General features: G+C 45.5%; 2 protein-coding genes across 3 annotated transcripts; one reads left to right on the top strand and one right to left on the bottom strand.

Annotated features, from left to right (window-relative positions):
• Positions 1-25,349: 25,349 nt before the first annotated feature.
• On the bottom strand, positions 25,350-135,417 carry BACE2 (beta-secretase 2). Of its 2 annotated transcripts, XM_007968559.3 has the most exons (9): positions 134,682-135,411; positions 74,886-74,974; positions 63,761-63,977; positions 60,007-60,135; positions 58,432-58,566; positions 55,857-55,958; positions 51,040-51,189; positions 44,193-44,361; positions 25,350-26,588 (listed from the first exon to the last, which is right to left on the bottom strand). In XM_007968559.3, the coding sequence occupies exons 1-9, from the start codon at positions 134,991-134,993 to the stop codon at positions 26,335-26,337; spliced, it is 1,557 nt and encodes a 518-aa protein (XP_007966750.3). In that variant the 5' UTR covers positions 134,994-135,411; the 3' UTR covers positions 25,350-26,334. The 2 variants fall into 2 exon arrangements, with proteins under 2 accessions (XP_007966750.3, XP_007966758.3); XM_007968567.3 differs by lacking the exon at positions 51,040-51,189 and having other exon boundaries at positions 134,682-135,417.
• LOC140710194 (uncharacterized) lies at positions 122,880-123,840 on the top strand (the record flags this gene model as incomplete). The annotated part of the gene is made up of 2 exons (XM_073011429.1): positions 122,880-123,420; positions 123,473-123,840. Coding segments are annotated over 2 exons (909 nt in total), but the record flags the coding sequence as incomplete, so codon positions are not given.
• Positions 135,418-144,179: the final 8,762 nt, after the last annotated feature.

Below are 144,179 nucleotides of genomic sequence, written 5' to 3'. Positions count from 1 at the left end.
TCAGTGTAGACAAACAGTCTTATATTGGAAGAAGGTGCCTTCTGGGACTTTCATAGCTAGAGAAAAGTCCATGACTGGTTCGAAGCTTCAAAGACAGGCTAACTCTTTTGTTAGGGGCTAATGTAGCTGGTGACTTTAAGCTTACTTTAATGCTAACACCAATGCTTACTTTGCCAAAAAGCTTAGGGCTCCTAAGAAGTATGTCAAATGGGAAGGAGGAAGGGGGTGAGGGATGAAATACTACCTATTGCATACAATGTACACTATTCGGATGATGAACAGACTAAAATCCCAGACTTCCCCACTATGCAATATAACATCCAGGTAACACAATTGCACTTGTACCCCCTAAATCTATAAAAATTACAAAAGAAGTATGCTAAATCTATTGTCTGTGTTCCAGAAATGGAAAAACACAGCCTGGATGACAGCACATCTGTTTACAGCATGGTTTACTGAATATCTCAAGCCCACTGTTGAGATCTACTGCTTAGAAAAAAAATTTCTTTGAAAACATTAGTTCATTAATACAATGCACCTGGTCACCCAAGAGCTCTGATGGAGACATACCAGGAAATTAATGTCATTTCTGCATCCACTAACACAATATTCACTCTGCAGCCCTTGGATCAAAGAGTAATTTTGACTTTCAAGTCTTATATTTTAAGAAATACATTTGTAAGAATACAGCCACCATAAAGGGTGATTCCTCTGATGGATCTGGGCAAAGTCCATTGAAAACCTTCTGGAAGGGATTCTGCATTTAAGACACCATTAAGAACATTTGTGATTCATTGGAGGAGGTCAAAATAAAACACTAAGAGGAGTTTGGAAGAAATTGATTCCAACCCTCATGGGTAAGTTTGATGGCTTCAAGACTTCAGTATAACTTCAGTTAGAGCATATGTGATGGAAATAAGAGAACTAGCATTAGAAATGGAGCCTGAAGATGTGACTGAATTGCTGCAATCTCATGAAAAAATCTGAACAGATGAGGAGTTGCTTCTTATGATTGAGTGAAATGGGTGGTTTCTTGAGATGGAATCTACTCTTGTGAAGATACTCTCAATATTGTTGAAATGACAACAAAGGATTGAGAATACTACATAAACTTTGTTGATAGAGTAGTGGCAGAGTTTGGGAGGACTGACTTCAATTTTGAAAGAATTTACACTATGGGTCAAACATTATCAAACAACATTGCATGCTACAGAGAAACCTTTTGTCAATTGATGTGGCAAACTTCATTGTTGTCTTCTTTTAAGAAACTGCCACAGGTGCTCTAATCTTCAGCAACCACCACCCTGATCAGTCAGCAGCCATACACACTGAGGTAAGGCCCTCCACCAGCAAAAAGATTATGATTCTTTGAAGTCTCAGATGAATGTTGGCATTTTTAGCAATATTTTAAAATTAAGGTACACATACTGTTTTTTAGACATAATACTATTGCACACTTAATGGAGTAGACATTACTTTTATGCGCACTGGGAAACCAGAACGTTTGTATGGCACACTTTATTGTGATATTGGCTTTATTGCAATGGTCTAGAACCAAATCTGCAATATCTCCAAATATGCCTGTATTCCAAGGAAAAAAGTTTTTTCTTTTGTTTTTGTTGTTGTCATTGTTTTGCACAAATCCTTTGAGAAAGAAGGCAAAACAAAACAAAAACTCATAGCAGTATATGTATGTGACAGAATGTATTTCTGAAATCCATGTGATTCCTAAGTGGGACTGAGTGGCCACGTGTTGGTAGTTTGAACTGGCATGGGACTGCTCCTTACCCTTTACTGATTCCCATGTCCTCATTCCTCAAGCCAAGGGCATATTGCCTACACCTCTGCATGGAACCCGCAACAACCCCATTTCTTTTCTACCTCCCTGTAAAGTGCTTGAAAATGTCACTCCTCTCTCACTCAGCCTGCAGACCTCTACCCACCCAGAGTGTGGTTACAGGAGATGAAGAGGCTCAAGCCGGGAAACTCATAATTTTGCACACATTTCCTTTCTGCATTGTTGTAGCAATGAAAATACACACGGTCAAATAAAGGAGGAAAACATGTTGCGGAGGTCACGAAGTTCCGCATGTCATCCCTTCAGTTCCAATCTCTCCCTGGGCGCTTCCTTGTTTTGATCCCACTTTCCTCTTGAATCTCAAATTGTCCTCCTCCACTCCAGCAGCTTCTGCCCTTGCTGCCTGACCATAGCATCCACCTAGCTGGTCTCCCTACCCACAGTCACTTCTTTCCAGATGTCTTCCAGCGGCCTCCAGGGAACGTTCCCACTGGCCCCAGATGAAACCCTCCATGGCTCCCAAAGTTTCCAGGGACAAGCAGGAGAATCCCATCTCCAGGAGTCACCCTCCCCCTGACGTAGGTTCTGGAATACTCTGCTAGGAACGCCGTTCCTGGTCACCCGTGTGGGGTCGGGGGCTCCTCAGTGCCCAGCCCGCTGCCCACAGGCGGGGACAAGCCAGGAGGCCCTGAGCCAGGAGGCCCTGGGCCAGGGTCTGGGGTCCATGCCCAGGCAGCCCCATTTCCTGTCTGGGGATGGGTACAGATGGGCGCCACGCTCGGGTCTCCCAGGAGCTGATAATTAGAGGGGAGTTGGAGGGGTGTCTGGCACTGCCCGCGCAGCCCCAACGGGAGGTGTATGGGCACGTGGGAAACCGCCAGCACAGGCAACCTGGGGCCCTTCAAAGGCGACTCCCTCGGGCCGCTCAGGGTCCCAGCTGCGGGCGGCCGCGTCCGGGGGCCCGCCCAGCCGTCCCCTCCCCACGACAGCCCAGCGTCCTCTCACCCAGTCTCCGGCTCCTGCCTTTGCGCGCCGGGAGAAGATGGCGCCACGACGCCCCCGCCATGCCAGCTGAAACCACCTAGGCGCCTACGCAAGCGCGGTGCGTCATGGGAACAGCGCAGTCGCGCATCGAGTCTACGCGGAAGTTCCCGCCAGTAGACCCGAGGAAGCGGATTCTGTCTACACGGCCTGCCTCTCCTCCCTTCAGACCCCAGTGTGGCTGTTGGGTGCATCTTCCTTTTCCCACCGTGCCTTTCCCCTGTGGTGTGCCCCCCTCGCATCTAATTCCTCTTTTCCACCGCGCCCTTCCTTCCCCTGTGGTGTTCCCCCCGGTGTCCATCTTCACTTTCCAGCTGTGTGTTCCTGCCACCCCCCACCCCGTTCCCCCACACCCCCGCCCCGCCTGCCCCCGCCGGTCCCCCCGCCCCCGTCCCCTCCACCCCCCTCCGCCCGTCCCCCCGGTCAGTGCTCTCCCCGCCCCCGTCCACACCACTGCCTCCTGGGTCCACACGTCTCCCCGGCCTGCTTGCTCGCCACCCTCCCACCCCCACTGGTGACTTTTCCAGCTGTTCTGGTCCCTGGTGCAGCTCCCGGGTCTTCCCTGCTGGGATCCTGGGAGCATTACATAGGGTCTGAGGGTGTCTCCTGAAGTCCTGTGAAATGAATTTCCATGTTAAAATGTTTCTATGAAAACGCTTCTGGCGTTGCCTCCCATCCATGACCCCCACAGTACTTTCACGTACTCCTTGCAAAGTGGGCTTGAGGACTCCTTTGGGTGCCAGCTGCATCTGTTAGCCTGTAGGTTCCTGGAAATGAGGATCTGTGTTTATTTCTCTGCATCCACACTCGGGAATTAAATTCTGGCATACCTTTTTTAATTTCTCTTCCATTTATTGTGCTTTACAGATGTAGTTTTTACAAACTGAAGGTTTGTGACAACCCTGTGTGAACAAGTTCTCTGAAAAAAAAATGTGGAGAAAAGACACTATTCCACTGAAAAATTTGCAAACTGGGTGGACACGCCACCACCAGTGTAAAAATTAAGGTGCACTCCAGAGAACAGGGAGAAGGCCCACGTTTTATAGCAAAAGTACCTGCCCAAGTTCCCAATCAGGTCTGTTTATGCAAAAGAAGGCTTGAAACTTACTTAGTTCTGATTGGTTGACACAGCTGAACCCTGATTGGTCAATATAGCTGAGCTCTGATTGGTTAATACAACTCAGCCCTGATTGGCCAAGGAGGTGAGCTCTGATTGGTTGATTCAGGTGAGCTCTAACTGTCCAACAGATAAAAATGTGCTAGTATTCCAGGAACCCAGAGTACATGTGTGGCTCTTAGTCAGCAAATGGCTAGTTGGCTCTGTTCTAAATTTAGGCCCAGTTGGTCCCGTGGGAGCCATTTTGAAGGACTGGCTCTTTGCAGTTCACGTTTGTTCAAGCCTGCCTATAGCAAGTCTATGGCTGCCATTTTTCCAGCACCACGTGCTCACTCACTGTCTCCTGTGCCATCATTTTGGTAATTCACTCACCATTTCACACTTTTTCATTATGAGTCTATCTGTTATGGCGATCTGTGATCAATGATCTTTGACATTACTGTTTTGGGGTGCCATGAAACCACCACACCTATATAAGGTGGCAAACCTGATCAATAAATATTGCCTGTGTTCTGACTCCTCTACCATCTCTCTCTCCCTCTCCCTGTCTTTGGGCCTCCCTATTCCTTGAGACACAATACTATTGTAATCAGGCAAATCAATAACCCTGCAGTGCCCTCTAAGTGTTCAAGTGAAAGAAAGAGTTGCACATCTTTCACTTTAAATCGAAAGCTAAAAATGATTAAGCTTAGTGAAGAAGGGGTGTCAAGATAGGCCAAGAGCTAGGCCTCTTGTGCCAAATAGTTGGCCAGCTGTGAATGCAAAGGAAAAATTCTTGGAGGAAATTAAAAGTGCCACTCCAATAAACACAGGAATAAGAAAATGAAACAGCATTATTGTTGACATAGGGAAAGTTTGAGGGGTCTGGTTAGATCAAACCAGCCACAACATTCCCTTAAAAAACAAAGCCTAATCCAGAGAAAGGTCCTAACTCTTCAATTTTATTAAGATTTGAGAGAGGTGAGGAAGCTGCAGAAGAAAACTCAGAAGTTAGCAGAGGTTGGTTCATGAGGGTTAAGGAAAGAAGCCATTTCTATAACATAAAAGTGCAAGATAAAGCAGCAAGTGCTGATGGAGAGACTGCAGCAAGTTATCCAGAAGATCTAGCTAAGATCATTGATGAAGATGGCTACACTAAACAACAGATTTTCATCGTAAATGAAACAGCTTTATATTAGAAGAACATGCCATTCAGGACTTTCATAGCTAGAGAGGAGAAGTCTATGACTGTCTTTAAAGTTTCAAAGACAGGCTGACTTTCTTGTTAGGGGCTAATGCAGCTGGTGACCTTAAGGCCAATAATTATCCTTAAGAATTATGCCAAATCTATTCTGCCTGTGCTCTATAAATGGAACAATAAAGCCTGAGTGATAGCATATCTGTTTACAGCATATGGTTTGCTGAATATTTCAAGCCCGCTGTTGAGACCTACTGCTCTGAAAAAAAATTCCTTTCAAAGTATTACTACTCACTGACAATGCACTTGGTCACCCTAAAACTCTGAAGGAGATGTAGAAGGAGATTAATATTTTCATACCTGCTAACATAACATCCACTTTGCAGCCCATGGATGAAAGAGTGATTTTGACTTTCAAGTCTTATATTTTAAGAAATACATCTCATAAGGCCATACTTGCCACAGAGAGTGATTCCTCTGATGGATCTTGGGATAAGTCAATTGAAAATCTTCTGAAAAGGATTCACCATTCAAGATGCCATTAAGAACATCCATGATTCACGAAAGGTGGTTAAAATATCAACATTAAGAGGAATTTGGGAGAAGTTCATTCCAATCCTCCCGGATGAATTTGAGGGGATTAAGACCCCAGTGTAGGAAGTTACAGCAGATGTGGTGGAAACAGCAAGAGAACTAGAATTAGAAATGGAGGCTGAAGATGTGACTTAATTGCTACAACCTCATGAGAAAATTTGAACAGATGAGGAGTTTTTTCTTCTGGATGAGCAAAGGAATTAGTTTCTTGAGATGGAATTTACTCCTTGTGAAGATGCTGTGAACATCATTGAAATGACAACAAAGGATTAAGAAAACTATATACACTTAGTTGGTATGGCAGTGGCAGGGTTTGAGAGGATAGTCTCCAATTTTGAAAGATTTTGCCCTGGGGGCCAAATGCTGTCAAACAACATTGCATACTACAGAGAAATATTTTTCTGAAAGGAAGAGTCAAACATCATTGTTGTCTGTTTTTAGAAATTGTGAAACCCACCACAACCTTCAACAACCTGAATTAGTCAGCAGCCATCCATATTGAGGCAAGACCTTCCAGCAGCAAAATTATGATGACTGGCTGAAGACACATGATTGTTAGCATTTCCAGCAATATTTTCAAATTAAGGTGTGTACATTGCTTTTCCAGATATAATGCTATTGTACATTTAATGAACTACAGTAGAGTGTAAATATAACATAAACAACTTGTTTGTTTATCTTATTTGCTTTACTGCAGCAGTCTGAAATTTAAACTCCGTTTTAAAAAAATGGGCAGAAGACATGAACAGACACTTCTTTAAGGAAGACATATAAATGACCAACAAATATATGAAAAAATACTCCATATCAGGCATATCTCCTGGATATCTCAGGATATCAGGAATATCTCCCAGGCATGCCTGTATGTGTTCAATAAATGCCTGCTAAAATGCAGAGCTGGTAAAATGCCTTAGGTCAATTCCTTTGAGGCATTATTTTTCCTCCATTACAGTGATAATGGAAATCTAGAACAACATAACCTTCCCATGCTGGAAGGAGGCCCTATATGCTGTTTGCTCCTCAAGCCCTTGTTTCGCAGTGAGGAAACAGAATCTCAAGTGAAATGACTTGCTGCAATGGCTACTCAGAGTGGATGCTTCCATACCTATGTGTTGTATATAAATGTTCTCTTTTTGAAGGTCCATCTTCAAGGACCTCAAACTGTATTCGACTGGGAGTAATAATAAGCTAACTTTTTTTGAACATTTGTTACATACAACAATACTCTTGGCTCCTACCAATAATTGTAATTCAAGTTCAGATCACAACAATCCAAAAGAGTGGTTGAAGCCAAACCCCGAATCATCCTGGCCATCAACATTGACAGGTAAAGTATATGGGTATTTAATCAGCACAGGATTTGGCTGGAAAAAAGTAGTTTTCTGAGAGTAGTGAAAACACTAAACTCGTTCCCTCCTCATAGTTTGTTCTCCATCTTGTTTGCAGAACACAACACTGAATACCCAGTTAGTAATACAAATCCAAACTCCTTGCTTGCATCACCTTACAATTGTGCCAATGAACTTGGCTTATTTTGTTCTTTCAACGTAAATACCCCTTTTAGAAGGGAGCCAAAAGCTTCCTTTTTCTTTCTGAAGCCAAGCAAGGAGCAGTAGACTGTACACACATACACACACACACACACACATTTTAAAAAGAGGACAAGAAAAGTTGTAAAATCCACTCAATAAAAATGTCTGCCATCTTTCTAAACAGGAAACAAAAGAAGATTTCAAGTTTTTTTTCAACCTTTATAGGATCAGCCAGTACATGTGCAGTCTTGTTACATAGGTATATTGTGTGATGCTGAGGCTTGAGGTGTGAATGATTCCACCACCCAGGTACTGAGCACAGTAACCAACAATTAGTTTTTTAACCCTTTCCCCCTGCCTTCCTTCCCCACTCTAGTAGTCCCCAGTGTCTGTTGTTTCCATCTTTATGTCCATGAGTACCCAGTGTTTGGCTCCTACATTTAAGTGAGAATATGCAGTATTTGGTTTCTGTTCCTGCATTAATTTGCTTAGGATAAATGGCCGCCAGCTGCATCCATGTTGCTGCAAAGGACACTATTTCATTCTTTTTTATGGCTATGTGGTATTCCATAGTCTATATGTACAACATTTTCTTTATCCAGTCCAACAGTGATGGGCACATAGGTCAATTCTATGTCTTTGCTATTCTGAATAGGACTGCAATGAACATGCAAACACATATGTGTTTTTGGTAGAACGATTTGTTTTCTTTTGGATACGCACACAGTAATGGGATTGCTGGGTTGAATGGTAGTTCTGTTTTAAGTTTTAGAGAACTATCCAAACTGCTTTCCACAATGTCTAAGTTAGTTTACATTCCCACCAACAGTGTATAAGCATTCACTTTTCTCTGCAGCCATGAGAGCATCTATTGTTTGTTTTGTTTTGTTTTGTTTTTCACTTTTTTATAATAGCCATTCTGACTGGTGTGAGATGGTACCTCACTGTGGTTTTGATTTGCACTTTTTTGATTATTAGTAATATGGAGCATTTTTCGTATGTTTGTTGGCCACTTGTATGTCTTCTTTAGAGAAGTGTCTGTTCATGTCTTTTGCCCATTTTTTGATGGAGTTGTTTGTTTTTTGCTTGTTCAACTATTTAAGTTTTTATAGATTTTGGATATTAGACCTTTGACAAATGCATAGTTTGTGAGTTTTTTAATCCCATTCTGTAGGTTCTCTGTTTATTGTTGACAGTTTATTTTGCTGTGCAGCAGCTCTTTAGTTAAGGTATTACTGATGAATAAAAAGTGTATGTTTGTGGTATACAACACAATGTTTTGAAACATGCATACATTGTGAAAAGGCTAAATTGAGCTCATTATCTTATGTGTGACCTCACATACTTATTATTTTCATCCTCCTGTCTAACTGAAATTTTGTACCCATTGACCAACATCTCCCCAACTCTATGCCCAGCCTCTAGTAACCACTGTTCTGCTCTCTGCTTCCATGAGTTTAAGCTTTTTAGATTCCACATATCAGTGAGATCAGATGGAGTATGTCCTTCCGTACCTGGTTTATTTCACTTGCCATAATGACCTCTACGTTCAGGATTTCCTTTTGATAAGGCTGACTAGTATTCCATTGTGTATATATACTACATTTTCTTATCCATTCATCTGTCGATGAACACTTACGTTGATTCCAAATCTTGCCTACTGTGACTATGCTGCAGTGGACATGGGAGTGCAGCTATCTCTTTAGCATACTGGTTTCTTTTCTTCTGGATGTACATCCAGTAGTGAGATCGCCAGAAATCATATGGTAGTTCTACTTGTCAAGTTTTGAGACACTTCCACACTATTTTCTATAATCACTGTGGCCTCTTTTGCTTTGAATTTGTAAATTCCAGTTCTCATCTCAGCTTTGCCACTTTTCTGGCTCGTTCACCTATTTTTTCTGACTCTGATTTTTCTCACCTATATGACCAGATGATTCAGATGATGATTAACTGTCCACCTTCATAGTTTTAATAAAGATAAAATGAAAAAATGTCCTGTAGTCTCCATGCTGCCTGAAGTCAATAGTAATAAACTTAGGGTAGAGTGGGTCTCTTGGAAAGGAGGGCACATGAGGGCCTCGGCCCTGTCCTTTGCATCAGGGCCCAGTCAGAACCACCATGCACACTGGGAAAGGCCTCAGATTCCCCAGGTCCTGACTGAGCAGACCACTCAGCTGTTTGTCCTCAGGCTGCTCCACCCCCTGGCAGCTGCTGTTAACAGAATGCATGCTCTGCAGTTGTATGGGACACACAAAGTTCCCACACACCAACCCTGTTATGCAGCCCACAATTTCCTCCATTGGATTCAATGCTGGTTGAGGCCACTGTGTCTCAGCTGGGTTTGCACATTGGAATCATAGGGAACATCTAAAGGGTACAGAACCAAGGTGCCACCCCCAGAGATTCTAACATCATTGGCCAGGAGGGGCCCTAGGAATTTATATTTTTTAAAAGAACTCTAGGGACTCTAATGCATAGACAGAATTAGACCTGCTGAGTTAGCACGTAGAGTTTCTCAGCCTGAGACTATCGATATTTTGGGCTGGGTGATTCTTTGCTGTGGGGGGTCTGTCCTGTGCATAGTAGGAGGTTGAGCAGACCCCTGATCTCTGTCCACTAGATAGTCAGCGGCAATGACCCAGCTGTGACCACTGACAGTGTTTCCCTAGGAGGCAAAATTGGCCTGGTTGAGAACCACTGAGTTTAGTAATAAAGGATGAGAGGAGAGAGGCTACACTGACTCCTGATCCTCAAGGTATAGTCCCCAGATCAGCACCACTGGGGAGCTTGTTAGAACAGAAGAATGCCTCCCCACTTTGGAATCCTCATTTTATCAAGATCCCCTGTGATTTGGGTACAAAAGCTTGAGAAGGACTGCCAGGTCACAGGCGTTTTTTTCCTCCTGGAAATACTTATTTACAGGATTAGTTTATTAAAAGAGCAATTGCCCATCTGAATCTTAAAAAATATGAGATCAGAGTCATAGAATGTCAAGGCAAAAAGGACCCTGGAAAGGTCATTTCAACCTCCCGACAGGAAGACTGAGATGGTGGTTTGGCTCACAGAAGCAGAGCTTGCTCAGGCGAGTGACTGGCAGGGCAGGAAGGTGAGAAGATGAAGTCATGCCCGAGGTGTGCCTTGTTGGTAGAATGGGTGGAGGTAAGGAGGGCAGAATGAAAGGAAACCTTAATGATGCCCTAATCAGGAAGTAGCATGAGTGAGCTGGCTGCTGTTACAGAGAAAATGTACTTTTCAAGTACCTCGCCCTTCTAGACACCTCCCAAATGGCATTCCTGCCAGACCCTTGCTTCCTGGTATATGAACAAGGGTTGCCTCTTGGTGGGGTATGAGTTACCACAGAAGCGTGAATGAGAAGGGGCCTTGGAAGCAAGTCCCAGCATTCAGGGCACAACCTGGCACCACACCCACTGCAGAGCTGGTGGGGCAGAGGGCAGGCCTGCCTATTGGCATACCACTCTGGCCTCTGAAAGACCAGTTCCTGGAGTTTCCTCCAACATCCCCAAAATGTTTGTGCAGATGATGGCTGCTGGACTGTCACTACCAAGGTTAGTCCCCAAGATGGGAAAAGTCACAAAAGAGCAGGTTGTGAGGGATGCTGTGGAAAGGGAGCATAATAATGGGTGGGGTGGGATGGCATGTTGGGCATGGGGGTATATCTCTAAATTAGCACCTCCCCCTCCCAACACTCTCCTCTTTCTCTGCCTTTTTTCTCTCCTCCATAGAACCTATGGCACCTGGCATTATTTTAGACATTCACTTGCTAACGTGTTTATTACCTGGAGTGTGACCCTCCTTCTCTGCTAGACCCAAGTTCCATGAGGACAGGGCTTTTGGTTCCCAACTGAATCCCCAGGGCCAAGGACAGGGTCTGGAGTACATTGGCACTCCACAAATATTTGGGGACTAACAGAATAAATGAGTGAGCAAATAGGTAAAGAACCAGGTTTGTTTGTTTGTTTGTTTAATTATTTATTTATTTTTTGAGACGGAGTCTCGCTCTGTCGCCCAGGCTGGAGTGCAGTGGTGCAATCTTGATTCACTGCAAGCTCCGCCTCCCGGAGTAGCTGGGACTACAGGCACCCACCAACATGCCCTGCTAATTTTTTTGTATTTTTAGTAGAGACAGGGTTTCACTATGTTAGCCAGGATGGTCTCGATTTCCTGACCTTGTGATCCACTCGCCTCGGCCTCCCAAAGTGCTGGGATTACAGGCGTGAGCCACCGTGCCCGGCCATGAACCAGGTTTATTTTAATGACGATGGCAGGAACCACCTCTTCCTTCTTCTTCCCCCTGACAACTTGAGTCACTGCATTTTTACAAAGCTGCTTGTGGTTTCCCTAGTAAAGAACCATGAAGAATAGCTCAATTTTCCTACACCTGGGAGGCAGTTCTATTGATTGGATTCATTCTCTTCTCTTTCAAAGACATTAAAACTGCTTGTATTCATACCTCTGATTTCTTCTAAGAGTTAAGCTTACCAAATGCTTTCATTTCTTCCTTCATCCATATATTTAGTGAAATAATATTTATTGAGTACCTGATATCTGCCAGGCAATGTGCTACATGCTGGGACAGGAGGATAAACAAAACTATTATCTGAGCCATGCACACCTGGGCTATCTTGGTAAGGTAGGTGTTAGTATTCCCATCTTACAGGGAAGGAATTGTCAGAGTGGCCCCCTCCCGTGCCTGGTAGACCGCTGCTCCACAGAAGCCTTAGGAAGAGCAAGCCTGAGACTCAGCACTGGAACTGGTTTCAAAAAATGAGAGAAACAAATGCCTACTTATAACTGAAGGAAGGCTGCACATGTCAGGAATCAGGAGAGGAGTCACCTGAGGCCACCGGTGCACAGGGGGAGGGGACAAATGGAGACGTGCTCTTCCTCCTCCTGGAGCTCTTTCCTGTTAAGTGCAGGTGGCAGGGTGGAGAGTGGGAGTGCGGGGGAGGGGCTGGAAGGCGCAGGTGGATTGATGGGGAGAATCACAGCAGCTCTGCAAGAATGAAATCAGTGTGTCTTTGCTGAGTGCACAGCATAGAAATGGATCTTCACACACGTGCACGCATAAGCACACACACAAGCACATTTCACATTTTTACTGTCTGGGGACTGAAAATGTTTTAATGAGACTGTAGAATGTACAGAGCAAAACATACAAGCATTCATTCATTCATCGATTCAGAAAAGAGTCACTGAGTACCTTTCAGGAGCCAGGCACGGTGCAGGACCCTGGTGGAACGGTGTTTAATGGCAGGTTCAGAGATAGGCCAAACTAATCAATGTCATTAGGGTGGGGATTTTTATCCCACCTCAGGAGGACCAGGAGGGCTTCCAGGGGGAGGTGAGGCCTGGATGGGGCCTGAAGGATGAGTGGAAGTAACCAGGGAGAGAGGTTAGTGAAGGTAGGGCTAGGGAAGGAATTGTAACCTAGATCTTGGTAGGGGTACCTGCGGACCAGCAGTATTGCCCCAGAACTTATCAGGAAGGCCGACCCCAGACCTACAGAATCCAAATATGCATTTTAAGAAAATCCCCATGTGACTCACATACACTTTCAACTCTGAGAAGCCCTGACCTAGATAATTCTGTGCAAGGAAAATCTACAGAGACTTGAAGGCAAGAGAGAGTTCAGCGCTAATGGAGGAAAGTGCCCATGAGCAAGAACCAAGAGAGAAGTTATAGACCATTGTTCTAGCCCCTTCTCTCCTTCTGAAGCACGTCAACAAGACTGGGATTTAAGTTTCCTGACTTTCACTCATTTCAGTATTTTATCGTCTTTTTCCTCCATTTACTGATGCCCTAAGTTTCAAGTGAATGAAAATGAAATCCATAAACAAGGCATTGATTTAGAGACTCATAGGAGAGAATGTGGCTCTTGTTTCAGCAGGTAGTTTAGTGCTCAGGGCCAAGGATGCAAATTTCTATTTGAATGTTTCCTCCTTACCTACACACAGGTCAGCTGATGAAAGCGGTGATGACAATGTATGAAAGTTCACAGAAGGAAAATGGTAAATCCAACTTGAAACATCATATAAAACATGGGCCAAAGAAATGGAGCAACAGTGCACAAAGCAGGTGAATACAGAATAAAGAAATAATCTTACAACTGAAATAAGTAGATGCCTCTAAAATTACCAAGGATTTAACAAGTAATAAGATTCGTGCAAGTCAGGTGATCAATTTGGACATCCTGACTGGAAAGGCACCCAGCAAAGCACTGAGCGATAGAGCCTCTGTTTTCTAGAAAACACATGATACTGTCTGTTCTAGCTACTGAGTGAAGTTGCTGAAAGGATTAAAGGGAAAAGCCAAAGTGCAAAGACAAGTATGGAGATAACATAGGAGCATGCCCTGTCCTGACACTGCTCAATCAAAATATTAAGTGGTATTGCAATGGTTGCTGTGAGGTAGTGCATCCGGAATTGGTTCCTTCTGGTGGGTTCGTGGTCTTGCTGACTTCAAGAATGAAGCCGCAGACCCTCGTGGTGAGTGTTACAATTCTTAAAGAGGGTGTGTCTGGAGTTTGTTCCTTCAGATTTTCAGATGTGTCCAGAGTTTCTTCCTTCTGGTGGGTTTGCGGTTTTGCTGACTTCAGGAGTGAAGCTGCAGACCTTCCCAGTGAGTATTATAGCTCTTAAACGTGGTGTATCCAGTCTGGAGTTGTTGGTTCCTCCTGGTGGGTTCATGGTCTCACTGGCTTCAGGAGTGAAGCTGCAGACCTTCGCGGTGAGTGTTACAGCTCATAAAGGTAATGCAGACCCAAAGAGTGCGCAGCAGCAAGATTTATTACGAAGAGCAAAACAACAAAGCTTCCACAGGACCCCAGCGGGTTGCCACTGCTGGCTGGGCAGCCTGCTTTTATTCCTTTATTTGGCCCCACCCACATCCTGTTGATTGCTCCATTTTACAGAGTGCTGACTGGTCCGTTTTAGAGAGTACTGGTTGGTCCATTTTTACAGAGTGCTGACTGGTGCGTTTACAAACCTTTAGCTAGACACAGAGCACTGATTGGTGCACTTACAACCCTTTAGCTAGACAGAAAAGTTCTCCAAGTCCCCTACCGGACCCAGAAGTCCAGTTGGCTTCACCTCTCAGTAGGAGGTGAGACTTGACTCGGGAGGTAGGGCTTGGCCACCAAACCAAGATGGACTAGATTAAGGACTAGCTGAAACAGGAAAGAGGCAAAAGCCTCTCTCCATAAGACATGCCCATCAGTGCCATGTCAGTTTACCATTGCCAGGGTAACACCTGAATGGTGTTTCCTGGTTTACCATTGCCATGACAGCCCTTTCCATGGCCATGACCTAATGACCAGGAAGTTATCACACTATTTTTAGAAATGTTCGCATAATCCACATTTTAATTTGCATCTAATTAAAAGTGGGTAAACATGACCACAGAGCTGCCTCTGGGCTGCTACTCTAGTCACACTGCCTACAGGGTAGCCCTGCTCTGCAAACAGCAGTATCTCTGCTGCTGCTGTGAACTCAGCCACTTCAATAAAAGCTTCTGCCTAACACCATCAGCTCACCCTTGAGTTCTTTCCTGGGCAAAGCCAAGAACCCTCCTGGGCTAAGCCCCAATTTTAGGGCTCACCTGCTGTGCATCAGCCATGCAGGAATATGGGGTTTCTACTCTTTAACAACTCTAAGCTGGGACACCATCATTTTCCTGGCATGGCTTAACACTCATTCTGTCTGGAAAGGGACATCAGACTGAATCACCTCCCTCCATTCCTCATGTGTTTAAGCCATGTCTGTTGAGCATCTGTTAGGTTCTAGGCAGGGAAGATTTGGCTGCCCACGGCAGCTGGCATGGCCAGGATTTGTACTGGTTGTTTAGAGTCTGTTGTGTGGCCAGTGCTGACAGAATTTGATGGTCATTCTTGACTCTAGGTTCAGTGCTAGAATTCAGAGTCCCTAGAGACTGAAGTGCAGCAGATGTGCGGTGGGAGAGGTAGATTCGAGTCAGACTGGGTTTGGTCTTGAGTAGTTGAATTTGGATATTCTCCTGTAGGCTGCAGGGAGCCATGGGAAGTGTTTAGGCTGCTACTGGCACAACCCATGGAGAAGTGGTATCAAAGTGGGAGAGGATAAAGGCTGGTAGATAAATAAGAAAATAACTAACTCAAGATTCAGAAGACAGATCATTAGAACAATCCCAGCGAAGGTACAAAGATTGGAGCTGTTTAGGGGGCAGAACCAAAAGGATTCATGACCAGTCAGGTATGGCGAGTGAAGGGAAGAGAGGAGGCAAGAATGACTCAGGCTTCCAGCCCAGGCTGTGGAGGCCGGGGCACCATCCACCAAGATAGGGAGTAGAACAGGAACGAGATCAAATGTGAGGACAGGAAGATGACAATAGGCTGATTTATATTTTGTTTGGAAAAATAATATATTTTTAGAAAATAGAGACTTTTTCAAAGAATATTTTACATTACTTGTAATTTTTTTTAAGCTCACTTCTTTAACTTGTCAGTACATTTATTTCTGGTCTTTGGTCTTTTTTCTTTTCTCTCTGTGTGTGTATGTGTGTGTATGGGAAGTGTGCATTTAAAATTGTGCATCACACTGCAGAGACAGTTTATTCTTTCTTTTAATAAGAATATTATTTCCTGACCTTAAAATGGTTAAAATCTATTTTTAATGGCTACTGAATATTCCACCCTATGGGTGTAACAATTACTTGATTTCTTTACAGTTGGACACTTAGATCACCTCAATTTTTTTCCACCTTGAATAACACAGCTATGAGTGTGTCTGTAATAAATCATTATCCAAGTCTCAATAAAAAGTTAAAAACATTTAAATAACCAAAATAAAACATTCCTGTGGGAAAAAACCTGAAAATGATACAAAAAACATACAATAAATACTGAAGGGCAAAATATATTCAATAAAAACTTCCAGTGTAAACATCACGTATAAGTTAACAACTTCTCCCTTCTCTTGGAAATCCCAGAAGAACAACAACAAGAAAAATGAAACAAAACAAAACGAACCACAGATCCCCAAAGGCTGCATTTCCAGTGAAACTCAGGGGTAGAGGGAGGCACAGAGCGTGAAGGATGTGCAGGAGCTGCAACCCTGGCGCGGGGCGGAGGGCGTCGGGAGGAGAGGAGGAGACAGGGTGCCAGTGGTCAGAGGGTTCGGCAGTGTCCAGTCTCAGAAGGCACCAAAAACATTCCCTAGTGTGGAGCTCAGCACGAAGCATCAAAGCCGTATCCCTCCTTCTCACAGTGAGAATGGAAAAGCAGGCAAGCGGGGCTGCAGGGCAGCGGAGTTAGTGAACACTGAGTCAGAAGAGTTAGGCTCTACAACCGTACACGCACATGCTCCGGGTTCCCAGAAGACAGACTGTCTCCCTGGCCATAGAGACACGGGGACTATTGGAGTTGTGACGCCTGGAAGGTTGGGTGGAACCTGGAAGGCCACCTACACCCTCTGCCCCTGTGGAGCCTCCTGTGAATAGCCGGTCCATCATTCCATGGTGAGAGAGAGAATGAATAGGAAAAGAAATAAAGGGATGGGTACTTCCTAGGATGCCACTGCAAACAACCACAGAGCGAGGTCAGGGGACTTCATTCCAGTCAAGGAGGAATTCACACCAAAGACATTAAATGTTTCAAAGAGAAGCCCTTTGCCTTAAAGGAGAGATTCCTAAGTCCATAACATATAATACGTATGGACAAAGCAATACAGCAGCAATGTTTATAACACAAAGATTAGCTGAGTGCAACAGAAACACATAAAAACACATTGGCAGTAGGTGTCAGTTCTCTCAGTCCAGGACAGATCACATTAAAGAGTAAAGATACGGCAAAGCTATGCAGCATAATAGAATAGCATCAATGGATATAGTTCAAATTCTCTACCAGGAAGGAAAGAATGCACCTTCTTTTCAAGCACCCATAGAACATGCAAATTGGTCTGTGCTGAGCCGTAAAGAAAATCTCAAGTTCCACATCCTGAACATGTTACAGACCAGAGTTCCCCAACTCCGGGCCATGGACTGGTACCGGTCTGTGGCCTACTAGGAACCAGCGTGCACAGAAGGAGGTGAGCAGCCTGGTTCCTAACAGCAGGAGGTGAGCGACGGAGCATTACCACTTGAGCTCCGCCTCCTGCCAGATCTGCAGAGGCAGCATTAGAGTCTCACAGGAGTGCAACCCCTGTTGTGAACCGCGCAGGCGAGGGATCTAGATTACAGGCTCCTTATGAGGATCTAACTAATGCCTGATGATCGGAGGTGGAACAGTTTCTTCTCAAAACTATCCCCTATTCCCTACCCGTGGAAAAACTGCCTTCCACTAAACCAGACCCCAGTGCCAAAAATGTTGGGGACTGCTGTTATAGACCACACTTATAATCACAGAGCAACCCAAGTAGAAATTACCAGAAAAGAAAAAGCACCTGCCACTAGAAAATTTCAGAAATGTCTCTTAAACTCCTCTTTGATGAAAGGGGAAAAAAACAGAAGCAATGTAAAACTTTTAGAAAATAAAGACATGTCAGAATATTTGAAAAACAATTACATCAGTGCGTAGAGGAATATTTATTGCCATACTTATGCCAATGTAACAGAATGAAAATAAGTGAATTATCAATCAAAACTAAACAAGGCAAAGTAATAAAAACAAAAACAAATTAATAAGAGCAGTAAATAGTACAACTAATTAAACCTTTAGGAAAAAATTCTTAATAAAATAAATAAGTCATGAGCTAAGGATTTGAGTATGTGTGTCTTTGCGTGTGTGTGTGTGTGTGTGCATAAAAATATACAATATAGGAAATCAGGGAAAACCATAAAAACCATAAAAACAGGAGAAATTTAAAAAGTCATAACACTCTTATGCTTAACTTTTAATTTGGAAACTTAGATGAATAATTTCATAAGAAAATATAATTTATCAAACGGATACAGTAGAGATAAAAAATCTGAACAGAGGAACTTAGAGATACAAGTTAGGGCTGGAAATGTGTATTTGGGGGTTGCCTCTAAGATTGACTACACCTCTAGCTGGCCTAGTTTTCAGATTCTATAAAGAACAGAATGAAAAAGCTCTGGGATGTAGTCTGCTTACATACCCATACTTGAGAAAAAGCTGCTTTGTGAAAGCTACACGGAATGGGGAAAGAGGCACAAACGTTGTACATACCACAACGCTTTACAACAGCACCACCTAGCGACAGACTCGTGAAAATCCCATCCGTTATGTCCCCTCCAGCTTAGGGATGGCGAAATAGGATAAACCATCTTCTTACTAGAAAGCAGATACCCTATTCTGTTTCTCCAGTAACTATCACTTTACCTCCTAATGCTTGGAGATTCTTGTTTTTCCTCCTCATTTGGATATTGTCAGACGAAAAGTGTCTAGTCATTGAAAGGAGTGTATATTTAAAGGATTGGTGTAGCAGCTAGATCATGGCTCACGGATGATCTTCATTTCATTCACTAAGTACTTCTGCTGTGCCCAGATTGCTGCACACCCCTCTCTAGAGACTGACCACTAAACTGGATTCTTCTGGCACAAGTGATGCATTAGGCTCTGAGAGTGTGGTTCAGGATGGCAGAGGGACAAAAGAGTGTAGTGCAGAGAAAGAGCTGGGCTGTTGGAGGGGAACAGAGTCGGGTTCCTCTCCACTTTTTAGCTGTTTTCCTGGGCAGATGACTCGGAGATGGTTTCTCGTCTGTGAAATGGGAGAATGCCATCTCCCTGCAGGGTGATCATGGGAATGACCACACAGGCATTGCCAACCTGGTCACCCTCAGTCCCCAGGACCGAGCTGAACTATCTGTCCCATCCTTGAGACCGCTGAAATGTGCTTACTGGGTTTCTTCTCCACAGGTATTTTCTCTCCACTTGTAGGGTTTCCAGATTCTAAAGCACTTTACCTTCCCCACCTTCAGCATGTTTTGCATCTTAGTGATTGAGCCTGAACACTCCCTTCCATTCCATCTTATCCTTGACATTTCCCAGGAACCCACAACGAAAAAGTGGAGGTGATGGACCACCAGACATGACACCTATGGTGATTTCAGAAGTGTGATCCAAGAGAAGTATTTACAAAAAATTCCAAAAGCAATAGGTTGGGAGTATTATTTATTCAAATAAACAAAAATGTTTTATTTCCCTTTCAATGGCATATATCTTAAATTGGGATATACAAGTACAAAAATAAGATTATTCTAGAAAATTCCAGTTTTGAAGGGCACGACAATAGTTCGGACATTTGTCAGTAGCTATGAAGCTACTTTTAACATGGAATGAATATCCCTTTACTCCAACTCTTGGTCTTCTTACATCTTTAAATCACATCAGCGTGCTGGAAATAGAGCAAAATTCCCAAAGGGAAATATAAAATAATTTAAAGCCTTTTCAGAAATACAAGTTACACTTAAGAAACATGTATTAAAGGATGTTAATCTGAGATAAACACAAAACAAACATTTTGCAAAGTACTACTTTTTGCATCTGTTTGAGGATACACAGTTTGCAGCTCTTCTGCCAGAAGCAAAATACTAACTCTAGCAGAGCAGAAAAGTCATCAACTTTAAGAAAAAATGAGTGGTCGCTTTCAGTGACTGAACATAACATGTCAAACTTTAAGAATTTTTTAACAATGCAAATTAACAGCAATAGTAGAAAATACATCATTTTAGATTATAAAAATTCAGCTTTTATTAGCACATGGCAAATCTCATTCATTCGCTGCCCTCTCATATGTGCTGAGTAACTGCTACACAGAATTTCAATCCTCACTGATATAAATGTGAGAGATTACATCTACAATTAGAAAAATGAGGGAAAAAATCTCGTTTTATACTACTAGCAACAAAGAACACAAAATTGTACTAAATTTGTTAAGAAATGTTATTTTGTTATTTTGTGCAATTTTCATTATAGATTAATTAGCTTTTTTCACTTTTTTTCCTCCATCTTAAAAAGATATAACCTTTTAATGTTTTCTTAACATTTCATTCAGGAACACTAACCTTAGAAATGCGAAGCTTGTGTAAAATTTTACTTCAATAGGTACAATGTAGCAAGCGAAACCATACTTCTATCAGGGAATTTGGAATGACCTCCACATATAGCACTCAACAGAAAAACGTAAGTCCTGACTTTTGGAGACACTTCCCTCCTTATGATGTTCTTATCTGTCCATGCCTTGTGAATAAAAATGCTTTTTTATTCCAACCCAAATGAAGAAAATCCTATGTAAAAACATCAATGTCAAAGGCTAGGTTGCCAAGGACGCTCAAGTTTTCCCGTCTTTTATTGATACCACTAAAGTGACAGCTGTGCTCAGCTAACTGAAATCTATATTACAAATCTATCATTTATAATTATAAATCTATATTGGCAAAATACTTTACTCAGATGGCTATGTGTGAGGCACACGTGTGTTCTATACAGTTTGGACTTTATCTGGTTGGTCTTACACAAATAATTATCCATCTGTAAAGGGAACTGCCCACTTCTTGGGGCTGCCCTGATTCCCAGAGGAGAGATAGATATTTTACCATCACATCCTTTCCCGAGATGCTGGCAGAGACACCAGGATGGCTGCTCTCATAATAGTGTCCAAGAAGTACCCGAGGCTCAACAGGGCACCCAAGCATCAGGGACCGGGTACCCGCACGTTGCTCTTGCTGTGGCTGGATTCGAATTTATCATGAAGCTTTGTGATGTCTCTTGGCCCAGCCACTACCTACTGTGTGCTTTTTAAGCACACAAGTGTGATATAAAAGTTACACAGTACAATTTAGTTTAGAAGCACTGGAAGTCTGTGTGTAATAGCTGATGATAAGAAACCCAGAGGAAGCTCAGGGGCAGGGAAGAAAATACTGTATTTATTGGCGGGAGTTACATATCCTCAACACCTATGATAGATTTCAGCCACTGATGCAACTTGAGGTTTTGCTGGCAGCACTAAGGAGCGGGGCTTTGTTCTCACTTCCACATTCCACAGATGTGGCTAACAGCCTTCACCCACCCCTAGGGTGACACCAACAGCCCAGGGAGTCTGCTCACAACTGAAAGCCGTGGTTTCTGCTCTCCAGCCTCACCTGGGGAGCTTACTGAAATGCAGATTCCCTGGTCCCTCCCGCACTGACCCTGAATGGGGCTGGGTGTGCTGCGGGACAACTTGGACCTTCCGGGGATGTGGAGCCCGGGTAGCGGGGCTCCCATGCTAACAGCAGTGAGACAGGAGGGAGCTCCTTTTCTGGAAGTCTCTGACAGAAGACATTCTGGAGAAAGAAGCTGTCGGATGTTCGGAATGCACGGGCTGAGCTGGCTCAGCAGAGCTGGCGGAAACGGTGAGTGCCCAGTTGCTGTGCCTCTCAATGACACAATCAGGGTAACTGCCGCTAGGAGTCTTCCAGATGCTCAGACCTCAAAGGCCACTTTACCAGCCCCCTTTGGCCTCCGTCGCTTGACCCTCCCCTACAAACTTCCTGGTGCATGACCTTGAACCTGCCTGTGTCCTGCTTGGGCCTTGAGACATCTCTGGTTTTATTAGGACAGATGTGTTTTACGTACGGCTGCCAAGCAAGTTTCTCTTGGCCTAATTGTTCCTCTGACAAATAATCAATCCTGAGACGTTCCTTTAGAAAATACCTAAAAAGCAGACTGTGCCAAAAACGTGGGGTGAAATGAGGTGCCCACGGCATCCTGGGAGGTTCTTGGCTGGTGTGGACCTCTGTGCCCCACTGCCCACTGAGGGGTGGGACCTCTTTCTGGCTCCTTCTTGCCCTGCCCTCTTTTCAGATTCTGGAACTTCCCAGGTCCTAGCCATCCTGTACTCTCCAACTGTTGAATGAACCAGTCCTTGCTCCATGTGGGCAACACCCGGGTCACCCGGCCAGTCTCTCCCTCTGTCAAAGCTGTCACTGACACACGACTCCTGCTTGAATATTCCTGAGGTTTGGAATTGGTGGATCTGCAAAATAAATCACATCTCCAGTGAATTCAGCCACTTTAACGGGAAGGGAAATCTGGGGATGGCTGGAATGAAACTGCATTTTCTTTCTTTTTTTTTGAGACGGAGTCGTGCTCTGTTGCCCAGGCTGAAGTGCAGTAGCACAATCTCGGCTCACTACAACCTCCGCCCCCCTGGTTCAAGCAATTCTCCTGCCTCAGCCTCCTGAGTAGCTGGGATTATAGACATGCACCACCACGGTTGGCTAATTTTTTGTATTTTTAGTAGATATAGGGTTTCACCATGTTGTCCAGGCTGGTCTCAAACTCCTGACCTCAGGTGATCCACCTGCCTCGGCCTCCCAAAGTGCTGGGATTACAGGCGTGAGCTACTGTGCTCGGCCTAAACTGCATTTTCTAAAAAAGTATGTTCTGCTTATTTTGTTAGCATACTTTTAATTATATTCTTATTCTTTCTACCCCTCTCAAAATGTATTTTTCCAGTTTGCTGTTTAATTGGTAAACTGCTGTAAAGTTCAAATGTGAAATTCTTAAAACTCCCTAGAGATACACACAATAACTTCTATGGCGTGGAGTTTTCTTGGCTTTCAGAAAATCTAATAGCTTTCTTCGCAAAAACCCCTAATTTTACACTTTATGGTGTTGAGTTGTTTTTCAAAACAACAACAACAACAAAAACTTAGTGGCAAGTTTTTCCTCCAAACAGTTTTCTAATCAAGTCTAATAAATTTGTGCAAGAGAAGACACGTGGGGATTCCATTCAATTATTTGATTTCCACTAATCAGAATAAAGTCTGTAAAACTCAATTACTGTTGTTTGTGGAACAGACTGTTGGACAGCGATTTATTCCCAATGATATCGAGTGGCATTAGGCCAGAACTTAGAACTGAACCACACGTGGCAGCTCCACCAAGCAGGGACAGGGAAAGAGGAATTTAACAAGTTTGCACCCGGCATATTAAATAATTAAATCCCTCTTCACATCTTAAATAAAATGATGGAATCCCCAATTCACAACTGCTTTTCAAAATCTATTATCCAAAGCACTGTGGAGTCATTAATCCTATCTTCCTGGGGACTACTTTCACAATTTTGAACAGTAACTGACCCCAAATTTATCTCCAACCTAAACCTGTATTTCACCATGAATCGGGTAAGGTCCTTCCAAGTGTTCAGAAGTGGAACCTGTTGTAGAAAAACATTCCCCACGGTCACACACAGGGCATCTGTTTCCTGAGTGCTAGGTACTTGGTTTTGGTTCAGGAGAAATACAAAGTAGTGTACAGTATATGCTGGGAGAGCTGACACCGATCACTTGTGGCTCTTTTAAATTCCCAAGAATAAAAATAGAATTGGTTCCCATCTCGTTTCTTACTATTTTTAATAAATGGTTTCAGTTACTGAAGGCAGGATTTCATTTCAGACTTCCAAAGAAGTTATCAAGAAAATAAAGCAGCATCTTAAAATAATATTGTCTATATAGAAGTATCCATTTCCCATCAGACTTGACAAGGTTTCTGATAACAACCTAATGCTAAGTTGCACCTTTTCAGGCAAGGACTGTCTTCCAGAATTTTCCACAGTGTACTACAAGGTAAAAATGACACCCTCAAAGGGTTGCTAATTCCTTTCCTGTTCCAAGCAAACCTCCTTGAAGGCTTGCCAAGCTAAGCATCAATTTGCATAACCGGAGGAGGTGGGTGTCACTAACAGGGTTTTGACTGGAAGTCCGATTCTCAGCAGCAAGGCATGCCAGAAGAATGTCCAACATTCAATTGTCTATCTCATTCTTGTTGCTAAAGTTATACTTTTGTAATTTCAGTATTTTCATCAAAATGTCACACCCAATGACATGCGATATGAAAAGATAAAGAAATTTGATCTGAAATGCACAGCATGACGGCAAACTTCATTCACCTCCTCCACCTGGAAACCTGACTTGTTGCTTTCCTGTATTCTGAGAACTATGCCTGTTCATCTGCTACAGTAGGAAGCTCCCCGCCTCTGAAACCTAACACAGTACAACAAAACAGAAGATGTCTGTATGAAGAAATAAGCAGGAAAACTAATCAGGGCATACCTGCGATTCCCTCCTTTTATTTCAAGGGTTTGAATTTTTCACAGCAAAGGGAAGGCACAATCTCGGGGTGTTGGCTTCACTCCTGTGCAAAGTGGCCCACAAAACAGCAACCACAGAAAAAGCCAATGGGATGAGAATTGGACTTCCAGACATCTCTCCCTGTGAAATGCATTCTGAGATTATGAGTTCTCAACAAGCTGAGAGCAGACGTGACAACGGGCCCTGATACAAGAGCCCCCTCCTCCCGTTCCATGCCGTCATATTCCTTCCAAGCTGCAACTCAAATCTTCTCTAGTGAGAACAGCACAGAAGGTTCTTCTGGCTGCTGGAGAGTCTTCCAGGACACCATGACAAGCCGACGTGGTCTCCACGTCTCTTTGGCAGAGTCATATATTTCTCAGTATGGTGGTGACCCGGGGACCCAGGGAGCAGAGCAGATGGCTGAAACATCCACACGTAGCCTACTGTGAATACAACCGACACTTCTGCAGGAGGGGATACTTAGCACTTTTGGTGGAATTCTGTAATACAGCCAACCCACCCCAAAAGAAATGCAAAGGGAATACTGAACTTGGCACACAGTCAGGAGAGAGGGGATACTGTCTTTTAACTCTTCTCCTAATGACATCAGGTCATATAAGGCTAGGTTGAGGAAACAGCTTCCACTTTTCTTTGGCAAAGGCCTCAATAAGTGACGGAAAGTAGGGACTGCCCCCAAATAAGGTACCACTGCACACCTGTTACCAAAGATTCAACACCCCCAAAGGAAGAAGCACAGAGGTCAACTGCTAAATGATTTAAGCTGATTGGATGGGTATGCTTGAGCCTACCCAGTTCTGCAAAGGGAAACACACGGCTTCGAAGCACGGGGATAAGTAGACGTTCCCTCATGTCTTCTGCACATCTTGCATCTTCCTTCCCCGACAGCTGGTCAGAAATATGGGCATCAGGCCATTTCCCTGTTTCCCAACAGGGTAATAGCCAACCTACTTCCAGAGAAGACTTGGAAAAAGAGACAACTAAGCTAGTGAAATAGAATAGTTTTTTCTCATCAAAACATGATTTATTAATTTTAAGCAAGAGTAAGCATATGTGATAGTGGCCAGCTTGGTGACAGAACTCTTCCTGATCGATGCACAGTTCAGCACCTGTCGGGTCTTGGCTGTTGGGATGATAATTCTTTTGGGTGAGGGAAACAGCCGTGGTCAAGGCTGCCTGCATCCCCACCCAGGCACAGGACCCTGGGCAAAGTCTCAAAAGAGGTAGTGTTTTTACTTTCGCACCAACAATACAACACAGGTATTGGGTACAAAAGAGGAGATTTCCTTCCCCTCTACCTCGACGGGCAAAAGGCCTTCCATCTTCAGAAGAGGCTGGTGAGGACCATTGGTTGATGACCTCCTAGTGAATTCTGGCTCCCATTCAGAGCACAGCTCCCATTCAGAGCACAAACCCAGAAGAGGGGCCCGTGGCTCTGTTTCCAGATCTGAAGGGTACAGCATGGTTATATCCCCAGGCCCCAGGCTGCTTCTCCTGCCATCATACTGCAAACCTTCTTGTACCACTTTGACCCAGGTTGAGGTCTGGTGCAAAATACCCTCAAAGGTGATTAATACAAAAAGCTTCCTGTAAGCTAAGAGGGGTTATCAACTATATGCACTTATTTTTCCAGAGACTGAAGAGAGAAGACAACTAGCCAAGGCTTGGTTTTGTTTTGTGTCGGTGGCACATGTAGATAGTTTGGCATAACCAACCCTATAGAGCCTGCAGCCAAATCCACTCTGTTTTGGTTTAGAATGAAGTTTTTTTTTTTTTAATTATTTTTCTTGGATGTAGGGAAGATTTGAAAGTTTGAAAATCAAGAATCAAAAGACAGTGAATCTGAAAGGCATCTGGGAGCAGAACAGAGATTGAAGACGGGCGGGCACGGGAGGAAGTGCCGCTGTCGATCCAGACTGCTGCCCTTGAAATGTGATTTTCTTAATCGCTGAGTTCATGGTTGCTTGAGGTCAGGTCTGGCTCTTCATTTCCAGCGATGTCTGACCAGAGAGGACTCATCATTGACGACCTCAGGGTCACGGGGGCGACGCTGACACCGGAACGGCAGCAGCAGCAGGACGATTAAGACAAGGAGGATGGCTCCACAGACGCTCATGAGCGCATAGGACACAATCCACAAAATGGGTTCGCTCAAAGACTGAGCAGGGACACAGTTGCTGGCTATGTCCTCTGTTGAGAAAGGCCCGGAAATTTCAGACACTGCAGCACCTGCAATTTCTGGGGAGACAGAAAGGGAAAATCCACAGCTGTGAAACGAGCAGTCCACCTCTCACACTGGACACAGACAGAACCCCCTGTTTGATTAAACCACAGTCAAAGTTGCACTGAGGTCCCAGAGGCTTAGACAGCTCAGGAAGCACTGAGGGGGTCACGGCTCAGCGCGCCTTCGGGGGTCCAGTCCTTGCACACTGGAATGACGGCATGTTTCCAGGTGTGTGGGTACTGAGCCTAGGTGTAGAGGGGAACTGCAGCAGGGCACATATGGGAGCACCCTGTGCTTCATGGAAGGCCGGTGAGGCTGCAGTGCTATGCAGGTAAGACTGCAGGTCAGCACCTGGTCGTGGCAGCAGTTTGGGTTGTGCTTCCTCAGTGGAGATGAAAAGAGAGGAGAAAGAGTAGGAGAGTCCACCGCAGAAAGCTCAGTTGGACCTGCCTGTGTCATGGGGAATTTTCCCTGGTGGAGTCAACCTGAGTTCACTCTCTACCATGGATTCTACAACAGATAGGGACTTCATATCAGCCTGACTCATAGCCTTAGTGGGCTGTGAGACTTCCCCGGGTCAGGCTAGCTCGAGAAACCCTCCCTGCCCCACTCTTATCCTGGGTCTCATCGACAGCCAGGAGCAGCAAGAGAACGCAACACCTAATTCGTGACATCAGTGGTGACGAAGAGAAACAGTTAAATTCACCCAGTGACTTCTGCTAGAGACTCTTGAATAACTTCAAACCGAGAAGAAAGTTGAGATGATTTCTTAAAGTCCGTTTGTGGATTATCAGTAGACTTCCTTTCCCTACACTAGGCTTCTCTGCCCCTTTCAGGAATATGGGATCTTAAGCTTTACTTGCAATATGGAAAAGAAATACGCCTCTTTACCCATTTTACCTACATTTAATCACAGAAATGAATATTTTGGCACCAGAAAATAACACTGCTAAGCATTTAATTTTTCTATAACTAAAGCCTCAAGATCTTCAGAGCTGCCAAATAATACCCTTTTTGATTGAGGAAAGAAAAAGTCAAAATAACAATGGGATAATGACCTGAAAAGAATGGTTTTAAAATCAGAGAAAAAACAGGCTTGATTACTTTGCAAAGTGACGGCATTTTCTTGCTAATGTGGATTCTGTCATAATGTGGCTTTTCTAAGTGCACTGAAAAAGAAAAGCAATGAACAAGAGCCTGCCAACACCTGAGAACAGAGGGATGCACCCTGCAGTCAAGCTACACTCCCATTTCCTGGTTTGTAGATAATGATCTTCTTGCTGTGTCTTTCCATGGTGGAAGAGACAAGGGAGCTCTCTTGGACTGTCTTTAATAAGGGGCAGTAATTCCATTTACAAAGCAAAGCTCTGCCTTCATGACCTAATCACCTTCCAAAGGCCCCAACGCCAAATATCATCATCTTGGAGATTAGGTTTCAACATAAGAATTTTGGCAGGACATAAACATTTATTCTATAGCACTAATTATGCAAAGAAGCAGGAAAACACAGTTCATAATAGGGAGCAAAATCAATCAACTGGAACTTAGTAAGAAATGGCATAGATGATAGAATGAACAGGCAGGATATCAAGATATTTGTTATAACTGTATTCTACTCAGGATGCCAGAGAAAATGTTAAACATGTTAAATAGAGACACAGAAGATATTAAAGATCTAAATCAAGTTTTTAGAGATAAAAATTGTAATATGTGAGATGAAAAATATACTGGATGGTTGTAAGAGCAGATTATACACTGCAGACAAACAGACTAATGAATTAAAAAAAAAACCATAACAATAGAAACCATCCAAAATGTAGCACAGAGGGAAAAAAACTGAAAAAAAAGAGAGAGCACATCAGTAAACTGTCGACAACCTCAAGCTGCTAACTCATATAATCAGAGTACTCAAAAGGAAGAAGGGATTGTGAGGCAAAAAAATTTGAAAAAACAAACCAAAAATTTTTGAAATTTGATGAAACTATAAACCCACAGATCCAAGAAGCCCAAAGGACCCCAAACACAAGAAACATGACATAGATTATAATAGTGAACTGCTGAAAACCAGTGACAAAGAGAAAATTTCTTAAAAGCAAGGAGAGAAAAAAAAGAAACATTATGTACAAATGAATAAAAATAAGGATTATAGATGATTTCATGTTGGAAGCAATGCAAACTAGAAGACAATAGAGTAACATCTTTAAAATACTGGGGGTAGGAAAAGCCCTGTCAACCTAGAACTCCATACCCAGCAAAACTATCTGAAAAATGAAGAAGAAATAAAAATATTTTCAGTCATATACAAGCTGAGAGAACTCATCACAGATTTTCACTGAAGAAAGTTCTTCAAGCAGAAGAAAAAGGACATCAGAAGGAAACTGGAATCTACACAAAAGAAAGATGAACATCAGAAATGGGAACTATATAGTAGTTACAAAATCTTTACTTTTAATTTCAAATATTTAAAAAGATAATTAACCAATTAAAGCAAAAATTATAACAATGTGCTGGGTGGCTTATCATACAGGCATAGGTAAAATGTATGACAATAACACAAAGGACCGAAGGCCAGAAATGGAAGTCTATTGTTGTAAGGCTCTTAGACTATATGAAGTGGTAGACTGTGGTCAGTTAAAAAATTTATATTACATATCCTAAAGCAACCACTAAGATTTCACAATATAGAGTTATAGCTAATAAACTAGCCAAGGAGATATAAAGAAATAGAAAATAATCCAAAAGAAGGCAGCAAAAAAGGAAAAAAGGGAAAAAATGGAACAAATGAGACAAAAAGAAAAATAGTTTTCTTTCTTGTGTTACTGGTTAAACACAGACAAATCAATCATACATTAAATATAAATAGTCTAAATCAGCATTTGGCAAACTTTTTCCATAAAGGGCCAGATGGTAAATATGTTAAGCTTTTTAGGTTAGCTTCGTTTTGATTTTTTTCAACCCTTTAAAAATTTAAAAACTATTCTTACCTCACAGGTCATACAGAAACAAGCTACATGCTGGATTCAGCCTATAGACAGTTGTTTGTTGATCTCTGGCCTAAACATCACAACTAAAAAACAGAGACTGCTAAATTAGATAAAAAGCAAGATTCAAGTATATTCTCCTTACAGGAAACTCGCTTTTAATGTAAAGATCCAAAATGTTAAAACTAAACAGATGGAAAAAAACTATATTAATGCTTATCAAAAGAAATTCAGAGTGGCTATATTATTAGACAGAATAGATACAGATAAAAAAATTACTAGAGATAAATATAGTAGTTTCATAATGATAAACTGTTCCCTTCATAAATAAGACAAATACTAATGTTTTTGTACCTAATAACAGTGTTTCAAAATACATAAAACAAGACTGATGAAAATGAAAAGAGAAATAGACAAATCCACAAATACAGTCAGAGATTCCACAATCCCTTTCTCAATAATACAGCAAGTAGACAGAAAATAAGTAACGATATAGAATACCTAAACAACACTATCAACTAACTTGATCTAACTCTTACAAAATAATCCACCCATAATAGTAGAAGAATATACATTGTTTTCAAGAGCACAAGAAATATTTACTGTGACAGACTATATTCTGGACGATGAAACAAGTTTCAATAAATTTCAAAAGATTCAATTCATAAAAACTCTATTCCCTGCCTGCACTGGGGTTAAATTAGAAGTCAATAACAGAAAGCTTCTGGAAAAATCCCTAATTATTTGGAACTAAATAACACTTTTGTGGCCCTGTGTGGTGGTGGCTCATGCCTGTAACCCCAGCACTTTAGGCGACTGCGGTAGGAGGATCACTTGAGGCCAGGAGATGGGAGCTGCAGTGAACTGTGCTCACACTTCTGTACTCCAGTCTGGTGACAGAGCGAGACCCCATCTCTATAATATATATATATATATATATATTTAATAACATTTCTAAAAGTACAAAACTTCTAGAAAGAAACACAGGAGGAAATCTTTGTGTCCTGGGGTTAGGTGAAAAATTTCTTAGCTATAATACCCAAAAGCACAATTTGCAAAAGGAAAAAAAATGGATTTTATCAAAATTAAGTAAGAACTTCTCTTTAATAGAAAATATTAACAGACTAAAAAGACTTGGCAAAATATTTGCAAGCCAAATTTCTGATAAAGGACTTGTATTTTTTTTTTTTTTTTTTTGAGACGGAGACTCGCTTTGTTGCCCAGGCTGGAGTGCAGTGGCGCGATCTCGGCTCACTGTAAGCTCCACTTCCTGGGTTCACGCCATTGTCCTGCCTCAGCCTCCCGAGTAGCTGGGACTACAGGCGCCCGTCACCACGCCTGGCTAATTTTTTGTATTTTTAGTAGAGATGGGGTTTCACCATGGTCTCGATCTCCTGACCTTGTGATCCGCCTGCCTCAGCCTCCCAAAGTGCTGAGATTACAGGTGTGAACCACCGCATCTGGCCCAGACTTGTATTCTTAATATATAAATAACTCTGAGGACTCAATGAGAAAACAAACAACCCCATACAAAAATGGGCAAGAACATTTGAAAAGACACTTCATTTAAAAAGATGCATGAATGTCAAAAAAGCACATGAAAAGATGTTCAGGATCATTAGTCATGAGGGAAATGCAAATTAAAACCACAATGAGACCACTAAGTATTAATACCTATTAAAATGAAAATACTGGCCATACCAAATGTTGGTGAGGATGTTTAACAACAGGAACTTTCATACGCTGCTGGCAGAGATGTGACATAATACAGCCAACTTTGAAAATGAGTTGGCCGGGCGCGGTGGCTCAAGCCTGTAATCCCAGCACTTTGGGAGGCCGAGACGGGTGGATCACGAGGTCAGGAGATCGAGACCATCCTGGCTAACACGATGAAACCCCGTCTCTACTAAAAAATACAAAAAACTAGCCGGGCGATGTGGCGGACGCCTGTAGTCCCAGCTACTCGGGAGGCTGAGGCGGGAGAATGGCGTGAACCCGGGAGGCGGAGCTTGCAGTGAGCTGAGATCCGGCCACTGCACTCCAGCCTGGGCGACAGAGCAAGACTCTGTCTCAAAAAAAAAAAAAAAAAAAAAAAAAAGAAAATGAGTTTGGCAGCTTTTTAAGAAGTGAAACATACGTGTTATATAACTCAACCATTCCATTCCTAGGTGTTTATCCAGGAGAAATAAGCAATATATATGTCCAAGGACTTGCATGCTACTGTTGATAGCAGCTTTATGTATGATTGCCAAAAAACCCAAAACTTGGCAACAATCCAAAAGTTTATCAACAGGTGTATGGGGATAAAGAAATTGTAATGCCTAATTGACCTGCAATAAAAATGAACTATTGAACATGCAACATTCTAGATGAACCTAAAAATAATTTTATTGTGTGAAAGCAGTCAGACAAAATGGAATACATACTGTATGATTTCATTTATATAAAATCTAACAAATGCAAACTAGTCTACAGCGACAGAAGGCAGGTCAGCGGTTTCCTGGGAATGGCACGGGGTCCGTAGGACCTGGGAGGCAGGGAAAACAGCTCAATGCATATGATCACTACCTTGTTTGTGGTGATGGTTTCAAAGGTAAGCACATATGTCACACTTATCAAACTGTGTCCTTTCAACATGAACTGTTTATTTTACACCAAGTATATCCCAACAAAGCTGTTTCAAAAAGTCAAAAGAATAAGTCAATCAAAGCATGTCAAAGAATAACATATCTGATATACTCTCATTGAGATTAGGGGAAAAAAAAAAATACCAAGGCCGGGCACGGTGGCTCATGCCTGTAATCCCAGCACTTTGGGAGGCCGAGGCAGGTAGATCACCTGAGGTCCAGAGTTCAAGACCAGCCTATGGAGAAACCCCATCTCTAAAATACAAAATTAGCCAGGTGTGGTGACACGTGCCTGTAATCCCAGCTACTCGGGAGGCTGAGGCAGGAGAATCGCTTGAACCCGGGAGGCGGAGGTTGCAGTGAGCTGAGATTGAATTCAGCCTGAGCAACAAGAGCAAAGCTCCGTCTCAAAAAAAAGGAGAAGAGAAGAGGAGAAAAACCAAACCAACCTCAGTCACGCTGACTACATGGACATTGATTTTAGTACTGTTCTTCCAGTCGAATGCCTGAGTTCATACCCATTTTTTCATATGTGCTGTGTGTGGTGTGTATAATAAAAATGCAAAAAACCCCAATAAAATTAATTTTCTTCAATGCACGTGTATTACTCTTTATTTTTTTGAGATAGGGCCTGCCTGTGTTGCCCAGGCTGGAATGCAGTGGCTATTTATAGGCATGATAGTAGCACACTGCAGCCTCAAACTCCTGAGCTCAAGCCATCCTCCCACCACCTCAGCCTCCCAAGTAGACATGTATCACTTTTATAATTAGAAGTCATGGATTTTAAGTTTTTGAAAAACAGCACCCGTTTAAGTTGGTCAGACATAAAGCATTATCTGGGAACAACTGTATTCGCATATTTGCTAGCTAGCTGCTCAGAATTAAAGGAAAGCTGAATTAAAATTCCTTCTGGGGGCTTTTTCCAGGAATGCCATTCACTGCATGGTCTCTACATTGATTCCTTACACTACTAATTCTATGGTTTTAAAGCAGATTCTAACGTTTTACACTGGATTGATTTATGAGAGGCCATTGTATGCACTGGGTGAGAGCATGACCTTGCGGCCAGGCTTCTAGGGTTCCAGTCCTAGCTCCCACATACAAGCTGTGTGATCTGGGCCAAGTTACTCAACTTATTTGCCCCCGTTTTGTCATCTATAAAATGAAGGTAATAACAGCCCCTACAAGTCAGTCTTGTAAGAACAATCAAGTTAATAGATGTTAAGCACTTAGTACAGTCCTGGGCTAAGATCAGTGCTACATAAATGTCCACTGTTACTAAATTGTTATTTTTAATTTTTTCATCAATGTCTCGGGTTACAATTTTAATTGTGTATTTTCTCTCAAAGGTCAGGATCTGGTTGATAATGAGTGCCTGTGGAAGATCTATAATTTTACCAAGGATAAAAATTATAATGGTCAGGTCTTTTTCCCTATAGCATACAAAATAATGAGAACTGTCCCGCCACACTGATTATCTGGTACTGAGATGCTTTCTGAGTGGCATGGTTTACGTAGAAGAACATTCTGGAGTTTCAGGACAGAGGTTCTGGACTCAGAGCCAAATTTTTTTTTTTCCTGCAACCACGTGAAAGCTATATCTGGGGCCCTCAGTGTTCTCTTCTGTAAAATGAGGAAACACAGCTGCCTGATCTATACCTTTGAGGACCCCTGGCTTTGGTATCTGTTGATTGTAGTCTAAGTAGATGGCAGAGGAGTGTCTCTGAAACTCTGCTCTTAACAGCTAGCTTTCCTATTTTTAAACATGAGCATGTACCAGATGATCCACTTTCAACCTGCAGCAAGAAAAATTCACAGTGAAATGGCTGCCATAATCCATCATGTGCCTGAAGTTGTACAAGCTGAGATCTATACAGCTCTTGGGTGCTAAATGTCTCAATCTATAAAAAGAGATGGGTGGTATTTCATAAGCTTTGGATACATTAAAATAACAGAGACTTGTCAATTTTAACACTCTATTATTTTCGTAGCCGTAGGACACTTGGCCCAGCAACACAGAGGCGGTTGAAAGTGCTCCAGTCCCTAGTATCTGTGTCAGATATGAGACGATGGCCAGAGCCATCACACACCCTGACCTCCAGCCAATCTGACTGCAGTAATGATTCTCAGCAGGGGTGGGAGTGGGCTGAGGAGAGGCAGGGGCAGCATAAGAGAAGCATCTGGGGAACATTTTCCAAACTACCCATCACCTTCCCACCCACCACCATATGCCCTGGCTGGAAAAGGCCTGAGGATGTCGACCAGATGTATTTTGAAAAAGCTCCCCAAGAGATTCTAATCAAGCAGCTCCCACTCACTGCTCCCCCAATCCCAACCCTTAGGTTAAGTGTCATCTGACAACCACAAATGACCATGAAAACCAAGATTTAAAAACAAAACAAAACAAAACAAAACACTGCGAGAGAAGGGCAGCTCCCAAAGATTTGGGGTCCTCAAACAGTGGCTGGTGTGAAGGTAGAACCTCTTCTGGTCACAATACAGAGAAATGGGGATAAAATATAACTTTTTAACTCTATAGCTGAGCCCAAAAGTAAGAGACATTCCTCAACCAGAAATGGGCCCTAGGGCTGGGGTTCCCATGAATAGGAGGGGCGAGAGACTTGACCTTGGGCACCAAGGAGGTGGGCACTGGGGTCAAGATGCCTGTGCAAGCCTTGCCCATTGGTAAAGGAGCTGGGAAATTCTACCAACAAGGAAGCCTGGCTCAGCTCACAGGCTAAGAGGTTGGGGGAGGAGGGCAAGAAACTCTCCCATGAGAAATGGAGCCCCTAAACCTCCACCTCAAACATGGCTGGCATCTAAATTCGCAAACCTGGTATACAAATCCTAAGGTTCTCATGGTCTGAAGAAACTCAACAGAAACAAATGCAAAATTGCTTTATAGCAAGACTTTATAGCCCAAGGCACACTGAACTCTCTTGGAAGAAAAAGTGTGCTCCCTCTAAATAGAAGCTTACAACAAAAAATTGCAAAGCAAATGAGAAAAAAGCCCCCATGAGAGAGCAGCCAGCAGACAGAAAAACAAGATGAACTCCCCATCAGTGATGGAAAAATAGAACAATGTGCACAAGATTATACCATAGCTGTGTTTAAAGTGACTAAAAACCCATTAAAATACAATTTTTTTTTTTTTTTTTTACTAAACAGGATGGCTCAAAAGTTCGTAAAAGAAAAGAAAAATTAAGAAAGAAGAGTTGGAAAGTTCTGAAAAAGAGTAATGAAAAGGAACTCATACTGTAAGATATATCAATGGAAGAGTACAGAAAATCCAGAAATAGATATACATCTCCCAAATATTTACTAGAATTTGGTATGCAGTAATTTTAGGATTGAAAGTAAAAAAAAAAAAAAAAAAAAAGAGATAAATTATTTGATAAATGTTATAACAATGGAGTAGTCATCCTGGAGGAAAGAAGTTTAATCCACACATTCTATGCCAAGTTAAATCAAACATAAAAGTACTTGAATAAGTCACAGAGCACTTTTAGTGAGGAAAACCATTTAAAAGGTAACAGTAGTCCCAAGACCCTTAAAGCAAAATAGCAAACTATTTAAATATACAAAGTAAACATTTTTTACACTAAAACATATCATAAGCAACGTTTTAAAAATTTACAATTGAGACAGAAATTATAGGTTCTTTTTCCTCCAAGCATAGCGTTAATTACTCCATTACATAAAGAGTTCCTACAAATTAATACAAAAAAAGAATCCAACAGAAAACAATGGGTAAAGATACAAGTTGGTAGTTCACAGAAAAGGACAAATAATGACCTTAGTCATTGCAAAGAAACTCAATCTCACTCATAGAAAGTGACACAAATTAAAACTACACTGAGATCATTTTTCATCTGTCAGACAACCAAAATTTCCAAGTTTGGTAATACCAGGTTGATGGGCTGACTGGAGAAACAGGTCATCATCTACATTACAAGAGAAGGTATGGCCAGGTATCAATGAGTATAAGCTCTACGGAAGGTAACAAAGTGATATTCATTAAAATTATAAATATTTATATCCTTTAACTCTGCAATTCTAATTTAACCTAGATGTATACTTCCATATATGCGAATGATATATATAAATGGTGTTCACTGCAGTATTATTTGTAACAACAAAGGACTTAACCCAAATGCCTATCAATAATGAACTGGTTAAATAAATTAGGCACACCCATATAATAGACTATGAGGTATGATTACCTCTGAGGGAGAGGGACTATGTACTATATTGTACCTTCTGAATATTACCTAGCCTTTTAAATTAAATAAAAACTAAAACGAAGATAAAGGAAATCCAAGCCACAATAAAACTGTTACAAAACACTATAGAAAAGTTAACTGGCATATTTGTTTATTTGTTTATTTAGAGTCAGCCTGTCTCCCAGGCTGGAGTGCAGTGGCGTGATCATGGCTCTCTGCAGCCTTGACCTCCTGGGCTCAAGTGATCTTCCTGCCTCAGCCTCTTGTGTAGCTGGAACCATAGGTATGCTCCACCATGCTTGGCTAACCTTTTGATTTTTTGTACACAGGGTCTTACTTTGTTGTTGATATGGTTTGGCTCTGTGTCCCCATCCAAATCTCATGTTGAATTGGGATCCCAGGTGTTGGAGGTGGGGCCTGGTGGGAGGTGACTGGATCATGGGGGTGGTTTCTAATGGTTTAACACCATGCCCCAGTATTGTCTCATGATAGAGTTCTCTCAAGATATGGTTGTGCACCATCCCCTTCTCTCTCTCTCTCTCTCTCTCCACCCCCTGCTCTGGCCATGTGAAGACTGTGCCTGCTTCCCTTTCTTCTTCTGCCACAATTGTAAGTTTCCTGAGGCCTCCCAAGAAGCAGAAGTCTGTACAACCTGCAGAACCATGAGCTGGTTAAAACTCTTTTCTTAACCAATTACCCAGTCCCAGGTATGTCTTTATAGCAGCGTGGGAATGAACTAACACAGTTGCCCAGGCTGGCCTTTAACTTCTGGACTCAAGCGATCCTCCTGCCTTGGCCTCCTAAAGTTCTGGGATTACAGGTATGAGCCACTGTGCCTGGCTATGTTATATTTGGAAAAATACGAGATGTAATTTCTAGAAATGAAAAATATAGTCATTGAAATGAAAAACTGAAAAGAAAAAAAAGACCCCCAAAACCAAAGACAATTAAAGAATCCAAAAATAATAAAAATAATAAAAAGTATTAAAAAATCTCACTGAATAGGTTAAATAGTAGATTGAACATAGCTGAACAGAGAATTAGGCCAATATAAAATATATCTGAAGAAATAACACAGAATGCAGCAAAGATAGAAAGGAAAACATAAATGAAGGGTCAAGTGACCTGAAATAAATAATGAGAAATCTCATTACTTGATATGAGAGATCCAGAAGAAGAGACTAGAAAGAATGTGCATGAAGCAATAGTGGAAGAGGTAACAGCTGAGAATTCTCTAAGATTGATGACAAAAGACATGAGTTGTCAGATTCAGAGAACGTAAAGGGTATAGCACGATGGGAAAATATGGTATACCTAGACACATCATGGTGAAACTTCAGAACGCTATTCAGAACACTAGAAATTTAAAACAAAAGCAGTCTTACCAGTAACTAAGGAGAAGCAACAGATTACCCTTAAAGGTACAACAATTAAGACCAACTAGGGTCTTTGCTTCAGCAATCATCATGGCCAGAGGACAATGAAACTGAATCTTCAAAACACTAAGGGAACACGGGCAATCTAGAATTCCATGTATAGCTGAATTGTGATGCAGAATTGAGGCAAAATAAAATTTACCTTTCATAGTTTTTAATAAAAGACGTCCAAAAGCACATTCTTCAGCAGAAAGAAAATTGCTGTGTGGTGTTCCACTGAATGGCAAGTCAACAATTGTTTACCTGTTTTCCTTCGGTTGACTTTTGGGATGTTTCTATTTTGATAAAAGTGATGGTTTTATGTATTTATGTAACTACTAAAGTTTGTATTACTTTAGTTATTTTATGTGTAAAGCTGTTGTGAACCGTCTAGTTACATCCCAGTACACTTACACATTCGTTTCTCCTTTGCGTACACCTAAGAGTGACAACTGCTGGATTATAGAGTAGGCATATGCTTAATGTTGAATGTTTATTATAGAGTAGGCATATGTTTAATGTGGAAATTGTCAAAAAGCTTTTCCATTCATACTGAATACTTTTCAGAAACTGGGAATCCCTAAATTTAGGATTGAGAAGGAAATTCCCCAAACCTATCCTAAGCATAATGCTCCATGGTACGAAATGAGAAATATTTCCTTTAAATTAAGAAAAAAGACAAAAATGTCCATTATCACCATTTGAATTCAATATTGTCTCAGAGGGCATCACAAAAAATATAAATAAAAGATATGAAGATTACAAGTGATTTAAAATATATTATTTGCAGATTATATGGCTGTTTTAATAGAAAATCCTAATGACTCTAAAAACCATTTCTAAAAAGGAGAACTTAGCAATGTGGCTGGATATAAGATTAATACATAAAAACTGCATACCCATATTCCCAACAACCCACAAGAAAATGCAATGTAAAATAATCTCAGTTGTGGTAAGAACTAAGAGGTACATAGGAATAAGTCTATGTGTGAATCTTTTTGGACAAAATTACAAAACACTGCAGTAGGACATAAAAGAAGACCTAAACAAATGAATAGATAGGGTACATTCATAGGGGAAACTTGATATGGTAAAGATTTGGTTTCTTCTCAAGTTAATTCTATAGGTTCAATGAAGTATTAATAGAAATCCCAACAGGGTTTTTCAGGGGTTTCGACAAGCTGAATAAAAGGACAAAAGTAGCCAAGAGAACTCCAAAGAAGAATAAGAAGGGACAAGTCCCCGCCAGATATTGTCCTATAACTAAAAATAATAATAATAATAAAACTATATAGCTTAGCCCAGGGATAGACAACTTGACCAGTGGAATGCAACAGAATGCTCAGAAGTAGGTTCAGGCATAAATGGGAACTTGGTACATGACAAAGATGCTATTAAAATTCATTAGATACCTTGCAAAAACCATTTAACTGAAGTCTAATTAAGACTCTAGACTTAAGTTCAAGGAAATATGAAGTAAAATCAATGCAGTATATCATTAGGAAACAGATAAAACTGAACATGATACATTCTATAAGAGAACTGGCCTTCCGAAACAAAATAAAAAGCAAAACAGCGAATGAAAATATTTTGGGGATACCTGGGGAAATCTGCATGTGGCCGACACAGTCATGATATTTAGTAAATACTATTAATTTTTTAGGTGTGATTATGGTATTGTGGTTATATAGGTGGATGTCTTTATTTTTAAGATGCATAATGAAATATTTAGGGATGAAAGTCATGATATCTGCAACTTATTTGCAAATGGTTCAGCAAAAGCTACATACTCACCTATACACACATACTGATATATGGCAAATTGTTAAAAGTTACTAAATCTAGATGGTTGGTATGCAGAACAGCATGATATTGTTTTTAGTCTTTTCTGTATATAATTTTTTTCATAAAAAATTGGGAAAATCAGAGGGGAAAACATTATATATTCAATAAGGATGCTGAGAAAGTGGAATGTCCTTATAAAAATTAATTTCCTAATTCACATTTTGGAAGAAAATAAGAAAAAAGTATACAATATCTTTAGAAGAAAAAAATCCCTATTTTGTTGGATTAAGGAAGTATTTCTTAAATAAGGCACATGGCATAATTCATGAGAGAAATACTGGTAAATTTGATTTCACTAAATTAAAGATACATATAAATAAAAGGCACCAAAACGAAGTAAAAAGAAAAGTCAGGAAGACTAGTTAGTATAACTCAGAAAAATTAATATCTCAGAAATATAAGGAACTCACGTCTATCAGTAAAAAATATGGGCAGAAAAATGTGCGCACTCTATTAGAAAAATTCACCCTCAAAGAAGCTCAAACATCCCAAAAACATATCCAAAGTTGTGTGATCTTGAAAGTAATCAACTAAAATGTGACACTATTGCACATACATGGATTAGCAAAACACAAAGACAAAACAAATACAGTAATGCTTTTAAGGAATGGAAATTCTCATATAATGCTGATGTTCCAGCTACTTTAAAGACAAATTTGACTGTAGCCAATAACACTGAAGAGTTACATATTAAATCATTTAGAAATTCCATATCTAGATGATCTCATTCACCTACACAAAGATGTTCACTGCAGTACTGTTTATAATTGCCAATACATAAATAATCCAAATGTTAATTAAGATAAAAATGGGTAATCTGGGTATATTCATAAACTGAGATACTACGCAGTCAAAACAAATAACCTAGAAGTCATATCAATATGGAAAATCTATAAAATGTAATGTCAAACAAAAGTCAAGTTGACAAAGAATACACACTACCACAGCATTCCTATAAATTAAAAAAAAACCCAAACCAAACAAACAAATCAACCAACCTAGGCTTTGTGATAAGTATATGGTAGGATGTTTCCAAGATGACTGTGAATGACCCCTGCCTCCTTGCATTTACCCGCGTCGTCCCCTCCCACATCATATCAGGGTCATTCTGTGTGACCAACAGAGTAGGGTAGAAGTGAGAACATGCTGCTTCCAAGATTAGGTGATGAAAACCTGGGGTTTCTGTCCTGGGTACTCTGTCATGCTCTCTTGGATCACTTGCTCAGGGTTGACCAGAGGACATCAGGCAGTCCTGGGGTGAGGTACAAATGGTGAGGGAAGTGTGGCTCCTGCCACCACGACATCAAGCTTGGAACTAGCTCCTACAATGGACTTCAGACAGCTGCAGCCTCATAAGCAGTGGTGGGCCAGAGACACCTAGCTAAGCCCCTCATCAATTCCTGGCCCTCAGAAACTCCACAAGATGGCCAGGCATGGTGGCTGACGCCTGTAATCCCAGTACTTTGAGACACCAAGGTGGGAGGATCGCTTGAGCCCAAGGGTTCAAGACCAGCCTGGGGAACATGCCGAAACCCCGTCTCTACAGAAAATACTAAAAATGTTCTGGGCATGGTGACACACGCCTGTAGTCCCAGGTACTTGGGAGGCTGAGGTGGGAGGATCGCTTGAGCCTGGGAGAAGGCTGCACTGAGCCAAGATCGTGCCACCGCACTCCAGCGTGGTAACAGAGTGAGACCCTGTCTTTTAAAAACAAAACAAAAAACAAAGCCAGGCTGGGTGTGGTGGCACATGCTTGTAAACCTAGCACTTTGGGAGGCCATGGCAGGGCGGTCGATCACTTGAGCCTGGGAGCTGGAGACCAGCCTGGTCAACATGGCAAAACCCCCTCTACAGAAAACACAAAAAATTATCTGGGGCAGTGGTGCACACCTGTAGTCCCAGCTACTCAGGAGGTTGAGGTCAGAGGATCACCTGAACCAGGGAGGTTGAGGCTAAAGTGAGCCCTGATCATGCCATTGCACTATACTCTAGCCTGAGTGACAGAGCAAGACCCTGTCTCCAAAAAAAGAAAAAAAAAAAAAAAAGGAAAGAAAAGAAAAGAAAGAAACTGCAGAATGTGATAGAGAGTTGTGACATTGGGGCTAAGTTGTTACATAGCAACAGCTAATTAATACAAGGTGTTCATGCCCATCTAGTAAAATTATAAGTATATAGTAATTCAGATAAGAATATACACTAATCTCAGGATAATGAGTAATGCTGGGGAAGGGGGTGGGGTGAGACTTTAGCTATACTTGGTTTTTTATGTCTAAGACAAATTTTAAAGAAAATATGACAAAATATTAAATCTAGATATTCCATAAATGTACATATAGTATATGATTTTCTGTAACTTAAGGTTTTTTTGTTACTTAGACATTTCATAATGAAAAATAAACACTTAAAAAAAGAAAGGCAGTATAGCTATTCCATTTATTAGGGTTCTATCGAGCACTGTCTGGGGCCTTTAATTGCAGCCCTGAGGAAAGTAATTACTTTAATGGCTAAACAATCCACATGGAAGAGGAGACATATATAAGCGTATTTTCCCACAGCTGGTAAAATCTAACATTTAAGTACCAAAACGTCAAATACATTTTTTAAAAAGGAAGAAAAAGTGTATATAAGAGCATCTAGCAAATAACTCACAGTGAAATTCAGGGGAAAAAAGTTGCCCTGCCTAGAGACTCCTAATATTACACCCTTTCCAACAGTAATTCCCTTAGTAAACAAATGGTTATTAGACTCTGCAGTATTAAGTGGACACTCTAACAGCTGTTGCCATAGTAGCCTTTACTTTAATGATATTTAATGAGAGAACAGAAATCGTGGGCAAAATTGCTTAAGTTCTTAGATTCCCTTGGTTAAAAAGAAGTAGAATAGTCACAGTTAGGAAATTCAGTGATATTTCAGTCCCGCTTGCTGCCACAGAGAAAGGTCTCAATGATAACTGAACAGGCTGAAAGAGTTACTGCACACGCAAAAGGTAAACATTTACTCATAGCAAAGATAAAAAACATGACATTGGGAAGGGTTCCAAGTCTGCTCACAAATGCAAAGTGAGATACGTCGGCGTGGATATTTATGAAGACATGTCACGATGTGTCATATACACATACTGGTTGGGATGATTTTATTTATACAGAATAGGAATTGGCCTAATAGTCCATGTGCAATCTTTCCTTTTAATATTTCTATTCTCTCAATTGTTACTTTACTTTTCTGAAATGCCACTCTGCTAAAGCCAGTTAATGAAGCACCCCTTATCTGCTTTATTTATCAGGAGTCCTGTTTTAAGACCATGTTTTAGGTATTAAAAAATAGTAACTGAAATCTCTCCTGACCAGAATAATTCAGCTGTGATCACTTGGCATTTGGCCTGTGCACCTCATCCTGGCAGCTCTACACCTGGATTGAGATCAGAGTGAAGGTCTGAGTGGAGGCTCCCAGGATGACCCAGCACTCTCACCTGTCCTCCAACAGTATCTCATATCCATCAAATTCCTACAAAACCCCCTTTCCTTCAACCACATGGTAATCTTGTATTTCTGTATTGATTCCCAAGTTTTCTTCTATTCTACCTCCTTGTCATTGATTCTTGTTTGACCTCACACTTAATCTTTCTCTCCTTTCACATATCACCAGCACAACTTTGGAATTCCATTCTGCTCCTGACTTCAAATCCAATGTATCAATTTTTTTTTTTTTCCCAGTCCCTTGACATCTTATTTTGAAAGGCTGCAATTCTCCTGGCCACTTTTCTGATTCAGGCTCTTCCTCCACTTGTCTCCAGCAATTCAGTCTCATGCCCACTTCTGTGATTTGCCTCTGCCTCGCAGGCTTGGACTGTCAGTCAGAAATACCTAATCCTCCCATTAAGCTGTGTGCGGTGTGAGCACTCCGTTTCAAGCAAACTGTGAAATCTGAAGACATTTTCAAGCTTATGGGGTTTATCTATCCTCTTGACTTTCTCGTGCTCTCCTGGTTTCTCTGAAGACCTGCCAACCCTCCAGCTAGACTGCAGAGTCATGCTGCGGGCCGCCCTCACACATCTTTCAAAGGAATCCCACGACAAACAGGGGCTCCTTGGTCTCATTATGTTAGGATTTCAAGAAATCGCAGTGATAGGTGTTCATTTCCTATTTCAAAATGAGGACAGCTTTAAGGACAAATTAATGTACACAGCTTATATGTGAAATTTCTTCCTTACTCATTTTGCTTTAACTGTCGAAAAATTGCAATTCAACTCCAAAGCTCCATGGCGTATTTTTACTCCTAGTGACTATCAGGACTCACACTCAGTAAGCATTTCCCATGTGCCAAGCACTGAAGTTTCACATGGATGATGTCATCTAATTCTCTCAGCAATCCCATGATCCATTTTATTGAGAAGATTTGATCACTGGTGATAGGAATGAGTGAAGCAATTCAATGGTAATTGATTTGCCATCAAGAACTGCTTCCAAGTCAGGACATTTACATAAAGGATCTTGTTGGGGATCCCTGTTCACTGCTAGAATCGCTCACCTGCACAGGGGCTCGCTGCGAAGCCCACCCTCTTCTGGGCTCTGTCGAAGATGACGTAGAAGCCCTCCATCACCGTGGCACCGATCACCAGCGCATTTGTGGAAGGGGAAATGCCGAATCGGTAACATTCATAATTCAGGCCGGCCCCCATCATGGGCTGAATGTAAAGCTGTTTGTCGGAGAGGAGAGAGCAAACAAGAAAAAGCACAAATCAGGCCAACATCACAAAACTGCTGAGGTCACACTCATGCTCAGGACCCTCCCAGGTGCTGGGGGAAGTCACGGGGAAAGAAAGATGATCTCATTCCTGCCATCCAGGAGGAGAGATGATCAAAAGCATGATGATCAATATTATTGATCAGTGACAAAGCAGGTGACCCGTATGCATCCCCTGGAGTTCCACACAGGTGCACACGCCCAGAAGACGTCTATCTGTCTGCTGACAAAAATAGTCAAACTCTGTAAAATATTGTGAAGGGATTTATTCTGAGCCAAGTGTGGATGACCATGGCCCCCCATGAGACAGCCTCAGCAGGTCCTGAAAACATGTGCCCAAGGTGGTTGGTTTTATACAATTTTGAGACACATGAGACATCAAACACTTTTAAGATGTACATTGGTTTGGTTCAGAAAGGCAGGACAAGTCAAAGTGGGGCTTCCGGGTTAGAGGTAAATTTAAAAATTTTCTGGTTGATAATTGGTTAAGTTTATCTAACCTAGGATCAATAGAAAGGAAATGTTTGGACTAAGAGAAAGGATTGTGGAGACCAAAGTTTTATTGTGCAGAGGAAGCTTTTAGCTAATAGGCTGTGAAGAGAAGAGGTTGTGAAATGTGTCTTACAGAATTTAAAAGGGTGCCTTCATATACACCATGAAATACTATACAGCCATAAAAAAGGATGAGTTCATGTCCTTTGCAGGGACATGGATGAAGCTGGAAACCATCGTTCTCAGCAAACTAACACAGGAACAGAAAACCAAACACCACATGTTCTCACTCACAAGTGGGGGTTGAACAATGAGAACACATGGACATATGGAGGGGAACATCACATACTGGGGCCTGTCAGGGGGTGGGGGACTAGGGGAGGGATAACATTAGGAGAAATACCTAATGTAGGTGATGGGTTGATGGGTACAACAAACCACCATGCCACATGTATACCTATGTAACAAGCGTGCACATTCTGCATATGTACCCCAGAACTGAAAGTATTTATGTATTAAAAAAAAATAAAGGTTGCCTGACTCTTAGTTGATTATCTTCCGGATCTGGAAAGAATAAAAAAAGGGAAAAGGGGAGTCTCTGTAGAACGTAGATTTTTCTCACAAGAGACAACTCTGCAGGGCAATTTCAAAATACGAAAAGGAAATCTATTTGGGGTTAAAATATTTTGATTTCTTTCCTTATTCGTTATGTGATGTCATGCCAGAGCCAGGCTAGAAAGCAGGCCATGTTATACAAGGTTAAATAAAACCCCTCTGGCAAGACTTTACGGTTTGTAGGGCGAACTCACCAGGCCCCTTAGGTAGGAATTTGGGCAAGAGAATTAAAAAAAAAAGTCAGAGTTTAGTCCTCATGTCCATCTGGCCATCTGGCTATCTGCCCAGAGGTTATCCGCTGAGGACTTCACATGGCTCAGATGCTGCCCTCTGCACTAGCACTATGGTGGTGAAGGACACACAGTCCCTGCTCCCTCGAGGCTTCCAATCTGGGAGGACCAGGCACTAACCATAGGGTGGGAAGTGCCCCCACAGACCCCTCTATGGGTACTGCTGACCGCTAGTCACTTCCTCTGTGTGGAAACTTTCTTCACTTATACTCTAAGGGGCCACATTCTTCTTCTCCCTAACCCCCTGGCTGCTCCTTCTCAGGCACCTGTATTGGATTTCCCTCACCTTCCTCCCCTGCAAGCATCAGAGCACTCTCAGGTTCTGGCCTCCTCTCCATCTTCCCTCCTTGGGTGACCCATCTGGCCCTACCCCATGGCCCTAGGTCACCCCGTAATCTAGCCTGAGACTCCCAACTGCTCCTCTCCAGCCCAGACCTGGGCCACCATTGCCACACGCTTGTGTCTGCCTGCCTGTCCACCTCTCAATCGGCATCTCCTGTGTAACCTGTAAAAACCTGAACACTGGCTGTTCCCCCCAAATCAGACCTCTCCCACAGTTCTCTGTCTCAGTAAATTCATGATTCACCCAGTTACTCAGGCCCTAAAGTACTGGGCCAGTCCTTTTCTCTCTTACCCTGCCTGGAGACTGTAACTAGACTCCTGTGAGCCTTCCTGTGAAACCGAAGTGGAATCTAATCACTCCCTCGCCCGACTCAGGCCAAGTCCTCACTGTCCTCCTCCTTCGGGGTCCACTGCAATCTCTCCTAGCTGGCCCAGAGCCCATCATGCACCTCTCGGGCAGAGAGAGTTTTAAAAGTAGGCAGCCTGACAGAGGCAGGACGATTTCCTCAGTGAAAAGAGGAAGGAGTAATCAACACCAGAGAGAAGACAGCATCTGTGGGTCACAAGTTCTGCCGTTCAGGAGGGCCAGTTCCCACAGGTGCTGTGCAGTGTTAAATGTAGTCAAGTCGGCCACTGATATCCCTGGAGCCAAGAGTATGCGGGGAAATGGGTCAAACCGTAACACAGTGAGCAAATCAGTATCCTATCAGCAGTAACAATTTCTTGGCTTTTGAATAGCAAATAATTCAAATGCAGGCAATTAGAGAGTATAGCAGCTGAGTATGACAAAATGCCACTTGTTTGGAGAAAAGCAAGAGTGCAAAATGAGTAAGCAAACGAACCTTCCTGTGAGTAATGATTAGCCTTAAAGGGCAGAGGCAGGAAGAAAGGCTTGGAGGAAAAAGGCAGACACACTAATACACAAGAGTCCTGGGCCTTCCGGCTGTAGGGGGTTTGAGGGACTGTGAGGGGTGATTTTGGAGGGAGCAGAAGAGACTGAGAAGAGACCAGCAGGGAGGGGCTGCCATGTGACCACTCTGAAGAGCAGGTCAAGTAGGTACAAAGCACAAGCTATGAAGAAACCTCAGAGCTCCCCTGTGGGCTGGTGGCTGCTGTTTTTTAACAGGCCACATAGGATTCAGCCCATGGGCTGTTGGAAAATAGTGTTGAGTATGGACAAAGTTTAAAGTAATTGCTTTGGACTTGACTCTTTTCTGCAGGGGCAATCGTTTGCCCACTTATTAGGGCTCGTGTTTGAGAGGTCCCAGGTAGGGCCCCATCCTAAACCTCTGAGGACAAGAACGCTGTCGGTTTCCCTTGGTGTTAGAAAGGCTGCTGGGCAGAGCCTTTCTGCTGGGAAACGTGGAGCGTGTGGGGTCTTACCAGGTGATCTTTCCCAGCTTCCTATGGGAGTCCCCTCCCAGAAAGCGAATGGAAAGCAAGTGGAATGTGATGCTGAGTAAGAAATCAGGAAAACAGCAGGCAAAGTGAATTTTTAAAAATCAAAAATGGGAACATGTCGAAGTCAACCAAAAAATATCTACCATTATAAGTGAAAGCAATAATGAATTCTTAGGCAGAGATGTGCAAATGAGATGAAATGCTCCCAAACCTCTCTCATTCTGCTCCTGAGCTTGCCCAGTGCTGGGTCCTAAAAGCTATTGAGGAAGTCAAGCAACCCTTCCCAGCTATGACCCACCTGGACTGAGAGGTTTCCCCCAAATGGCTGCCTTCTCCTCCTGCTTCTTATGAGTACTTGGTGCCTGATATTTATTTAGTAGCACACACCTGGGTCCGCAAGCTGGGTTTTGACATTATTACACACCACACTGATGAAATAATGTCCACATTTTGCCGCTGTACCAGCCAAAATGTAATCATCAAGAGAACATGATTTTTTTTTTTTGGAGATGGAGTCTCATGCTGTCATCCAGGCTGGAGTGCAGTGGCACGATCTCAGCTCACTGCAACCTCTGCCTCCCAGGTTCAAGCGATTCTCCTGCCTCAGCCTCCCAGGTAGCTGAGTCCATGTCACCAAGCCCAACTAATTTTTTGTATTTTTAGTAGAGATGGGGTTTCACCATGTTGCCCAGGCTGGTCTCGAACTCCTGACCTTGTGATTCACCCTCCTTGGCCTCCCAAAGTGCTGGGATTACAGGTGTGAACCACGGCGCCCAGCCAAGAGCACATGATATTAAAGATGCTGAAAACATAGCATTGAAGCATCACTTAGTGCAGTGCCATTCACCCAAGGATACTGCATTCTTCTGAAAATGTCTTTGGTAGGTATTATTGTTTCTCCTTTATAGTTAAAGAGACACAGGCAGGGCTAAATGCTTTGCTCAAAGTTACGGCATGAGGGAAGGGCAGTGCTGAGCATGTAACTCAAGCCTCTCCTGAGAGCGTGGTGTCTCCTGTTGGCCTGAATTTCTCCTGAAGCTTTCAATCCTTTCCCCAAGATCTCTCCTTTTCTGGAAAGCACATCCCTACAATGTAAAGATGAAAATGGGAAAAGGCAGTAGTATCATTTCCTTTTTTTCTCCTGAAATTACGCCTCCTTCCTTGTCCCTGCAGTCCAACTCCTTTTATCTCAAAGTCATCAAATTGCAACAAAGACACATTGATGTGTCCATTCCACAAACAGTTCTGATGCACTTTCCCTCCACTGCCTGGTGGAGTTGGGGAAGGAAGGACGATCTTTTACACCCCACAGCTCTCATCTTCAAGGAATTTATAATTAATTGAAAAGGAAATAGAAGTTAAGAAAAGAGAAGTCAAATGAAAAAGGCAACGGCATAAAACGTACCCTAAAGATAAGATTCCACGCCAGATGAGCAGACCAGAAAATATGCGTGCTGAGTGGGAGGTGCAACCTCACAAATGGGTTATTCTGCTCGGCATAGTTTCAACAAAAGCTGGGTTGTTTGAGTTGAGTCTTAAAGGATGGGAAGAATCTGGATATACGGGTGGAGTACGGTAGGGAGGGCATTTCAGGCAGGGGGGTTGGTGGAACAGAGCTTAGGAGAGAGGCCTTGAGGGCCAGTGGCCATCCGGCAGAGGGTCGGGGTACAGCAAAAACACTGGGGAACTAGGAGGGGTCTGGTGGGAGGCCATGGACAGCGATGCCAGGAGCGAGCCCTGAGCATTTAAATTGTGGGGACGCACTGCTTACTCATAGCAGGGGAGGCTCGGGTGAAAGTGGTGGTCTAGGAAGATTAATCTGACGACAGTTTCAAAAAGAAGAGAGGGTCGGGGCTTGGGAGCACAGCAGTACTCTGCAGGTTACAGAGGTGCTGGTGAGAGCCACACGCGTGAGGGCTCAGTAATGGAGGGGAGAAGGAAGAGGTGAGAAATGGAACTGAGGAAGACAGACGTGGTCCATTTCATTAGACATGTAGGATAAACAGGGAGTCAGTGGGTACTGGGAGTGTAGGAAAAAAATGACGTCTTCATCTTGGACATTCCAGTTTTTTTTTCTATTTTTTTTTTGAGATGGAGTCTCACTCTGTCGCCCAGGCTGGAGTGCAGTGGCGTGATCTCAGCTCACTGCAAGCTCCGCCTCCTGGGTTTATGCCATTCTCCTGCCTCAGCCTCCTGAGTAGCTGGGACTACAGGTGCCCGCCACCTCGCCCTGCTAGTTTTTTGTACTTTTTAGTAGAGATGGGGTTTCACTGTGTTAGCCAGGATGGTCTCGATTTCCTGACCTCGTGATCTCGGCCTCCCAAAGTGCTGGGATTACAGGCTTGAGCCACTGCACCCGACCCTTTTTTTTTTTAATCATTATTATTTTGTCATCACTGTCACTCTTCCAGAAAGAATGAAAATATGAAATTGATGATCAAAAGAAAGAGCATAAAAGATTTAGAGCTCACATGTTTTTTAAACTAAAGGTTTGGGTATCAAATTACCATGATATTTGGATTCTCTTGGCTACGTTGGAAACAGTTCTATAACAATTTTATTTTTAAATGTAAAGTTTTTGTTTGTTGTTGTTTTTAAGATGGAGTCTCACTCTGTCACCAGGCTGGAGTGCAGTGGTGTGATCTTGGCTCACTGAAACCTCCGCCTCCCAGGTTCAAGCGATTCTCTTGCCTCAGCCTCCTGAGTAGCTGGGATTACAGGCATGCACCATGATGCCCGGCTAATTTTTGTATTTTTAGTAGAGATGGAGTTTTGTCGTGTTGGCCAGGCTGGTCTCAAACTCCTGACCTCAGGTGATTTGCCTGCCTCAGCCTCCCAAAGTGCTGGGATTACAGGCATGAGCCACCACGCCCAACCTAGTTTTATTCTTTATACGTAAACAGGAAAAATATATAAGGGTGATGTGGTAGGTGTGACGAAAATGTCTCCAGGTCTTCCCTTTTCCTTGTAGCCACACCCTTGGCAATGTGGCTCCGTGGCTCCTCCCAGTGCGAGGGGTGTCTCTTCCCCCATCCTCGGAATCTGGGCTGGCCTTGGGCTTGTTTGGGGAGCACCATGGAAGAGACGATGGTCAGTCTTGGCTGATACTTCAGGAGCCCCTGTGTGGTTCTTTTCTGTCTCCCAGGTCCCTGTTACCACATGGGACTCAGGCGCTAGATGGAGAGAAACGCATGACTCCGTTCCTCCATCCACCTCACCACCAGATATGTGAGTGAGACCATCCTACACCAGCCTGGGCAGAGGCCAATCGGGGCCCAGCCAACCACCAGCTGAGCAGAGACACGTGAGTGAGCCCAGCCAAGGGACACCGCCCTGCCTGGACTCAGGGACAGTAACGTGTGGTTGTCTTTTGCAGCATCATTGTGGTGATAGAGATCTAATACAGGTGTGACATCTAATACACGTGTCATGCATGGAGTGCTTTCACTTTGGCATAATAAAAAAAGTGAAGCACAAATCCAAGTTTGTACCTGAGGCAGGATTGTGATACGGAATGACCTGCTGGAGTTCTCGTCTCTCAGGTAGATGGAGATTTTAGGGAAGTAAGACCAAGGTGTTTCCGAATTCGTCCAGCACGCCAGCTGGGACCCAGTCCAGAAGCCATCAGAGAATTCTGGAATCTAGACAAAACAAGATCACATGAGAAACCATGACTAGTCTGGCACGTCAACAGGAAACAGCTCCAGGCTCTCCTAGCCACCTCGCCAGATGCCCACAGGGATAAACAATGTTTAATTTGGACAGAACAGCAGGGACATTAGTCTCCTGGAAGAGTGACGGTGATGACAAAATAATAATGATTAAAATTGCCAAGACACACAAAGTACCTACTAGTGCTAGTATCAGGCACCCTTATAAGCCCTTTGCAGCAATAATTACTTCGATTCTCAACCAGTGTGATAGCATTATCCTCGCAACTTTACAGATGAGGCAACCAAAGCACTAGAGGTGAAGTAACTTGCCCAAGGTCACATAGCAGAGGGCAGAGGCCCTTTAGAAGACAGAAATCCTAATTGTGGCCCCCAAGGCCTTTCTGCTTATCACTTGCCCTCTGAATTCCATAAGCCCAGCAAGTTGCCTCCTGGTGCAGAGCCTAGTGTGGGCTCTCTGCTCTTTTGGGACATTTTTCTCCTCCTCCAGATCTCAGGTCAGATACCGCTTCATCCAGGAAGCCTTCCCTGGCTTCCTCTTGTAACACGAGACCACCACCATGCCCCTCTCCTTCCTGGCCTTTCTCCTTGTGGCAGTTAACAATTTACACTGATTGGCGTGATACACTTCGGTCTCCTGCACTAGAATCCAAGTCTTCTCAGGACAGAGATCTGTGGCCCGCCCCTGCTGCAGCCCTAACACCTTGCACACAGAAGAGACCTGGGAAATATTTGGGGGAAAAAAATAAATGGCACCCAGGGACAAAAAGGTGGCCGGCAACACAGGACATCCACCTGCACCTCTCACCAGGGAACTGGAAGGAAGGTAGCATCTGCCCATATCCACTAGTTGCTGAGTTGGCAGGTTAAAGACACCTGCGTGACTTCACAGGCAGGATACCGAGCAGTCTGCCCTGGGCCTGCCAGCTGCTGAGGAAGGACTGTGTCTGACGTGTCTATTGTAGCACGTCCAGGGCAGGGTCCCGTGTGGGGCAGAGCAGGAGGAGGCCATGGCTGGAAGGAAGAAAGGCGAGAGCTGGACTGGAGGGCCAAGCAGGCGCTGGGGAGGTGTGTGGTAGGGGTGCTGCAGAAGATGCTGCGGTGGATCCCGCCTGCTGGACATGGCTGCCGCTGCAGACAGACAGGAATGGAAGATGAGGAGGGGAGGGAACCAGGGGCGCCACTATGAAGGAATACCGTGACCGCATTTCATCTGCAGAGGGCTGAGCTCTGTGGCACACTGATGTGGTTCATGTGTCCAAGTGTACATGTGAGGCTCACGAGTCCTGAGTCCCCTGAGCTCCAGGGGATGGGCCTGGGCTAGACACACCTTCCAGAGGCACTGACAGGTGAGCAGGAGGTATTGACGAGGCTAAGGATGGGATCACATAGGAGGATGTACAGCAAGAACAGGGGTCTTAGGCCAGAAAAAGAGGCTCCACGAGGAGGGGCACAGGGACAGGGCGAGTCCAAGGAGGAGGGAGAAGGGTCTTCTAGAAGCCAAAGGGATAGTTAGAACAGAAGACGGGAAAATGGGACAGAACACTGCCAAGACCAGAACTGAAAAAACACACGGGTGCCCCTGGATGCATCTGCCGATGCCCACACACTGAATATCGGGGGTGGCACGTGCTACGTAACCATGCGCACTGCAGACACCTGCCCTCCTCACCAGGGCATGCAGGTGGGGAGAAAGCTCCCTGTGGTTGGCTCATCCATCCCACGTTCTCCACTCAGACCATTTGTGAATGATCTGTGTAATTTCTAATGCTGGCATTAATGTATCTTTGCTTTGTAAAAAAGCGAAGTCTACTAAAGATGCACGTCACAGGGAGAGCCCCTTCTCAGACACGCTCATGAGAGGTGGGATGGTCATTTTGCTGGATTCAGCGAAGAGCTTTGGTGGCCAGGCCTGCAGCAGGGCATGGGGCACAGAGCTCAGATGACAGTGCCATGGCCAGCTCCAACAGCAGGTGGACAATGAGGCTCCGAGGGGCCCAGTAACTGGCCTGGGTAGCTCACCTCAGATTTGAATGTGGGACTTACTGTCCCCAGAGCCATGGTCCTTAACCAAAAGTCTGGCAGCCTCCCCGGGGGTGAAGCCACGTGTCCTTGGGGGCCAGTTTTGACCCTCAGATCACACAGTTTTAAAGTGGGTATTATTTTGCGTCTGGATTTCCTCCTTGGAGAAGCACTGGGCCTGAGCCACGCGGGCACTGCAGCAGGGTCCGAACAAGCCCAGGTCTCCGTGTCTCCGTGCCTCTGCAAGGGCTGCACCTCGCACAATACTCCCCGCTCCAGGTTCATTTCTAAATACAGAACTCCAAACCCTTAATTTCTAGAATCCCATCTGAACAATCCATGCCAGGAGACACAGCTCCACACTTCTATTGTCTTTCACTCTCTGAAGCCAGCCCTCCCCTTAACCAGAAGGAAACTCAAGCCAAGAGGGTTGGCTTACCCGGACCTGGTAGATAAGAAAAATAAACACAACTTTGGTCCAGAGACAATAAGACAGACACACAATGCACCCTTGTTATGCTTTCCCTGCCCAAGACAAACAACCTTCCCATGTTTCTCCCTCCTGACGCAGGGACCGAATGAAATCAGAGGATAATTTTAGACAAGGCAAACAAATGTTGTCTCATTCCTTCTACCTCGTGGTTTTCGGCTCAGCACATGCCACAATGAGCTCGGGAGTGTGAGCACCCCGCAGCCCCGCCACCCCGCGTCTCACGGCACAGGGGCCCGGCCGGCCCACGGCTTGCTAGATTTTCACACTGCGCTTCAAACACGTCCTCGGGATGGTGGTCAGACTTTTCCATTCAGGATATGAAGTTGGAAGGTACTCACGTTAATCCTGCTGAGGGCATTTTTACTATTTAAGAAATGAGGGTATCGGCTGGGCGCGGTGGCTCAAGCCTGTAATCCCAGCACTTTGGGAGGCCGAGACGGGCGGATCACGAGGTCAGGAGATCAAGACCATCCTGGCTAACACGGTGAAACCCCGTCTCTACTAAAAAAATACAAAAAACTAGCCGGGCGAGGTGGCCGGCGCCTGTAGTCCCAGCTACTCGGGAGGCTGAGGCAGGAGAATGGCGTAAACCCGGGAGGCGGAGCTTGCAGTGAGCTGAGATCCGGCCACTGCACTCCAGCCTGGGCGACAGAGCGAGACTCCGTCTCAAAAAAAAAAAAAAAGAAAAAAGAAATGAGGGTATCACTCCTTATTTTAAGTAGGGTCTGATTTTCAGCAAGCGTTCTACATTTAAGGCACTAAAAATGTTACCTGCCACTTTCTCTGATTCAGCAGATAGTGGGAAAGATGGAGACTCTGCCGTGGCTTCAGCTGCAGCTGTGCCAGGCGGCTGGTCGCCCTGAGACCTGCTGCTTCAAAAAGGGCCCGCGTCCTTTCCTGCTTATTCCCTGTGTCGTTTCATCAGCGAGCCACTCTTCCCGAAGCAGTCACAGGTGTTTGAAGTCTGGGTTCAGGACAACCCAAAGCCCTCTCCTGCTTGTCACGTTTCTGCTATGAGCTGTAACAAGGCAACCACCATACGTGATCCTATCGGCCACTCTTTGAACTCAGTCATCACAGCAGAGTAGCAGGACATATCAGCCCCATGCCAGGGCCGCAGTGTTTGTGCAGGAAACACTTTCTGACGATCTCACAAGGAAGGCCCTGAGTGGACAGATGCTATGAGAACACTCAGGAAGCCAAAAGTCACATTCATCTCTCATCTAAACAAATAGCGGCAGAGCCGTGGTTGCACGTTAAATGGAAGCTCCAAGTGTCTACTCAATACCAAGCATTTGACCCAAACCTCACAACCACCCCTCAGTTGAGAATATGGAGGCTCTCAGAGGGCACAAAACCCCTCCCCAGACATCCAGCTAAAAGTGCCAAAAACTAGACTAAATTTAATTCCATTTCATCCCCAAAGCTGTGCTGTATCCAATGTTTATTGCCCTGAACTGACTGGAAAGTTGGGGTCACACCAGGAATACCATCAGCCAGGTCCCAAAAAGGCATGTTGTCCACAATAGTAATTTTAATTGTATTTCAGAGCATGGCCATAAACTAATGACTAGACTGGCTGACTGATCTTTGTCTTCCATGAAAAAACAATATTCTTCTACACAAACAGAAGTTAAGATAACCAGTGCGGGGACGAAGGCCAAAATGGAGTAAAATTTTTGGTTTATGTGTTTTGTTTTAAAGGCTATAAATGTATTCTTGAATTAGATTTTACTCTAACAGTTATATTACCAAGTATTGTTTTCACAGATTAAAAAATACTATACCAACGGAACTATTATTTGAAATACTAGAGGGCACTGCACATTCAGATCCAAGTCCTCTGAGGTTCACGAAGGTATTATTTGCTAACATCAAAGAAGGGGATTGTGAAATTAACAAGTAATAGTTGAAACAAAACCCTTCAAAATATATTTTAAACACATATAAAATATATTTACATACTACACCTATACGATTACATATAAAGTATGCAAATACACAATATGAAAATTTGAAACGCATGGTACAATAGTTCAGAGACACTCAGAACACGCAGTGCTGCTCAGCAGGTGATTGTAACTCAGCAACTCGGGGACCCGTGAGTGTCCCGAGGACTCACCAGAGATGCGCGGGCCACAGCTTCCACCACTGCATCGAACACCTTCTGGGGCAGGCGCAGCAGCGTGGTACCACTGTCCACGATGGCCTTGTCCGCGTTATACTTGAACCAGGAGAGAAAGGGGAAGGTGCATGAGTGACGGTGGCGCTCCCCGCCCCGCGTGGCTCCAGCCACCATCGCCGTCTGTCTGTTACACACAAATCCAGGCAGCCACGCCACTTGTCAAGGACTGTAGTTCATTCATATTCTCAGAACTGGGGAACCAGGTGTCTTCCAGCCCAACATGCTCACTTCGGAGACAAGGAAATGGGCCCAGGAAAGGGAGGGGATGTGGCCCAAATTAGCAAATCAATAGCCCTCCTTGGGATGGCTTTTGGGGAGCTCTTTCCTTACTCAGAGCTGCCCAAGTTCCTTCACTGAGGACCCCCACTCCTGCCCCAGGGCAGAGGGAAGACCTATTTGTCTTTTGAGGCTGAAATATATTAAAAGCCACTTGTATAAACAGTACAAAATCAACTCTCTATGACCTCACTAATGAAGAGAAGAAGGGGGGACAATTTTTCAACAGACATCCCATATTTGCATTGGTAACAACCAGAGCCCAGAGCCACACTGCATCATAGACTGAGACACACATAGGCGCTGCCAGCCCTGTCCCCACCTGCAACGTTCTTCATGTGGCAGAGGGAAGAGAATGGAGGCCAGTGGCCAATACCAGATGAGCCACCCCAACCTCTACAGGCACAGCTGCATGGGCAAGTCTACCCAGGGATGGAATGAGTCCTGGGCAACTTGATCCTCCTGCCTTAAGGCAAATCCATGAGTCACACAACCAATACACCACTCGGGTCAAAAGGAAATAAGGGAGGAGGGGTTCAGAATTTTAAGAAAATGAAATATAACAATGTATTAGTATTCTTCACAAATATTAAATTATTTTCAGTGTAAAAACAAACAATTTAAAATATAGCTTAGCTTATTCATAACATTTCCATGTTTTTAATAGGTAAGTAAAGTGAATATTTAAAAGTCCTGTAGCAAACTGAAATATTGCACTAAGATGTCCTGGGTTTTGTTGTTTGTTCTTTAGGGGGGTGGGTGCATATAGGGTGGGCAGGAAAGAACCTAGAATCTAAGAATCGCATCTCCAAATATAGGCTTTTCCTCTCTAATACACACACACACACACACACACACACACACACACACACACACACACACACACAGGTTTTGTATTTTGTTTTACATTCGGACATTTGATTCTACCACTAGGTTCTTAGTTGACAAATAAGTGCCTCTTGTCAATAAACACAGATTTGCAATGGAAGGGACCATCATTTTTATAATCTTTAGTTTCTCAGAGGTGTCAGGCCTCTGAGCCCAAGCTATGCCATTGCCATCGTATCCCCTGTGACCTGCACGTATATGTCCAGATGGCCCGAAGCAAGTGAAGAATCACAAAAGAAGTAAAAATGGCAGTTCCTGCCTTAACTGATGACATTCCACCACAAAAGAAGTGAAAATGGCCTGTTCCTGCCTTAACTGATGATGTTACCTTATGAAATTCCTTCTCCTGGCACATCCTGGCTCAACAGCTCCCCCACTGAGCACCTTGTGACCACCAGCCAGGCCAGCCAGAGAAAAACCCCCTTTGACAGTAATTTTCCACTACCTACCCAAATCTTATAAAATGGCCCCACCCCTATCTCCCTTCACTGACTCTCTTTTCGGACTCAGCCCGCCTGCACCCAGGTGAAATAAAAGCCTTGTTGCTCACACAAAGCCTGTTTGGTGGTCTCTTCACATGGACGTGCGTGACAGGAGGTACCTGCATATATGAGAATCGATGTTGGCATGTGACGGGTAATATGAACGGAAGTGCTAACAGGTTAGAATATAATGAAATGCCCATGGTTTTTATAAAGCATTCTAAAAGTGCTATAGAAGACTGGGGCTCTCGTAAGTCAAAATCATAATGTCATAATGTGTTACAAACAAGCCAAAACACAGTGAGAGGGCATGAACATGGATCCTAAGAGGTTTGGTGTCAGAGCTCTGCATGTGGCCACTTTAGCACTACCGAACCACACACATCTTTACAGCATGACTGTTTTTTAGGGAGAATTGGGTACTCCGGGGGCCAGGCTAGCTGTGAATGGAGGATAAAAAGCTGATGATCATTTTTGGTTTCATTTTGCTTATTTTTCGTCCTTCCCTGTCCTACACTGATGAAAAATCTGCTTATTTCAACCTCTTAAACTGAGCTTAGGGACCATCAGTCCAAGATGAATGTATGACGAAAGGTGTAGCTCAGACAGTCCTCTTCACTCACCATTTAATGGTAACTTTGTCCTATGAAGCTAAGTGATTGGAAGGATGCAATATTTGTGGTGGGGAGGGAGGACAACTAATTGATTTCAACTTACTGTACAGCAAGGCCCTGCATCTTTTCATGTAATCAGCCTTTATCTTACAAGGTAATGTACCTTCTATTGGCATCTACGGGTTCCAGCTGGCATATTTAAGTGACCCAGGCACACACAGAAAGACACAACAGAGACCATAGCATGAATACCTCTCTGCAGTCCAGATTAAGGCTTTGGCCTCCAATTTCCAGTTTCAGAATTTCTATCTGGTAGTACCACTCCTCCTTAATAGGGGTATACCAGATGTCTCCTTTATACAAACTTGGTTCAATTCCACCCAGGACCTGGGACAGAAAATATTTACAGGTATAAGAGAAAAAATACAGAGACATATCAACAGGTTACACAGAGAAGCATGCACTTGTAAAGAGAAACTTGACTGCAATGAGGGCTTCTACTTTGTGATGATGTCATGAAACAAATATCAATGCTTAAAAAATAAACAAGGAGCTGGATGCGGTGGCTCATGCCTGTAATCCCAGCACTTTGGGAGGCTGAGGCGGGTGGATCATGAAGTCAGGAGTTTGAGAACAGCCTGGCTGGCATGGTGAAACCCCATCTCTAGTAAAAATACAAAAATTAGCTGGGCGTGGTAGCGGGTACCTGTAGTCCCAGCTACTCAGGAGGCTGAGGCAGGAGAATCGCTTGAACCAGGAGGCAGAGCTTGCAGTGAGCTGAGATGGTGCCACTGTACTCCAGCCTAGGCAATAGAGCGAGACTCCATCTCAAAAATCATAATAATAATAATAATAAAATAAATAAATAAATAAAATAAAATAAACATGGAATGTTATGGGTCCATGTCTGCAAAAGTCAGATGGTATTAGGCCCTCGTCTAATCAAGATGCTTTGGGGGTTTCTCTTATCCAAAGAAAGTACATACAAGTTTAGCTTTACAATATTGAGATTTTTCCTTCAAAGAAATGCAATAAGACAGTTAACCACACTGACTGACAATATTTAGTTCCTTGCAGGTCAGACAACAGACGAACAAGCGCTTCCCTGATCAAAGCTTCATTTTGCAAAATCATAAAACATTTCCTCGTAAATCCTATGCTATCCTCTGCCCGGAAATGGTAGGAAGTGAAAGTAGTTGAGGACCGGGGGCGCAGAGCCTGCCCCTCATAGTCAGACAGCAAAGGCACTGGCAGCACCCACTTCTAGTGCATTCTTCCTGTCTCCTACTACTTTTGACGTCTGGGTGCAGGGCGCTGGAGGAAAGCTCAGGCTCCAGCACCTCCGTAGTGCTGACGGCCTTGGTTCTGTTTCAGTAGCAAACACTTGTGCTGTGGTGAGCGTGTGCCTGTGTGTGTGTTGAGAGAGAGAGAGAGAAAGGATCTACGAGGGTCCCTGTTTCCCTGCCAAATTTATGAACTCTCCTTTGCCCCCCTACCCACAGTCAGGTCCACTCACCACACCCCCCACCGCTCCTCACTTGCCCCTCCCCCACCCACAGAAAGCAGTGCCCTTCCAAGGACGGTAAAGAAAAGTTTTAAAGGAATTTGGAGAAGCAATGAGAATCATCCTTCCAGATGGCAGGATGACATAAAGGATTGTCTAATTTTAGCCATTTTTAAAAAGATCGACAACAAGGATGATGAAAATTTTACAGTACCGACGCACACCTACATGCCTAATATTTCTGCTCAGGTGTTTAATAAAACAGAAAAAAAGAGCCCATCCATCTGTGATTTTTCGCCCCTTTAAGACTGAAAGATACCCACAAGACTACCTCCGTTGGTCCCAGATCCAGCAACGGGTAACCCGGCTCCACACATCTGCATGGAGAAAACGTTGGGGATGTTTGCTTGTGTCACCAGGGAGTCAAAGAAGGTCTCCAGGGAACTTGATGGCTGTGGGAGGGCGACAGAGAGGGACACCTGCTTAGGACTCACAGTGTAGACATGGGTCACCCAATGTAGATGCCACGCACCACAGACAACATTCCTGGTGTTTATTCCTGGTGTTTTTCATGGTTCAACAATACACCAGCTTGTGATCGGGTCTAGGAATTCAGAAAGCCCCAACAGAGCTTCCCACTGGTTGGTATTTTTCCTTTGGGTACGGCTCTGTTGTACAAATAAGATCGTATTTCTGGAAGCCATTCGACGCAGGCACATCTATCATCATGACTGCCTTGTGAGGGGGTGTGAGAAGCCGTGGAACTGGGTTACCGTGGCAGGTGGTGGATCCTAATCTTAGGCATTTGAGAGTAAGGAGAGAAGAGTTTCTCTAGGAGCTGCCATGGCTGCAGACATTTTTGTTCGCCTGTCAGCCGCAGCTGTCCACCATGCAAATGAGAGGTGGCTGACCAGGGAGAACAGTATCTCCCGGACCCCAGAGCCTGGGGCGAGGCTTAGCTCTGCCAGATGAACTCTGGTGGGAAAGAAGCAGGAAAGGAATAAATCTATACTCCAGAAGCATAAAAGGCTTCTTATTCCCCCAGGCCAGATTTCAGAAGCCCTCATGTGCTCTGTGTCTCCCTCACATCCAGCAAGACATACAGAGGATGCCCTCATTTCTCCAAAGAGACTCAAAGGGAAGTGGGGAGATCTGCAAACAGCTTTGAGGTGCGGGTGTGCCAGGGCTGCTGGCGGTCATGGAGGAAGTCAGTGATAGACCCGAGTTTAGATTTTGGCTTTGACAACTGGGAGACACTGGAGTTGGTGACCCTGAGTTGTTAGTTTTTGATGAAAATGTAATTAACTATAGTAGCACAGATGCTATAGGCATCCCCTAGGTGCCTATGGTCATTCACAGGAATGATTATTTACTATCTGTGAGAATTAAAACTGTGATTCCAGAGGGAGTGAGAGGGGGACTCCACCATGGAACAGACACAGATCTTCCCATTGGTTTAGTCCATTTGTGTTTGACCTCCTACTTGTTTCATCTCAGCTTCTGCAGAATTCCGAGGCAGAATCCAGCACAATTTCCACATGCAATCTCTGTCAGAACACTTGTGGGTGTTTGGGTCAACCAGTGAGACAAAATCACCTCTTGGGATAACAGGGTGGGCCTGGGGGTGCCCCCAGCTGGTGTTCTACCTACCTTCTCGAGAGGCAGTAAAGCAAAGCAAACACGAAGGGGAGACTGGCTCTGCCACTTGCCAGCCAAGTGACTTGTTCCTTTGCTTCCTTCCCTGTGAAACGGGGATAAGGGCAGCCACCTGGAGCCGCTCTGGGGCTTAAATGGGCCAATACTTATAAAGCACTTAGAACTGTACCTGGCACACAGTGAAGGAGCTTCAATCATTCTGTCAAGTCCTTCTTTACTAGGGCTGTGCCTTGGGATTCCCCTAGGGACTTAAAAGCATCCAGGTGCCCACAACTAACCCTGAGAGAGCCTGATTCAGTGGGGCCCAGGAAGCTGCAGTTTTAGAAGCCCCGTAGGTATTCCTGATACAGCCTTGACAGGAAGCCCCTGGAATGGACCAGGGGCCACCTCACAACCTGAGCACTGCAGAGCGCTCAGCGCACCTGCCTCAGAGACCCCTGGGGCAGTCCGCCCAGCCCACCCTGCAGGCCCTGTTCCCAGCCACACTCTGCTTCCTATGAGTCCTATTGCTTTCTCCTCAAACCCTGGAAATGGGAAGCCAATTGTCAGCAATCTTGGAATTTCATAAATGAAAAGATAAAAGGTCTCACAGTGAGTCGGGAGGTCTGAGCAAACCCCGAAGGGGTCTGTTCTCACAGCAGCTTTACATATTATTAATTCCAGGCAATTTAGGTTTCCTCTATCAACTTCGGAACAATTCACATAAAACCCGTCACATACATCTTTCATTTCCAAATAGTCACATACAGATAAAACATTTTGAAAATGTGTTTAGGAATGCAAGTTTCCATCTATCTGCAATTCCCTATGATACAGAGGACAAAAGGGTTCATGAGCCAGCCCTGGCTCTGCAGACAGTGAGAAGCTCCATGTTCTGACTTCAAAGGGGCAACAGCTCACTGACCCTCAATCCCCACATCTTGAAAATGGGGAGAATAAGGCCAGGCGCGGTGGCCCATGCCATAATCCCAACACCTTGAGAGGCTGACGTGAATGGATCACTTGAGTCCAGGAGTTTGAGACCAGCCTGGCCAACATAGTGAAACCTCGTCTCTACCAAAAATACAAAAGGCGTTAGCCAGGCATGGTGGCATGTGCCTGTGGTCCCAGCTATTTGGGAGGCTGAGGTGCAAGAATCACTTGAACCCAGGAGCCAGAGGTTGCAGCGAGCTGAGATTACACTGCTGCACTCCAGCCTGGGAAACAGAGTGAGACTCTCTCTCAAAAAAATAAAAAAAGTAAAAAGAAAAAGAAAAAAATAAAATGGGGAGAATATGACCTTACAAAGTATGCCTCACAGGGGAGTCATGAGCACTGAGTGACCCACATCTTATCTTGGATCTTCTCAGCCTGGGGCCTAATAGGCTCTCAGTAATTGTGATTCTGTCTCCTTGTGGAGGCCAAGGGTTATAAAATTCCTCTTGCTCTCCCCACCCCATCCCCATCTGCTCATAAACTTGAGCTGGAACAATGGGAAGATTATCCTCCCGGGACAGTGGGGCGTGTTGCTCTAGCAGTCACTTCTGTTTCCTTCCACATGTAGCTCTGGTTTCAAGCCTAATGCTAAGCAAGGTGAGGCCAGGCCGTGGTGCCCAGTTACGGGGCCAGGAGAGCTGGTCTCCTTCTGCCGTTCTCGATGCATGCAAACCCGTGTGGACTCCAGGAGCCCAGCACACACCCCCGGTGTCTACTCCTGCCTGCCTTCGGCAATGCCTCCAGGTGGAAATTCCCCTGCCTGCCTCCCTCCTCCTACATACAGACATTATTTCCTTTGGGTAGGCCCCAAGTACAAATATTTGGGGAACATCCAATTCTGTCTTTCCCCATTTGGGGAGGCTCTGGTGATGGCGAGAGCAGAGCTCCACAATTCCTCCGGGGCTCACCACCACTGGGAAGGCTGGCTATCCCCAGGGCATGCCTTCAGGCTGCCCATATTCCCTGCTGGGTGTTGGGTGTCTCCTTGGAGGTGTCCCCTGCAGAGCCAGGAAAGCAGGCCACATCCCAGTCTGGCTGAGGGCACCATCTCTTGCCTGCGTTCCAGGGCTGCCTGCAGGCTCCTGCTTCACGCAAACGTATGAATTTAATAAATGTGTTTTCTTTTAATCCTACCTTAGTAAAAACTCCTAAACACACATCACAATCTACATGATTCAAATTCTGTTAACATTTTAAACTATAAAATGAAAATAAAACAAAAAGTTAATGCTATTAGTCTGTCTTACAGGAAGGTTCCAAGAATCATGCTGTTTACCTTCAATTTAAAAAATGCTTGGAAATATAATGGTGTGAATACTGGTCTGTTTCCACCATATGGTTCTCACTGTCTCCAAGGATAGCCCAAGACTCATGTGTAAGCCCTTTAACGATTTTCAGAATCTCATCCTATTATTTGATTTCCTTAAATCCATGGATTAGCCTTACCTTGGCAAGTGTGGCATAAGCTAGGCCAAGTATTCCATTCCATTTAATCCCAGGCAAAAAGAAATTCTCTGATTCAAAAATAGTGGCAATGTTGACAAGAAAAGAACTATTGAAGCCTTTGGGGATGGTGACGAGGTCTTCCCCAACGAAGCCCGTCCAGCTTCCTTGTGTGTACTTCACAGTGACGTCAAAGCCCTTGGAGCGGTATGTGCTAGACCTGGAGAAAGAAAAGAAAAGCCTATTGTATTCATTTTATTTTATTATTATTATTTTATTTATTTATTTATTTATTTATTTATTTATTTATTTATTTTTGAGATGGAGTCTTGCTGTGTCCTCCAGGCTGGAGTGCAGTGGTACGATCTCTGCTCACTGCAACCTCTGCCTCCCGGGTTCAAGCGATTCTCCTGCCTCAGCCTCCTGAGTAGCTGGGAATACAGGCACACATCACCATGCCCAGCTAATTTTTGTAATTTTAGTAGAGACGGGGTTTCACCCTGTTGGCCAGGATGGTCTTGATCTCTTGACCTTGTGATCTGCCTGCCTTGGCCTCCCAAAGTGCTAGATTACAGGCGTGAGCCACCACGCCTGGCTAAGACCATTGTATTCTCTTATGTATCCATGTTCCCGAGCCACAAAGATAAGGTTGCCATGTCCAAGGCAGCTATCCTAAACACAGAAAGTCTACTGTAAGCCTGTAAGCCATTCTTCATCATGAACAGCATCGATGTTCACAAAGCGACAGCTTCCCCCAAAAACATAATCGCTAATGTTTTGGTAGCAGTGTTGTCCATGTCATGTGGAAGGGACGCACTGGTGTAAACATGTGGCTTTTGAGTTTAATTTTTCCCTATACCCAAGTTAAACCCTATAAGTCAGGTGCTTTGCTTGGCCACTGTAGCCTTTGAAGGACACAACCCAATCTGGGGACCTGCCTGGCCCTCCGGCTTTTCTGCTGTGCTGCTGCTCTGTGACATGGGTAGGTGCTGACACCCCGGAGGGAGGTTCCACCAGCCTGTGCCAGCAGCGGCTGGGGTTCAGGTTCACACATACAACTCATGTGACAAATAATGACCAAGTCCTACCTGCTGAAGCCCACGTCCTTCATGTCACAGGTCCTTCTCAAGGTTCTCCCCCAATGCCCCAAAGCTGATTATACTCACACCAAAATATGGGCAGTGACGCTAATGGCATGCCAGAACATGAATCACTGTGACATGACCCTGAACCTGACACTCACGTGGCCCTGGGGGTGAGAGCTACTGACGCAGAACAACACTCACAAGATCAGAGAAAAGTCCTGCCTGCTCAGTTTATGCTGCAGTGAGGAGAGACAATGCATGCGGGAATGGTGGTTACGGGGAATGAGAGCCACCCAGGGAACAAAGCAGGCAAGGGGACCTCAAGTGACCCAGCAGTTAGAGAGAACTCTTGGATTCGGCCATGTTTGCATGAGACCTGAATGAAGACAGTGAGACCTGGGGCTCTCTGGGGGCAGCGCATTGTGGAGATAGGACAGCAGGTGTCGAGGCCCTGGGGTGTCCTACCCTGCAAAGTCATTCCTACACCCATTTGAGTTTGAAAACTGCTGGAATATAGGACGGAACCTCAGAAACATCTCTAGGCAAATGTCTGTGAACTCAAACCACGCTCCTCCTAAGAAAATGATCACCATCCTAAGCTAAATATCAAATCACCCAGTAGATCATGCTGAAGCGATCCTGCTGACCTGCAGGCTTGATTTCACTCTGTTTTAATAATCAGTCTGCGAACATTAACACATGTTAATAAGTCTTTGTTGTGGGATTACATGAACTAGCGCAGTCTTGCTTAAGGTCAGTAAAGAAGTTCGGAGATGACATGATCATTCATTCATTCATTCATTCATTCATTCATTCATTTATTATTTCTTTTAAAGATAAGGTCTTGCTCTGTCATCCAGGCTGGAGTGCCATAGCACAATCATGGCTCACTGCAGCCTTGAACTCCCGGACTCAGGAGATCCTCCCGCCTCTGCCTACTGACTAACTGGCACTAGAGGTGCACACCAACAAGCCCAGCTAATATTTTTCTTTCTTTTTTTGCAGAGACGAGGTCTCATTATGTTGCCCAAGTTGGTCTCAAACCCCTGGGCTCAAACAATCCTCCTGCCTTAGCCTCCCAAAGTGCTGGGATTCCAGGCATGAGCCACCATATCTGGCCTTTAATTCACTAATTCATTCTTGGTATACCTAATAAGTGTTAAAAATATTAACTATCTTTAATTCAGTAACTGCACTTCTGAGACTCTGACCCTAAAGAGACACCCAGGAAGCAGACAGAGGTTCATGTGCCAAGATGGTCGTGATGTTTTATGCATAACAGCAAACAGCTGGAAACCATCCAAATGCTCAGTAACAAGGAAACAGTTCAGTAAATTACAGCATATCCATATGATGCACTATTATGTGCCAAAGAAAAAAATGTTTCTTTTTCTAAGAAATTTTAAATGATGTAGAGAAAAAGTTAAAAGAAAAATACGTCAAAGAGACAGAATCTCCTTCAAAACTATTTATTACACTCAAATATTAATAGTGGCTAGCTGAGGTGGCAGGATTGGGGGTGGGGGGACTCCTATTCTTGTGGTTAGGTACCTCCACATTTTTTGCATATATAAGTTTTATAATCAGGAAAAATGTGATTTTATGAAGGTCTAGCAAACAGACTTTGGGGAAACAGCTGATTCTAACTTCAAAATGGGGTACAGAATCTAAAGATGGTTGGATTTTAACATTTGCCTACTATCTTGGTTCACTCCACCGTGATCATAAAGTAAGAGAGGCATTCAGTGAATGTTTTCTGTGCGCAAATCTCCCGACAATGGGCAGGCACAGAAACAGAAAAGTGACCACAAAGGGACCTTAGAGCACTAAGGGATCCATCAGAAATTACCCAGGTAACGTGCAGTCAAGTCTTTGAAAAGGGGTATCTGAAGATTGGTGGAATGCCAAACTTTAGTGCCAATATAAATTCAGACGTGCCTGCCACATGGGAGGGGATGTACACGCTTATGTTGAATAGCAATAAAAATACTAAATTATTCCATCCATTTGGACAATTTGGGTCCATTCCTCAAGTTCAGAAATACACTAAGACTATCTTGAAATGCTTGGAGAATACGATCTAGTACAGAGGTTGGCAATTTTTTTCCATAAAGAAACAAATAATAGATGTTTTAGGTTTGTAGGCCATAGGATCTCTGTGATAACTACTCAGCTCTTAAACGTAATGTGGAAGCGGCCACAATGTGTAAGTAAACTTGTATGGCTGTGTTCTGATAAAACTTTATTTCCTAAAACAGGCAGCAGGTCATATTTGGCTCATGGGCTAGCCTTTGCCAACCCCTGGTATTAGTCCGTTTTTACACTGCTGGTAAACGCATACCCAAGACTGGGTGGGTAATTTATAAAGGAAAAGAAGTTAAATGGGCTCACAATTCTATGTGGCTGGGGAGTCCTCACAATCATGGTAGAAGGTGAAAGGCACGTCTTACATGGCGAAGGGAAGAGAGAAATGAAAGCCAACTGAAAGGGGTTTCCCCTTATCAAACCATCAGATCTTGTGAGACTTATTTACCGCCATGAGACAGCGTATGGGCAAAGACCACCCCCTTGATTCAATTATCTCCCACGGGGTCCTTCCCACAATACATGATAATTATGGGAGCTACAATTCAAGATGAGATTTGAGTGGGGTCACAGCCAAACCATACCTCTCGGTATGGTAGAATAACTGTTTGTTGTTGTTGTTGTTGTTGTTGTTGTTGAGATGGAGTCTCACTATGTCACCCAGGTTGGAGTGCAATGGTGCCATCTTGGCTCATTGCAACCTCTGCCCCCTGGATTCAAGCAATTCTCCTGCCCCAGCCTCCCTAATAGCTGGGATTACAGGCACATGCCACTATGCCCAACTAATTTTTGTATTTTTAGTAGATATAAGGTTTCACCATGTTGGTCAGGCTGGTCTCAAACTCCTGAACTCAGGTGATCCACCTGCTTCAGCCTCCCAGAGTGCTGGGATTACAGGTGTGAGGCACCTTGCCTGGCCCTGGTAGAGTAATTGTATCTTTCCTAAACAGTTTAAAGTGCTATGACTTCCTTTTGAAAAATTTAGTTTTACTCTGTCCAGGCTATAGAAAACTCTGTAGAATTTGTAGTGTTAGTAAGAACCTGAACCAGCCTGCATATCTATTTAGTATATCTTCTCTAGTTTCCTGCCCAGGTTGCTGGTCCCCTTAGAGGGAGTATTCTGGATATTTTGGTGTCATTTCCAGAGAGACAAGAGGCAGCTGGAGTTATACTGCCTGGGTTCCAATATGAGTTCAATACCTTATTAGCTGTGTGACCCAGGGCCAAGTTATTTACTCTCTTTATGCCTCAGTTTCCTCAACTAAAGAATGGCGATAATATAATACCATCCCTCATGAAGTTAATTATGCAGATTAAAAGAGTTAATACTGTAAAGCATGTAGAACAAAAGCTTGGAACACAGGAGATACGCCACAAAATAGCTGCTATTATTATAATTATCTAATCATTTGCTACCTTTCTTCAGTCTATGAGTTATTATTAGAAAATTCAAGTCTGTTAGGCCATGTTTGCATTGCTATAAAGGAATACTTAAGGCTGAATAATTCGTAAAGAAAAGAGGTGTGATTTTAGCTTATGGTTCTGCAGGCTGTGCACAAAACATGGTGCTGGCATCTGCTTCTGGTGAGGCCTCAGAAAGCTTCCACTCAAGGTAGAGGGCAAAGGCAGACACAGTATATCATATGGTGAGAGCTGGGGCAAGAGAGAGAAGAGGAGGTGCCTGGCTCTTTAAACAACCAGCTCTCACGTGAACTAAAGGAGCGAGAACTCACTCATTGCCTTGATGAGGGCAACAAGTCATTCATGAGGCATCTGTCCCCTTGACCCAAACGCCTCCCCTGAGGCCCTAGGTCCAACACTGAGAATCACATTTCAACGTGAGATTTGCACCCAAAGCAAATCACCAGGATTTTTTGTTTGTTTGTTTGTTTCTGGAAAAAGCTCCTATAGAGCTACTCTTACTGAATCTAATGCTGCCTCATTCTAAAGTCCAAACACCCCATGGAAAGGAGCCAATGTGTGTGGGGTGACTTGGCTAAGGAGGTCAAGGAGAGGTGGTGACGCTTCAAGCTCTTGTGCAACCGCTGTCTAAAAGGCAAGAGTTCCTCTCTGCCCTGCACCAGCTCTGTCCAACAGAACCTTCTGTGACGACAGAAATATTCTGTCTACGCTGCCCAATAAGCTGGCCGCTTGTGACTAATGAACACTTGAAATGTGATTATAGTGCAACTGAAAGACTTAACTTCTATTTTATTTAACGTTCATTAAAATAGTCACATGTGACTTGTGGCTAGCCTTGTAGAAAGCACAGTCCAAGATAATGTTAAAAAAAAAAAAAAGGTAATTCTCGGTTCATGTTCATATTCTCTGGGTTCTTTGAACTAAACCTCTGAGTAAAACCCCACAGAAGAATCATAAGTGACTCTAGGGGTTATCAGTAGCATAGAGTTTCCAGCACTTTAAATAAAAAATACATCTTCATCTTCATTTTCTAGTATCCCACCTGTTGGGACTAAAATACTTTGGCTCTCAATTGCTCTGCACAATAATTAAATGCATGGAGCAAGAAACCGGGATGGGCTTCTCCTTGGCAATGTCCATTCCAGGTGCTCAGAAACAGCAATCAATCAGGGATGTGGGAGGCCAGGAAAAAGCCCGCTCACAGTAATAAAAACACTTTGAACCAAATTCAGAAGATGTTCTACCTCTGGTAAGAGTGCTCAGGGAATGCAGGATTAAAAAGTGAAATCAACTGACCTGAGGGGAAAAGAGCTGCAGAACATTTTACTATTTCAAAGGAAACCTGCTGTTGTTTGCAGAGAACACGAAAAGAGAAGGCGGATGTGGAGAATTCTAGAGTTCAATCCTTGGGTCAGTTCTGGTTCTCCTAAGCCACTTGACCCAGGAAATGCTGAGTCTCCTAAAGAACTCTGCTCAGGACCTCCCTGGGGCTCTCAGGGTCAGAAATCTACCAGTGGGCTTCCTGTCCTGGCCCAGGTTACCAGATGCCCCTCTTAATCTTCTGTGATTCTGGAAGTCACCAGACCTCAATGCATGAGACCCTGAGGTTCAGGGTCAGCTCAGCCTGCTCAGCCTGGTGGTTCATCAACATCCTCAATAATGTTAAACGCTCACAGGCTCCGAAATGGCAAGTCCCCTTCTATCAGGCAAATGATGGACACGCTTGAGAAATGATCTCAATAATCAGGTAAAAATATCTGTCCTCATTCAACGGAAAGCCATTTGATCTGTATCCAGTTTAGCCTCCGAAAAGAAGTCCCTAATTCCACTTACAAGCATTAGTTGAGGAAAATACATTGGTCTCTTGCTCTGCGAGCTTCACCCCGGATATAGTACAGAAGTAAGGAGACATTTTAATGGAAATATACTTAATTTCCTGAATAGATTCATGGAGGGTCAAGGGATGAGTATACTGGATCACTCTTCAAGCCAGCTAGCTGGAGGTGAGATTTTATTGGCTAAAAAAGATGTACATTTAAAAAATGCATGATCTTTTCTTTTCTTCTTTTTTTGCTCTATAGTAACTCACTGGAACATTCACCACCATGAAAAGATGGATTCTGATAAAGACGAGCTCACAAATGACTAATGGTAGCCTGACATCTCATTCCATAAATCAAAGAGATCTTGTCAAAGAACCCCATGCCAAAACTCCAATTACTGTAACATGTTTCAGGAAGCGTTAGACCCGAATATCCAAAGACAGGACGTGAATCAGAGGCGGACAAACCCAACCAGAGCCTTATTATAACTAAGAGAGATCAGAAGCACAAGCAAATACAGACACATCACAGGGCAGAGAAGCTGCAGCTCAGAAAAGAAGCCTGTGACAAAAATGGAGAAGGCAAAAGGACGGTCTCTTGGCTCCCATCAAATACAATGGTTGAAAGTATGACTTAGGCCAACTCTAAAGTTAGATGAAAACATTAGACAAATTAATTACACATAACTGACACTGAAAGAAAATATTCACGGCTTTCAATCATAAAGCATATCAACCATAACAAAACATGTAAAAAGCAGATAAAAGGAAACAAGGTTAATATCAATCTAAGAAAGTATTTAACTTGCGAAGCGAGCATGGTAGCAGGGATGTAGTTGAAGGAATAGGACTCGCCTCAAACTCAGAAGTGAGATGCATCATCTCTGATTCAGTCAAGAAGAAACCTTACAGTTCTGTTGAAGAATGGTTGAAAAGAAAGGCGGTACCAGGGTGGAGACCCAAAAGGTGAGCGACGTGGTATATGTAATAAGTCAGTCTCTGCAGTACTCGCGAATAAGGAAGGTACGCCGAATTTGAATGGTGGAAGTGGCAATGGGGTGAAACCGACCATTGAGGGGCTTTCCCTAGACACTAGTGTGTTCTGTTATTTCTCTTTTTATTTACCCACAAAAGGAGAAACAGATCAGGACCTTGAGTGGTCAGAATGGTGGCAAGGAATCCTGAATTATCTTGTGAGATTAGCAGGAGGGAAGGCTTAGTCATCAAAGGAGTTCTGGATGATCCCAGGAGTTTTCATATTCATCAAACGCATATGGACTAGAGAAGCCCAAAGGATGAAAAACAGGAACCATCTGCCACTTGAATGCAAACCTGGTGATGGGCACAAAATCCACCTGAATACACCAAACAGGGCTAGCAGGTAAGTAAGAGAGATGTGTCCCATGGTAGCCTGAAAGAGAACCACAGCTCAACCAAACACTGAACACAGTTGAAGGGAGCCGAGAAAGATGCTGGGCTGTCTACAGTGGATGAAATATTGCACATAGTCTTCATGATGTGGAGTATTATTTACCCTTGAAGGTTTCAACAATTGCATCTGCATAGTGAAAGGATGTGTGGATTGAGAAACATACTTTGACCTTGATGGACTCTGGCTATGAGCAGCTGCCACAGAACTGCTATTTACCTGCCATGAAAAAAGTAGCCATTCACAGGGCTTGACTTGCACGGTTCCCTTTAAATCTGGAAAGTAACCATCCACATCACCCTAACCTTGACTTTACTGTGCTTTACTGTTTTCTACTGTATCTTGCATCTACAGATGATGAGAGAAAAACCTATCCTAAGGGGAAAGGAACTGCTAAATGAGAAAATGCAAGCTCCACATGTGTTGGTTCTGCCCCTATGTGCTGAGCCCCAGTCAAGGGGAAATGTGGAAAACGTGCCACACAGACTAGAGCCCTGCAGTGGAAACAACACAGGGCTGGGACCATCAGGGACCATTCAGATAAGTGGTTCTCAGAGAGGAAGGTCTTGTCCCCTAGGGTAAGTTTTGGAAACTCTGGGGGTGTGTTTGATAAGCATGCTGGTTATCCTGGAATGTGAAGGGCGGTCATGCAAAATGAAGCATTGTTGCCATCCCACACCACTTTCCAAAGTTGCTCTGGGCATCTGCATGGGTGAAATCTGCTGGATCATCTGAGCACAGAATGCACCTCCCATTCATATGTGCACAAAACCTTTTCTACATAGGTTTAGTATACATTGCATATTCGCTACTATGGAAATCCAGGGAAGCTGATTCTTTTTCTGTTCGTTTTACTTGGAACTTTCCTAAGATTATTTTCCATTTTGGAAAATCATATCAGCAACTGATAGAGTTTGGATATCTGTCCCCTCCAATTCTCATGTTGAAATTTGATCCCCAGTATAGGAAGTGGGGCCTGGTGGAAAGTGTTTGGGTGCTGAGGTCAGATCTCTCAAGAATGGCTTTGTGCCTTGCCCATAATAATGACTGAGGTCTCACTCTGTTAGTTCCAGGGAGGGCTGATTGATTGTTAAAAAAAAGCCTGGCACGTCCTTCCCCTACCCTTGCTTCCTCTCTCCCATGTGATCTCTGCACACTGGCTCTGCTTCGCTTTCCACCGTGACTAGAAGCAGCATGAGATCCTGACGCCATGCTTCCTGTACAGCCTGCAGAACCATGAGGCAAATAAACCTTTTTTCTTTGTAAATTACCCAGCCTTGGGTGTTCTTTTATAGTAGCGCAACAGACTAAGACAGCAAACTGAGCAGCCTGGGGAGGGTGAGTCTAAGTCAGCCTGCCTTGATCAGTCCACACTGGGTGTACACGTCCACAGTGATGTTAACTCATCTCCAGCATCCACCTACTGCATGATCTCCTAGCACCACGGAGCCAGGGTGTTCATGCACTGAGGTTCTGATTCCCTGGTTATACATTACTTCCCTTGTATTCCCCCCATATTACCTCAGGGCACTTTGAGCTGTGTGTGTAGATAAGTCATATGACTTTTGCAGTCACTTCAGGGAATGACAAAGCACTTGTTATAAAAAGCGGGTGTTGGCTGAAGGTTTGGGGACTGCTGGTCTCAATGATTGAATTTGGGCAAGTCCCCGGTCTCCCTGACCTCCTGTGCTGCAGAAATCAAAATGAGAGGTTTGGACCAACTCCAAGTCCTGTTCCATGATGAAGTAGTCCAGAGTGAACAGTTGGAGGTGAGGGCTGTTTGGGGACTGAGGACTTGGATGAATCACAGATCTGAGTGGGAAGGGGCAGCACAAGCCATCGTAAACCAAGCCTCTGCTGCACACACAGAGAGAAACGCCACCACTACTTCTACACACGTTTGTGGTTATAGCAACAGCTGGGCACATACTGATCACAGGCAGGTGTTATATCCGGGAATATCAATGAAGGAAGCTTACCAACACATGAAGCCATAAACCAAGCTATCGGTTCTTTGAGGGAGGGGCCAGCCACATTTTTCTGAAGCCTCACAGAGCACTGGCCACCATAGCCCTCTTCCCAGCATGCAGCTATAGCCATACATGTAGGAGGCCCCGTCACTTATGGCACCAAAGTGGAGCCTAGGATGTGGCGTAGGTAGGATAGATATACAGGGTTTCCTCTATGCTTTCTTTCATACACGGCAAATCATCTTGCTTTATTAAATTGCCTGGCATTTTCAGAAGACTTCAGCTATTCTTCCCTCTCCTTTTGTCCCCATCTAGAGCTGGCCTTTATTCCCTGGAACAAAACACTGAGGATAAGGAAAGTGAGAAAGGGAAGTCAGGAAAAGAATTTACAGTAGGGAAACCCAATATGACAGTTACCGAGACCCTAGATGATTTATGACCCTAAAAAACGAACCAGCACGTCAGCTTACCTGTTCTGTCTGTTGAGTTTAAATTTCAGGATCGTAAAAGTAGTTGTGACATCAAAACATGCACAGCATTTGAGCAGCTTCCAGTTCAGAGGGCGGTGACTCTAGACCCCATGGGCTCCTGCAGAGCTGAAGGCTGCCACAGGCCGCTGGGGGCCTCCCCACAACCCCACCCAGGGCTGCTCTGAAGCCTGCATGGACAGAACTTGTTCTATTCCAGAGACCTCCATCTGGCTCCACTTTTTTTTCTCAACTCCACCCCCTAATTGCTCATGTGCAGCCTCAGTCTTGGCCCTTAATACTTTGTGTTCACAAAACTCACTCTTCTAAATGAGTGTTGCAAACCAACCCACAGAAACGGCTTCCATGAACCACACCTTAACCCCTACTGAACTATGTGAAGGGGGGTTTCCGTGTATCCCTTCAGCTGAGGAAGCGACCCCACACCCTTGGCCAGAGTGGCCTCACAGACCCCCAAGACCTTGTTCCCTGCTCCAGCCCACCTCCACTGCAGAACTAAAGCTGCTGCAATAACCACCAAAGGGCCACAAGCTCCCTGTGACTTGGATAGCTACAGGAGTGTTTGACTTGGATTTTTAGAAAACGAATCTCACGTAAATGCGTGAAGGCTATCAGGAGACCCCTGCTGTGAATTTGAGGATGGAATGAACATGCACATATGCATACATATGTCCACATGTATGTACACGCACATGTACATACACATACATATCAGTATCCCCCTTAAAATGAAACAGCTTTCTGGCTGTTATGCTCTGCTGCATTTTGAAGCATGTGGATCATGCAGTACCCCAGCCCAGCACACCAGCCAAGGGGCCAGCGCTTACCTCTCTGTGTCAAAGTACGTGTCTATGTAGGAGTGCGGGGCTCCGGCCACGGCAAAGTTACTGCTTCCAGTGTCAACGAGAATCTGTAGCTTTTATGTTTCAAGGAGAGAGAGAGAAAAAAGAAAGCATCAAGTTATTTTAATAAGGCAATACTCTTGAATAATTTTTTTAAAACTAAGTACCAAGAATAATTCATCAGTTGGAACAAAAAAAAGTATACTGATGAGGGGAATACAAAAAGCTATTATAAAATTGAAATCTGAACAAAGTCCATGAAGAAGCTTGCACTGGAGAGGGGAAAATGGTCTTGTCTCAGATACACACTGGGCCTTCAAAGAGAATGGATTCTGTTAAATAACTGGGTTTCCTTTTTAGGCCGTTGGTGCTTGAAACCAAGGCTGAGCTCTTTCTTATCTCCGGGCTTTTGGCCAGGTTTAGCCCTCCACTGGGCTCACCCTCCCCTTGCTATTCCAAATCTCGCCTGGAAACCCTGATCCAACATGGCCTCCCCTCCCCAGGATGCCTCCCAGCCTCCTCACGGCAGGTGGTGGCCCCTCACCTCCCTGCACGGCACCTGGGAACACCTGTCACAAGCATCGTTTTTTAGGTTATTTGAGATATAGTTTGTGTATGATAAAAATGCAAGATCTTAAATGTTCGCCTGGTGAGTTCTGGCATGTGTCCCAAACCAAGATGCAGAAATTTCTATTCACCTCAAAAGGTCCCTTTATGCCCCTTTCCCTTCTGGTCCCCAGAAGCAACTACTTTCTGGCTTTTGTGACTGTGGACTGGTTTCATCAGTTCTTGAATATTCTATAAATGTCATGATGCGGGTTTCTGTGTGTGTGTTTTTTAGCATGGTTTCTTAAGTGCAGCTTGTCTCTGAGACGTCCTCATGTTGCATCAGCCCTTTGTTTCTCTTCACTGTGCAGGGACACACCATAGTTTGCCTCTACTTTTGACGGGCCCTTGAGTTGTGTCCAGTTTGAGGTTACTGTGAATAAGACAGCTATGGACACACTGTATAGGTCTTTTTGCAGACATATATTTTCATTTCTCTTGGGTAAATACCTAGGAGTGAAACTTTTTGGATCATAGACTAGATACCTTTTTTTTTTGAGACAGAGTCACTCTGTCGCCCAGGCTGGAGTACAGTAGCACCATCTCGGCTCACTGCAAGCTCCGCCTCCCAGGTTCACGCCATTCTCCTGCCTCAGCCTCCTGAGTAGCTGGGACTACAGGTGCCGCCACCATACCTGGCTAATTTTTTGTATTTTTAGTAGAGACAGGGTTTCACCGTGTTAGCCAAGATGGTCTCGATCTCCTGACCTCGTGATCTGCCTGCCTCGACCTCCCAAAGTGCTGGGATTACAGGCATGAGCCACCGTGCCCGGCTGACTAGATACATTTTTAATGTTTTAAAGAAAACTGCTGAAAAGGTCTGCAATGTGGGTCTACCAAGTTATATTCCCATGAGCGATGGATCCATGGGCCATTTGGTGTATTTACTCTGTATCCGCCCCCAAATTTGGTGGTGTTGGTCTTTTCAATGTGAACCATGCTAATGGGTGTGGAATGGTACCTCACCGTGGTTTTAATCTGCAGTCCCCTAGGGTCCAATGCTATTGGGCTGTTGCCCTGTATCCCGTTGCTTCACTCATCTTCCCCAGTGAACTATGTCTCAGGGCAGGTGTGTCTGTTACTCATCATTTTATGCCCAGCATCTATCCCAGGTCCAGATATGTGCCCAATTGTTACCGAATAAACACATCTTTTAGAAATAAACACAGGCCACATAGATATAGCCCAAAAGGTTGAAAAACAAGTTTAAAAAGCTGTGGACTAAAGAAATCAAAATAGGCCAGGTGCGGTGGCTCACCTGTAATCTCAGCACTATGGGAGGCCGAGATGGGCGGATCACGAGGTCAGCAGACCGAGACCATCCTGGCTAAATAGTGAAACCCCATCTCTATTCAAAATACAAAAAATTAGCCGAATGTGGTGGCACATGCCTGTAGTCCCAGCTACTCGGGAGGCTGAGGCAGGAGAATTGCTTGAACCCAGGAGGTGGAGCTTGCAGTGAGCCTAGATCGCACCACCGCATTCCAGCCTGGGTGACAGAACGATACTCTATCTCAAAAAAAAGAAAAGAAAAGAAAAGAAAAGAAAAGGCAAAATAGGCAAGTTTTTGCCTAGGATTATCTTAGCAACAATTACAGAATAATTTTGCCAAGGACCTCAGTTTAGCTGGGTCCAGCATTTGCCTCTGAGATGACCCGTCGGCAGGATCTGATTCAGTCTCGCTCCCTCTTCCCGGAGACATTCTTCACTCTGGATCCTGGGCCCCACACTTTCCTGATTTCCTCCTTCCCTGACTCCTCACATTAGTTTCACTGTTGGGTGCTTCTCATCTCCCCGACCTGCTGAACTTTCCCGGGGCTCAGCTCAGGAATCACTTCTGGGATCCATCCACTCACACCCTTGGTGTTCCCAATGAGTCTCGAGGCTTCAAACGCCATCGGCATGTCGACGACCCCCAGGCTTGCATCTCAGCCCAGGCCCATGCATGCACTCTCTCTGGGTTCTACCTATTCAACACCTCCCCCTGGCTGGCTAATAGTCATCTTTTATGGGTTGAGATGTGTTTTCCAAAAAGAGATGCTGTAGTCCTAATCCCTGCACCTGTGAATGTGCCTTTATTTGGAAAAAAGGTCTTCACAGAGGTAATCAAGTGAAGGTGAGGACCACGGGGGTGAGCTCTAATCCAGTATCACAGGCGTCCTTCTGGGCAGAGGAAAATGCACGGAAAGCAGACACACAGGGGGTGCCAAGTGGCAGCAGAGATAGGGATGGGAGTGACACAAGAACGCCAAGGACTGAGGACCATGGCCAGGGGCTGGAAGAGGAACGGATGGCTCCACCTGGAGTTTCAGAGGATGCATGGCCCCACCAACACCTTGATTTCAGACTTCTTGCCTCTAGAACTGTGAAATAATACAATCCTGGGCCTTTTTTTTTTTTTTTTTTTTTTTTTGAGACAGTGTCTCACTCTGTCGCCCAGGCTGGAGTACAGTAGCACAATCTCGGCTCACTGCAGCCTCAAACTCCTGGGTTCAAGGGATCCTCTCACCTCAGCCTCCGAAGTAGCTGGGACCACAGGCATGTACCACCATGCCTGGCTAATTTATTTTTATTTTTTGTAGAGGGGGGTCTCACTATGTTGCCCAGGCTGGTCTTGAACTCCTGGGCTCAAGTGATCCTCTCGTCGTGGCCTCCCAAAGCGCTGGGATTACAGGCATGAGCCACTGCACCTGGCCCATTTGTGTTGTTTTAAGCTCTCAGTTTGTGTACTTAGTTACAGCAGGTCCAGGAAACATCTTGAGATGGGACATCATCTCAGGCCTGGTGTAGACCAAACTGAGCTCCGGCTGCCCCTACCCCTGCTCTTCTGATGGACTTGGCCATCCTGGTTGACGGCAGCTCCATCAGGTCTGGCCAGGCCACGCCAGAGGTGATCCCTAGGGCTTCCTTCCCCTCACACCCCACATCCAGCCACCAGGAGTTCCTGAGGACTCTGCCTTCAGGTTCTGGCCCACACCTGCCCACCCCTCACCTCCTCCAAGGAGACTGGGGGTCCACACCACTGTCATCCCCTCCTTGTCCTCGTTGGTGTCCCTGCTTCCTTCCTAGGCCTACTTCCAACCAGCAGCCACCACAGTCCTATTACAGTTAAGTCAGAGGGAGTCAGCCCTCCATCTCCCTCAGCTCTCATGTCACCCAGAGCAACAGGCAAAGTCCTCACATGGTCTGCCGAGTCACTCACCACGCCCTGACCTCATTCCTCCAAGACACGCTGACCACCAGGCCACTCCATGAATGCCCCAGACGTGCCCCAAAGGGAGGGCCTTCCCCCTGGCCACCCTGCTGGGGTGGGGGCTGCTCCCCAGGATAGCCAGGTTCATGTGGCACAGCCCATTGCTCCCTTCCAGGCTTCCTTCAACACCACCTTCTCCGCGAAGTTGACCCTGGCCGGCCCTTTGGGAGAACTGCTGTTCCTAGTTTCCCGCCGGTCTGTGCATTCCCCTTCCCTTTCCCCGGCATAACACCACGCCTCTCTGAAGCATAACACCATGACACTGAACACGGCCTGCAGTGGGCTGGGTACTGCTGTCAGCGCTTCCTACATCCATTAGTTTCTTTCAACCTCATAATAGCACTTCGAGGGCAGCACGGTCATCACTCCATGTCACAGATGGAAACACTGAGGTGCAGAGAGGCTGACCTCCCCAACTCTACAAGGGCAAGTGGCAGAGCTGAGGCTGGAACCCAGAGTCAGACTCCGAGCGCATGCTTGTAACCAACTCAGCCACTGCCTGGGCCCCATGAGCAATCATACCATTCACGGGGTCCCGGCAGCTCCTGCTGCCTCCCTCTGGCAGGGATTTTTGCTGTTTGCTGCTCTGCCATGCATGCCTCCAACAGGGCCAGGCACACAGAAGACACACATTTGTGGAATCAACAATGAAATTATTCTCAAAGGTGAAATCAAAGACACTCATTTTGCCCTTGGTACAAAGATAACAGATTCCAAAAAAATAAACAAGCAAGGATAATGCAGTCTGTGCACACACACCAGCCGTGTGTAGCTTCCGCACACACAGTTTTCGCGCTGTTGGCAAAAACAAAGTCAAGCTCCTACTTCCCTAATCTACTAACTACCATGCCCCTTCCCCTGCAAGAGGCCGTGGAAATAGTGGAGAGAAATGAACGACAATCCTGGGCATCTGCCAGGGGCAGTGCTATAACTTGTGGTGACGTCCCTGTTTTCTCAAATGAAAATCTACTGTGTGACTTCAGAGAATTCCCTCCCAATCAATGAAGATCATGTTCACAAAAACTTTGTAGGAATGGTAGAGAAACAGATTTAGGGGATGAAGGTTTGAAGTGAATCTAAAACAATGGCAAAGGCACTCTGCTTTTTTTTTTTTTTTTTAAATATACTTTTTTTTTTTGAGAGGGAGTCTCACTATGTTGCCCAGGCTGGTCTTGAACTCCTGACCTCAAGTGATCCACCCACCTCGGCCTCCCAAAATGCTGGGATTACAGGCGTGAGCCACCACACCCGGCCACCAAAGGCACTCTAACTAATGAGATTATAAATGTCACTTTAAACATCTTAGTTTTAGTAAACGAATGCTCTATTCTCAATTTCTATTTACAAATACACATATCCTAGAAAACATGTAAGATCTTGCTTCTTTACAGAGGTGTTTCAGTGGATTTCAGATAGAATGTAATCTCACATATACAAAAATATATTTACATATATATTATTCTATATAATTTATTATCTGGTTCTCCATCCAAATATTAGATGCTCAACACCCCCAAGTTTCAAAGCCACAATTTGGATTAGATTTAATCCTAATTTCTCATACACGTACAAAAGGGCATGAAAGATTGTGAAATACGTATTTGATTTCATCCCCATTTCCTGGCATACAACTCCTAAAATCTCTGGGATCTCCAAAGTGATGTGTTTTTGTATGCTGTGAGTTGACTGATGGCTGGCAGCCCCTAGGTAGCTTCCGGATGGGGGCTGGTCACCGGAAAGAGCAAGGCAGGATTAGAGGACTGGGACTTTCAGCCCCACCCCCAACCTTCAGGAGTGGGAAGGAGCTGAAGGTTAAGCTGATCACCAATGGCCAATGGCTTAATCAATCATGTCTACATAATGAAGCTTCCACAAAACCCCAAAAGAACAGAGTTCATTAAATTTCCAGACAGCTGAGGTTCCTGGAGGGTGGCGTGTACAGGGATGGCACGGAAGTTCTGAACCCGTCCCCCTACACCTCACCCTACACATCTCTTCATCTCTATCTTCTGTAATGCCCTTCATAATAAACCAGTGTACGTGTTTTCCTGAGTTCTGTGAGCAAATCTAGCAAATTAATCAAACTAAGGATAGGATCCTGGAAATCTTCCATTTGTAGCCGATCGATCGATCAGAAGCACAGGCAATGACCCGGAGCTCGCGACTGGCATGGAAGTTGGGGGCAGTCTTGGGGGACTGGGCCCTCACTCTGGGGTCCGACGCCATCCCCAGGCAGACAGTGTAGGAATTGAGCTAAATTAGAGGACACGCAGCTGGTGTCTGTTGCAGAACTGATCGATTGTTTGTGTGGGGAGAAATCCCCACACACTTGGTCCCGGAAGTCTTCTGTGTTGATCGCTGTGGCGTGAGAGCAGAGGGAAAACAGAGTGCGGTTTTTCCACTTAGAGGACACCAAACAAATCTGCATTTACATGGATTTTACAGGAGATAAATTGTTGGAGGCTGAGTAATTCTTGTATGTATCAAATTGTCGGTAACAGGTCAAAGTAAGTGAAGGAGATCCGTCTCTAGGTCAGTCTGGTTGAACCGGATATTCCTGAAGGTTGGGGTTCTCTCTCTTTCTGCTCTTAAATGCTAAACACAAAGCTATCAGTAACTCACCACAACCTGAGTCTCAAAGGGGGCAGGCATGTCAGAATCCTTGCACCATCTTTTAAACATTCCCCCAAACTGAATTATTTTAAGAGATGAATTTATCATTTTGTATCCAGTTATATACCTTTTTCCTCACCCTCTCTCTTCCTATGTGACACTGTCTGCTATAATGTTTCTTCTTTTATTCTTTTCATCTTTACTATACAGATTTCTGGTGTTTAGTAATTGTTCTGTTGATCTGCAAGCTTTACATCTATTTTTAAATTATTTCAGTCATTTTCTTTATAACTTTATGTGATATCTCTTAACCTCTTGATTTAGCAACTTAGAATGGTATTTGTGGGATCCCCACTCTGCACACTTCTAAAAAAATCAAGATGTGACCAGGCGCAGTGGCTCAGGACTATAATCTCAGCACTTTCGGAGGCCAAGGTGGGCAGATCATGAGGTCAGGAGATTGAGACCAACCTGGCTAACACAGTGAAACCCCATCTCTACTGAAAATACAAAAATTAGCCGGGCGTGGTGGTGCGTGTCTGTAATCCCAGCTACTCGGGAGGCTGAAGCAAGAGAGTCGCTTGAACCTGGTGCTGAGATGGCACCACGGCACTCAAGCCTAGCAAGAGAGCAAGACTCCATCTCAAAAAAAAATCAAGAGGTTTGGAAGGGACAGGGGGTGCTCTAGGATAGGGAGCAACAGGAAGAAGTGCTGGATTATAACATTCTTTTTACTTTCATGATATGCTTTTCTGTAATTTTACATAATGCATGACCATCTTTCTTTTCTACCTACCTGCCAATATTTTTTATCTATTGTCTGTCAGAATTTCCTTCCATAAAGGAAGATGAGTTGGTGAATGTACCTGTGTCACCAGGAATCTCAGTCCCACCAACCTCTCCACAAGTTACAGTGTTGTTTATGTATTTTCAAGATTTGTTTTTGATACCCATATTTCCCACAGTTGCTTAGTCATTCTATAAGGCAAGAGGTTCTCTCCTTCCTACCAGTCCTCCTGTCCCTGACTTCACCCAGCTCTCCAATGGCTAGGTTTTGTTCAGCCTCCCATGGGCCCCATCCAAAGTTGGACACCATCTTCACCAAGGGCTTTCACGCATGTGAGTACCTCTCCATGGCCTTTATACTAGAAGAATGACCTGCCTGGGTTTTATGCATTTGGGTCATATTTTTTTTTCCCTTAACACTTTATATATATATACACACACACACACACACACACACATACATACACACACATACACACACACACACACACATATATATATAAATTTTTTTTTTCTCCAGTGTCTTTCGAAAGTGAGTATTTGTGGAGAAAACTAAAGCATGTCTTATTTTTCCTCATTACACGTGACTTTTTCTCCTTGGATACTGAAGAATTCTTTCCATAGCCACAAAGTTCTATAGTTTTATTGTTTATATTAGAACCATCGTTCTATAGTTTTACTGACACATCTTAACGTTGGTGGGTCTGATTCAAGTTTCCTGCAAAATGGGACTCACTTTTTACATTAATTTCCTACGGCTGCCTTAACAAACAGCCACGAACTGGTTGGCATGAGATAATATACATTTATTTTCTTGCAGTTGTGGAGGCCAGAAGTCCAAACTCCGGGTGTGGGCAGGGCTGCACTTCCCACAGAAGCTCCAGGGAAGGGCCCTTCTTGTCTCTCCCAGTTTCTGGTAGGGGCTGGCAGCCCTCAGGCTGTGTCTCGGAGGCATGTCCCCAGGCTTCCTGCTCACCTGCTACTGGCCAGGTCTCTACTTGCTCTGTCCATCTTCAAGGCATGCCGGCCTCCAGGCCTCCTCGCTGCCTGCAGAGCTGGCTCTGTGACATCTTCTTTGCAGCCAGCTTAGGATTATCACAAGAGCAAAAGCCACTTCTATGGCTGATGTGAAAAGAGCAAGGCCCGGGACCTAAACGATCACTGGGAGGGGGCTCCAAAGTACGACGTGTCCAGCACCCAGGCTGGAAAGCACCAAGGCTCAACTAGCAGATACCTCGCCAAAGCTGCCATGAGCTGCCATAGGGAAAGCACATGACCCTGAGTCTTCACCACTGTCTCCGTGTTGGGGATTTAAATGTTTGCTGGAGGTGAGATGAATTTTGAAGTTGCTTGGCTAAAAGGGGGTAAACAGGGAAAGGAGGGGGGTAAAGAGGTAAGGAGAGACAGAAAAAAACACACAAAATAATTCCTTTACAAGGCAAAGCAGAGAATATTAGGCCTTGAGAAGAGGACAGTGTGGATGTTAGGCAAGAAACATCAATCGCCCTAAAACAATAACTAATTGCACAACAGTAGGAAATACATTTTCTTGGCCATTAAAAGTCACAGATAAGAACAGCTATAGATTGGGCCGGGCGCAGTGGCTCACACCCGTAATCCCAGCACTTTGGGAGGTCAAGGCAGGCGGATCACGAGATCAGAGTTTGAGACCAGCCTGACCAACATGGTGAAACCCAATCTCTACTAAAAATACAAAAATTAGCCTGGCGTGGTGGCACGTGCCTGTAATCCCAGCTACTCAGGAGGCTGAGGCAGGAGAATTGCTTGAACCCAAGAGGCGGAGCTTGCAGTGAGCCGAGATCATGCCGCTGCACTGCAGCCTGGGCGACAGAGCGAGACTCCATCTCAAAGAAAAAAAAAAAAAAAAGAACAGCTACAGATTTCTGAACAAGATCAGCCTTCCTCCCTGTGCCCACTGTCCATCGTGGAAGCCATTTCATAACCGTTTCTGGGTCTCGCTGGTGACTCTGCACTCAGCAGCCCAGGAGACCCAACACCCAGCCGGCCAGGCTGGCAATGCACATCCACACTGACTGCGACTGCAAGTCAAGAGCCAAGACAGGAACAAGACGTGCCCTCCACGCAGCAGCCCTAGGGACGGGGGACTCTCTCCAGAGACATTTCACCCTGCTTCCCTCCACCTGAAGTTCCACCGCAACCTCTGCATCGTCTCGTGACCGGAGCTCTTTCTCACACGCCCAGACCCGGTCCTGCCTCTCAGGGATGTCACTCCCCTCTGCAGAGGCAGGGAACACAAATGCAGAGAAAGTCAGACCAACGTGCAGACTGCATTCTTTCACACAGGTGATTTCTTCCCATTACCCAGGCATTCAGCACAGCCATATCTTTTGTGGCGGTTCCAGCAAAAGCTGGTTTTCAAGAAGGTTCAACTCAGAGTCATGGCTCGGCAAAGCTGGTCACCACCATGGTAGTTTCTAGAGTATATGATCTGATAGAAATGACCCCAAATAAACAAGGCAGCCACAAAGTCAGGCAAGCGATGAGTCTCCAGGGGACAGTAAACGCTCTGGACTGTGCATCACATCGTGTGTCTCAGCGGCCCACAGAAGCCGACACCATTTTCTGCGTGGTGACACTGGAAATGGACCTTTCTCGTGTTGAATCCTAGCCAAGACCGTTACCCACTTTTGCAAGTAGCCTCAACCACAGAGATAAAAAACAGTAATGCCACCTGCTCTATAAATTTCACACGAGGCACTCTGAAACAATGGAAAATTCAAACACTCAGGCTGTGGGTTCCTTCCAGGTTCCTCACCTCACGCCACATGCCAGCAATTTAATCTGCCCCTTCCTTTATTCTAGGAATTTCCAAAATTATTTCCTGCCTCTTCGGGTTCAACCTCACGTGCATGTATGCATGTGTTCACACACACACACACACCAGCCTAGCCCTGGCCCATGTCCCTCCAGCTACGTAAAAGGTCATTGAAAATATATATTCTCAAATTCAGGGAATGTTCTGAACTTTCAAACAAAGCATAACTTAAAAAGACTCAAAAGCTCATACAATAGACAGATTCCCACTTTACCACTGAGGAAAACAGGAATGCCTTGGAGATGTGAAATGGCCCGGGGAGATCCTGATGTCCCCACCCCTGTTCCCTGCTTCATTCCTGATACTAGGGAGCCTCCCATAGAACTCACATTCCATTTTTCCAGAACACAATCACAACTAAGAAAAACCTGTTTTCCAGCAGCAACTGGAGTCTTCTACCCTGATAATCGTTGGCTTTTAACTACTCCAACCCTGCCGCCAACATCAGCGGCCTCGAGGGCCTTTGCAGGGCAGATGCAGATCCTTGCTGTGCTGAGCCTGGGGCGGGGGTGAGAGCAGCAAAGATGACGGTGCCTGTGTCCTGGCTCCTGCGGAGTGCAGAGTCCAGTAGGGAGAACGGCCTGTCCACCAGGACCCGCCCTTAAAAACCGTCTGTGTTCCAAGCTACCAGAGACCTAAGGAGGTGGAACTGCAGGAACTGAGTGACGAATTTCTTCTCGCCTTCTTAAAAATGGCAAAACCCAAAACACACTCCGTCCAGCTACTGTTCCTTCTCCCTTCGCAGTCAAGCATCCAGCAGTGGGCCACCTCCCATCTCAATTCCTCTCTCCCTTCCTCTCCTCCACCTGCAGAGATGGAGCTTCTGCCTCAGCTCTCCATGACCGGCCAAGCTCACCAATGACCTCCACGCTCCAGGCCCACGGTCACCTCCGAGCTCTCCCCTGACCTGTCCAGCCTGCAGGCAGTGCTGGCCGCAAGTGACCAGTCCCTCAGTGAAGCTTTGGAAATGTGCCCTCCTGGTTTGCCCCCTCAGTCCTTCCTTCAGATCTCTGCCCTCCCCCATACCTCTTCCTCTAACTTTACATGGTGTTCCCAAGGCTTCTGTGCCCCTGTCCTGGGCACATCACTGTCACACAGGAGTCTGTCTTCTCCAGATAATGCCCCCAGCACAGTGTGACCTCCATGAGAGCTGAGAGTAGGCTTTTAACTACTCCAACCCTGCCACCAACATCAGCGGCCTCAAGGGCCTTTGCAGGGCAGATGCAGGTCCTTGATGTGCTGAGCCTGGGGCAGGGGGTGAGAGCAGCAAAGATGATGGTGCCTGTGTCCTGGCCCCTGCGGAGTGCAGAGTTCAGTAGGGAGAATGGCCTGTCCACCAGGACCTGCCCTTAAATGGCTCATCTCTTTGTCACCAGTACCTCAGACAGTGCCTGGGAGCATAGTAGGTGCTCACTAAACAGTGGTTGAATGAATAAATGAAAGTCAAGGTTAGACAGACATTCATGCAGTGAAGAGCAAGTGGGAGAAACGCACATTCCAGGCAAAAGGAAGGTGGCTTGTTCATTTCTAAAACAAATCTCTTGAGCACCTACCAATTATACAGAAAATCTGAGAGTAAAAAGAGTTTAGATGATCTATTCCAGAAGATGTGTGAAAATTCTATGCCCCCACAATGGAAACTGTTCGTCTTTGGCATAGACTTCCTTGACAATATGCCCCAGTTCCAGCAACCCCACCCAAAACTGCATAATCAGATTTTACAAAATAATGATAAAACAGGGATGACCATTACACACACGTCACAGGGGGTGGGAACTAGACATGTCCTGAATGTGAACATCTTCCGGCTGCGTCACAAGCCCTGTGAGGACAATTCTACCCTCCCGTCCAACAAATTCTGTCCACACTTCACTGAGCAGAACGACTGCATGCACGCAGGGCTTGGCGTCCAATCTCCCTCCACCACTCGTGTGCCGGCGCCTGGGTGGGTTCCTCTCCCCAGGCCTCTCTGCACCCTCCTCTAGGAAAGGGGGCGACGACCATTCTCGTGGGGTGCTTGTGAGAAGTAAATGCTGTGACACACGCTTCCACAGTGCTGGCTCACGGCGAGTGAGCAAATAAACACTAGCGCCAGTTCCACGTGCAGTTTTAGCCAGCAAGGTGGGAAAACTGAGTAAACTGAGTTCAGCTCCTGGTGACCAGGGACACACAGTCCACAGCATCCTGTGGCACTAAAACCTCTGGACAAGGAAAATGGCTGATTCTGGAGTAATTTGATTCTAAAGGAATCTTCCTGAAAAATCCTATAGAACTGTTCTTGGAAACAGTCAAAACTTTCTCCCCATGCCAGGCCCTGCCCAGACAAAGCTTACTTTTTTTTTTTTTCGAGACGGAGCCTCACTCTCTCCAGGCTGGAGTGCAGTAGCGCGATCTCAGGTCATTGCAACCTCCACCTCCCGGGTTCATGCCATTCTCCTGTCTCAGCCTCCCAAGTAGTTGGGACTACAGGCACCCACCACTATGCCTGGCTAGTTTTTTTGTATTTTAGTAGAGACGGGGTTTCACCATGTTGGTCAGGCCGCTCTCTAACTCCTGACCTCATGATCTGCCCACCTCAGCCTCCCCAAGTGCTGCGATTACAGGTGTGAACCATCGTGCCCGGCCAGCTTACTCATTTTTTAAAATGGCATGATTTGTGAGGTTTTATATTCCTTATTTTGTTTTGATGCAAGTAGAAGCCACCTGTCACCCTTTCTGCCCATTGGCTGAGAGTAAATGATAAACCGTACACAGGCGGTTACCTTTGAGATCCAGGCTAAGTCCAGGCATTCCCCAGAAGGCCTCCCAGCTGCAGCTCTGATTTACTCCTCTCAGACAGCTCATGCCCTGATTTTTGGTGTCCAGGGTTGTCTCGTGACTTTTATTGTTCTCTAATTTCATCCCGGTTGCCTATCTTTCCTCTCAATGAGCTTGTAAATTCCTTAAGAACAAAGCTCTTCTTCTTAGTCTCTTTCTGATGGTCCCCACAGTGCCTACAACTAATAGGCGTTCACTAATCACTTGTTCCTCAAGATGAGGATGCACGTCCATGAGCCCTACCTGGGAGCAGAGAGAAAGCCAATTAGGTCAACAAATCTGCCAAGAAGTTGGAAGTAGCTGGAGAAAGTTCAACAGGCCAAACTCCTAAATCATGTGTGCAAAGAATTAATTTAGATTTTCTAGACGTGGCTAGGGCAGGCTAAACTTAGTCAACTTCCCAGCTGCTATATAAATAACCACAAACTTGTCTCTTAAATGTCCAAGTATAAGCAAAGCTAGAAGCAAGAAGACAGCAGAGATTGCTGGTGGCCTACCCATATTCCTTGGGCACTAACTTCAGCTTTTGTAACCTCAGGAGTGAGATTATCTAGTGTCCAAGTTAGGTCTGATGTGCCAGAGAATGAATGCCCCTGGGAGCAGTCCTTGACCAAAAATAAACAGCTGGTGGGTCCAAACCCTTGCTCCCCTACTCCCCAGGCAAACAATTTGGAGTAGTCTCTGTGCCATCCCCCAGAAGCCCTCGGTGGGGTTGAGCCCCAGATGTGCACCACAATAGCCCACTCTGAGTGCACCCTGTACTGACCCCCTTCTCCCTTCCTACCTCACTTCCCTGCCCCCTACCAGTGTCTCAGGGTAGGGAGAGTGAGAGAAGTTTACTCACACAGTCCTCACCTTATGCTCTGCTGTGGTCTGAATGTCTGTGCCCTGACCCCTAACTTGTATGATGAACCCTTATTCCCAATATACTGATATTAGGAGGCAAGGCCTTTGCAAGGCAATTAGATCATGAGGGTGCGGCCCTAAGAGAGAGGATTAGTGCCCTTACAGAAGTACCTGAGAGTGCACTCTCATCCCTTTTGCCATGTAAAGAGACAGAGAGAAGGCACTGTTTCTATGAAGCATGAAGCCCTCACTAGACCTGAATCTGCCAGTGTCTGGGTCTTGGACTTCCAGCTTCCAAAACTGTAAGAAATAAATGTCTGCCATCAATAAGCCACCAAGTCTAAGTTATTTTGTTATAGCAGCCCAAATGGATTAAGAGAAGCTTTCTAAAGGCCAAATATCCTCTAACTCAGAGACTATGAAATAAACAAGAAAACAGTGGTCGGGAAAGCCAAGAGCCTCCTAGGCTAGAAGCCATGGTCTAGTCACCAATCTGCCACCTGGATGAAACCTAAGCAGACTGTGGACGTCTCCCACTGTCCCTTCTTAATCTCCGGTTGATGCATCGGGCAATAACCCTACAGAAAGCCATTTGCTAATTGCTGCAATAAGGTAAAATGTTGCATTAAAGGGAAAAACTGGGTGATTCATCTAGTTAGTGATTAGCAGCCTGAGATTTCTCAGATATTACTCTCTCTTTTTCAGCAGGTTAATAGATAGGAAAATTAGCAGATAATTTAAATAATGGCTCATTTAACACAACGATTCCTAATTATATTAGCAGCCCATCTGCTGAAGTCTGCCGGCAAGCCGAACCCACAGCAGCAGTGGCCTCTGCAGCCCAGCCATGCGGGGCTGTTTGCCCACAGTTATTACATATGATTGTAGGCACTGATTCTGTTAATCAGGCTCTTTCAGTGCTTCAGTTCTAGAAATGAATCTCATTTACTTAAACACATCTTGTTGAAGAAAGCAAAAATAATTGCCATGCGCCATTTCTCCACAATCTAAAATTAAGGTTGTTTTTATGAAGGAGGGAGGGGGAAATCATTTTCAAAGAGCACCACTTAACACAAACAGATGTTACAGAACTTAGCTAAGAGGAGCTTGATTATACAATTTATTCCGGCTGTGTGTGCACGTGTGAGAGTGTGAGCCATTTCACTATTGCTGCACAGGCTCCTACTAGAAAGACACATGTTGAGAGACACGTGGATACTCTTGGGAAAACCACAACTGCCAAGTGGATGGTGGCAGGCGGGGAGGAGGGGAGTGGGGGGGATGGGCTTGGCTGCCTGATTCTGGAATGTGGTGGTTTTCCACCAAATGCTTAGCATTTAGCAGTGTTCACTTAAAAAAAAAATCTCAACACAATATTTATACATTTGGGAAGGTGAAAAGAATACCTTCTTATAAAGGTGCAAGGCAGCCATCCTCTAGTCTGGGAAGCGTGCCTTTGTGCAAGACCAGAGATAGACACTTTGAAGGAGGAGGGGTTGGGGAAGGAGCTCTATGCTGAATAGGTTGGCTAAATATACATATGCAGCAGGTTACAGGAGGAACTATGAATATTCATGAAGGTGGTCCTGATGCATGCATATTGAACATCCATGTTACATGCCTCCTGTGTTCACTCTGGGGTGGAGTCTTAACATTTAAATGTATCACAATTAGGCCCAAAGTGTCAAAAATATCTTTTCGGGACTGGAAGGCACTGAAGTGAGCAGCCTCTGCAAACCAGCAAGAGCCAGTCCACAGTCAGGGGTCTCTTATCTGGAGGAGGTTCCTGAAGTCAGTCTCCTGCCCAATCAGAGCTGTGGCCATGGCTGTGGAACAGGGTCAGTCAGTCTCTGTGGGTGGATGAGCTGCAGTCATTTGAATCTTGCTTATCTCGGGCCAGTGTGTGTTTAGCTGCTGGAGAAAAAGACGCTGCTGTGGCGTGAGAACAGAATCCGTTCTCCAAATGTAGAGTACGCGACTCAACCCTTGCCTGGCGTGGCCTGAGGTGCTGCTTATAAGTTGGTATCTTGTTGCCACAAACAGTCTGTTCTATTCTCTATTTTAACATTAGTACTGGTCAGTCGTTGTGCCTAAACTATAAAAGGGAGAAAGTGTAACACGGTGTATCTGATCTCCTGTCCCATCATGGCTGAGAACTAAGTTTGTAAGGGTTTTTAGCGGGGGGTCTCCTTGGCAAAAAGAAGGTCTGCTCAGTTGGTGGGGGGCTTAGGAGTTTACTTTTAGTTGACAGCAGGTTGATACCAACCGTGGAGGTTGAAGTTGAGGGAGCAGTATTTAGGGTGTAGGAGGCCCGTTTTAAGAACCTAAGAGAAGAGCAGGCGCTGTGGCTCACGCCTGTAATCCCAAAACTTTGGGAGGCCGAGGTGGGCGGATCACGAGGTCAGGAGGTCGAGACCATCCTGGCTAACACGGTGAAACCCCGTCTCCACTAAAAATACAAAACATTAGCCAGGCGTGGTGGCGGGCGCCTGTAGTCCCAGATACTCCAGAGGCTGAGGCAGGAGAGTGGCATGAACCTGGGAGGCGGAGCTTGCAGTGAGCCGATATGGCACCACTGCACTCCAGCCTGGGCAACAGAGCGAGACTCCGTCTAAAAAAAATCAACAACAAAAAAGAACCTAAGAGATCACTCAAATCCAGGTCCCCAATTCCTAATTCTTCTGGACCTGGGAGCTGTCACTACCTCTGCAGCTGAAACCTCATTCCTGGGGTGATGAGGTGGTTAGCGGGGAGGGGGACCTCCCTGAGTTTTGAAACTTTCCAAAGAGCACACACCCCTTATGAAGAGTGGAAAGGACATATTTCTACAGAGGGGAGAGGTTTCATCCCAAACCCACAGTCAACGCCCTTAAAGATATTGGGAACTACGTCCTTTCATAACATTCACAGGATGCGAGTTTCACGTTCATTTCCTAGCCATGGTCCCAGGATACACCTGCGTCTTCTCCACACAGGAAAGAATAGTGACTTCCGGGTGTGCTGGACTGATTCTAACCCCAGCTCAACCTCTTGTTGGCGGCAGAATCTGAGGTTTGCCACCCTCTCTGAGCCTCAGTCCCCTTGTCTGTACACTGGGCTAATAAAGAGTGTTGCTCTGAGCCTTACACCTTGTCCTGCCTCTAGAAAAGTGCCTGGCACAGTGGTGTTTGAACTTAAAGAGGGGTAGTGCGACTTTCTCTTGTTACAGGGCTGTTTCTCAAATACATCACTCTGCAGAATAAGGCATGCATCAAATTATCCGCCAGACTGGCATTCCTTATCTCTGCATTGCTGCTAGTCTGGACACAGACCAGCAGTGGCCTGCACAATCTCCGGGACCCAGTGGTGTGTTCAGCAGTCCTCCCACAGTGCACATGGGCTGCGACCCAGGGTGGACATAACCGCACGATAGAATGTTTGGGAGCAGCCTGGGTGTCAGCACCACCTGTACGTGGCTGCAAGAGGCAACGTTCCAGCTGAGAATGCTCCAATCCGAGGGCCTCCTAGGCTGTCGTGAGGATGCCTGCTTTTTAATCCCGCCCTGGCAGGTGGTCGCTTTGCCCCTGCCCAGCTCTCCTGATCCAGGTGCTGCCTCCACTGAGCTCCTGCCTTCCCTACCCCTAGGGGTTGTTTTTCTCCCTCTGGTTGCCACCTTGGTGTACGACTCACATCTTTCAGTGATGGGTGACCCAGGAAGAGATGGAGAGCAGAGCGCAGAGTGGGGTGGCAGGAACTAAAACAAAACACCCCCATCCTTAGCAGCCCCTGAGCCCCCAAACCCTCACCCTGTACTCCTGCCGTCCTGCCCCCATCTCCCACTGCATCAGAATCAGAAGCCTTCTGGACATGGGAGAGGCACTGAAACCCACAGAGGTAGTGGCAGCCACTCCCATGTCCAGAAGGCAGCTCCTCCCTCGGGTGAACTTATCATCTCCGAACAAATGGGGACCACATAGACCTCGCCCTGGGAACAGTCTGGGCACCTCTGAAGTCCTCTCCCCTCTCTTCCCAGCCCGGCTCGGGCGAGTGGAGGGGAGCAATGAGGATGGACTTTCCTGCTGATAGGATTTCATGCCCTCTCCCACCCCCAGAAGGCACAGGCACCCCCAGTCACAGGGGCTTTAAATACTGTTTTCACCCCTGCAGAAGACACTGTGAGGTCCCGCGTGCACTGCCCACATCCCCTTCTGGTGGAGGCCAAGGTGTGGGGAGAGCAGTCACTTGGAAGAGAAAGAGAAGTTAATCCTGTAGGCCACCACCCTTAGAGGTGTATCTGCGGGTTTTCTTACTCTTGGTCACATTGTTACATGGGGGTGGTGACTTGGTTTGTTCCACTTAACGTCCTAAGGCTCTGTTCCTCCGTAGGTGGCTGTGGATGGGAAACGACTTTTACCTGCATCCCCCTCCCTTCCTAAGGCCCTAATGGTATGAGCTTGGTCCATGGCTGCCTGGCCAGTGATAGGCAGAACCAAGGCCAGAATCAGGCAATGTCACCACTGTAATCAGGGCCACAGAGCAGCATGCCTGAAGACAGGGTGTCCCCACTGAGAGCACTGGCTGCTTGCCAAGAGACTGCATATGACTCGGTTGCCTTCAGGGATCACCACTGTCCAGGGTCTGATTCTCGCTCTGCCTCTTGGATGCCGAAACCAAACGTGGACTGAAAGGCAGCCGTAAGCAGCCTCATTCCAACCAAGCTTCCGCAGATGTGGGCTGGAGGCCAGAGAGCCTGTGTTCCTTTGCAACAGGGGATATTCAGTGACAGGTGAGCTGGATGTTTTCTTCTGCTCCAACGGCCCTTCTGAATACAGTGTGCACCAGGAGGGAGATCAGTGGGGCGGGGTTGAGGAGGCAGAGAGAGAGAACAAGGGGTGCTTTCTCTATAGAGGATGCCACTGTCCCACTCTCTCCCTGGGACTGGAGTTTCCCTGGAAGCCTCTGAGGTTACACAATCTGTCTTCCAGCAGGATGCAATCCCACTGACTAAGGAATGAAGACATATTTAAACAGTCATGTGTGAGCGCATTCACTGACGCCAATAAAAACAATGATCCTTTCCCCACGCAAGAGAAAATTCACACTCAACCACTTTTAAGAAAACAAACTATTAAAAAGGACAAAGAGCTTTGACCTTCATACTTTGATGATAGCTGGGGAGGGGGATAAGTCGAATAACATTTCTATTAACAGGGTTAGTTAGCTTTTTCCGTTCCCAAGTGACAACTAAAGCCACCCCCAAAGAACCCCCAAGAACCCATTACGCATTTCCAAAAATTTTAGGACATGTCATTTTACCTAAAAATTAGCTCTTTCTGCACATTTTCTAAAGGAGTGTAATCAAATTCTTATCAAAGGTGTAATGTCTTAGTTCTCAAGATGTTTCTGGAGTTTCACTAAATGTTCTCTTTTGCTCAAGAATTGATGACAGCAATTGAAGAGCCACTTCAAACCTGAACTTACAGAAAAGGAACATCATTAACTTTACCCTGGTTGCCAACATTCAAATTTTGCCACAATTTTAAATAAATGTAAAAACAGAAAGAGATAAGCATATACATCTGCCGCAGCATCAGGCAAGACTTTCAAGTTACTGCAATTATAAGATGGTTACTCCTTGCGATTATTCTAGATATTAACATTCATTTTTTTCTAACACGTGGTAAATACACATAACTTAAAATTGACGATCTCAGTCCTTTTTAAAGGTGAAATGGCATTAAGTACATTCACGTTGTTGTGTAACCATCATCATCACCCACATGAGGAACTCACTTCATTTTACAAAGCTGAAACCGTTACCCATTAAACGACTCCTCACTCCCCATTCCTGCAGACACCACCCTTAATGTTCTGTCCCCATGAATCAGCCTTCTCCAGGGACCTCACATAAATGGAATCATCCAGTGCTTGTCCTTTTGTAACAGTCTTATATCACATAGCATAAGGTCTTCAAGGTTCATCCACGTTGCAGCATGTGCCAGAACTGTCTTCCTTTTTAAGGCTGAATAATATTCCATTATATGTTGTTAGGAACTGATTGTTTGTGTCCCCTGCCTTTTATTGCAATCCTAATCCCCAAGGTGGTGCTATTAGGAAGTGGGGCCTTTGGGAAGTGATTAGGTCATGAGGATGGAACCTCATGGATGGGATTAGTGCCCTTATAAAAAGGATGGAGGAGCTCTCTCACCCTCTTTCTGCCATCTGAAGATGCAATGAAAAGCAGGCAGTCTGCAGCCCAGAAGGCGGCCCTCGTTGGACCCTGACCATGCTGGCACATGGATCTTGGGTTTCCAGTCTCCAGAACTAAGAGAAATACATTTACATTATTTACAAGCCACTCAGTCTAGGGTACTTTGTTAGGGCAAAGTATACATATGTTTTAGACCAGAATTTTGTTTATCCGTTCATCTGTCCACAGACACTTGTGCTGTTTCCACCTTTTGCTATTGTGAATGATGCCACTATGAACACAGGTGTGCGAATATCTCTTCAAGACCCTGCTTTCAGTTCTTTGGGGGAGATTCATTTTTTCAATAAATATTTATTTTGAATAAATATTAAGTGAGCAGCTACTATGTGCCTGGGTCATAGAGATGAAGAATATACAGCGTTCCTCATTGAATTCATGACCCGATGTTAAGATGGAAGACCAGCCTTCTCTTTCATAACAGTTTTCAATTCCTGTGGAATTGGCTTTTGGACTGGTGAGGGATGAAGTACAAGCAACTACAGACAATTCATGTGAGATTTTCCACTCAAAATTTCATTTCTCCTCAGCCACTCAACACGCTTAAAAATTAGCCCTTCTATTTATTATAATATTTTTCGAGGCAACAGAATAAGTATACTATATAAGACACAACAGAAGTAGGAAGGTAAATTTTCTAATGGGGAAATGAATTTTGCCAATCACACAATCTGTTATTTTCAATCACACGCAAAGATAATGGAATAATAACCATATTGTATTTAAAACTGACCTGCTGAATAGCCTTGCAATTCTACCACATTTTAGAAAAATGAATCTTCATATCTAGAATAATTGCAAGGAGTAACCATCTTATAATTGGGGTAACTCAAATTTATTTCATCTATGAAAATACATTATAAAATATTGATTAAAGGGCTTTGAAAGCAGAAAATGTGATTTAATTTCTAAGTGTTGAAAAGGTGCAAACACTTGTTAGAAACAATGACAATTATATGTGAGTATGCTAATGATAATGACTGATAATCTACAAATCCTAGTACTCACCTGAACGTGGAATGCTGTGCCCTAGCTTTACAATGAAATCTTCTTAGAATCTAAAATTTCATCTTTGTTTTACATTAATCTTTTTGCATGGGATCTGATCGGCCCAAACTTGGAATGTGCAACATAGAAAATCTATTGTGTTCAATTTGCTACCCTTTGCTAATTTCAGGCCAGCCATTTAAGAAACAGGCTATTTGTATGTGGCTCATATAAGGCTTTGATGTTTTTTTCCATGTTAAACCCACAAGAAAAAAAAGTATTTTAATAGGCATATGGTGATCAAAGATATCATTCTCTTCTAAAAAGACTTTCTTAAAGCCTTCCAAGGGAATTTCTCACAAGAAAGCATTAAATCTCTATTGACTGACCTCTACATTTTTATGGTGACCAGATATTTTGAAAGAATGCTAACTCAGAAGAGAAATGACAGATGCATCTCTCCTTGGCTTCTATTGCCAGCAAAATACAGATGTTTTCTTTAATTATGGTATAGAAGAGTCATAAAGAAATCTTTCAGAACATTCTAGAGACAGGAAAAATGAAGAAGACTTGGAGAAAAAACTGCAACATATTAACCTTGGCAAAGTCTTCAACATACGTGTGAGAGCCCTTGAATGTGAGTGTGAAATATGTTTGCTGGAGCAGCAGTGGAGACAGGTACTATCCACGGTCCTAGCTCCAGCCCCTCTCCATGGGCACAGGACCACCCCACTCAGTGCCCACTCAGGACAGCACGCCCCTAATTCCCCCTCTCTTCTGCATCATCGGTTTTTCCCCCATCTCCCAGGATCACTCCCCCTTATTACACATGGGACATTATATCTCCCATCTTGAGAAAGAAAATGCAAACTCTTGGCCGGGCGCAGTAGCTCATGCCTGTAATCCCTGCATTTTGGGAGGCCGAGGTGGCCAGATCACCTGAGGTCAGGAGTTCAAGGCCAGCCTGGCCAACATATTGAAAGCCCCTCTCTACAAAAAAAAAAAAAATTCAAAAGTTAGCCAGGCGCAGTGGCAGGCGCCTATAATTCCAGCTACTCGGGAGGCTGAGGCAAGAGAATTGCTCAAACCCGGGAGGCGGAGGCTGCAGTCCAAGATCACGCAACTGTACTCCAGCCTGGGCGACAGAGCGAGACTCCATCTCAGAAAAAGAAAAAGAAAATGCAAACTCTTCACCCCACATTGTCCTCCAACCTCAGCCCTCTCTCTCTGTTCTCCACAGGAAATCCCCTTGAAAGAGCTGAGTGAGCTCACAGACTCCAGATCCTCTCCTCCCTTTCTCCCTTGGGGCCACCACCCCCCGCAAAAAAACAACTCTTCTCTCTGTAGCAATGTCCTCTCCAGCCACAGCTGACCTGCTGAGGTGGGCGGATCACAGGGTCAGGAGACTGAGACCATCTTGGCTAACATGGTGAAACCCTGTCTCTATAAAAATACAAAACTCTTTTCTTCCCTGCCCCGTGTCAGTCTCCCGGTATCCTGCCTCACCAGACTCCTCCTCCTTGGGGCCCTTTACTGAGTCTTCCTTACCTCCCCCACCTCTAAGTTTTGGGGTGTCCCGGAGCCTGTGCTGAGACCTCCCCTCCTCTCCCTAGGCCCAGTCCATGGGGGCATGTGTACCATCGGGGCTACGAATGCCACCTCTGCTTAGCGCACTCTCAAGTCCAGGTGTCTCTGGGCCCAGCGGCACGATCAGCTGCTGCAGGTGCTCTGCCCCTGGGTGTTAAGAACGGCATCTCCATTTGGCGTTTCCAAAACCACACTCCTCATTCACCCTCGCAGCCAGGCAACTCTCATCAACAGCACTCCCCCTCCTTCCTCAAGCCTTCCTCCCCACAGCTCACCTTCCATTCTCCACCCCACAGGCTGCCTTGGGTTCCTCCAGCACAGGAGCACAGCTCCTCCTCAGGGCCGTCATGCTGGCTCTTCCTTCTGCCTGGACACCTTTCCCCATGCACCTTGCACTCCCACCCCTCTTTTTTCAGGTCTCTGCTCCAGAGCTCCCTCATTGGAGATGCCGTCCCTGGCCATAATTATGAATTTGTGACACTTCCCTACTGCTGACACTCCTTTGCCAGTGTGGTAATGTTCTTCATAGTATCTATCCCCCTCCTTTCATAGTCTCTATCACCCTGCCTACAATATGTTGTCCTGCCTGTCCCTTTCATGACAGAGTAAGCTCCAAGAAGGCAGGATTTTTGGTGACTGTTGCACCTACTGGATGCTTGGTGCCTAGAACAGGACTAGGCAAGTATCACGTGTCCATGAAATACCGATTTGTCAAATGTTTGCAGTCACATGCGGATTACAGTAACTTCTCCACCAAAACAACAACCAAACTCAGTCACTGCACCAGATTTTATTAAGAAACACGAAAATCTTCGGGGTCATCATTTTGTCCTGGCTGATCACTGAAATCACCTCAGACACTTAAAAAATATATACATCTCCAGCCCAGAGAATGCTGCCTGGAATCCATATGTTTAACCAGGTCCCCAGGTAACTGCTGACCAGCGAGGTCTGGGGAGCACCAATTGGTCCCATCTCCCAGTGACTGCACTGCTGTCCATCAGCACACAGAGGTGACAGAGTTTCTGCTGGGTTTCTCAGTGATGGGAAGTGCATTACCTTAGGACCTAGCTTGTTACAATTTTTTTTTTTTTTTTTTTTGAGTCGCAGTCTCGCTCTGTCGCCCAGGCTGGAGTGCGGTGGCATGATTTTGGCTCACTGCAAGCTCTGCCTCCCGGGATCACGCCATTCTCCTGCCTCAGCTTCCCAAGTAGCCGGTACTATAGGTGCCCGCCACCACGCCTGGCTAATTTTTTTTTTTTTTTTTTTTTTTTTTTTTTTTTTTTTTTCCCGAGACAGAGTCTCGCTCTGTCACCCAGGCTGGAGTGCAGTGGCCGGATCTCAGCTCACTGCAAGCTCCGCCTGCCGGGTTCACGCCATTCTCCTGCCTCAGCCTCCCGAGTAGCTGGGACTACAGGCGCCCACCACTTCGCCCGGCTAATTTTTTGTATTTTTTAGTGGAGACGGGGTTTCACCGTGTTAGCCAGGATGGTCTCGATCTCCTGACCTCGTGATCCGCCCGTCTCGGCCTCCCAAAGTGCTGGGATTACAGGCTTGAGCCACCGCGCCCGGCCCAATTTTTTGTATTTTTATAGAGACGGGGTTTCACCGTGTTAGCCAAGATGGTCTCGATCTCCTGACCTTGTGATCTGCCCGCCTTGGCCTCCCAGAGTGCTGGGATTACAGGCGTGAGCCACCGCGCCCAGCCACTTGTTACAGTTTTAGTGCATATTTTTCACCACGTTCTCCCTTTCTCAGTTTAATTGTACAGTATTTGGTGAGGACCTGACCAGGGCCAGGAGCGATGGCCTATCCTGAAATAAACAGCTAGTGAAAGGGACTTGGTGCCTGTCCCCAGGAAACTTCCAGTTGGCTATTTCCCATCCCCTACTGCTTGCCAGCAGACCCCAGCCTGTCCTCTACAATAATGCTCTCTTCTACCTGGCTGGCAGCTTGCTGAGTGTAGAGTGTTTCCTGCCCAGGACCCATGGCATCCCTCTTCTGGGGTGGTGGTGGGTGGGCTGTACACCCCCTTGAAATCCTCCAAGCATTGGTCATGTGATATGATTTCCTGCTCCTTCCTCATCCCGGTAGCATCTCAAAAACTCATCTGGAGTCAATATCCAGCCCTCACACCACCTTCAACAATCCCCTAATCAAACATCTAACCATCCATTTCTGCACATGGCAACTAAGCATTAACCATAACAAATAACAAACAGCTCACTACGGTCATGCCTGATCATTTAGCACAAAGACTTTTGAAAATAATTTATACTGAAAACTGTCTTACATGATTTCACAATTTCCTAAAACAGAAATTATATAAAAACCAGTATCAGACAAAGATGGGATGTGCACTTAATATTTTTTAGCATCCCAATACACTCTGTTCATCTAACACCAGGCCTCCAGTGGCTAGCATTCAACCAAAGTTTTGAAACAACTAAATTTTAATTTTAATCATTGACAATGACCCTAAAACATGCTGGGTTTGCTAGTTTGGGAAATACTGATTACTGCTTAAAACCCTCATCAATTAACTCAAACATTTTCTCCCTCCACTGTCAACATAGATTTTCTTTGGAAAAGGGCCTAAGTGCAAACTTTAAAAAAACCCATTTCACCACATAATTTCCTGAATTTAGATTTACACACAAAAGGGTCTTGCAGCTCTTTGGGAGGATGTTCATATGTTCCTAACTAGCTGTGCGTTGCACCTCTCGGCTCTTGGACCTAAGAGGGATTTGAGTTGACTGCTCCATCTTAAATCTTCTCTCCCCCGAGGAGCCTGCCAGGTTTTGAAGATCAATGAACTTCCCAGACGGAGGCGAGACAGTAAGAGTCACAGCTGAAAGCCTCATAGGTTTTAAGTGCTGGGTTTTGTATCAAACATTCCCATCCTTTTTGCTTCGAGTGCTCAGAAGGCAGGCCGTTCGATGGTCTCAGCCCTTGGATAACTGGCTATAAAAGAAGCCATAACTTTCAGGTTCACCTGAATGTCACAACTTGGCCCTGAGTGGATGTGTCTTGATTTGTGAAAAACAAACTCAACTCTATTTAATACATTTCTCTTAAAACCACCTCTACTATGATCAGAGCTGTAGGGCTGCTGGGACACTGTGGATACTAAGTATGTATCTGTTATATTAATATGCATTTCCCAAAGAACAAAAGACTTCATATGATAAACATTGTGCATGGTCCAGAGGATAAGGCAGGTAGGGTATGACAGCAGAGAGGCAACTGTGTCCCTGAACGCCCTCCTTGTCTCCTCATTCCTGCCCACATAAAATGGTCTGGTGAGCAATGCCAACTAAGAAGGCTGGGACCAGGATACCCGCGCAGTGGAAGCTGCAGGAGGCTGTGAATGCGGACAGTGGCTGAGCTGGCCTGGCTGTGCATGCCTGAACCCAGCGGGGGCCTAGGACGGAAGTGGGTTTGTGAGTCAGCGCAGGCTGCCGGAACAAAGCACTGCAGACTGGGCAGCTTAAACAACACACACATATCTTCTCATGGTTCTGGAGGACAGAAGTCTCAGATCAAGGTGTGGGCAGGTGGCCTCCCCCTTGGCTTGCAGATGACTGTCGTCTTGCTCCTCTTGCTGCTGCTTCACATGGCGGTCCCTCTGCGCACATCCCTGGGTCTCTCTGCATGTCCTATATGAGGACACTTGTCAGACAGGATCAGGGCCCACCCTCATGGCCACATTTTAACTTCGTGACCTCTTGTAAGGCCCCATCTACAAAAAGTCATATTTTGAAATAGTGGAGGTTTGGACTTCAGCATATAAATTTGAGGGACACAACTCAGTCCATCACAGGGGGCCGGGCTAGCACAGCACAGGGAAGAGGTCCTGAGACCTGCAGAACATGGGGTTTCAATCCAAGACCTCATGGGTGCACCTAATCCGACATCCATAGTAATAGAAGATAGCAATGAAGACAGCGGAGTCCACATTCGCTTGACTTCTAAGTTTCTACAGCCTAGTCCATTCTCTACAAACCAAGGTCAACTAAAATCTCAATTTAAATGATCAAAATATCTGGACAGACTCATAAACTAAACAAAGTTTCATTCTGAAATAATGATCACTAGCTGTATTTATCAGAGTCCAACCAGAAAGAGAATTCTACTCCAGCGCTCCCCAGAAGAGGTTTTGATGGAAGGGCTGTTCGTGGAGGTGTTAGCGGGGCATAAGAGACCCGCAACAATGGCAGCCATCCCCGCCCCTGGCCTGAGGGGGCAGGACACACACCACTTTGTCTGCCAGTGAGAGCAGGGCTTGGAGAGGCCCCGCTTTCAGAGGCTGGAGGTGAGGAGGGAATCAAAGCCTGGCTAGAACAAGTAGGAAAGGTGAGTGGGATCCATGCACTGGCTTTTCTCTTGCCCTTCTGAGCTGAATTAGAAGCCAAAAGAAAAGGAAGCCTGAACCACTCTTGGAAGCTGGCCTCCCTGGCACAGGACAGAAGGAAGCTGCCCCAGGAAAATGCCCTACTCCTTGGGCAACCACAGGGGGAGGACATTGGGTGGTGCCACTTTCACTGGGGCACCCAGACAAGACACTTCCAGTCCAGGTGCTGGGCAGAACCCCACTGCCACCCCCAGTGGCATCCTCAGCACCTTGCGGACCCCTGAGTAGCTGCCAGCAGAGCTCAGTTCTTCCTCCTCGCCAGCCTTCCCCTCCTCCCTGGAGCTCCCTCCAGACGGAGGCAGGGAGGGAGGGTAGGAAGGCACAGGTGGAGGAAGATGAGGAAGGGACTCCGGCAGCCAGCTCCTCCCGGCACCACAAGAAGGAAAGAGGAGAAGATGCTGGGCAGCACCTTGACCTCTGAGAGGGTTCCTGTTGAAAAAGAAGGTGGTGAACCATCATTCTGAGCAAACTATCGCAAGGACAGAAAACCAAACATGGCAGGTTCTCATAGGTGGGAGTTGAACAATGAGAACACTTGAACACAGGGTGGGGAACATCACATACCGAGGCCTCTCGTGGGGTCAGGGGCTGGGGTGACGGATAGCATTAGGAGATATACCTAATGTAAATGACGAGTTAATGGGTGCAGCACACCAACATGGCACATGTATACATATGTAACAAACCTGCACGTTGTGCACATGTACCCTAGAACTTAAAGTATCATAGATGATAGATAGATAGATAGATAGATAGATAGATAGATAGATAGATAGATAGCGAGCACACAGAGAGTCACCAGCAAATCACCCAAGTTGCCTAGAAGGGTGATGGTTATTTGGTTGAACCTCCAGAAGGCGTCTGTTTTTGCTAGCAGTACTCATTAAAACTAAAAACAACAAAACAAAACAAAACAAAACAAAACAAAACAAAGGCGGCGGTGCTAAAACTCGAGTGGGTGTGTTCACACCAGCTAGCTGGAAACAGGAGTCAAATACACCACCTGCAGAGTAGAGATTGCACGGAGATCCCTGTTGGAAGCTGATATTTATGCTCTAAAAAGATTGTTCAATTCTATCTGGAACTGCTTTGGTAGAGGAGCTTATTGAAGCAGGCAGCCAGAAAGCCCTGTCAGGAGCAGACAGGTGAATGCCTCCTTCCTGAGCATCTGTGATGTTCCAGGATCTAGCCTGAGTACCCAGATACACTGTGACTCAACTCAGAAACAGGCCATTTCTCTTGAATCAGACTAACCCCATCATTCCCTGCAAGGCTTCAGAATTCTCAGTGACAAGTGACTTTGAAAATTTGGGGATAAACCAGCCCATCAAAAAAGATATATTTTGGGGGCTGGGCACAGTGGCTCACGCCTGTAATCTCAGCACTTTGGGAGGCCAAGGTGGGCGGATCACTTCAGGCCGGGAGCTAGAGACCATCTTGGCCAACATGACAAAACCCTGCCTCTACTAACAATACAAAAATCAGCCGGGTGTGGTGGCACATGCCTGTATTCCCAGCTACTTGGGAGGCTGAGGCATGAGAATTGCTTGAACCCAGGACGCAGAGGCTGCAGTGAGCCGAGATTGCACCACTGCACTCCAGCCTGGGCCACAGAGTGAGACTCTGTCTCAAAAATAAAAATAAATATTTTTGAGTATTTAACTTCTGTGTGTGTATATATCTACCCCTTATGCATATCCTCCCTTTGTACATCACATACATTTTGAAATTTATAAAACACACAAGAGGCAGCTTAGTACACTGGTTCAGGCATACAGTGGGAGATCAGCCAACCTGCTTTCAAATCCTGGCTCTGCCCTCATGAATGGTGTTACCTCAGCCATATAGCTGATCTGTGCTTCAGTTTCCTCATCTGCAAAATGGAAACTAGGAATAGTCAACTTTCAACTTTCCTAATGTCAATCAGTAACACTAGCAAACTAACCGGAAAATACTGCTTATCTCCATTTTTTTTTTTTTTTTAACACAAGCAAGATTTTTACATAGATAGAAAATTCTGTTTCCAAGTTAAGGCTTCAAAAGTGGTTATTTTTTAATTTTTTTTTTTTTTTTTTTTTTGAGACAGAGTCTCGTCCAGGCTGGAGTGCAGTGGTGTAATCTCGGCTCACTGCAACCTCTGCCTCCTGGGTTCAAGCAATTCTCCTGCCTCAGCCTCCCAAGTAGCTGGGACTATAGGCACATGCCACCACGCCCAGCTAGTTTTTTGTATTTGTAGTAGTGTCGGGATTTTACTGTGTTAGCCAGGATGGTCTCGATCTCCTGACCTCATGATCCACCTGCCACGGCCTCCCAAAGTGCTGGGATTACAGGCTTGAGCCACCGCGCCTGGCCACAAGTGTTTTTATAGGTAGCAAACAACTCCATTTGGTAGTAGAAATCAAATAATGATGTAAACATTTACAGATATCATCCTCAACAGACTTCTCCATAACAGGAGATTCTACACTTCTCACTTAGCATTAAAATATCATCTTAAAGGGACCTGCTCTGTGTTTATTTTTTCAATATCTACTAAGTACCATACCACTGCCAGCCACTTGCCATCACCATAAATGTCAGCAAATCTGGAACTGTGACTTACTGAGAAAAACATGTAACTAATCTTTAGAGACCATGTTTCTATTTTCTTAAAAAAAAAAAAAAAAACAAAAAACATTACTGGCTGGGCATGGTATCTCACGCCTGTAATCACAACACTTTGGGAGGCAAAGCTGGAAGGATCACTTGAGCTCTGGGGTTTGAGACCAGCTTGGGCAACATAGTGAGACCCCATCACTACAAAAAATTAAAAATGAGCTGGGCATGGTGGTGTGCACCTGTGGTCCCAGCTACTCAGGAGTCTGAGGTGGGAGGATGACTTGGGTCTGAGAGGCTGAGGCTGCAGTGAGCAGTGACTGTACCATGGCACTCAGCCTGGGTGACAGAGTGAGACCCTGTCTCATAAAATAAGATAAAATAAAAGACAAACCAGACTGATGCCAGTCAAATCCTGGAAACTGAAGCCACCAGCAGGGTGCGAGCAAAAGAACATTGAGGGAGCACCAGCTGTGCTCACTGAGCTGCAGAATCAGCGATCCCTAAGCCTCAGGCCTCCACAGTGTGTCACCATCAATGAAGACCAGGACACTTGGAGGGTGGACCAAACGAGGTTACCTGTGTTTATCACAACTTACTAAAGCCAAATTATTTATTGCTTTAGGCAAAACAAATTCAGACATTCTAATTTCTTCCTGCATCCTCTAGCTTTGGGGACCTTTGTGTTTTGCAGTTTCCTGGGAGAGACAGGTCCACGTGCCATATGCCACCTTCTTAGGTGAACAGTGGTAGACATCCGTCCTCTTTTCTCTACCTTGCTTTTCTCACTAGCAGTATTTAAAGATATTCTCAATCATTTATATCATGTTCGATGGTGTAGATTTACCATAGTTTAATCAACGAGTCCCCTTTCGAAGCACATGTGGGTTATTTCTAATCATGTGCTATGGCAGTTGTGCCATGGTGAACAGCCTTGTGAATTGCTTTTCATATTTTTCCCCAGTGGAATGTTTGTATAGTCTTTCAGAAGCGGATTTTTTTTTTCTTTTTTTTCTTTTTTGAGACAGTCTCACTCAGTCACCCAGGCTGGAGGCTGGAGCGCAGTGGTACAATCTGGGCTCACTGCAACCTCCGCCTCCCAGGTTCAAGTGATTCTCATGACTCAGCCTCCCAAGCAGCTGGGACTACCGGCGTCTACCACCATGCCTGGTTAATTTTTGTATTTTTTTGTTTGTTGTTTTTGTTTTTTAGTAGAGATGGGGTTACACCATGTTGGCCAGGCTGGTCTCAAACTCCTGACCTCAAGTGATTCGCCCATCTAGGCCACCCCAAAGTAGTGGGATTACAGGCATAAGCCACTGCGCCCAGCCCAGAAGTGGATTTCTGAGTCAAAGGATAAAAGTATGTAATTTTGCTAGCCATTTCCAAATTCCTCTCCATAGAAATTATATGATGGAATAACATTTTAATAGAACCCTCTCTTGCCATACAACTGCTTTCTAACAAGCCATGTAAGTTATACTTCTCCACCCTTGAATGGAATATTGGACAAAGTCTACATTTTCCAAATAGCTTTGTGGTCACACGTTTGATTTTAGGCATCTTGAGTCCAGTCCTATCTCATATCAAAGCTTCCACCTGACATCCAACGTGACGGGCCTGATTTAGGCTTGGCGGTCTGTAGTCGGGGAAGAGAGGTGTTGTGGTTGGATTCACTGCTGTTTCCCCACCTTGCTCATGACTGTGCCTCTGACTTCACCAGGATTGAAACACGGAGAATGGAGGGGTGAGGGGCAGGAAGTTTTGTATCTGACTGCACAGTTGGTTCACTGTAGGCGTGGCTGACTTCACTAAAATTGAAATAGAGAATGGAGGTGTAAGGGACGGGAAGTTTTGTATTTGACTGCACAGCCGGTTCACTCTGGGCATGGCTGGTGTCCACGTGCCAACCCTCCCCCTTATGGGTACTCCAAGCGTTCTTCTGAGCCACTGCCTGGACATATCCCACCTGCAGCTTCCTGATATAGACAAAACCTCAGGTGGCCAGCTGGGGACTTATCACTCCCTCCTTAGTCTCTACCACCTGACAGTCTAACCCAGACGTCAGCAAGCTTTTTCTGTACAGGGCCAGACAGTAAATATTGTAGGCTTTGGTGAGACAGTATCTGTGTCAACCACTCACCTCTGCCATTGCAGTGTGAAAGCAGCCTCAGGAAATATGAAACAAACCAGCATGGTTGTGTTCCAACAAAACTTTATTTATAAAAACAGGCAGCTGGCTAGATTTGGCCCACAGGCCTTCCTCTGCCTACCTCTGGTCAACCCCATATTAACTCCCTTTGGTGCTCTTCTCATGGTGAAGGGCTTGACCCATTCCTGATGACCAGAGTCGAGATCCCTTCAACTGGGTCCACTTCTTCCCTGCTGGATATAAGTGCGCTGCCTGCCAATAACATCAGCAAAGACAACAGTAAACAGAGTTTCAGATGTGTCCTGCCATGCTTTGCTGGCTTTAAAGATAGGAAAAGAATGGCAAATTGCCTTAAGCTACTTTATTATTATTAAACTATTAATTTTTTTCTCAAAAACTATGAGGGTGAAACATTTGGAATATATTTTTGGCTACAAGTAAAGAGAAAATTACAGATTTAGGATGGCTCAAATATGTAAAGGAAGCCTCTAGTGATATCAGACCAATATCTCAAAAACACCAGCATCGGCATCACTGCTGTTCCCTGACCTCTCCCCCAAGTCAGAAGTCAGCTATGACCTCTCCCCCGAAGTCAGAAGTCAGCTATGACCTCTCCCCCAAGTCAGAAGTCAGCTATGACCTCTCCCCCAAAGTCAGAAGTCAGCTATGACCTCTCCCCCAAAGTCAGAAGTCAGCTATGACCTCTCCCCCAAAGTCAGAAGTCAGCTATCTCTGTTAAGGGCCTTGTATTTTCATTAAAGTCAGAAAACGGGGGGAAGTATTATCTTGGCCACACTTGACAGTTTTATCAGGAAAATATAAGCTTTCCCTAGAGTCCCCCAGGAAACTTCCATTTAGGATTCACTGTCTGCAGCTGTGTCCTTTGTTGCAAAAGCAGCTACAGCGAAAAGCTTCAGGCCAGAGGAAAGCGAGCTGAGAAGGTGTTTTATTCAGTCATCCAGCTGATATGGTCAGGTTACATGGAATCGTTTTCCTTGCCATGTTTCAAAAACTAGATATGATAAGGTCAGGTGGGCATAGCTACCATAATGGACAGCAGAGGCAAAGCTGCAATCAGAATAGTCTGACTCGTGTAGCGCTCTGGCATTGGTTAATTAATCATGGTGTTCCTAGAAGTGAAATTGATAGGAAGCCTACTGCATTCCTACTTAATTTATACAAGCAGAAAACTTCTAGGTCAAATGGACAAAAGACTAATTTGAATTATAAAAACAGAGAATCATGGCCCTTCAATCAATTTCCAGACTTGAGCCAGTTGACAGACCCAGAACCCTTTGAATGAAGGGGAGGTCGGGTCCCCTTGAGGAAGGATCCCACTACATTACCGACAATTTATGCAGTGAATCTTTCTCCCATCCTTCCCCAAGGAGACCTCTGGCCTTTTATCAGAGTAACTGTGCCCTGGGGAAAGGAAGATGATCAGACATTTCAGGGACTACTGGACACTGGCTCTGAGCTGATGTTAATTCCAGGGGACCCAGATTATCACTGTGGTCCTCCAGTAAAGTAGGGGTTTATGGAAGTCAGGAATTAATGGAGTTTTAGCTCAGGTCCAACTTACAGTGGTATGGTGGGTCCCCGGACTCATCCTGTGGTCATTTTCCCAGTGCCAGAAGGCAGAACTGGCACAGATATACTTAGCAGCAGGCAGAACCCCCACACTGGCTCCCTGACTGGTAGGGTGAGGGCTATTATGGTGAGAAAGGCCAAATGGAAGCCATTAGAGCTGCCTCTACCTAGAAAAATAGTAAATCAAAAACAATGTCGCATCCCTGGAGGAGCTGCAGAGATTAGTGCCACCATCAAGCACCTGAAGGATACAGGGGTGGTAATTCCCACCACATCCCCATTCAACTCTCCCATTTGGCCTGTGCAGAAGACAGATGGATCTTGGAGAATGACAGTGGATTACTGTAAGCTTAACCAAGTGGTGACTCCAATTGTAGCTGCTGTACTAGATGTGGTTTCATTGCTTGGGCAAATTAACACATCTCCTGGTACCTGGTAGGCAGCCATTGACCTGGCAAATGCCTTTCTCTTCATTCCTGTCCTTAAGGCCCAGCAGAAGCAATTTGCCTTCTGCTGGCAAGTCCAGCAATACATCTTTACTGTCCTACCTCAGGGGTATATCAACTCTCCAGCTTTGTGTCATAATCTTATTCGGAGAGACCTTGATCTCTTTTTCGTTTCCATGAGATATCACACTGGTCCATCACGTTGATGACATGGTGCTGATTGGATCCAGTGATCAGGAAGTAGCAAACACACTGGACTTGTTGGTGAGACATTTATGTACCAGAGGATGGGAGATAAACCTGACTAAAATTCAGGGACCTTCTACCTCAGCATAATTTCTAGGGATTCAGTGGTATGGGGCTTGTCAAGATAGTCCTTCTATGGTGAAGGATAAGTTGCTGCATTTGGTCCCTCCTACAACCAAGAAAGAGGTACAATGCCTAGTGGGCCTGTTTGGATTTTGAAGGCAACACATTCCTCATTTGGGTGTATTGCTCCAGCCCATTTATCAAGTGACCTGAAAAACTGCCAGTTTTGAGTGGGATCCAGAACAGGAGAAGGCTCTGCAACAGGTCCAGGCTGCCGTGCAAGCTGCTCAGCCACTTGGGCCATATGACTCAGCAGATCCAATGGTGCTTCAGGTGTCAGGGGCAGATAGGGATGCTGACTGGAGCCTTTGGCAGGCCTCCATAGGTGAATAACAGTGGAGGCCTCTAGAATATTGGAGCAAGGCCCTGTCATCTTCTGCAGATAACTACTCTCCTTTTGAGACACAGCTCTTGGCCTGTTACTGGGCTTCGGTGGAAACTGAATGTTTGACTATGGGACATCAAGTCACCATGTGACCTGAACTGCCTACCATGAACTGGGTGCTTTCTGACCCATCTAGCTGTAAAGTGGGTCATGCACAGCAGCACTCCATCATCAAATGGAAGTGGTAAATAGGTGATCGGGCTCGAGTAGATCCTGAAGGCACAAGTACATTACATGAGGAAGTGGTTCAAATGCCCATGGTCTCCACTCCTGCCACCCTGCCTTCTCTCCCTCAGCCTGCACTGATGGCCTCACGGGGCGTTCCCTATGATCTGTTGACAGAGGAAGAGAAGACTAGGGCTTGGTTCACAGATGGTTCTGTACGATATGCAGGCACCACCTGAAAATGGACAGCTGCAGCACTACAGCCCCTTTCTAGAGCATCCGTGAAGGACAGCGGTGAAGGGAAATCTTCCCAGTGGGCAGAACTTCAAGCAGTGCACCTGGTGTGCACTTTGCATGGAAGGAGAAATGGCCAGATGTGCAATTATATACTGATTCATGGGCCGTAGCCAGTGGTTTGGCTGGATCATCAGGGACTTGGAAGAAGCATGATTGGAAAATTGGTGACAAAGAAATTTGGGGAAGAGGGATGTGGAAGGACCTCTCTGAGTGGTCAAAAATTGTGAAGATATTTGTATCCCATGTGAGTGCTCACCAACGGGTGACCTCAGCAGAGAAGAATTTTAATGATCAAGTGAACAGGATGACCCGTCTGTGGACACCACTCAGCCTCTTTCCCCAGCCACCCCTGTCATCGCCCAATGGTTCCATGAACAAAGTGGCCATGGTGGCAGGGATGGAGGTTACACATGGGCTCAGCAACATGGAATTCCACTGACCAAGGCTGACCTGGCTATGGCCACTGCTGAGTGCCCAGTTTGCCAGCAACAGAGACCAACACTGAGTCCTTGATATGGCACCATTTCTAGGGGTGATCAGCCAGCTACCTGGAGGCAGGTTGATTATATTGGATCCCTTCCATCATGGAAAGGGCAGAGGTTTGTTCCCACTGGAATAGACACTCCGGATATGGGTTTGCCTATCCTGCACGCAATGCTTCTGCCAAGACTACCATCTGTGGGTTCACGGAATACCTTATCCACCATCATGGTATTCCACACAGCATTGCCTCTGACCAAGGCACTCACTTTATGGCTAAAGAAGTGTGGCAGTGAGCTCATGCTTGTGGAATTCACTGGTCTTACCATGTTCTCCCCATCATCCTGAAGCAGCTGGATTGACAGAATGTTGGAATGGCCTTTTGAAGTCACGATTACAATGCCAACTAGGTGACAATACTTTGCATGGCTGGGACAAAGTTCTCCAGAAGGCTGTGTATGCTGTGAATCAGCGTCCAATATATGGTCCTATTTCTCCCATAGCCAGGATTCACGGGTCCAGGAATCAAGGTGTGGAAGTGGAAGTGGCACCACTCACCATCACCCCTAGTGATTAAGTAGCAAAACTTTTGCTTCCTGTTCCCACAACATTATGTTCTGCTGGCCTAGAGGTCTTAGTTCCAGAGGGAGGAACACTGCCACCAGGAGACACAACAATGATCCCATTAAACTGGAAGTTCAGATTCCCACCCGGACACTTTGGGCTCCTCCTACCTTGAAGTCAACAAGCTAAGAAGGGACTTGCAGGGTTGGCTGGGGTGACTGACATGGTGACTGTCAAGATGAAATCAGTCTACTGCTCCACAATGGAGGTAAGGAAGAGTATGCATGGAATACAGGAGATCCATTAGGGCATCTCTTAGTATTACCATGCCCTGTGATTAAGGCCAATGGGAAACTACAACAGCCCAATCCAGGCAGGACTACAAATGGCCCAGACCCTTCAGGAATGAAGGTTTGGGTCACTCCACCAGGAAAAAAACCCACGACCTGCTGAGGTGTTTCCTGAAGGCAAAGGGAATACAGAATGGGTAGTAGAAGGCAGTCATCAATACCGGCTACAACCACGTGACCAGCTGCAGAAACAAGGACTGTAATTGCCATGAGTATTTTTTCCTTGTTTTGTTAAAAACATGTTTGTGCATGTTTATACTTGTACTAAGAAAATATCTTCATTTTATTTCCTTTTTCCTTTAGCATGTGACACAAGATTTATAGACTTCAAATCAGCATTTAAGTATTGTTAACTTTATGTAATAGTATTTGGGTTGGGGACTGGTGTGTTTCAGGTTGTACAAAGAATATTTGTATTATGTTAGGCATAATTATGACCTCATTATTGTCTTTATTTTAAGATTATGTATGATCTCAGGAGATGTGCATGGGTTCAAGTTGACAAGGGGCGGACTTGTGATGGTTAATACTGAGTGTCAACTTGACTGGATTGAAGGATACAAAGTATTGATCCTGGGTGTGTCTGTCAGGGTGTTGTCAAAAGAGATTAACATTTGAGGCAGTGGGCTGGGGAAGGCAGACCCACCCTTAATCTGGAGGGCACCATCTAATCAGCTTCCAGGGAATATAAAGCAGAAGAAAAACATGAAAAGGAGAGACTGGCCTAGCCTCCCAGCCTACGTCTTTCTCCCATACTGGACACTTCCTGCCCTTGAACACTGGACTCCAAATTCTTCAGTTTTGAGACTCAGACTGGCTCTTCTTGCTCCTCAAGTTTGCAGACAGCCTATCGTGGGACCTTGTGATTGTGTAAGTTAATCCTTAAAAAACTCCCCTTTATCTATATCTATGTCTATATCTCTATCTCTGTCTTTATCTCCTATTAGTTCTGTTCCTTTAGAGAACCCTGACTAATAAAACAATGAAAATATTTTCTATACCTTGTTCTATATACAGTCCTTAACTACCAATCGAATTTTAATGCTTCTCTTTTAAATACGAACAGACAGCCAATAATCATGAGATAGTTGAGGAAAGTCTCTAGCATGAGACACAAAGACCATGACACACACACCGAAACAAGGAACTTGGAGGAGACGGATAAAAAGCAGGAAGCAGAAAGCAAATGTTAAGCAAAATCATAATTTTCTCAGAAATATGAGAAGATGTGCAACTTTGAAACAAGAATAAGGTGAAAACAAACAACAACAACCACAAAAAGAGAAGCATTCAGAGAAAAAGAAAGTGATCCTGAGAACTAAAATGTCGGTGGCAGAAATGAAAATGGAGAGAAGAACCAAAAAGACAGACAAGGGAACCAGAGAGACCAGACTAGAAGGTGCAGCATCTGAACAATGGGAGGTCCAAGAAGAGAGAATAGGCAATTACTAGACAATTTCTCAGAAGTGAACGTTATGAGTTTCTAGACTGAAAAGATTCACCAAGTACCCAGTATTTTTTTTTAAAGGCCCAGACTAAGACACATCAACAAGAAATTTCCAAATACCACGTAGAGAATATTTCACATGTTTCCAGAGGGAAAGAAAACAGTTCATATACAGAGAATCAGGAATTACAATTGCATCAGACTTATCAACAGCATCCAGGTAGAACATAATGTAAAAATACCTTCAAAACTCTTAAGGGACACAAGAAGATGCTGTTTGGCCACAGGAGCAAGACTGCTGGCCTCCAATCAGTCCTCTGGGCAGGCCTCTGAGGCAATTACAGGGCTAAGGAACCAAGTAACCAGTGTGGCATTGGCTGTACTAAAACCCAATGGCCCCAGGAAGAACTCTGTTGATGCTGGCTTGGAGCATGAGGCTTAAGGTTGAGGTTGAGGTTGAACAGGCCCCTGTGTAGAGGCTAAAGCAACTCCATCCTTGGATGCCCACCACCGTGTTGACATCTGATTGACCCCAGTTCCTGGAAGGCTTCTAAGGTTTCTGTTATCTATTGTTCCTTATGTAAGAGAAACTACTTATTGGTAAATCCTGCCCTTAGCTCAGACAATCCTGCCCTTAGGCAGATTCACATAGGATTCTTGCCTTTTCCTATGACTGCCCTAGACATTCCTTCCCTACAGTATGTAAGCCCTGGGTCTGGGGGGCGATGGGTGGGAATCCACCATCTCGTCTCGCCACCACTTGAGACACAGGCATGGCTTCCATTCATAAGTCCCTATTAAATATTTCTTTCTGAGAAACTGGATTTGGCCTCTCCCTCGGCCACTCGGCTTCCTTGGACTCTGGGGTGGTTTGCATAGGCCTGCCAACCATGGAACACCCTGCCTTTCCCTAGGCCTGAACACAAATATTGGGAGTTTTCAATTCTTTACTTAGCCTCATGGTTCATAAACCCAGGCAATGAGGCATATGTCCACGGAGACAGAGATGAGCAGGCCCCAAGTGAAGCACCAGCCCAGACATGGAGGGGAAGACGTGGGTTCTGCTGGGCACAGAGTGATTCCACCCTCTATAAATACGGCCCACAGGTGCCTGCAGTCCGACCTTCCTGAGTGGCACTGCCTTCTCTCCTATTTGGGTGCAAAGAGCAAGAAGAAGGGATCATAGAAGTTGCCCCTGGACTACAGGGTTAAGACAAAATGTACATCTATTGACTAATGGAAGGATAATAACAATATTACATACCTTTAAAATGTGTATTTAAGAACTGATGTTATACAGAATATAACCGAACTATTACATAGTAAATTCTTACGTATACAAAAGCTGTGGGAGCTATACTTTGGTAAACTTTCTGATGGATTACATCTAAGTGGTAGTGGGTCAGGAATTTAACACTTGCTTGCAACTTTGCTGTGCTGCCAGTCAAGGATACAAAGCCCAACCATTCTAAAGGGTTTGCAAGCTCTTACATTCAGAGCACTCAATTCTCAAAGGTGGTTTTGTGGTTGTTTATAACCTCAAACACAATCACCCTTTGCCCCCCACCCATTTTCTCTTGCTCAGTATCTACACACATCACATCTTCACCTTCCAGTAAAAGTTCAAAGTACTACACAGCAATGACAGACACACTCCAAACTCACAGACGCTTTCATGAGTTAAGATTCTAGAGCCCGTCAGCAGGTTAGGATTTTAAAGAACAGTTTTAAAACTCTGTTTTGTGATGCCAGGGACAAAATAATGCTCTCAAATACAGTGGTAGAACATATTCAATCTTTCATTCCTCAAATATCATCCTCACTTGTGCCAGTCATGGTTCTAGCATACAGTGGCTGTTCTAGGCCCACAGTAGCTGCAGCAAACTGCTGGCCACACCCTTCCTGGGCACTTGACTCTATAACCTCTAAATGCAAGCACCTATGACATGCAAGCACCTATGACATGCAAGCACCTATGACTCTCTGCAAATGACTTCTTTGACCAGCTATTGAGCCAGAAATCCTGAAGAGTAAACCCCCTGGGAGCTGCCCTCTGCCCATGGTTGGCAGGAGGTGGTGATAAGGCCCAGCTGCCTTGCCCCCTAGTCAGCACAGCTGAGTCTATCTGATGTTACCTCTCAGAGTTCCTCAGGGGGCAGTGGGCCTCAGTGGCCCACATTTATAACCTCCTCCATGACACACTCTTACCTGCGACTCCTGGTGAGGCAGGAGGCGGGACTTGATTCCAGAGGCAGGGCTTGGACATAGGACCAAACTGAGAACTAGCTAAAACAGGTCAGGGCAGATACAGTTTTCCATAGGACACACCCACCAGCATGCCATGTCAGTTTACTGTTTCCATGGCAACACCCAGACCTTTCCATGGCAATGACCGAATGGTCCTAAAGTTACCACCCTCATCCTAGAAGTATCTGCATAAACCACCCATTGATTTGCATATAGTTAAAGGTAGGTATAAATATGACTGCAGAACTGCCTCTGAGCTGCTACTCAAGGCACACAGCCTATGGAGCAGCCCTGATCTGCAAGGAGCAGCATCTCTGGCGCTGCTGTACATAGCTGCTTCCACGAAAGCTGCTGCCTAACACCACCAGCTCACCCTTGAATTTTTGGGCAAATCCAAGAACCCTCCCAGCCTGAGCCCCAGTTTTGGGGCTTGTCTGTCCTGCATCATCTGGCAACCAGCAAAGGGACAAGGACAGCAGAGACGGTGGCAATTGGCAGAGAGGCGAGACAGTGGAGACAGAGAGGCAGCAGTTGGTGAGAGACAAGAGACAGCCGTTGGCAAGACAGCAAGAGACAGTGAAGCAGTCTGTGATTAAGGATGTAAGAGCCGTAACACTGAGGCAGTAACAACAAAGAGCTGCCAACACTGCCGAGCTATAACCCTAACCAGTGCCTCTTTTCACAGCCATCATCTTTCCCTGGCAGATGGTGAAACTGAGTGGACAGCCACGTGTCCATAGTGCAGCTGCCTCGTGTGGGACCCACCGCTCCAACCAGCAGGCTTGGTGGGTTACTGGTCCCTGTGCCAGCCCCCTACACAGAAGCTGAGCACCCCCAAGCTGGGGAACCTGGAGAGACCTGCACCCGGGTCCCACGTGGAAGACCGGTTGGTGCCATTTTGTCTTCTGCTGGATGGGTGGGTGTCCCTTTGCAACCTCCACCAATAATATCAGGTAAGCTAGGAAATAAAAGCCTTTGGCTAAGTGGTCAGTTCCCCCACAGTTTAGGTGCCTTGAAGCACATCCTTGCCACCCCTTCACCTGGTTCTTTCTCCTCTGACTCCATTTTATTGCTCCACTTTGCTTTCATTTTCAGTCCTAATATGTATGTCTTGTTTGGAGTCTTATGTTTGCTTTTCACTTTCTGTTAACTGTATTTGGGCAATTGTTTAAGGCAGGAAACTTGGTTGTGAGAGGTCCCCTGTTGTGTTGACTCTGGGATACCAGAGTCACGTTGTTCTATGTTTTGTAACCTGGTCTTGGGTTCACCGGGTTGGCCGCCCCCTGGGTGCCCCAGGGTTTTTGGCACTGCTGTGCACTGCTGCTTTGGTGAGGGCATCCTCGTTGGCTGAAATACAGGCATTTTGGGTTCTCAGCATCAGTGGTATAGGCCACCCTCCAGATACTCTGGGATTTTTAGCACTGACATTTCCTCTAGGATTGTGGGTTACAACCCTTTCACTAGGCCAATACTGATCTTATCTTTTTCCGCCCTGAAGTTAGGAGTATTATTTTCCTAATAGCCAGTTGCAAGCTCCTTCCTGTGTACTGTCTTATAACTCCCTTGCTTAAGCTGCTCTTGGTCAAAGGAATTGGGAGCTCCCAGGCTCCTGGCCTGGCAGTCAGCCACCTACAGTGGTAGACAAGTGGCCAGCCCAATAGTTTTTTCAGTATCTCCACTACTGGATAGGTTCTCCAGCAAGTCAGAGCCTCTCAGGTCTCCCCTTGGGCAACGCTGTTTACCCCTTTCCCTTCCTCCATTTGTTTAGCCCCCCTCTCCACCCAACTCTGGATCTCTATGGAATTAAGGCTCAACATCCGACTGCCCATTTGCAGCTCATAATCCATTTTCACAACACCTTGCTATCTATATTTACACCTTTAAAGAACACGGGAATTTAAGAGGGAAAAGTAACTAGGCTTTTGCTAAACTTAGGCTACTTAAACCCCCCTGTAGAGATCCTTACTAGGCATGGGGACGACAAGGAGCATCCCAAGGAACTCGCCACTAGGGTGTCTTTTAAGCCATTGGAGCAAATTCAAATTTGGCTTAAAGAAAAAGAAACTCATTTCGTACTGCAACACCATTTGGGTTAAATACAAGTTAGATGACGAATATATCTGGCCTAAACATGGTTCTATATATTATAATGATATTTTAAGATTAGGCTTATTTTGTAAAAGAGAAGGAAAATGGGAAGAAATCCCTTATGTACAGACTTTCATGGCTCTATACTGGATCACATTACTTCCAGGCATTAGAATGCCATGCATAAGGGAGCCCCAGCTCGCTGCTCCCCATAGAAAGTTTACAAGCCTCCCCAGAGTCTCTTCAGTCCCCCATTCCTGAGTGGGGGTTCTCACCAATTCTATGAAAGATTGCACCCCAATATCATCAGGCACCTTTCCCCCTTATCCAACTAGCCCTAGCCTATACCCTCCGCTGCCCAAGAAAATGAGCCCAACCAGTACACCAGGAGTGGGGCCCCATATCAGCCCCTAAAGTCAAGCCTGTGTCCACTGTGGGAAGTAGCTGATGGAAATGAGGGAACGCTCAAAGAGTACATATGCCATTTTCTATGTCTAATTGGACGTTATAAAAGGAAAGAATTGGCCAGTTTTCAGATAATCCAGAAAAGCTTATACAAGAGTTTGTTACGTTGACCATGTTCTTTAAATTGCCATGACTTACAAATATTGTCATCCGCTTGCTGTGCTGTGTGGGAAAAAAAAAGGAGAGGAAAAAGTGTGTGGTTAAGCCAGTCAATTATGACAATGTGAAAGAAATAACTCAGGGAAAAGATGAAAATCCTGCTCTGTTTCAGGGTCATTTCGTTGAAGCACTCAGGAAATATACTAATGCAGACCCAGACACCCCAAAAGGGCAAGCGCTCCTGGGTACACATTTTACCATGTAATCTTCTCCTGACATTAGGAGGAATCTACAAAAAGCAACAATAGGACCTTCAAAGTCCTATGAGACAATGCTTAAACATAGCCTTTAAAGTTTACAACAATACAGACAGGGCAAAACAGGGGAGTAAAAAGAAATAGCCAACAAGTACAATTGTTAACAGTGACTTTAAGCCCCCTTCCCCCTCAGGGTTACTCATCTTGAGAAAATGTTACAAAATTGGCATCTGGGATGCCTGGACAAGAGCCCCTGACTTGGCGACCCCTAGGCCAGACTCACTGTGCATACTATAAGCAAAAGGGCCCCTGGCAATGAGAATGTCCTAACTGCTCTGGTGAGAGAGAACAATAACAACAAAAAGCTTCCATCAATACTAGAGCTAACCTTCTTCTACTAGCCCCAGTGAGCTACTTAGCTCAAGTTAGTTTACTGTCCCAGAGGACAGCTTTCCATAGTGGCAGATAAGCAGCTGTCTGAACATTTTTCCTTGGTATTTCCACTGCTGGGTGTGCGCTCCAGTGGCTTGGGGACTCCAGAATCTCCTTTTGAGCAGTTTGCTCCCTCCCCTTTTCGGTTGATGCTGTGGGATTCCCTGTCCTGCCTCTTCCTGTTTTCCATACCTATCAGGACAAACAAAATTTGGCCAGGTAGATGGGTCCCAGTTCTGTAAATAACTCGAACCCAGTTGTCTTGTATAGGTTGTTTTATTTAATATGTCTCTGGGTATATGCACATGTATTGTGATACGTGTTGTGCCTAGCGTGCTATCAAATTGGCTTATAGATAAAAGAACACTCAGACATTCAACAAATAAGACTAGTGAAAGCTTATTAGTTTGAAGAGAATCTTGTATCTTCTAAAATTTAACTTTAGGATTTTTACCTAGGTAAGTCACTGATGTTCATAGGCTTTAAAATGGTTAAAATGGCTTCAAATGGTGACTAGCTTTGCATGGTATCTTGGTTCTCGGTGATCTAACAGTTAAAAGTGAAATAATTAAATACACATAAATGGGATATGCTTAATGTGTGGTTTAAAATCAAAAAGGTAGAATGGTTCTCATCTATAGAATGACAATGTCTAGTGTGAAGTTCACAACTTCTTCCTTCCTAGGTTTAAATAAAATGTGCTGAAGAAATGTATTCTTTATCAAGAAAAATTTTTTTGTCTAATCCAGAAGTTATTAAATGGGAGGTTCAAAACACAATTGAACCAGTGAGTAGAAAAGAGAGATGTAAAGAACATTATGAATAGAAAATGTATTTTTTGTTTGTTTTGCAAGGAAGGATATAAAGAAAGAGTAATTTTATATGTAGAGAAATCTTGTATAGTAAATTCCTATCCTAGATTAAATAACTGATTATTTAAGAAAGAGGTAGTATAGAATATGTCAGGAAATTCAACCATGTTGTAGATGGTCTGTGTAAGTCATCTGCACAGTGTGGATGAGTGTGGAGGTGGGCGGGCACTCATTGGCCCTTGAACTCTTTTTGAGCAGTATGGAAGCCAAGAACTAGAAGCTAGGAAATGAGGTTGTAAAACTGATTTGTCTATGGATTTTATGTGTTGAGCTGCTGTGGTCTTGGCTTGTAGTAATTACCTATACGAACATTCCACCTCCCCTTTAGAATTTAGGACAGGTTCACAAGGTCCTCCAATATAAAAATAAAATACTGTCCTTCCCCACAAAGGAAAAGATAGTTCCCCTGTTCAACCAGGAGATTAGTCTTGCTAAAACCTTAAAGACAAGGTAAAGACAAGGTAAAGACAAGGATCCCCCAAGAATCAATTACAACCAAAATGGAAGGGCCCTTATCAGGTATTGTTAAGTACCCCCACTGCTGTTGAACTTCAGGGAACACCTACTTGGGCACACAGATCCAGGATTAAACCTGTTTCTTATGAGTCACAGGCACAAAGGAAGGACACTACAACCACAACCGATATCAGTAAAGCTTTGGAAGACCTCTGCTACCTATTTAAAATAATCAACACTCAGCCAGAAGAGGTAATGTAATGCTGTAGATGGGAATAGGAGCGTTAATCTTGCACTTCTTCCTGACTGTAGTACTTCTTTTCTATGGCTTTAACCAGCCACCTCCTCCTGGGAAACATCTCCTGTGGACTTGTTGGGTACAGAGGCCACTCTAAGACCCAATCAGATACCACGATGCCACTGTTAATTCTGTTTGCTCTTCTAATTAACTTAAGCCAGTGTGTATGTGGAGGGGGAGGGTGGACACAATTCTACAGTAAATATTTCACAAATTGTAGTATCATAGAATCATCTTTACAGTTGCTAGATTTGTCATCAACACCCCCAGGATAGAGAGTTTCATCTTCTGACCTATCTGGAAAATCTCAGGACCATGTCCCCAGACTTCCTAATTAACCACAGCAATCCCAAAATACCCAAATCCCTACTGGTGAAGTGGAACTCTCCCCCACTTAGTGGATCCCACCTGAACCCTGCTGTCTCCCTGCCCTGACCACTATTATCTGAATCCGGGAAGTTCGGTATATCTCCAGTGCACTCATAACTCTAGCTTTTGCATCCACTCTTGCATTAATGACACAAAAGTGGAAGCGTCTCTGTGGTGCTCTGATCCAACTCCAGTTGCCAAGTTTCCAAGACCACAGGGAGGTAAATGAGATGCCATTTGTAAGTGAAAAGACCATATATGGTACCGTCTCCTGGGTAGGAACACACAAAGGAAAAACAACTGCCTGATCTGGGAAGGTGATAGTATTACCCTCTTCTAGAAAACAAAGATTGTTCAACCACCACCATGAGAACAGGCGGAAAATATCTCTATAGACTCAACCTGGTAACGAAGCGTAAACATCACACTCTGCAGGGCTTCTGTTGGTGCCCCAGCTGGGCTCATTTTTGCTTGTGACCATGAATGGGAAGAAGTCACACCCTATAACCACTCCAATTCCCTAAGGAGTCACCTCTTCTTTAAGGAATAGCTTTCCTTTGTATCTAAAAAACTTGGAACTGACGTGAATGAATGTTAGCCACTCTTGCCCCTCCAGGGGTCACAATCTATAACCCCTGGGACCCAAGAATACCAGAAATAAGTGAGCAATAAAATTAATTCTGGCACGAATCAGGGCGGCAATAGGACTAGCAGCACCCTGGGGTGGCTTTGTCTACCATGAGTTAACGCTAAAGAACTTGGCTCAAATCCTAGAACCCTTAGCCACTAACGGAGGTCAGGCATTAAAGAGAATTCAAGAGTTCCTTAGACCTGGCAAATGTAGTTGTCGATAACAGACTAGCATTGGATAATTTACTAGATGAACAAGGTGGAGTCTTGTGCAGTTATTAATAAAACCTGCTGCACATATGTTTACTCTGGACAGGTTGAGGTTAACATTCAAAAGCTCTATGAGCAAGCTGGCTAGTTACATAGAAATAATTAGGGCACTGACCACAACTATATCTGGTCAACCATCAAAAGTGCCTTCCCAAGTCTCACCTATTTTTCGCCTCTTCTAGGACCTTTGACAACTGTCTTGTTACAAATTTTTGGTCCTTGCTTCTTTAACCTCTTAGTAAAGTTTGTGTATTCTAGATTACCACAGTTCCAGAGACAATGCTGGCACAAGACTTCCAGCCCATCCTGTCCACTGACATGGAGAATGAAATCGTCCTGCCTCTGGGCCCCTTAGATCAGGTTTCCAGAGATTTTTACTCCTCCACTGCTAGGCAGGGCCTACGTCCATAAACTCAGCAGGAAGTAGTTACGGAAAACAGATCTCCGCCCTTCAGCAGCCCCCTTAAGATTAAGGAGGAGTATCTAATCTCTGAAGGGGGAATGAGGTAGGAGGTGGGACTCAACTCTGGAAGCGGGGCTCAGGCACTCAGACCAAACTGAGCATTAGCTAAAACAGGTCCAGGGCAGATGCCGGTTTCCATAGGACACACCCACCTGTGCCAAGTCAGTTCACCATGGCTCTGGCAACACCCAGAAGTTACCGCCCCTTTCCATGGCAACGACCCGACAACCCAGAAGTTACCACCCTCGCCCTGGAAATGTCTACATAAACTGCCCCTTAATTTGCATATAATTAAAAGTGGGTACAAACAGGACTGCAGAACTGCCTCTGAGCTGCTACTCTGGGCACACAGCCTATGCCGCAGCCCTGCTCTGCAAGGAGCAGCACCTCTGTTGCTGCTGTGCACGGCTGGCCACTTCAATAAAAGTTGCTAACACCACTGGTTTGCCCTTGAGTTCTTTTCTGGGCAAAGCCAAGAACCCTCCTGGGCTATGCCTCAATCTTAGGGCTCGCCTGTCTTGCATCACTGGGATCATCTCCCAGTAAACTAGCCACACTTACATCCATGCCTCAGGGCCATTTCCAGAGAAACCAGCCCAGGACACTGTTGAATAACACAATAGTCTCTGGGGCCTTCTCCACCCCACCCCACACCGGGCACTGTCAGCTTGATTCTCCTTTTTAATTGCCTGTAAGCAGGTAGCATGTTTTCACATTCTTTGTAAGGCCTTTGTTCTACTAAAATCTAAACTCAGAGCACAATTTTAAACTAGATGAAAGAAGAGCTGTGCCTGAAGCACTGCAAACACTTCCCCACCACACATGTGCACTCGCCCTGACACCCTCAATCCCCCTGACACTCTCACTCCTCATCCTGACACCCTCACTCCCTGTGACACCCTCACTCCTCATCCTGACACCCTCACTCCCTGTGACACCCTCACTCCTCACCCTGACACCCTCAATCCCCGACACCCTCACTCCTCACCCTGACACCCTCAATCCCCGACACCCTCACTCCCCCGATACCCTCACTCCTCACCCCGACACCCTCACTCCTCACCCTGACACCCTCAATCCCCGACACCCTCACTCCTCACCCTGACACCCTCAGTCCTCACCCTGATACCCTCACTCCCCCGGACACCTTCACTCCTCACCCTGACACTCTCACTCCCCAACACCCTCACTCCCCGACACCCTCACTCCTCACCCTGACATTCTCACTCCCCCCGACACCCTCACTCCTCACCCTAACACTCACTTCCCCCAATACCCTCACTCCCCCGACACCCTCCCTCCTCACCCTGACACCCTCACACCTCACCCTGACACCTTCACTCCCCCTAACACCCTCACTTACCCTGACACCCTCACTCCTCACCCCAACACCCTCACTTCCCCAGACACCCTCACTCCCCCTGACACCCTCACACCCCACCGACACCTTCACTCCCCTACACCCTCACTGCTCCCACTGACACCCTCACTCCTCACCCTGACACCCTCACTCACCCTGGACACCTTCACTCCCCCAATACCCTCACTCCTCACCCTGACACTCTCACTCCTCACCCTGACACCCTCACTCCTCACCCTGACACTCTCACTCCTCACCCTGACACCCTCACTCCTCACTGTGAACACCCTCACACCCCTGACACCCTCACTCCTCACTCTGGACACCTTCACTCCTCACTCTGGACACCCTCACTCCTCACCTTGACACCCTTACTCCTCCTGACACCCTGACCCTGGACACCCTCACTCCTGCCTGGACACCCTCATTCCCCCGACACCCTCACTCCTCACCCTGGACACTCTCACTCCTCACCCTGGACACCCTCACTCATCCTGACACCCTCCCTCCTCACCCTGACACCTTCACTACCCCTGACACCCTCACTCCTCACCCTGACACCCTCACTCCCCCTGACACCGGACACCCTCACTCCTGCCTGGACACCCTCATTCCCCCGACACCCTCACTCCTCACCCTGGACACCCTCACTCCCCCTGACACCGGACACCCTCACTCCGGCCTGGACACCCTCATTCCCCCGACACCCTCACTCACCGACACCCTCACTCCTCACCCTGACACCCTTACTCCTCACTCTGGACACACTCACTCACCCTGACACCCTTACTCCTCACCCTGACACCATCACTCACTCTGACACCTTCAGTCCTCACCCTGACACCCTCACTCACCCTGGACACCCTCACTCCCTCTGACACCCTCCCTCACCCTGGACTCCCTCAAGTCACCTGCCTGGCTGCAGGCTGGAACACGCTTTCCCTAACTTCTCAAGGCTCAATCCTCCTCCTCATGCCAATCTCAGTTCAAACTGCACCTCCTCAGAGAGTTCGTCCCCAACCCCCCTTATAAAGCAGGATTCTTTTACCCATACCCCTTCCCACATTGCACTGTCTCACGGCACTCCTCTAAAAGTCTGTTTACTTCTTTAACAATCTGTCTTCCTTACAAGAAGAGAGGTTCTGTAAAAGCCAAGACTATCTTTGTCTAGCTGACTGTTGCATACCAGGGCTTAGACCAAGGCCCTGACATGTAGTAGGTGCTTAATAAATATGTTTTGAGGCAAGGTCTTGCTCTGTTGCACAGGCTGGAGTGCAGTGGCGCAATCATAATTCATTGCAGCCTTGAACTCCTGAGCTCCAGTGATCCTCCTGCCTCAGCCTCCTGAGTAGCTGGGACTACAGGCATGCACCACAAAGCCTGGCTAATTAAAAAAAAAAAAAGAATTTTATAAATGGGGACTTGCTGTGTTGCCTAGGCTGATCTTGAACCCCTGTCCTCAAGCAATCCTCCCACCTTGGCCTTCCAAAGTGCTGGGATTACAGGCATGAAGCCACCACACCCAGCCAATGTGCTGAAGAAAGAAAGAAAAACATGCTCATCCTTTGAGTCGGGTTCAAATTTTTTCTTCTCTTTAATCCCCAGTCGCTCCTGTTATAAGTGAATTTTTTTTTTTTTTTTTGAGACCGAGTCTTGCTCTGTCGCCCAGGCTGGAGTGCAGTGGCCGGATCTCAGCTCACTGCAAGCTCTGCTTCCCAGGTTTATGCCATTCTCCTGCCTCAGCCTCCCAAGTAGCTAGGACTACAGGCGCCCGCCACCTCGCCCGGCTAGTTTTTTGTATATTTTTTAGTAGAGGCAGGGTTTCACCGGGTTAGCCAGGATGGTCTCGATCCCCTGACCTCGTGATCCACCCGTCTCGGCCTCCCAAAGTGCTGGGATTACAGGCTTGAGCCACCGCGCCCAGCCTCAGTTATAAGTGATTTTTAACTCTTCTCACACTTTAATGCATCTGGCAAGAATATCCACGTGGTGTTAGAAACAAGACAGGACCTTAAGGATGGGGGGAATCAGCAGGTGTCAGCGTGCCCTGTGTGCTCAGGGCAGCTGTTTCCACTGGACATTCCTCCTTTGCCTCTCTGGGCAGCGACTCCCAGGCCAGTTGACCTGCTGTGTTGAGTAACCAGGATTTCTCAGTCTTGGCATGGTTGCCATTTTGGACCAGATCGTTATTTCTTGTGGGCGCAGCCCTGTGCAGCAAAGAATGCTGAACAGCACTTCCAGTCTCCACCCACAGGATGCCAGTAGCACCCTCTAAGTTGTGAGAACTCAAAATGTCTCCAGAGGATGCCAGATGTCCCCCGGGTGGGGGGGCACCATCACCCCGCTTTGAGATCCATGGAGCCAGGTCTGTTTGCCACCATGGGGGTAAAGCTCCACTCTCACCCCCCTTAGGAGGGCTAGGAGGCAGCGTTGTGGGGCCACAGAAGGCCTGGCTTTGCAGTCAGAGGACACGATGCACATTCCTTCAAGACACAGACTCAGATTGTTAGGCATCTAGTTCTCGGGGTTTCTGTTGTCGTTGCTGTTCCGTTTTGTCTGTCTTCCCTCCTTTGTTTACTAGCAGCCGGGAATTTGCCACTTTTTCTAAACAAAGATTTATGGAACACTTACCACATGGCTGACGCTGGGCAAGGCTAAGGTTCTAATACATCTCAGCTCACTTAACTCTCTCAACACTATAAATGCACACTGTTTTATCTTGACCCTTTCTTGGGAAGGTGATAGAGAGGTAGGAGGGCCAAGGGTGTTACTGGTGGAATAACATCGCCCCCCACACCCTAGTTTCTAATTTGCTGTAGGCTGTGACGCTGTGGGGCAAGGCTCAGAGTCCTGTTGAAATTAGGAATAAGTGTGCTGTGAGGGAAGGGCTGCCTTATTTTAGAACACAGATTTTCCGAATATCTATTTTGACAGGTTCGATCCTCTCCTCCCCTTCCTGCCTTCCTTCTGCCGATTGTCAATGTCTTGATGGTGTCCCACCTAAGTGGCCTTTACAGATGTGAGCTGTGAGGCACTGGGGATGCAGGCAGATGTCCTCCAGCCCAAGACTGCCTAATTTAATGGGATTTCTGCATTCTGGAACAAGCCTCCATTTTCCCCAAGCAGGATTACTCCAGAGAGCAAAACACAGCCCAATAGTATCACATTTCCTTTCTGCTTTAGCAAAAATAACCACTGTCTCATTCAAGGGAAAAGGCCGCCAACCAAATTTGTTACGGGAACCATTTGTAACAACTTCTACTTTGCACTGCCTTGGAGCAAGCACACTTTGTACAGAAGGGTTTGCAGTTACGTGGGCAGCAAGGTAACCACTGATCATTACAGGAAGCTTCAGAAACTGGGACCAGTGTAGGAGAATGGGATATCTGTCCAAACTAAGAATAAAAAGAATGACACTTGTGTTTTGTATGTCTTTTTCACTTTGTCTTTCTCATAATTTATTTTTCTTGATATTTGCACCTTGCGGCCCTGTGATAGACTGGAAATCTCAAAAACACACGTTCAGCACCAAGATTTTGAGCAGTACCACCTCAGAATGAGATCCCTAGAGAAAACTGCATGTTTTCCACTTGCCCAACGCAAGCAGCTTTTGGAACATAATCTGTTTGACATGGAGATTTTCTAGATGGGCAAAGACAAGGAAACAACCTAGGAACAGTATTTAGGAAGATGAAAGAATACAGCCTTTCTGCACAGGAAACCGCTGAGCAGAGAACCTGGACTCTGCAGTGGCCTCCAAACAGAGTCCAATGGCTGGGGCCAGCCTGGCTGCTTAAAGGAGACTCAAGGGATACAATAAAATGCAGATTCTCAGGTCCTAGTGCAGACAGTCTCACCCAGTAAGTCTGGACTGCATATGGGAATCTGTATTTCTAGGCTCTTCTGCAAGGCATTCCTGGTCTTTCCAGGAACCATAGGCAGCTGGTTTGGGGAAAGCAGCAACGACTCCAAGTGTGACCTGTGAGCTGGCAGGGCCACCCTCAGCTCTGCTCCCAGCCACTGAATCAAATTCTGCATTTTAACAGAACCCCAGGTGATGTACCAACACAAAGCTGAAGCAGATTGGTCTAGGGGCAAAAAATTAGAGCTATGCAGATTCTCTCAAATGAAATAGATGATACCATTGACTGTTAGAGCTTCTAGAAGGAATCTCAGGTCACTTGTTCCAATTCCCTCATTTACAAATGAGGAAACAGGCTCAGACAGGTCAAATGACTTCTCTCCAATACCCAACATTTGGCAAGTAGCAGATGTGGGACTAGTAACCAAAGCACCTAGCTCTCCAATCACTGCACAAACCACACAATTCTGTCTACTTGCCAGTGGCTTTTCTCATTCGAAAAAAGCTTAGGAATTTCCCCAGGAGGCAGCACGATGTAATGGGAAGGGCTCTGGATGCCTCTCCAGGGCTTCTGGAATCCATGCCCACCTCCACCAAGAAGCCGCTTTCCTGCCAGCTACAGGTGCTCGCCTGAAAAGTAAGCCAGCCCATATTAACCCTGGCATTGCTGGTACCTGGAAAACTTTCGGATTCAATGCTTTCCACCTCCTACTACCCCTCGCCACCCCCATGGCGCGAAATCCTGAGGGGCTGTTTAGAAGTTACTGTCTTTGGCTGCTGGCGGGGGTTTGCACAGCTGGCACACTGCACCAGTCTCCTGCCTGCTGCCAACAAGGTCACTTCCCAAGCACTGGCTTTAGAGAAGCTGGGACTCTGCAGTGGGAAAACGACGCTGCCCTTAGCAGGACAGGTGTAAATTCTCCCCCGGCCACTTTCAGCCTAGTGTGAAACGGATGGAGTGTGCATTCCCACTTCCCTTTATGGTTCCCTGGAATGATGGAGCTGCCTCGGGCATCGCCACGTTACTCTTTAGACAGTCTCTTTGTCTTCCTGCAATGTCAGCACTGAGGCTGTGTATTTCTAAGTGCAGGTATGTAATTGCCATATAATAAAAGTCTGAAAACATCCCACCCGGGACCTGTGCTGGACAGCAAGCATTAGCACAAAACAAACCCACTCATTTCACTTCCCTTATGGGGTTAATGTCAACACTCCCAGAGTATTCTTTCTTCTTTTGAGAATTCTAAGAGCAAACAAGTGACCACTTTTTTATTGAGCAGCAATGGTCAAATATCAAAATAGTACACCTAGGCCAAGAGAGGATGAAGGGGAGCCAGGCCAGGAAAGTCACCCAGAAGAGGTGACACACTCTTCCTCGGGTTCCATCAGAAACATGTTTATACCCAGGGAAGTTATAGAAGGGATGCCAGGCTGCCCACCTGCCTCACAGGTGTGCCCTGTTGTCCAGGTAGTATCTGTTACCTTAACATACAATGAGCCCCAGGGTCTCACCAAGGCCGGGCAAACAGGGTGACCTGGAGGAGGGATCCGTGACACACAGCAAGGGACCCAGGGACAGGCAGAGGCCCACAGTCAGTCATAGAAGCCTCAGGTCACCTGGAGAAGGGCCTCGCTCACCAGCAGGCAGGACCACCACCCCATTCCTGCTATACCTCGTGAGGGGGTGAGGCAAGAGTCAGTAGCTCACTAACCCCCCACCTCTGCTCCAGCATAGGCAGACCCTGAATTCAGGGACCAAAGGCTTGACCTAGTCTAGTCTATAATGAGATGTTACATAAATCCCAAGGCATGTTGTCAGATACCAGGGAGAAGGAGAAAAACACCACCTTTAAATTCCTCCCCCTCCACCCCTGGGAGCGATGCAGCTAGGTACCACCACCACCAAAGAATAGCCACTTGGCCGGGCGTGGTGGCTCAGGCCTGTAATCCCAGCACTTTGGGAGGCGAGGTGGGTGGATCACGAGTTCAAGAGATCAAGACCATTCTGGCCAACATGGTGAAACCCCGTCTCTACTAAAAGCACAAAAATTAGCCGGTGTGGTGGTGTGCGCCTGTAGTCCCAGTTACTTAGGAGGCTGAGGCAGGAGAATCGCTTGAACCCAGGAGGTGGAGGTTGTAGTGAGCTGAGATCGCGCCACTGCACTCCAGCCTGGCAACAGAGCAAGACTCAGTCTCAAAAAAAAAAAAAAAAAAAAAAAAAAAAAAAAAAAAAAGGCCGCTCATCACAACAGCTAGCTTTATCCTTTTGGGATCATTCCAGGAGGAAAAAGGAAAAATGGGCAGCCAAGAGGAGGTGAAGCCAACATACCTACAACAAGGAGATCACACAAGGAGATCAGGGATAAGTATGACGGGAAGTATGGGGGGAAGCGCCTATTTCATATTAAATATATCCTGATTGATAAGGGGGTTGCCTTACAACATCGTTAAAACACAAAATACTCAAGCTTTCTACATCCACCCCAACATAAGTGTTTATTACTAATAGGTATTTAAATATCATTGATCTAATCTTGCACACATTGGATTTCTCTCATATTATACATTAATTTCAGCAATTCTAGAATTAGTGCAATATGACATGGGACATTTTAAACTCTTTTTTTCTAGAGGTATCTTGTTCTGACACCCAGGCTAGAGTGCACTGACATCATCTCGGCTCACTGCAACCTCTGCCTCCCGGGTTCAGGCAATTCTCCTGCCTCAGCCTCCCAAGTAGCTGGGACTACAGGCATAAGTCACCACACTCGGCTAATTTTCATATTTTTAGTAGAAACGGGGTTTCACCATGTTGACCAGGCTGGTCTCAAACTCCTGACCTCAGGTGATCCACCCGCCTCAGCCTCCCAAAGTGCCGGGATTACAGGCATGAGCCCCTGTGCCCGGCCTGTTTTAAATTTTTAAGCAACTACTCTCCAGCAGGAAAAATAATACAGAAGTACAAAAGGGAAGCAGAAACCCTCCCCTCTTCCTTCTCCCACCCTAAGCCCCAGGGCACTCTCTTGCCACAGGCTTCATATTAATACAGCACTAAAGTCATCATTTGTTTATTTCCTGTGATAAAAATTACACTTGAATCCCAAGTTGAAATTATTAACAATTAAAAGGTGAGGTAGAATCAAAGAAAAAAAAAATCCATAGAATGAAAAACTTAGAATGAACTTGTTGTGGATTAAATCATGTTCCCCAAAAGATATGCCGAAGACGTAACTCCGGTACCTGTGAACTTGACTTTACTCAGAAAGTGGGTCTATGCAGATGTGATCAAGTAAAGATGAGGTCAGGTTAGAGGAGGGCAGGCTCTAATCTAATGACGGTCTCCTTATAAGAGAGGAATCTGGACACAGAAACTTACAAGGAGGGGAGAGATTGGAGTGATGCGGCCAAGGGCCAAAAAATGCCAGCAGCCATCAGACACTAAGAAGAGGGAAGGAAGGATCCTCCCCCAGAGCTGCCAGAGGGACAGTGTTTCTGCTGACACCTTGCTTTTTGAACTCTGGCCTGCAGAATTGTGAGAACAAGTTTCTATAGTTTTGAGACCAGGATATTAATGCAGAAATTAGAAGATTATCCACAGCTGAGGAAAGGGAAGCTGAGGGAGGTTACACACTTGCCCATGGTCACAGGTGTGACCCTACAGTGTTCAGGACCTGTAATCAGGCCAGGATGCTTCTTGTCACACCACATCATCTCCAGAAGCATGAAAATGGTTCTTCTTAAATGTTACTATAACTAAAACACCGCGCCTAAGGAGGAACCGCAGTGAAGTGCAAAGACTTTGAGCTAGGCAGACCCAGATTGACAGCTCCGCCCTGCTTTGCCTTCACTAGTGTGGCCCTGGACAAATTACTCTGCCTCTCCAAGCCTCAGTTACCCCGTCTGAAAATTAAGTCACATTACTGTGCACATTTTCCAGGATGTTGCAAGGATGAAATGAGGTGAGCCACGCAAAGGGCTTCACATGCCCTTTGAGTGCCCAACACTCCATCAGCAAGAAATTAAGGTCAGCTCTTGATCTTATAAACTATTTCTCGGACTCCTGTCCCTCCTTGTTGTTTCAAGCTGATTTCTTGGCTCACCTTTCCCAGTCCTCTGTAATACAGTCTTTGATGAATTCTTTCTCTAAAGCCCAGGAGCTGCCACTGCTCACTCCAAGGAGCTAGTGGCAAACTGGCTTTGACTTTCTTGTTCTTTCATCCTCACTAATTGTTTTTTCTCATTGTCTTTAATAGTTTACCATTTCAGGTGGCGCCATCAGAGTTCTTCTTGCTGGGATTACCTTCTTGTTTTCAGCCTCCACTACAGTCAGCTTCATTTGGGGAGCCTGGATGGCTTCTTCTGAAGAACACAAACTCTTATTGCCATATGCTCGATCCATATTTTCAATGCAAGTCTTCCAAATAATTGTGTACTAAGAGGCTGATAATCAAGTGAGCGCACCATGATTAAAATAAGATTCGTCAAAATAATTAGGCGACCCTTTACCTTCAAGTGTTCAGGTATGAGAATAGTTTTGCTGTCTGCTTTACCCATCTTAGTGGAGATGACAGAAAATCTTTCAGAAAAAAAATCTCAAAGGCTTTTTTTGAAGCTACTACAAGGTATATGGCTGCACACCTTTTCCTGTCTTCAGCTGGAGTTATTGTGTTCGCATGAAAGTCTCTTTTTTAATAATGGAAATTGCTGTAATTATAATCACTTTAGAATAGTGTTATTATTATTAATAAGACCAAATTGCATGGTTCAAGCAGATACTGGTTCAAAGAACTGTTCGAAAGTTCTACAGTTCGAAAGAACCCACATAATGGGATCAGCCACAAACCTGGCAGTCATCGCCATGCCAACGTGGCCCATCCTGCCAGCACCCGGGCCTTGCCTTGCAGCTCTCACGTGGGCTTCTGGGCACATGCCTGTGACTCCTCACAGAGTCACTGGGTAAACAATGGACCTCCAGTTACTGATCTAAGCCTTCTGGGAACAAGCACACTTCCAACAGTTGACTTTCCCATAGAAGAGGGGAAGCTGGAGGGCTCTGGTTCCTGTTGAACCTCTCAAGGCCTCTCCATGCACACCTGGATCCAGCCCTTCATTCTGTTGCTCATTCAGCAGTACTGAAGGAAGGAGGAGATGGGGGAACAGCAGGCAGTTCCAGAGGGTCCAGTTGCAGTCATACATTAAGTTCCTAACACCTTGGGGTGTAAGTTCAGGGCTTTCTGGCTGGAAAGGGTAGTTTGAGGCCAAAACCAAAGAGATCAGGAGGCATGAAGGGAAGGAAGTCATTATCTGCCTGGTGGTTCAGAATTTGGCTTCTGAAGTTCAGTTCCCTGGCTTCCATTTTTGGCCCTCCCTCTTTCTTGTCCTGTTGCCCCGGAAAGTTGTTCAGTCTCTCCAAGCTTCAGCTTTCCCATCCCCAAATGCATATAAGAACCCCGAGGGGTGGTGGGTGGTGGGTGGGGATTCTGGGGAAAGCACACCTACAGCGCATGGCGCAGGGCTTGTCCCATACCCAGCTTTCAGACATTGTCTATGACTATTACTTAATTCTTGAAAAATTCTTGGTTATTTATTGCTTGAATTTACAATTCCATTTTTCTCTCCACCTAAGCAATTTTTATTTTAGGCTTCAGAGAATCAGCAGAGAATAAATGCATGACTCCTGGCCATTAATAGAGCAGGAAAGCTCACTCCAGGTTCAGAAGTCACCTCACTGCTGCCCCCTCTAGCCGGCTGCTGACACCCTGCTGGTGGTCAGAGACATTTCAGGGCAACACAGGCTGGCACTGAATCCTAATGCAGTAGTCACTAAAGCCTGAGTGTACCGTAGGCATTTGGAAAGATTTTGCTATAAAGCAGCTTATCACTAAATCAAGCCAGGAAGGAGGTACAGGATATTTCATTCCCCATAACTTGTAAAAATTGTATCTGTCTCTGTAGAAGCAGCCCTCCCTGGAAACATGCTAATGGTTGAGAAGTAATCTTGAACCAACTACTGCCTGGGCTATGGTGAAGAGAGGAGCCTAGGTACTCAATACATTTCTGTTAATTAAATTAATTAAACCTCATCATTTTAAAGTAAAGGTCATTGAATTAATTAACAGGCAAGCTATTATTTATAAAAGCTTTTTTATTTTTTTGATTGCCAAAATTAAGTATTTTTTAGTCGTTCTTCAGGCTTCTTCCTTTCCCCTTTCCTCTGGAGGGAGGGTTTCAGGCCTTCTTTTATTACAGCCCTCAGACCACCCAAATTTACTTTTAGTAGAGAGAATTCCCTTGCATCAAAGCACACATCTCAAATGGGGAGTCTTTCAAGGCCTGTTCCAAAAGATTCTCTGTAGGTCACAGAAGAGGTTCTTCCTCAATAGCTTGTGATAGTTACAAAGTTCTCAGCACCAGGCACGTGTTCCCACGTGTTGGCTGCACCAAGACCACATCTTAACGGCCAAGTTAAGCTCCCTCAGCTGATAAGGATTCCCTTTCCCTCCCTCTAACCATCCACTCCTGGAGATGGCAACGATCCCTCACGTGGCTTCCCATGACTTAGATGAAAGGCAACTCCAATCAAAGTTTGAATACGCTTTTGAAGGTTTTTTTTTCCCCCCCTAAACTAATTAAACAACTACAGAAGTTATTCGGCAGTTTCCTTTTTTAAAAGAATTAGCATGGCATGTCTTTCCTCTTAAAGTCTTGAATAATTTAATGAGAATTATACAAAAGTCATGAGTATGTTCTATTTATGGCGGAATCATAGCTGAATTAAAACCCAAATGACAATGTTAAAAATAAAAATAAAGTATCCTCAAATAGTGCATTCAATTGAGCAAAGGACTTCAAATCCCACTTGGATTAGATAGTTTGAAAGTAGGAGGGGAGCAGAGCAATTGGGATTTTTTTTTCTTTTTTTTGATTACTGTACTGGGGAACATTTGTTTCTTGCTACAAAAAGTGTTAGTAAATGAACATCAGAGTAAGAGAAACAGCTGTTGTAATCGGGATGCCACTTGGTCCCCGGACCTCACTCAGCCCGTATTTTTTTCCGGTAGCTGGACTACATTTCACACTCTCCGCACACCCGCGTGTGCGTGCATCGCCCCGTGCAGAAGGGCAGGGCCGCCGGATAAGCGAGGACACAGCTGACAAACCAACTCGGAGAAAGGAAAGCGGGCGCAGGGGAGACGCTGCTCCTTCCTCAGAGCAGCAAGCAAGCCACTTCGGAACCGGCTTGCTTTTAGCTGAGCTCATGCATAAATCCTTTTTAAAGGGTACTGCGCCTTTGGAAGCCAGCCACGAGCCTCTTTAGCAATGAGACAGCATGGTGGGGGGCGGGGGGGAGGGAGAGTATGAACACGAGGTGATTTTCCCCATAATAGCCCGTCGCCCAAGGCCCACCGTTCCGTCTCCCGCTGGAAGTAGGTGTCGCCCGCAAGAAGGAAATCACGTTATTGGAGGCGGCAAGTTCCAGGTCTCCTCTCCCGCCCAGCCCCGCGGAGGGGGAGCTCACAAGTTCTGAAACACTCGCGCACACCCCTCCGTGCGCCCCGGGCGGGGGCCGCCGTCCTCCACGACTCAAGAGCGAGCGCCCCCGCTCCCCGGCCCACCCGAGCCCCTCTGCGTTCCCCGCTCTTCTGTGCGGGGACAGCTGCTGCTTTGGGGGCGACGCGAAGCCGCGTGGAGGCGTCTCTGGACGGCCCCCTCCCCCCAACGAGCCCGAAAAGCCCGCGGCAGCAGCCGGGGGGCCCTACCTTCTGCGGGGGGGTCCCGATCAGCATCTCCAGGTAGTAGCCGCGGCCAGAGTCCCCCTGCAGGTTGTCCACCATGGCCAAGAAGTTGGCGGCGCCCGCGGCGGACTCCAGGGCAGGCTCCAGGGCGAGCGCCAGGCCGTCGGCGCGGCGCTCGGCGGGGGTCCCGGGTCCCGGGGTGGGCGCAACTACGCGGTTCGTGGCCGCGGCCACCCGGAGGGGCAGCGTGAAGGGCGCGGGGGCCAGCTCCGGGGCGGCGCGCAGGAGCCACTGGGCCAGCAGAGGCAGCAGCAGCGCCCGGGCCAGCGCGCCCATGCCCACGGCGGGGCCCAGGGGGCGCGCCCAGCCCGTCCCGTCCCGTCCAGCAGCCGCGGCTCAGCGACTCGGCGGACGCGCGGGGCTGTGGGCAGGGATGGGCGCGCACCGGGACCGGCGGCAGCGGGAAGGACGGGAGGAGGGCCCAAGGGAGGAGGCTCGCGGGAGGGGAGAAGGCGGAGGCCGGGGAGGCGGGCGCGGAGGCGCGGGGCCGCCCCAGCCCGCGCCTCCAAGTTGGGCAAGTTCTTCTCCGCTGCCCCCTCTGGCGGCCGCGGCTGCCCCGCAGCGGCCCAGCCCCTCCCCCGCGGACAAGGTCACAGCGGGGCTCGGGGGCCGCCGGGGTCCACCTGCGCCTGCCCTGCCCACCCTCGCCGGGCTCCGGCCGCGCCTCTTCCCCGGGAAACTCGAGTCCCGAATTTCCTCGGAAAGCGCCCCAGCGGCCGCGGCCAACGGATGTGACGAGGCTCATCTGATACCAGGGGGGAAAGTTTCGAGAACCCTTAAAGGGGCAGCGAGGGCCTGAACTAGCGCCCCGGCCCCCGCGCGCGTGAGGGTCCGCGGGGGTCTATTCGCCCTGCAGCGGCGGGGGCTGCTGGGGGTGACTCGGGGGTCAGCAAGGAGAGCTGTGGATCCGGAAGGAGCCAGGAGCCTCGCGCGCCTTTCCGAGCCTGCGCCTCCCCTAGCCAAGCGCCTCCGCCTCATTTCAGTCGCCTGGTCTGGCTGCTTTCGAGGCGTTTCCCGTGCGCTGCCCCTGAACCCCCGCCCCGAGTCCTGCCAGTTCCCCGGCCTTATCCCCCGGCGGCCCCCGAGTGGTTTTAAAGAGGTCTGAGTGGAGGCTGGGAGGGTGGAGGGTGGAAGGAGGCAGAGGAGGATGCGAGAGCTTTGGATAATTTTCCCTAAAAAATCGGGGGAGGTGGGGGGCGTGGCTGCTGCTGGCGGCTGGCCCCAGCCTCGTTGCCCCTCCACTTTCCCTCCGTTGCCCGCAGCTGGCTGCGAACCTGGGCTTCCTCCCAGCCACCTCCCCCCAACCCCCGACCCCTCCGCCCCCTCCGCCGCGCCCTGTCCCTAATGCAGGTCAGATGCTGCTGGAACCCGCTCTCTCCCCTGGCACCGAGCCCTCAGGCCATCTAGTAAGTTGCTGTCAGGATCCCAAATCAGGGCCACGAGTCCACCCTGCTGTGATTCCTGCCCTTCTCCCCCACCTCCCCTCCTATCCCCAGCCAGCTCTTCGCGGACTGTCTGATTAATACTCGTTTAGCCATAGACGCCAAGACGCAGAAATGCGTTCAGTAACGCAAAAAACGAGAGTTATTTTATTTTAGATACTAAAGGCAGGGGGGACAATTTTACAAGCTAAGGTCCATCGATTTCTACAGAAACAAGGAATAGAAAATCCTCCTCCAACTGAATTATGTTGGCTGTTTTAAAAAACAAACAAGCCCATCTTCAAACAGTGGGGAGTTAGAAGCCAAGCTTCCCCGAATCACTGCAATTTTCATCTACTTCTACTTAAGATTTGATTTTTATTCCTGTGTTCCCAATTTTAGAATCACGTCTAGCTCTGCAAGGGACCCTTATGTCAGAGATCTTCAACTGTATTGATTTTCAGATGACTTTAATCATAAATCACACTTCCCCAAACTGTATCTCAACTTTAACAAATCCCCAGCTCCAGGAAGAAAGGCATAACTGGATCCCGTGATGTAACTTAAATTGATATTCTCCATAAATCTGCATAGTTATTCCAGAGCCATTCTATTCATATATTCACGTTTCAGATTCAAGGTTGTAGAGGGAGTGTGATTTAAAATATATATATATATTTATACTCCTTGGTGTCCAGTCTTGAGGGGTTCAAAAAGACATTCAGACAGCTCTGGGAAGCATATAATCTTTCTGAAAAGCACATGAAATGTATTAGGGCCATTGATAAAGAGACCATGTGACATATAAGTTTAATACTAGAGACATTTGCTCTTCCTAATGATTAAAAGTCACAAGGGAAATCTTTAAAAAATCAAGTCTAATTAAGGTTTGTACTTGAAACTCCTGACTCAGTCTAGGGTGAATATTCCTGAGCTTTTCATTTTAAGAGGGATGGTTGGGGTTTGTGGAGGAAAAGGATGCATGAAGATCCAGGGACGGAGGAGCACACGTGCTTCAATGGATGGCAGAGCTGTCTTGTCAGAGAATAATGCAAGCTGAAGGGACAGCATTGGGTGACTGTCTCCTTGGTTGTCTCTGTTTTCATGAAAGGTCTTAGAGCACTTGATCCGTATGCAAGCCTATGGTGCTGGGTAGATTTGGGAGACAATAATTTTACTTTGCAGGTGTTGGAACTGAAATGATAAATGGCAGCCCTCTCACTGAATAGCATTGATTTTTAAACCATATCAACCTGTATCCACCTTAAAGCACTACCCCAGGAATCCCCTTCCCATTGGGTTGGTTGGTGACCCATGCAGGGCAGAGAAAGGAGAAGGTGAGCCCCACCCTCCTGACCTCACCCCCAACGTCAGCGGACATGGGATACTGCCCTGCTCTTCCTCACTCCACCAGAGCCTCCACCTCCTTCCCTTCTCCTTACAGCCTCTCAGCACCTTCGCTTTCAGCCACGGCCTTCCTGAGTCCACGCAGGAAAACAAAAGCCCTGCAATGAGATGGGCCCCCTCTCCTTGGAAAGAACAAACATCACCATTAAACATGACCCTGGACAGTGGAGGGTGAGGAAGGATCTCACCCTCCAACCCAAATGACTAATAGAGGATTCCTGGTAGGAAGGTGTGGCGGTCAGCCAGAAAGAGTCACTGTCCCATGTTCCACTGATGTTTGTTGTCTCTCACTGCCAACTCCGAGTTCCTTTTACACCTGCAATTGTGACCAAGCCTGTTAGATGAATCATAAGGCGTTTGTTTTCCTTGATCGTGGTCCTTGGCTTCCTCCAGGCATGCCTGTTTGCACATAGTCCTTTTAATAGAAGGGAGTCCCTCGTCGTTGATTAACTTTATATCCTGGTCCCAAGGCTCCCCACTGATTAATGAACTTGTTTTTCTTTTAAAGAACAATGATTCTTAGGTTAAGCAGATCTCTTTGATGGCATCCAGAAGTTTGATCGGGCTGGGCCGAGGGACGCAAACAGCTTTGCTCATCGGGGATCTCGCCTCCCACGTACTTACCTTACCCATAGAGGCCCCAGCTGTGGTCCTGAATTGATTCAGAAATTTCAGTATTCTGAATTCTGTATTTCTGAGGCCCTTTTAAAAAAATGATTCTTTGATATATCTACTGAAAAGTTCTGGAAACAGTGAGTATCCTTAGTATCAAATTAGGGTTACTAAATATCACTTCCCTCCCGAGAGAACCAGGGCTTTTTGGAGAAGGCTGATTTTATAAACTGAATAAGATAACCCTAGAATATCTCATCACACCAGAAAGTAAGGATGTTATCAAAGACTTCTGAGGTCCTGTCATAAGCTGGGGCAAAACAGACAATTTAAACATCATTAAAGGCAGTAACTGCAATGCCTCAAAACACTTCAATTATGTTGAAATCTATTTGCTCATAATGTTCTTTTTAAAAGTACATTGATTATCTTTGAAGAATGCTAAGAAGCCCAACTCATTATTTTTAAAAGCTGGCAAAGAAAGGAAAAGGATCAAGCATTTATTATCTTGGCTTTCCTGTACAAACTATACCCCAGTATAAGCAAATAGTAGATGAAGGCAAGTTTCTCTTTGTAAAAGTATTGCAGCAAATAAATGAAGGGACAATGGAATTAGAATGTTGCCATTTTGCTTCCCTTAAAGAGTTAATGGATCTGAACACCGAATGTACTTGGCTGATAATATTAGAGAGAGAGGGAGAGAGAAACACCCTGACATTCTAAACCTTCTGATGGAAATCCACAATGATACCAACATGTTATCGCCAAACAAAACAAAACAAAAACCTGAATCTGAACAAGCCTGTACATCACAGGTTAGCAATCTGCCTTCTTGGGGCCAAATCTGGCCAACTGCCTGTTTTTATAAATAAAGTTTTATTGAAACACAGCCATACCCATTCATTTCAGTCATAGCAACAAAGACAGAATGGCCCACAATTCCTAAAATACTTGCTATTTAACCCTTTTCAGTGAAAGTCTGCCAACACCTGCTATACAACAAAAGAATCCCAATACCCCTATTAGTCTATTGCAATAGATGGACCTTATTCAGTCCTGATTTGAACAAAATGACAAAGTTGTTTATGAGACAACTAGAGAAATTTGAACACTGGTTGGATGATATTATGGAATTATTGTTAATATTTTAGGTGTGATAGTGGTATTGCATGTGTGAGAGCGTATCTAGTGGAGACACATGCTGCCATATTTATGGATGAAATGAGACTTGTTTCAAAATAATGTGGGTTGGCAAGGATTTCAGGCAGTATTCACAGCTATTTAATACAAATAATGATTCTATTAGCAGGCATTATTATTCTCATTTTACAGATGAGGAACTGAGGCACAGAATTGATAGTTGATTAGTGAGAGGTGGGAATGGTATTCAGAACCCTTGGTCTGATTTCAGAGCCTGTACTCTTCATCATGGAGCCAGGGCCACCCCTTTGATGTGAACTTTCTGGAGCTCATGGACTGCCCCAGCTGGAGAGGGCTCCAGAATGCCACCTGCACAGGCAGGACACATAAAGTGCAATGGGCCAGTAGAACCCTACAGGCTTCATCCATAACCAGGCACTTAACAGACATGCTGAACCCTCCCTGTGCCAAGCTCCATGCTAGAGGCGGGCTCACATGGGCGAATAACACCCAGAAAGCCCCTTCCATCAGAAATTACAATTTGGCAGGAGACAGACTGACTGTAAATACGTTTCCTTTTTGGGAACACCACTCTAGCTTCTAGGTGGAGGAGAGTTGGGGGTGGTGAGGCTGGAGACAGGGAGACCGATTGGGAAGCTGCTGCAAGGATCCGTGAGGACAGTGGCGATGGGCGTGGGAGGGGGAGTTTAGCATTTAGTGCTTAGGAGATGAAGCCCTTGCAGCACAGGGAAGAAGCATCATAGGACTCTCATGTGATGGGAGCACTCAACACACAGCCATCTGCATCATAATCTCTTCTGTTTGCATGGTGCTGGTGCTGTTCAATTTTCAGAGCAATATCACAAATCCTGCCTCATTTTGCTCCTCAAGCAGTGGGAGGCAGGGATGGTAGGGATGAAAATTTTCCTTATGAAAGGAAATTGACAGACAGGAACATTGAGCTCCCACCATATCCTGGGACTCTTATTCTCCAGCACTCCCAGGTGGACATCATGCACCTGCATCACAGGAGGATGCAGAGGCACAGAGTTGATGACTTGTCTAAAATCACAGTGAGGAAATGATGAACCCAGTCAGCTTCAGAAGCCTAATTCTTTTTTCCCTAACCCATGTTGCCTTCTTCAAATGACTGCTTAGATACATTTGGGAACAGAGGGAAGTAGGGATTCACCTCGGACTTCCTTTAAAGAACCTTTCCTCATGTATTTAAAATAGAGTCGCATTTACAGAAAGCTGTGCATGCTTTCAGGAGCATATCAGTTGGGTAGATAAGGCCCATTACTATGATATTACATCAGCAAGGTTCTACCTAGAGAGGTGGGTGGCTAAAATCATAGAGGTTTCCAAATGTCTGTTTACTGTCAGCCCTGCCGTTTTCATGAGCGTGGAGAGATACCCCATGGAAGGCTCAAAAGCTCTGAACCCCAAGACCTGGTGTCAACTTCTGATTCTGCTTAGACCATTGGCATGTTCCAGGCAATTTTCTGCCCCCTGAGCTCTGGTTTCCTTATTTCCATGTCTACTCGCCGTCTCCCGCGGCATATTCTCATAGATTCAACATGAACGGCCCCTCCTGAAGTTGTGTGTCTGTGGGGCTTAGTTGACTCACTGTAGTAGGCTTCCTGTGAGGATGAAATCTTATTCTACAGTCTCTGAATTCTATTTGTTCCTAGTTTAACCACTCCAAAGCCAGGACGCAGATGCCACTGTAGCATCTTATGTTCTCCATGCCACAGCCATGGCATGGGAGGGTCGACATATTGTTGTAATTTCTGGTGCCATGATGGGAAACCATCTCTCCTGACATTTTAGTTACCAAATGACTAAGGATCATTTGAGAAGGTGTCTAACACCTTCCTGTTGACAGCTTCTGATGACGTCAAGAGAGCCCCAGCATAGACGTTTGCGGGAAGGTGTCGGGGGTGGGGGTGTTCTAGAGACCACAGGAAACTGCTTGTAGTGAGGAAGACAGTGTCCCCTGAGGATGCCTTTGCCCTAATGCCCAGAACCAAGAAATAAGTTACCTTACATGGCAAAAATAACTTTGAAGATGTGATTCAAGGAAGGGCTTTGAGATGGGGAGGTTCTTTTGGTTAATCCAGATGCTAGCCCAAGCTAATCAAGTGCATCCTTAAAATAAGAGAACCTTTACAGCTGTGCCCAGAGGGTGCCATGACTGTGGAAGAATGGTGGGTCAGAGAGATGCAACATTGCTGGCTTTGTAGCAGCACTAGGGGCCATGAGCCAGGGAACACAGGCCGCTCGAGAAACTGGCAACAGCAAGGAAGCAGACTCCAGAAAGCAAAGCAATCTTGTGACCCCTTGTCAGCCCAGTGAAGCCTATGGCAGACCTCTGACCTGGAGAAGTAGAAGACGAGGTTTGCTTTGTTTTAAGCCACGAAGGTTGTGAAAATTTGTGACTGCAGTGTATAGGAAACTCATACACTACTCTTACAAAATTCTCCACCACCTGACAGCAAAGAAGATGATACTGCATGGAAAAACATGGATATTGATGATTCCAAGTCTGAACATGATTCAGAAGAGTTAACCTGAGTGTGGAAAATGTTAGGAATGATTTAACAATTGATTTCACCTATATTTAGTGTTTATATAAGAATGTCTAAATAGGGCCCAGCCTTCTTCATACATACAAAACAAAAATCCTAAATAATAATAAAGTATCACGGTTTAATGGTAGCATGCTTTTAGTAGTACACGAAAGGACAGTTCTTTTGGTCGAGGCATGTATCTTAGTATCATTAGAATTGGTGAAACTGGGCAACACTTGGTACATAGCAGTCATGCAGCAAACACTGGTTTTCCTTTCCTGACAGTGTCATCTAGGGTTTTAAGCCTGTGACTCCCGTGGCTATGTGTATCTGTGACTTTTGGGGTGCCTATGTCGACTGCCTGCCTTCCTTCTTATGTCTTGGGTTTAGTTTGAATGCCCTCTGTTTCCCACTCTGTAACTGCACTATTCCACCTTTCCCGGCATACCAAGAACACTTTCCATTTCTTTTCTTTTCTTTTTTTTTTTTTTTTTTTTTTTTTTTTGAGATAGAGTCTCGCTCTCTCGCCCAGGCTGGAGTACAGTGGCGTGTTCTCGGCTCACTGCAACCTCTGCTTCCAGGTTCACGCCATTCTCCTGCCTCAGCCTGCTGAGTAGCTGGGACTACAGACGCCCGCCACCGCGCCGGGCTAGTTTTTTTGCATTTTTAGTAGAGACGGTGTTTCAACATGTTAGCCAGGATGGTCTCGATCTCCCGACCTCGTGATCTGCCGTCCTCGGCCTCCCAGAGTGCTGGGATTACAGGTGTGAGCCACCACACCCGGCCCCTTTTCTTTCTTTTATGTTTATTGAGACATAGTTTACATAAAGCAAATTTCACCTTTTTAGGTGTATAGTTCTTTAAGTGTTTATATATATAATACATGATATATATTTCTATATATAATATGTATTTCTAGATATATAATATATAATATATATTTCTATATCTATTAAAGTATTCCCCCTGTACTTTTGGAGTAACAGTGGTTTTGGGTAACATGGATGAATTGTGCAGTGGTGAAGCCTAGGTGAGAGAATGGAATTGTCTTTAGAACATGCAGCATCCTTCTGCAGTTCACAGTGGCTTTCAGATCATCGTGATTAATTGGTAGTAATGCCAATGCAAGCAGGAATGAGGAATCCTGGAGTGGCAAAATCTGAAGTGGGCTGCTGGCCACAGCAGACTGACTCCTTTGGCAACACAAGTGTTTCATGAATGTGTTGTGTTTATTTGGTCATTTTCTGAAAGTCTTCATCTCTCCCCTTCCGTGGTAAAAATCTGGAGGAAGACCAATTGAAGCTCAAGCCGCAAAAGTGTGTGTTTTCACAGGGACCATTTGGAGATTGGCCTTTGTGCAGATTTATGAGTTGATCAGAGGAAAAAAGTAAAACAGTGAAGGAGGGAGGGAAGGGGGAAAGTAAGGAAGAAAGGGCAAGAGAAAGTGCAAGTCAGACTGCAGGGCGCAGCTGGGCGTCTGTATGTTCACACCCTCCCTGGGAGATTCTTATGCTCAGCAGAGTTTCGGAACCCCTGGCTGGTCCTGTTTAAATTAGATCAATTTAATTAGACCAAGTGCTTCGGGGCATCTGGCCTGGCAGTGCCCTTAGCAGATAGCAGGAACCCCAAGAGAAGAGGGCAGTGCTGCAGTTACGATGCTGATGCTGTGATGTAAAAGGTGGGAGAAAAGGGCCCCAGGCAGCCATGAAATGCTGTCATGCTGGGCCTTGCATGTGCTTCTCTGGACTTTCCAGTGCCCTCTCAGAGAAAGCCCTAAGATTTCACCAGTGCAGAAGCCAGAAGTGGAGTTGGGGGTCAGGAAAGGTGGACCTGGGGCAGTTGTGGGAGAATTAATTAGAGAACCTCAATAATTCTGCCAGACTGTCCCCCACAGAAGGTGACTATCCAGCCTTGGCCTGCAGATTGACCTTCCACAGTTACTTAGCTGGCTCACAGTGGCAGCTGCCACCCGGCACATTGGAGCTCAGCCTTTATCTCGCCTGCCTCCGTCCTACCTCTGCACCACACCCAAAGGGGAGTATGCCCGCTGCCGTTGCCCACAATTCCATTCCCTTCGCTGTCTCCCAAAGACTCCCACTAAACTACTGACAGAGAGAGCCCACACTAGCTGCCCAAATTCATCCACCTTAGCTGGCACATATCAATATGTGTAGATGGTAAAAAGACCCCAGCACATGGGATCCGCAGCTGAGGGAGGGCCACTGAGCTGAGAGGGCCCTGGAGAATCTAACAAATCATTCTACTATTTCCCCCCTCAGGGAAATTTTATAGAAGCTATTCTATCAAGG

This window comes from Chlorocebus sabaeus, chromosome 2, assembly GCF_047675955.1.
Source record: "Chlorocebus sabaeus isolate Y175 chromosome 2, mChlSab1.0.hap1, whole genome shotgun sequence".
In the NCBI taxonomy this organism is placed as follows: domain Eukaryota; kingdom Metazoa; phylum Chordata; class Mammalia; order Primates; family Cercopithecidae; genus Chlorocebus; species Chlorocebus sabaeus.
This window is presented reverse-complemented; position numbering and strand designations above follow the sequence as displayed.

Coding starts and splice junctions, on each gene's coding strand:
- BACE2 (XM_007968559.3), bottom strand. CDS start 134,993: ATGGGCGCGCTGGCCCGGGCGCTGCTGCTGCCTCTGCTGGCCCAGTGG. Junction 51,190..55,856: donor CTGTGGCCCGCGCATCTCTG/GTGAGTCCTCGG, acceptor TGTTTTGTCTAG/ATTCCAGAATTCTCTGATGG. Junction 26,589..44,192: donor CGCAGCGAGCCCCTGTGCAG/GTGAGCGATTCT, acceptor CTGTCTCCCCAG/AAATTGCAGGTGCTGCAGTG.